The 144,179-nt window shown below is 43.8% G+C and overlaps 6 protein-coding genes and 1 pseudogene across 7 annotated transcripts; all 7 read right to left on the bottom strand.

Moving 5' to 3' along the window:
• Positions 1 to 13,640: 13,640 nt before the first annotated feature.
• On the bottom strand, positions 13,641 to 20,490 carry LOC310700951 (vomeronasal type-2 receptor 26-like; the record flags this gene model as incomplete). Its single annotated transcript, XM_083490908.1, has 6 exons — positions 13,641 to 14,551; positions 15,573 to 15,699; positions 17,536 to 17,763; positions 18,277 to 19,086; positions 19,634 to 19,925; positions 20,276 to 20,490. The coding sequence occupies 6 exons, from the start codon at positions 20,488 to 20,490 to the stop codon at positions 13,641 to 13,643; spliced, it is 2,583 nt and encodes an 860-aa protein (XP_083347034.1).
• Positions 20,491 to 26,722: 6,232 nt separating this feature from the next.
• Positions 26,723 to 35,995, bottom strand: LOC310701168 (vomeronasal type-2 receptor 26-like; annotated as a pseudogene). Its single transcript has 6 exons — positions 35,781 to 35,995; positions 35,139 to 35,430; positions 32,769 to 33,577; positions 31,584 to 31,811; positions 29,051 to 29,177; positions 26,723 to 27,630 (listed from the first exon to the last, which is right to left on the bottom strand). The product of its transcript is annotated as a vomeronasal type-2 receptor 26-like (transcript).
• A 5,821-nt stretch (positions 35,996 to 41,816) lies between these two features.
• On the bottom strand, positions 41,817 to 49,002 carry LOC310700950 (vomeronasal type-2 receptor 26-like; the record flags this gene model as incomplete). Its single annotated transcript, XM_083490907.1, has 6 exons — positions 41,817 to 42,727; positions 43,813 to 43,939; positions 45,265 to 45,492; positions 45,909 to 46,721; positions 47,156 to 47,447; positions 48,788 to 49,002. The coding sequence occupies 6 exons, from the start codon at positions 49,000 to 49,002 to the stop codon at positions 41,817 to 41,819; spliced, it is 2,586 nt and encodes an 861-aa protein (XP_083347033.1).
• Positions 49,003 to 55,360: 6,358 nt separating this feature from the next.
• Positions 55,361 to 70,230, bottom strand: LOC310700949 (vomeronasal type-2 receptor 26-like; the record flags this gene model as incomplete). The annotated part of the gene is made up of 6 exons (XM_083490906.1): positions 55,361 to 56,271; positions 64,020 to 64,146; positions 65,832 to 66,059; positions 67,017 to 67,826; positions 69,374 to 69,665; positions 70,016 to 70,230. 6 exons carry the CDS (start codon positions 70,228 to 70,230, stop codon positions 55,361 to 55,363), a joined length of 2,583 nt encoding a protein of 860 aa, XP_083347032.1.
• A 4,959-nt stretch (positions 70,231 to 75,189) lies between these two features.
• On the bottom strand, positions 75,190 to 82,394 carry LOC310701173 (vomeronasal type-2 receptor 26-like; the record flags this gene model as incomplete). The annotated part of the gene is made up of 6 exons (XM_083491599.1): positions 75,190 to 76,118; positions 77,207 to 77,333; positions 78,658 to 78,885; positions 79,302 to 80,114; positions 80,549 to 80,840; positions 82,180 to 82,394. 6 exons carry the CDS (start codon positions 82,392 to 82,394, stop codon positions 75,208 to 75,210), a joined length of 2,586 nt encoding a protein of 861 aa, XP_083347725.1. The 3' UTR covers positions 75,190 to 75,207.
• Positions 82,395 to 89,173: 6,779 nt separating this feature from the next.
• On the bottom strand, positions 89,174 to 101,315 carry LOC310700948 (vomeronasal type-2 receptor 26-like; the record flags this gene model as incomplete). The annotated part of the gene is made up of 6 exons (XM_083490905.1): positions 89,174 to 90,084; positions 91,174 to 91,300; positions 93,105 to 93,332; positions 97,866 to 98,675; positions 99,213 to 99,504; positions 101,101 to 101,315. The coding sequence occupies 6 exons, from the start codon at positions 101,313 to 101,315 to the stop codon at positions 89,174 to 89,176; spliced, it is 2,583 nt and encodes an 860-aa protein (XP_083347031.1).
• A 4,855-nt stretch (positions 101,316 to 106,170) lies between these two features.
• LOC310701175 (vomeronasal type-2 receptor 26-like) lies at positions 106,171 to 136,181 on the bottom strand (the record flags this gene model as incomplete). Its single annotated transcript, XM_083491601.1, has 6 exons — positions 106,171 to 107,081; positions 110,549 to 110,675; positions 116,764 to 116,991; positions 132,737 to 133,546; positions 133,958 to 134,249; positions 135,967 to 136,181. 6 exons carry the CDS (start codon positions 136,179 to 136,181, stop codon positions 106,171 to 106,173), a joined length of 2,583 nt encoding a protein of 860 aa, XP_083347727.1.
• Between the last annotated feature and the right edge of the window lie 7,998 nt (positions 136,182 to 144,179).

The raw sequence follows: 144,179 nt of genomic DNA, 5'->3' as shown, positions 1-144,179 counted from the left end.
TTCTGCCAGAAATTCGAGATGAACTGCCGCCCCCGGTCGGACAGAATAGACCGTGGCAGACCGTGAACCTTGAACACGTGGTCTATGAACAGTTTGGCGGTTTGCTCCGCCGTGGCCACCTTAGCACACGGAATGAAATGCGCCATCTTGGAAAACAGGTCTACCACCACCAGCACTGCCGTCTTGCCCCTCGAGCTGGGCAGATCCGTGACAAAGTCCAGGGCCACCCTTTCCCAAGGTTCGACCGGAGTTTGCAGCGGTTCCAACAGTCCGGCCGGCGGTTTGTGCACTGGTTTGGCCCTCTGGCAGGTGTCACACCTCGCCACGTAGTCTGCGACCTCCCCTCTCATTCCAGGCCACCAGAAATCCCTGGCTACTAATTCCACCGTCTTCTCCTTGCCAAAGTGCCCGGCCGTGGGCGCGTCGTGCAGCTGCTGCAGCACCTTGGCGCGAAGGTCGTCTCCCGGCACGTAGATGGCCCCTTTACGGATGAGCAATCCATCTCGTAGCTGGAAACCGTCGGCCGCAGCCGTGACCCTTTGCACCTCTGCCATCTTTGCTTGCGCGAAGGAGTCATCCTGCAACGCTCGTCGCACCGCCTCCAGGTCCACGGTGGCCGCGGCGCACGCCCATACTGTTGGTGCGAAGATGTGCATGGCGGCCGCTGGCGTTGCGTCCTCCAGATACTGTGGCTTACGGGAGAGGGCGTCCGCCATGATGTTAGTGTCCCCCGGGACATACTCTATGCGGAAGTCGAAGTTCGCAAAAAACTCAGCCCAACGTATCTGCCTCTGGTTTAGGAACTGTGCCGTGCGCCAGTGCTCCAGATTCTTGTGGTCCGTGCAAACCTGCACCGTGTGCTTGGCGCCGATCAGGAAGTGCCTCCACGCTTTGAACGCTGCATGAATGGCCAGCAACTCCCTGTCCCAGATGGTGTAGTTCTGCTCGGACTTGCTGAGCTTCCTGGAGTAGAACGCTGCCGGTCGCCACACCCCCTGCTGGTCCTTTTGCAGCAGGACCGCCCCCACGGCTCTGTCCGAGGCGTCTGTCTCCACCCTCATCGGCCTGCTGGGGTTGACGTGAAGCAGCTGCTCTTCCGACGCGAAGAGACGCTTGAGTGCCTGAAAGGACTGCTCCGCCTCCTCTGTCCAAACGAACTTCTTTTTCTTGGAGCTAAGCGTGTCTGTGATGGCCGCTGTCTGCATAGCGAAGCCCTTGATAAACTTGCGATAGAAGTTCGCAAAGCCGACAAACCTCTGGACCTCCTTCCGGTTGCGTGGACTCTTCCAATCCAATACCGCGCGAACCTTGGCGCTGTCCATGGCGAGCCCCTTGTCAGACAACTTGTAGCCCAGAAAATCCACCTCCGTCACGTCAAATTGGCACTTCTCCAGCTTGGCGTAGAGCCTATGTTGCTTTAGTCTGGTCAGCACTTCCTTGACATGTCTGTCATGCTCCTGCTGCGATTCCGAAAAGATCAGGATGTCATCTAAGAAACAGACGCACGTCTTGTAGAGAAGTCCCGCCAACACGTGATGCATGAAAGCTTGAAAAACGTGGGAGCCATTTGCAATCCAAAGGGCATAACTCTGTATTCGTAGGTACCCAGTGGCGTGAACATGGCCGTCTTCCACTCATCTCCCTCCCGCATACGAATGAGGTTGTACGCCCCTCGCAGGTCTAACTTGGTGAACACTTTCCCCTTCCGCACCTTCGCCAGGAGGTCGTCGATTCGGGGCATGGGGAAGTCCGACGGCTTGGTCCCATTGTTTAAAATGCGATAGTCCACGACCAGTCTTTTTTGGGGCGTGTCTCGCTTTTTAACAAAGAATACTGGACTGCCCCCCGCTGCCTTGGACTCTCGGATGAAACCGCGCTCCAAATTATGATCTATGAACTGTTTGAGTTCCTGCAGCTCGTCCTCTGACATGGAATACAGTTTCCCCTTAGGCAGCGCCGCCCCCGGCAGCAGGTCAATCTTGCAGTCATATGGTCTGTGAGGGGGTAGCCTGTCTGCCTCCTTCTCGCAGAAAACTTCCAAAAATTCTGCGTACTTGTGGGGAATCGCTTGCAGCGTGCCTAGCAGCAGCTGTGACTCCTCTTCCTCTCCTTCCTGCCGGGGCACGATGCAGTGTTCAGCACAAAAGGAAGAGCCGAAGATCAGCTGCCTCTGGTACCAAGCCAGCGTTGGGCTGTGCTTGTCCAGCCAACTCATTCCCAATACAATGGGCGTATCCGATAGTTGAGTGACATTGAAGCTGATGATTTCTTTGTGATTTCCAAGTCGCATCGCCATGGGCGGCGTCTGCTTCACCACTTGCCCCCCTAGCAACTCCCTGCCATCCACCGTGACAACCTGCAGGGGCAGTGTGGCCGGCAGCAACTGTATAGCGTGCTTGTCGACAAAGTCCTGCCCTATAAAGTCCGCGTTGCTGCCCGAGTCAACTGTGATGGGCACGTCAGTGGTGATTCCATTGGGCAGCTGGAGAGATGCGGTGAGCCTCACCACTGGTTTGGGCGGGAGGGGGTTCACGGGCTGTAAAACCTCTGGGGACTGCGTCACTAACACGTCTGGCTGGGCCCCAGGGCCTCTTCCTCCAGCCAGACTGCGTCGTTTCCCTGCTGTGGTCCCCCTTGCTGCGTTGCTGCAGTCACCATTGCCGAGGCTGCAGTAAGCTTGTGGAGCCTCTGGGGACACTATTTTGCCATATGCCCTGGCTCCTCACAGACGTAACACTTCCTGTTCCCTCTAGGAGGCTTCGCTTTCACTGCTGCCGGTGCTAGGGCTCTGGTTGCTGACTGAGCCCTTGCACCTCCAACCTCCATAGGTTCCACTCCTCCTCCTGGCGGAGGCGTGGATTGCGCCCGCGCTGCTTCTCTGGGAAGGAAGGAGGGGCCCCTGGCTGGTTCGCGCCCTCCACGCCCTTCGTCCCTGCTCCACGGACGTCCTTCCAGCCTCACCCCCACTGCCAGTGCCCTCTGAACGACCTCCTGGGTGGTTCGGGGTCTCTCCCCCCTCGCGATCTCATCTTTAATCGAGTTGTGCAGCCCCTCCCAAAAGAGGTCTCTTACAGGAGCCGAATCTCTGTCCCATTCCAGGGCACTGACCAAGGCGAAAAAGCGGGCATGATACTGCCTGACGCTGGCCCTCCCTTGTCTCAGCCCATGCACCTCCTTCCGTGCAAGATCCACGTCAATACTTGATAAAAAACACCCATCCATCGCTTTAATAAAGGCATCTGCATTCTGGAGCGCCGGATCCTTATCTCTCCATAAATTGCGTAGCCATGCTCTAGCATCCCCATGCAAATGGGACATGATGAATCCCACTCTCTCTTGCTCATCTCTAAAGTCTTTATGCAGCAGTTGCAGTGCGCACAGTACGTCGGCTCTAAAGTTGGGATACTGTTGCAGGTTCCCATCGAAGTGAGAGACCAGCCCGCCTGTCCGTCTCGCCAACCCAATTCCCTCCTGCCGGGGTGTCTGCTTTGTCAGCACGTCTAACCTGACCTGGAGATCCCTGCAGGCGGCAGCTGCCTCCTCCTCTCTCTTCCTGGATGCGAGAGCCTCGGCATTCAGTTGTGCCACTGCTTTTCTGAGTTCCTCTATCTGCTGCTCAGCCGTCATGTCGTCTGCCGTTCGTGAGCTCGCTAGTAGGCACCTGTTTCTCTCCCCTCCTCGAGGCTGTAGGTGCCCACAATCGTCAGACGGAGCTTACTGTCAGAGCTGCTTGAAGATCCTAGCTCTCAGAGGATCACGCTAGCCAGCGATCATTAAGTAAAAGTCTTTATTGAATTACAGTTTCCATTCTCACGCTGCTGCGCGCAACTCTACGTCTAGTAGCTAGATCGGCGAAGCTCCGTCTGAGTCTCCGCCCCGTGTGCACCAACTTAATATCCTAGCCTTGCTCCACCTTTTCCGCCTGACTGTCCTCCTCTGGGTCCCTCTACCCCCCGGGGCTTCTTCCTTCCGGGATTCTTCTGACGCTGACCCGGACCCTCCTGCCTCCTTGCGCCGGGCTTTAGGACCTGGTTCCCTTTCGGGGCTGCTTACTGCGCCGCCTTCCTCTGCATTTGAACTTGGCGCGCGCGCCCAACCTTCCACTTTCCTCTTAACCGTTTCTTCGCTCCCCGATGGAGGTGTGGCCACTCCTGACTCATGCCCTCCCTCCTGTGGTGAGCTGCCAGCGCTTCCCCCCTGGCTCCTTTCCTCTTCCCTGCTTCCTGGCGGTGACGCTGGTCCCGATTTCCAGCTGCTCCCCCCTGAGTCCTCTCTGGCTCTATCTTCCTGGGGTGCCCCCCTAGACTCCCCCCTTGCCCTGGCCACTGGTGCTCCTTTCTGTGAATCCTCTGATTCACTGGAAAGACTAGGAGATCTCGGGTCGTCGTCATCACTCATCTTTTCTTCTGCCTCCTCCCCTTCGCTCTCTGTTTCCTCCCTTGCCCGTGCCTCTGCTCCTAAACCCCTGACACATACATACATGTGTGTGTGTATCTGCACATGAAGAGTATTTTACACATTTAATAATTTACTTAATTAATTATAATGAAAGCATCAGCCAAATTTCCAAAAGATTATACTTGAATTCCTCTTGGAAATATTCAACAGTTTACTAGATCTTAATGTGTATCATGTGGAATAAAGGGGCTCTTACCTGGTTGAACCAGTTGGGCCACACAATAGCTTCTGGGTTAATGGTGAGCTTGAAGTCAGTGGATGCCTCTCTCTCTATACTCCCAATTTTCACCCTAACACAAGACTCGTTGGGAAGCACCACCCAATTCTCAATATCAAACATGATTGGCAGCTCCCCATCCTCACCCAAATACAGTGCGCCCATGGAAGTGTTCAACAACCGGGTTTCTCTTAAGAAAGGGTGAAGCTGGAATGACAGGAAAAACACCAGCATTTCAAATCATTTTTGACATCTCATCCCTGCTCCCAAGTCCTGGCATACCTGGCCTCGTTGGAATTTACGGAGGACTAAATACCTGAACTTAGAAAGCATTTTAGATGCCTCACCCCTGCTTCCTTGGAACTCAAAACTCCTGTTGTGCCACAACTTCTCCTACTGGCAAGACTAAACAGACAGCCTCCATGTGGAGGGACGTCTGCTTTTAACTGGTTTTGGCTTCTATTGGTTTTATTATATGGTCTTGTGTTTTTTATTGCAGTAGACCACCTTGATATTTTATGAAATACACATTATATATATATATATTTCAGCCGGAGCCTAAAAAAAGAATCTAAATCTAAATAAATAAATCAAAACCCTTTTCCTCAATGTTGCATTCATGTCTAAATCAATGAGAATGATTATTGTAGAGTTGGAAGAAAGAACTTTATTTCTAGAAAGGGAAGGGAAATACCTGCCATGGCTGTAGCCTTTGACATGCCAACTGGTCTCCTCCACCCGCCATCAACATCTGCTTTGATCTGGATGAACAGGCAACATTTAAAGCATGTGCCATGATTTGGAGACTGAAGTATGTTCTGTGGCTGTCTTGAGACAGAACAGTCTGCAGCTCCTCTTCAGACGGCACCTACGGATTCTCCACATCTCTGCATCTTGTCCAACCTCTCACAGTGAGGACGTGATTTGAGTATGAACAACTAAATGCTTTTTGCCGAGAAAGATAAAGAAGATGGGACTCTGATTTACAGCAGTCACGTTTGCGCCTTATTTTGGTCTTCATTACAAAGGAGAATGAACCATGGATATACTTCAAGATCTTGGGACCATAATACAAATTGATGTCAATGTCTTGAAAAGCTGTTGTGAGCCATACTTTTGGCCCAATTTGTTTCTCGTGTTCTCGTTGTAGTATAATGATGAAAAGAAATACCCTACAACTGCTAACATAGTAAAGGAATACATTGGTCTGTCTCCATAGGGCAATAAATTCACTTTGTGTGAACATCTTAGGTTCATTATTTTCTGGTATTCTTACTGAAAAGGCAACACAAATTCCATTGCTGGCCATCAGAGATGTCAAGGCACTCAAGAACCTTTCTCCATTCTCACTGTCTGGAGCAAAGAGGCCGATCCACGTCCATCCAAAATGCTGGAGGAACTTTACAATCCCCAAGTACTGAACTTCTTCATTGGGGACCGTACGGTAGACAAAAGGGACTTTGGTGTTCTCATCAACAACCCCAGATACAAAGCCATAACTGATCTGGAGTGGGGAAGAAAAAGTATAGTGTTTCATTTTCAGAGCAAAGTACAGGATTAGCCTGAAATACTTAATACCTAAAAAATGTTGTCCTGGCTGGGGCTGATAGTTTTATTTTCAAACTTTGGGAGGCTGCAACCCTAGCAAAGTCTCCGTGTTAATAATAATAATAATTTATTATTTATACCCCGCTCATCTGGCGAGGATTGCCCAGCCACTCTGGGCGGCTTCCAACAGAACACTAAAATACAATAACCTATTAAACATTAAAAGCTTCCCTAAACAGGGAATAAACTTTAGAATCATAGAGTTGGAAGCGACCCTGAGGTTCATGTTGTCCACCCCCCTGCAATGCAGCTGTCCCATACGGGGATCAAGCCTGCAACCTTGACGCTGGCAGCACCACACGCTAACCAACTGAGCTATCTAGCTTAACATAGCTCAGGATTTTCTCCCTCTTTGATGACTCTTTTTGCTGACAATAATGAGAATTTATTTTCCTGCCGAACCTTTTTGTGTCCCTCCATGCCCCACCCTTCATACCTGTGGGATTTTGTACATGCCTGACGTGGTTGAAATAACTTTGGAGATGATGGAATTGGCTCCTTCAAGAACAGCCAAGATATTATTCCAATTTCCACAGCGATAGTTTGGATTATTGCTTTCCCCACCTGCAAGCAGGTCTAGCATGGCATCAGAAGTGATCCTTGCATTGTAATAGTTCTCATAGAGGCTGAAGCCCAGGGTGATGTTGGTTAAGAGCCTGGGATCCCGGTTGATCTCTTGGATGGTGAACAAGAAGGACAAGATGTGCCAGTAGAACCTATATGGCAATCTGTATGAAATCAATCAAATAAAAAGTGTCAAATCATTCACCATTTAATGAAAATAAATCATGATCAGGCTCATTTATACACTTGTGTTCTTCAGCAAGCAACACAGCAGCACAGAAGGTAAAAACAGAGCACGTCTGGGAACATGCAACCCGCTAGCTGCTGCGAAACTCAAGTTCCCTTCAGCCCCTGCCAGCATGGCCAGTGATCAGGGGTGGTGGGAGCTGCAGTCCCGCGATATCTGGAAAACCAGAGTCCTCACCCCTAAAATGGAGACTATTTCCGTAGTAAACAGGAGCCATTGGGGTGCAGTAGAAAAACGTGACGTCCTTCTGCATATAATTACTTACTCATCCTTAAACCTGGTTAATGGGGGCTGCGAAAAGTTGTATGGAAGTTGTAGACCAAACACATTTGGAGATATTATCCCACCAATGAGGAAGTCGCCACTCTGGAAATAATTCTGTGCTTTGTTTCCTTCCCGGATTGGATTCAAGGGGCATTTTGCCTTCAGGTTTCTACAGGATTCAAGCAAAATGAGCAGCATCAGCATCTGGAATCTCATTCTGACTGACTGCTACACCTCTCTTGCAAGTGTTCCTCTCTCCCCCATAGCCAGCTTTGTCAGAAGAAGGGAAAAAACTCTTATTTATCCAATATGGGTGGTGGTCAGCTATACCTTCAGAGCCATTAAACCTCACACAGATGTATCTCACCCCCCCCTTACTCTCAATCATGACTCAGTCTGTCTCTGATACAGGTGGTCTTCTGTGCATCAACTTTTCCCTCAGGAACAAGGCAGATTAAATCACTATGATTTTGATAATTATAAGGGGAAGGAAGTTCATCTCTGCAACAACCTGAAGTCTCTGTGTGGCCTGAGGGGCAGGAGCAGAGTTGGAGATAAACATGTTTTGGAGGAAACAAATTGCTGCTCCAAAGTTTGACATGGGTCACGTGGTGAGTGAGAGTTTGGCCTGAACTTTCCTGCTGACAAGAGCATTAGAAGAGTCCTGCTGCTGGTTCAGTTCAAAGCTTAATCCAGTGCAGTATCTTGTTGCACCCAGTGGCCAATCAGACATTTCTGGGATCCACCCAAGCTGATGGCAATGGAGTTGATTCCAGCAACTGACATTCAGAGATATGCAGCCTCTGATCCTGGAAGTCTCTGTGTGGCTCGAGGGGCAGGAGCAGAGTTGGAGATAAACATGGTTGCAAGGAATCAAAGTCGCTGCTCCAAAGTTTGACATGGGTCACTTGTGGTGTGTGAGAGTTTGGCACGAACTTTGCTGCTGACAAGAACATTAGAAGAGTCCTGCTGGTGGTTCAGTTCAAAGCTTAATCTAATCCAGTATCCTGTTGCACCCAGTGGCCAACCCAAGTTGATGGCAACAGCTCTTTCCTGAAGTTGACCTCAGCAACTGGCATTCAGAAATATGCAGCCTCTGATCCTGGCAGTCATGTGATCACATTTTAAATGTGTCCTAGTTAGCAGCTGAAACAGAATAAAAAAATTCCTTCCAGTAGGGCTGGACCCTACAAAGTTGTTGGGTATTCCCATCCAAATGGTGTGTGCGCACTGCATCATGTGATCATTTCTGTGGGGCATGGCTTACCTGGGTCCCCAGAATATTTTATTCAAGTTGGTACCCCTGACATCAAGGGTGCTTTCTTGTGGGACTGGAGACCCTGCTCTCCAGGGAGGTTCGGCTGGTACCTTCATTGTACACCTTTAGGAGCCGAGCGAAACGTTCCTTTTTAACCAGGCCTTTGGCTGATTGACATCCAATGCCCTTTGAAATGTCTTCTGGTGGAGGCATTATTGGTTTGTTTGTGTTCTTTTTTATTATGTTTTTTTGCCTTTTTTACATTGTCTTTTTATGTTGTGAACCACCCTGACATCTATGGCCAATGGGCGCTATATAAATTTAATTATTATTATTAATAATAATAATTAATCAAACTGAGGTGTCTGGCTTACCTCGTTTCTGACTACCTAATATCAAGTTTCCGTCATGTCCTTCCATATACTAAGTTTTCTCCTAGTCTTGTACTTTTGATTCTCATCATAACTCATGTGCCAAAAATATTTCTCTTCCACAAACTATGTGTAACAACCTTGTAGATTTCCATATGACCTTTCATCTATGTCCGTCATGTGGCTCCCAAACATATCAACTGCCGAACGCTGCAAACCCAGAAGCAAGTGGCTTTCAGTTGAGTGCAGGAAGCTGCCGCAGCCAATTGGAAGCCGTTCCTTAGTTTTCAAACAGTTTGGGGAGTTGCGTGGACTTCCGGAATGGATTAAGTTCCAGAACCAAAATTCGACTGCACTTGAACGAGCCCCTTGGAACGGCTCCTGCACAACCACCCTGACCTTTGGGGAGTTGAGTGGACTTCCGGAATGGATTAAGTTCCAGAACCAAAATTTGACTGCACTCGAATGAGCCCCTTGGAACGCTCTACCTCAGTGTTTCCCAACCTTTTTTGGGCAAAGGCACACTTGTTTTATGAAAAAAATCTCGAGGCACACCACCATGTGGGGCACGTTACAGCCCCGTGACGTCAGCGCGCAGCGTCACGCCGGGAGGGATGCACGAAAGTGTAAGTTTCAATTTTTTTCCCTCCCCCTTGCCTTCCTTCTGTGCCAACCGCCAAAAAGCCAAGAATCGCGGGACCGCCGGCGGAGGGGGGGAGGGCGAGCGGAGGCAGCGGTGAGCCCCATTCCTCCCCATCCGCCCCATTCCGTGCAAGGAGCGCGAACAGGTGTGAGAAGGGGGTCAAACCTGCGGGTCGGCGCCGGGGAACCTCCAAGCTTTGGGGGTGGGGGGGGAGGAGGCAGCAAAGCGAGGCAGGAAGGAGAGCGCAGCTTGGCTGGGTGAGCTTTGGCAGGGGCAGGGAATGAGAGCCGCGAGGCGGGCGCTGCGGACGGAGGCGCTGCCCGCCGAACTCGCAGGCAGCCAGGCAGGCAGACGGCGAGAGCCCCGCGCTGGGCGGCCTCTCCTCGCCGCCCCGCCTCTCGCCGCCCGACTCGCCCGCCTCCCTCCGGGGACGGCGCCCCAATCGAAAATTTGACTTTTTTTTTTAAAAAAAAAATCTTTCGAATTTTTTAATTTTTCCCACGGCACACCAGGCAACATCTCGCGGCACACTAGTGTGCCGCAGAACAGTGGTTGAAAAACACTGCTCTACCTAATATCAAGTTTCAGTCAAGTCCTTCCATGTATTGTTTTCTCCTAGACTTGTACTTTTGATCCTCATCAAAACTCATGTGCCAAAAATATTCCTCTTCCAAAAACTATGTATAACAACCTTATAGATTTCCATATGACCTTTTATCTATGTCCTTCATATAGCTAGTTTAATGTCCCTTTTCTTCTACTTTAGCTAATTTTGCACTTTAGCAATTCAGTTGACAACGTCTTAAGCAGCTTAGGAAATTCAGCTATGAGTAATATGCAGTCTAACTCAAGATCGAAGAGCCTGGCACAGGAATGATTTCAAGCAACAATGGGCAACTCCGCAACTGCTATTAGTGAAGAATTGGGAATCAGAAACTTTAAGAGGTCTACTGTCAATTATCTATCTCCTCCGCATCACAAGTGAGCTAAGGGAACTTTAACAACGATGCTTTTGGACCTTTTTCTCTCCATACACATGGTTAGTTGGAATTGCAGTGAGAGGAAACTGGTTGCCTATGCAGTGGGAGGGAGCTATTGGGGCATTGTTTTTTGATTATGTATTTTGTGGTTTCAGATTTATACTTTGATTTTGTTCTGTGAACCGCCCTGACACCTCCCGGTAGAGGGTGGTATATAAATTCAGTAAATAATGATAATAATAATATTTGTGGAGTTTACTGCAGCCCTCAGGAAACTACTATCTGGCATCCAGATTATTTTTTAATTCCAACAACAACCTGTGGTTCCACTCAAGATTCAGAAGGGTGGGGACATTCAACTCTACAATTCTACAACTGTACAAAGGCCTCGGTTTATTTATAGCATCTTTATTTTGCTCTTTGGCCAATCTCCCACTGTAGCTTACAAATATCATTCCTAAAACAGCCTATGTCCTCAAGCTTATAATTTTAAAAGACGTGGATGATAATAATAATAATAATAATAATAATAATAATAATAATAATAATAATAAATTTATTGATACCCCGCCCTCCCCAGCCCAAGCCAGGCTCAGAGTGGCTAACAACAATAAAAGTAGCACAGCATTCTAAAATCATTTCATTTTAAAATCAATTCAAATCAAATTAATGGCAACCATTGGGCGAGAGTTCTGTGAGGATTACCAAAGGAGGAGGTCAGACTGTGCCTTGGCCAAAGGCCTGGTGGAACAGCTCTGTCTTGCAGGCCCTGCGGAAAGATGTCAAGTCCCGCAGGGCCCTAGTCTCTTGGGACAGAGCGTTCCACCAGATCGGGGCCACAGCCAAAAAATTCCTGGCTCTGGTTGAGGCCAGCCTAGCCTCCCTGTGGCCCAGTATCTTCAAGATGTTTTTATTTGAAGACCGTAAGGAGCAAAAGGAAAAGAGATTAGAAACTTCCATCAGCCTCGGCCTCCACAAACAGTGGTCAGGATGATAGGAGCCAGAGCCCGGCAGCGCCTGAAGGGCCACTGTCTCCCTATCCCTGAAATAATACCTATTTCCCTGTGAAAGGGAACCACTAAAGCAGTGGTGGAGAAGCATGATATCCATGATGTGTTTAATTATTTACACTTTAAGCTTGGTTAGTGGGGGCTGGGAAAAGTTATATGGAAGTTGCTCAGCAAAGCTTCTTGGAGATATGATTCCGCTAATGAGGAAGTCTCCAGGCCGCGAGTAACTCTGTGCTTCATTTTCTTCCCTCATCAATTTTAAGGAGTACTTTGCTTTCAGCTTCCCACAGACTTGTCATGTGACAAAGACACATGAGAGCAGAAGCAGCAAAGCAGGCTGGGAAGTGCTGGGACTGCACAGTCATTTGGGCCTACTAAAGTTATTCAGGCCTAACTGCTAACTGTTGGGTGACTCTGACATGTGACAAAGTAGCCAGTTTCTCTTTTGTGCTCTGTGTAAGAAATCAGAGTCTGTCTGCTTCGGTTGTGAGCAGAGTCAGTATGTAATCTGAGTGTCAAACTGTTTGGAACCATGTTGTTTATGAAGAAGTTTATTTTAACTTAGTAAAGCTTTTATTCTTCAAAACTCTGCATTATTAATTTACGCTGCGGGTCAAGACTTGATGGGACATTAGAAGCAGAGGTAGCAGCAGAAGCCCCAGCAGGCAGGTCATTCTGGCTTGGCCTCCTACACCTCTGTTTTGACTTCTCCTTTCTCCCCCACAGCCAGTTAACCAGAAGAAGTCAACACCCTCCAGCACAGTGTGATACGTATAACCTCATGCTTCCTTGGCTTTTGATGTTTGGGCAATTGCCAGAGATCTCTCTTGAGCTTTGGGAAGAATAAATCACTATCATTCTTATAATTAAAAGGGGAAGAAAGATCTAGGGATTTCTACATGGTGCAAGGGGCAGGGACATAGTTGGGGGGAAATTTGTTTACACCAAATCACAGATGTGGCGTCAAACTGCAACATGAGTCACTTGAATTCTGGGCATGGGTTTGGCTTGAACTTTGCTAAGAACAGCCCTGCTGGGTTAGTCCAAACTCCCATCTAGTGCTGCAACACAGTGGCCTATCAGACATTGCTGAGAAGATCACAAGCAGGGCATGAAACCAATAGGCCTTGCCAGGCACTGGTCACCAGCAACTGGCATATGGGGAAGTAACTATGCACTGCATGATTCAATATTTTGTTTGCTCTCAATCTCCCAACCTTTAGATTCATTGGATGTCTATGAGTGCTGGTGCTATATAAGAGAGGGAGACAAAAAGGATGGATCCTGCCCTTCTCCAGAAGCTCAGTGCAAATAAGTGAGAGGTCTGCTCCATGGGGTGAATGGGGACTACCCCACCAATCTCAACCTGCCTTCATGCCACCACCACTCACCTGCCTTCTTACTTACAAGTGGTGGTTCTTCTCCATCATTGTTTCTGGCTCCAGCTATCGTGGTGCCCCTTTCACTCCCACCAAACAGACAGCTGCCACATCCGTTTGTTGATGCCAACCTTGAAAACCCTAAATGACATTGGCCCTGTATATGTAAAGGAGCGTCTCCACACCCATCGTCCAGACCAGATACTGAGGTCCAGCTCCAAGGGCCTTAAGAAGGTTCATTCAAGCATTAATACACTCAAATGAGATTCCGTTTTTCAGTTGCTGTTTTTAATATTAGAAGAAGAATTTCAAGTTACACTAAGTTATTATTTAGGCTTAGGTTATGAACTCAGGAAGAAAAGAAGGTGGGTCATGTCAAAGTACAAACTGGATATGGTAGAGAAAGATAATTATGTATGAAGAGGGAGGCTGCACTCCAGGAGACTCTACAGGTAGGGTTATCCCTAAAAGTTGTAAGTCCAGACACTCTCCAGGCATGTGATTCAATGATTCCCTTTCATCATTCAAGATGAATGAAAAATGAAGAGCAAACTTTATCTAAGGAGATACATTCCTTCCCAAGGCAACTCTGTGTGTTTCATTACTACTGTGGTGGAAAACAGTTATAAATGTGTTAAGAATCAGACAACAACTTTAGTTTTTGTGGCCAGGTGTTCCTTTGTGTTCAGATTAGGCCTCAGCACAATAATGTAGCATTTGGGAATGAAGATGCAGCCCAGAAGCCCAGCACTAGAAGCCAGGATAGAGAAGATCTGCACAGCTACCATGTATTTCCCCTTTGTGCTCAGGTAGGTGGGCACAAAGGAGACCCAAACGCTGCAGAAGACCAGCATGCTGAAGGTGATCAGCTTAGCTTCATTGAAGGCCCCAGGCAGCTTCCTGGCCAGGAAAGCCACCGTGAAGCAGATGGAAGCCAGGAAGCCCATGTAACCCAGGGCAGCATAAAACATGGCAACAGACCCTTCATTGCATTGCAGGGTGATCTCTCCAGCCTGGGAATGCTTGTCAGAGTCTGGGAATGGGGGAGAGATGCACAGCCAAATGATGCAAAGGACCATTTGGACACTGGAGCAGGAAAGGACAATGGAGTTGGCCAGACCTTTCCCTAACCATCTCCTCACCCTGTTCCCCGGCTTTGTGGCCAGGAAGGCCAGCACCACCATGATGGTTTTGGACAGCAAAGAAGATACAGCAACTGAGAAGATGGTGCTGAAGGCCGTTTGTCGAAGGAGGCAGGTGACTTTCCTGGGACGGCCAATGAAGAGGAAGGAGGACAAGAAGCACAGCAGGAGGGAGACAAGGAGGATGTAGGAGAGGTCCCTGTTGTTGGCTTTGACTATGGGAGTTTCCTTGTATTTAATGAAGATCCCTATAACAAAGCCTGTGGTTAAGGACAGGAAGAGAGCCAAAGAAGTCAGGAGAATCCCCAAATATTGTTTATATGATAGGAAGGAGATAATCCTCGGAATGCAGTGATCTCGGTCCTTGTTTGGATATTCTTCTTCTGGACATTTGGTGCAACGCTCTGCATCTGAGGAGGAGAAAAGGAATGGCTTTGGCTTTGCTTACACACATATTCTATTACATGTTGAGAAATGCACTCACATGGGAGATATCAGAAAATGAGCATGTGAATTTCATTACGCGATAGTTTTCGGGCAGTAACACTGCTTTATTTCCATGTTTCATTTCACTTTTAATTTGTATACTGCCTTTCTATATTGCTATGCAGAAGGAGGGTTACAAGCTGAAGAAACAACAAAATAGACAGCAAAGATCACAGACGTTGCACACACACACAAAGTCATAATAAAAGCATATCTTTAAAGTAAACAACATGTCAAATTAAGCAAAATTCAATAATATTCAATATTAATACTAAGGAATAGTAAACAGTAAAATTTAATATCAGCTAACACTTATCATGTACAATAAAGAATTACTAATGTATAAATAAAAAATCAGCAAGTCAAAATGAATAAAATACCACAAAACATGCAAACCATGTAAAAGGATCAAACTGAGAAACAAGGACACACAACCTATGATTTATTTATTTATAATAACTCCTAAGCTGCTACAGCTGTTCTCAAACTCCTCGTCTAGGATATCCAATAACTTCCAGCTGAAATCGCATATTTTTTAATTGTTCTACAATGTAATGGAATGGAATGTTCACCTAATTTTTATTACTATTTTGCATCATGCTTTCTCTCTTTTAAATAAATATTTGCTATTTTCACTATTTCTCATTTATTTTGAAGACATTTTTATTTTCCTTTTATGTGGGTGGTTCTGGTTCTGTGATCCTAGAAGGCATGGTACAAAATAGCCAAAGCAGTGCCATATGGGCAGGGCAGGCTGAACCCAATTTGCATCCCAGAGATTGCTTCCTGCGAGTCATTTCTTTCAAATTACTTCCTGGAAGGGGGTTAAAAATGAAGAAATCAAGAAAGGATCTGCATCCAAATATGTCTTTAGAATTTTCACAGAAATTTCTGACCAATATTCATATTCTCCCAAGAAATTCCATCTCCTGTGGCGTCACCCACCTTGCCGTGTAGATATGGTCCCTTCTGCACATGGAACACAAGCGTAGCAGCAAACCGGTTTGTCTTCTTGAACCACCTTGGCATATCCTGGGCGACACCTTTTGGTACACCTGGCGTGAGGCACAGTCTAGCCATAAAGAAAAGATGCCATATTAAAAAGGAAGTGTGAGCAATATTTGTGCATGTGGAACTCACTCTGGAGTCTGGAAAAAACCCAGCAGGGTCTCCAGCCCCACAAGAAAGCACCGTTGAGGTCAGGGGTGCCAACTTGAATAAAATATTGTGGGGGCCCAGGTAAGCCGCACAACACATAATCAATGCCCATCAACTTTATGGGGCCCCAGCCCCCTCCAATATTTTATTGTGGGGGCCAAATCCCCCACAGCTCCTAGGAGATGGCTCCTATGCTTAAAGTAGAAACGAAGCCTCCCTGCTGTGTTTGCTTTTTAAATAATAACAATAACAACAACAATTTATTTATACCCCACCCATCTGGCTGGGTTTCCCCGGCCACTCTGGGCGGCTTCCAACAATAGATTAGAAATACATTAAAACATCAATCATTAAGAACTTCCCTAAACAGGGATGCCTTCAGATGTCTTATAAAAGTCAAAAAGTTGTTTACCTCCTTGGCATGTGATGGGAGGGCGTTCCACAGGGCGGGCGCCACCCCCAAGAAGGCCCTGTGCCTGGTTCCCTGTAACCTCACTTCTTGCAGAGAGGGAACCACCAGAAGACCATTGGAGCTGGACCTCAGTGTCTGGACTGAACGATGGGGGTGGAGACGCTCCTCCAGATATATTGGGCTGAGGCAGTTTAGGGCTTTAAAGGTCAGCACCAATACTTTGAATTGTGCTCAGAAATGTACTGAAAAGAGTATTAATACATAGGTCCTTGAACAACTGGACTGAGGCACAGTCTAATAATAAAAAGAAGGTAAATTCAGGGGAAGTATTTGTGTGCCACGAGACTTTGTGTCTATGGAGCTGATTCGTAGAGTCTGGAAACAACCCAAAAAGTTCTCTCGGCACAGGGGAAAAGATGCAGAAAGAAAACAAAAGAAAATTCCCATCCCAGAACAGCAGCAATAAAACACTCTGATGAAGAGCAGTATTTAAACATAGAGTAAGATCACTTCTTATGCAGGGGTTACATTCCGGAGAAGGAGTAGTATACGCCAAAATGTATATACAGTGGTACCTTGGTTCCTGAATGGCTTGGCTCCCAAACATATCAGCTCCCGAAAGTTGCAAATCCAGAAGCAAGTGTTCCGGTTTGTGAACATTTTTCAGAAGCCAAACGTCCAACGCAGCTTTCAGTTGAGTGCAGGAAGCTCCCACAGCCAATCAGAAGCTGTTAGTTGGTTTTCCAACAGTTTGGGGAGTTGAGCGGACTTCCGGAATGGATTAAGTTCCAGAACCAAAATTCGACTGCACTTGAATGAGCCCCTTGGAACGGCTCCTGCACAACCACCCTGACCTTCCGGAACTGGCATGCCAAGCAGGCCCTACTCCCAAGCTATCTGGATTGCTCACTGGGCTCCAGGATGCTCCTGCGTGGGCTCTGCGATGTTCTCATGAGATCTCGCAGGGCCGGGCTGGATTAACCATTAAGCAAAATAAGTACATGCATAGGGCATCCAGGGAAGGAGGGCACCACAGGAATTTTTCTGTTGCTGGATTTACCATGGACCATATTCTGCAGCTCAATCAGGTTCCACAAAAAAGGCTCCCACACTAAATGAAAAAATTACATACGTACAAAAAAATAAACACAAATACATACATACATGTGTGTGTGTATCTGCACATGAAGAGTATTATACACATTTAATAATTTACTTAATTAATTATAATGAAAGCATCAGCCAAATTTCCAAAAGATTATACTTGAATTCCTCTTGGAAATATTCAACAGTTTACTAGATCTTAATGTGTATCATGTGGAATAAAGGGGCTCTTACCTGGTTGAACCAGTTGGGCCACACAATAGCTTCTGGGTTAATGGTGAGCTTGAAGTCAGTGGATGCCTCTCTCTCTATCCTCCCAATTTTCACTCTAACACAAGACTCGTTGGGAAGCACCACCCAATTCTCAATATCAAACATGATTGGTAGCTCCCCATCCTCACCCAAATACAGTCCGCCCATGGAAGTGTTCAACAACCGGGTTTCTCTTAAGAAAGGGTGAAGCTGGAATGACAGGAAAAACACCAGCATTTCAAGGCATTTCAAAGCATTTTTGACATCTCATCCCTTGTCCCTTTGAGCTCCAAAGTCCTGGCATACCTGGCCTCGTTGGAATCTACGGAGGACTAAACACCCGAACTTAGAAAGCATTTTAGATGCCTCATCCCTGCTTCCTTGGAACTCAAAACCCCTGTTGTGCCACAACTTCTCCTACTGGCAAGACTAAACAGACACCTTCCAGGTGGAGGGACGTCTGCTTTTAATTTGTTTTGGCTTCTTTTGGTTTTATTATATGGTCTTATGGTTTTTATTGCAGTAGACCACCTTGATATTTTATGAAATACACATTATATATATATATTTCAGCCGGAGCCTAAAAAAAGAATCTAAATCTAAATAAATAAAACAAAAACCTTTTCCTCACTGTTGCATTCATGTCTAAATCAATGTGAATGATTATTGTACAGTTGGTAGGAAGAACTTTGATTTCTAGAAAGGGAAAGGGAAAGGAAATACCTGCCATGGCTGTAGCCTTTGACATGCCAACTGGTCTCCTCCACCCGCCATCAACATCTGCTTTGATCTGGATGAACAGGCAACATTTAAAGCATGTGCCATGATTTGGAGACTGAAGTATGTACTGTGGCTGTCTTGAGACAGAACACTCTGCAGCTCCTCTTCAGACGGCACCTCCGGATTCTCCACATCTCTGCATCTTGTCCAACCTCTCACAGTGAGGACGTGATTTGAGTATGAACAACTAAATGCTTTTTGCCGAGAAAGATAAAGAAGATGGGACTCTGATTTACAGCAGTCACGTTTGCTCCTTATTTTGGTCTTCATTACAAAGGAGAATGAACCATGGATATACTTCAAGATCTTGGGACCATAATACAAATTGATGTCAATGTCTTGAAAAGCTGTTGTGAGCCATACTTTTGGCCCAATTTGTTTCTCGTGTTCTCGTTGTAGTATAATGATGAAAAGAAATACCCTACAACTGCTAACATAGTAAAGGAATACATTGGTCTGTCTCCATAGGGCAATAAATTCACTTTGTGTGAACATCTTAGGTTCATTATTTTCTGGTATTCTTACTGAAAAGGCAACACAAATTCCATTGCTGGCCATCAGAGATGTCAAGGCACTCAAGAACCTTTCTCCATTCTCACTGTCTGGAGCAAAGAGGCCGATCCACGTCCATCCAAAATGCTGGAGGAACTTTACAATCCCCAAGTACTGAACTTCTTCATTGGGGACCGTACGGTAGACAAAAGGGACTTTGGTGTTCTCATCAACAACCCCAGATACAAAGCCATAACTGATCTGGAGTGGGGAAGAAAAAGTATAGTGTTTCATTTTCAGAGCAAAGTACAGGATTAGCCTGAAATACTTAATACCTAAAAAATGTTGTGCTGACTGGGGCTGATAGTTTTATTTTCAAACTTTGGGAGGCTGCAACCCTAGCAAAGTCTCCGTGTTAATAATAATAATAATTTATTATTTATACCCCGCTCATCTGGCGAGGATTGCCCAGCCACTCTGGGCGGCTTCCAACAGAACACTAAAATACAATAACCTATTAAACATTAAAAGCTTCCCTAAACAGGGAATAAACTTTAGAATCATAGAGTTGGAAGCGACCCTGAGGTTCATGTTGTCCACCCCCTTGCAATGCAGATGTCCCATACGGGGATCAAGCCTGCAACCTTGACGCTGGCAGCACCACACTCTAACCAACTGAGCTATCTAGCTTAACATAGTTCAGGATTTTCTCCCTCTTTGATGACTCTTTTTGACTCTGCTGACGATAATGAGAATTTATTTTGCTGCTGAACCTCTTTTTTGTCCCTCTATGCCCCACCCTTCATACCTGTGGGATTTTGTACATGCCTGACGTGGTTGAAATCACTTTGGAGATGATGGAATTGGCTCCTTCAAGAACAGCCAAGATGTTATTCCATTTTCCACAGCGATAGTTTGGAATATTGCTTTCCCCACCTGCAAGCAGGTCTAGCATGGCATCAGAAGTGATCCTTGCATTGTAATAGTTCTCATAGAGGCTGTAGCCCAATGTAATATTGCCTAAGAGCCTGGGATCCCAGTTGATCTCTTGGATGGTGAACAAGAAGGACAAGATGTGCCAGTAGAACCTATATGGCAATCTGTATGAAATCAATCAAATAAAAAGTGTCAAATCATTCACCATTTAATGAAAATAAATCATGATCAGGCTCATTTATACACTTGTGTTCTTCAGCAAGCAACACAGCAGCACAGAAGGTAAAAATAGAGCACGTCTGGGAACACGCAACCCACTAGTTGCTGCGAAATTCAAGTTCCCTTCAGCCCCTGCCAGCATGGCCAGTGATCAGGGGTGATGGGAGCTGCAGTCCAGCGATATCTGGAAAACCACAGAGTCCTCACCCCTAAAATGGAGACTATTTTCCTAGTAACCAGGAGCCATTGGGGTGCAGTAGAAAAACGTGACGTCCTTCTGCATATAATTACTTACTCATCCTTAAACCTGGTTAATGGGGGCTGTGAAAATATGTATGGAAGTTGTAGACCAAACAAATTTGGAGATATTATCGCGCCAATGAGGAAGTCACCACTCTGGAAATAATTCTTTGCTTTGTTTCCTTCCCGGATTGGATTCAAGGGGCATCTTGCCTTCAGGTTTCTACAGGATTCAAGCAAAATGAGCAGCATCAGCATCTGGGATCTCATTCTGACTGACTGCTACACCTCTCTTGCAAGTGTTCCTCTCTCCCCCATAGCCAGCTATGTCAGAAGAAGGCAAAAAACTCTTATTTATCCAATGTAGGTTGGTGTTCAGCTATAGCTTCAGAGGCATTAAACCTCACACAGATGTATCCCACCCCCTTACTCTCAGTCTTGACTCAGTCTGTCTCTGATACAGGTGATCTTCTGTGCATCAACTTCTCCCTCAGGAACAAGGCAGATTAAATCACTATGATGTTGATAGTTATAAGGGGAAGGAAGTTCATCTCTGCAACAACCTGAAGTCTCTGTGTGGCCTGAGGGGCAGGAGCAGAGTGGGAGATAAACATGTTTTGGAGGAAACAAATTGCTGCTCCAAAGTTTGACATGGGTCACGTGGTGAGTGAGAGTTTGGCCTGAACTTTGCTGCTGACAAGAGCATTAGAAAAGTCCTGCTGCTGATTCAGTTCAAAGCTTAATCCAGTGCAGTATCTTGTTGCACCCAGTGGCCAATCAGACATTTCTGGGATCCACCCAAGCTGATGGCAATAGAGTTGATCCCAGCAACTGACATTCAGAGATATGCAGCCTCTGATCCTGGAAGTCATGTGTCTTTTAAAAGTGTCTCAGTTAGCAGCTGAAACAAAATAAAAAACAAATCCTTCCAGTAGCACCTTACACACCAAGTTTGTTATTGGTATGAGCTTTTGTGTGCATGCATAGGTAAAGGTAAAGGGACCCCTGACCATTAGGTCTAGTCGTGGCTGACTCTGGGGTTGTGGCGCTCATCTCGCTTTATTGGCCAAGGGAGCCGGCGTACAGCTTCCGGGTCATGTGGCCAGCATGACTAAACCACTTCTGGCGAACCAGAGCAGTGCACGGAAACGCCATTTACCTTCCTGCCGGAGCGGTACCTATTTATCTACTTGAATTTTGACGTGCTTTCGAACTGCTAGGTTGGCAGGAGCAGGGACCGAGCAACAGGAGCTCGCTCCGTCGTGGGGATTCGAACTGCCAACCTTCTGATTGGCAAGTCCTAGACTCTGTGGTTTAACCCACAGCGCCACCCGTGTCCCGTGCATGCACACTTCTTCACTCTTTCCTGTGTCAGTCACTTTCTCCATTGCGCTACAGTATGAAAAAAATTGCTTCCTATTTTCTATCTAGATTCTCCAAGTGGATTCTTCCGTGGATGCCTCTTTGAGTAATAATTTTTCAGGAAAAACCTATCCTTTTTCGCTTTCTCCGTGTTTTTATGCATCTCTATTACGTTCCACTTTTACAGTCTTCGTTCCTTAACCAGGGTCTACCAACCTTTTTAGACCCCTAAAAACAACTGGACATTTTATAGTTCAAAGGTGTAAGAGGAAGTGGGAAAGAGCATCATTCCTTCCAACATCCTTCTTCAGTTCCATGTCATTTTCAAGGGATTAAAAGGTGATCGCCCTCACTATCTCATAACTGAGTGGACAACGGTGAGGGGTTTAGAGGATTCACAAAGATTCCAGGGGAATTCCTCTATTTTATTTAAGTTGGCACCCCTGACATCAAGGCTGTTTGCTTGTGGGACTGGAGACCCAGGCCTTTGGCTGATTGACATCCAATGCCCTTTTAAACGTCTTCTGGTGGAGGGATTATTGGTTTGCTTATGTTCTTTTTATTATGTATTTTGTCTTTTTTACATTGTCTTTCTATGTTGTGAAGCACCCTGACATCTATGGCCAATAGGCACTATTATTATTATTATTATTATTATTATTATTATTATTATTATTATTATATCAAACTGAGGTGTCTGGCTTAGCTCGTTTCTGACTACCTAATACCAATTTCAGTCATGTCCTTCCATGTTCTAAGTTTTCTCCTAGTCTTGTGCTTTTGATCCTCATCAAAACTCATGTGCCAAAAATATTTCTCTTCCACAAAATATGTGTAACACCGTTGTAGATTTCCATATGACCTTTTATCTATGTCCTTCCTGTAGCTAGTTTAATGTCCCTTTTCTTCTAATTTAGCTAAGTTCATTTTGTACTATAGGAATTCAGTTGACAATGTCTTAAACAGCTTAGGAAATTCAACTATGAGTAATATGCAGTCTAACTCAAGATCGAAGAGCCTGGTACAGAAATGATTTCAAGCAACAATGGGCAACTCCACAATTGCTATTAGTGAAGAATCGGGAATCAGAAGCTTTAAGAGGTCTACTGTCATTTATCTATCTCCTCCGCATCACAAGTGAGCTAAGGGAACTTTGACGACGATGTTTTTGGAACTTTTTATCGTCATACACATGGTTAGCTGGAATTGCAGTGAAAGGAAACTGCTTGCCTATGCAGTGGGGGGGTATTGGGGCATTGTTATATGAATATGTATTTTGTGGTTTCATACCTATACTTTGATTTTGTTCTGTGAACCGCTCTGAGACCTCCCAGTATAGGGTGGTATATAAATTCAGTAAATAATGATAATAATAATATTTGTGGAGTTTACTGCAGCCCTCAGGAAAATGCTATCTGGGATCCAGATTGTTTTTTAATCCCAACAACAACCTGTGTTTCCACTCAAGATTCAGAGGGGTGGGGACATTCAACTCTACAATTGTACAACTGTACAAAGGCCTCAGTTTATTTATAGCATCTTTATTTTGCTTTTTGGCCAATCTCCCACTGTAGCTTACAAATATCGATCCTAAAACAGCCTATGTCCTCAAGCATATAATTTTAAAAGACATGGATGATAATAATAATAATAATAATAATAATAATAATAATAATAATAATAATAATAATTTTTATTTATATCCCACCCTCCCCAGCCGAAGCCAGGCTCAGAGAGGCTTACAACAATAAAAGTAGCACAGCATTCTAAAATCAATTCATTTAAAAATCAATTCAAATCAAATTAATGGCAATCATTGGGCGAGAATTCTGTGAGGATTACCAAAGGAGTGGGTCAGACTGTGCCTTGGCCAAACGCCTGGTGGAACAGCTCTGTCTTGCAGGCCCTGCAGGCCCTAGTCTCTTGTGACAGGGTGTTCCACCAGATCGGGGCCACAGCCGAAAAATTCCTGGCTCTGGTTGAGGCCAGCCTAACCTCCCTGTGGCCCGGGACCTCCAAGATGTTTTAATTTGAAGACCAAAAGGAGCAAAAGGAAAAGAGTTTGGAAACTCCTCTCAGCCTCCACAAACAGTGGTCAGGATGATAGGAGCCGGAGTCCAGCAGCACCTGAAGGGCCACGGTCTCCCTATGCCTGAAATTGAGGCATCAGATCAAGGCCTGCATTTTAAAATGAGCTTAAAAAATATATTTGTAAATGTTTGTATCTCTCATGCCAGGCAGAAACCAGCTGGCTAAGTACTTTGGCAGATGTTTATCTTCCTAAACAGGGCCCCTCTGATCTATAGCAGTGCCTCAGGGTTGTAAAAGGAAATTACAGGCTGGGAGCAAAAGGTCACACTGACCATACAAATTACAGAATACAATCAAGCTGCAAAAAACACTAATTAAGAGTTGGTAAATAGTGAAATTTATTGTTTAACAGATAATACCATGTGCCTCCCATCAGACTCGAGCCACATCTTCCTAAGGTTAAAGGGCAAGAGCTAATAGAAACAGCAGCTGGCTTGAAAGGGGGGTGTAAATTTAAGGGGTTGCTTTTGGAAACTGTTTTTTACTAAGATCCTTTCCTTCTAAAAATCTATGTTATGTATGAAATATATTGGCTTAACTGTAATTATGCAAAGGATTTAGAAAGTAAGAAATGTTAGATTCTTATGTTAGATTCTTATTTCATTGATGGTGTGTGAGAAGGTGAACCCAAGATCTCTCTTTAAGATAAAAATTAAAACCATTAGCCATCTGTTCTGGAGTGAATAGGGCAATAGGGCAAAGATGATCTGATAATTAAGGTGCCTGGTCGAGGCAAATGTAAGATATATGGCTACTTGTCTGCCATTTATGGATAGAAGGAAATATAGCTGTTTGTCTCCCATGAAAGGTAATAGGAAATGGGTGTATCTTTTATGATTGGTTCTAGCAAGCAGCCAATAGGAATTTCAACCAGGCTGATTGGACAGAGGCAGCCAAAGGAGGAGCAAGGGGGCTGGGCTGAGGAAATATAAGGGCTGGCCATCAGGGCTGGAGTGGACAGAGCTTTGGTATCCATATACCATTGTGTCTCTCATTTATTTGTCTGACAAATAAATTATTATTTTAATTTCTCTATTGCTGTGTTGAATATTTCATTCCAGCTAAGCAGGGTGCTACAAAATAAGAACTATTTCCCTGTTAAAGGGAACCATTGAAACAGTGGTGGAGAAGCATGATATCCATGATGTATTTAATTATTTACACTTTAAGCTTGGTTACTGGGGGCTGGGAAAAGTTATATGGAAGTTGCTCAGCAAAGCTTCTTGGAGATATGATTCCGCTAATGAGGAAGTCTCAAGGCCGCGAGTAAATCTGCACTTCATTTTCTTCCCTCGTCAAATTTAAGGAGCACTTTGCCTTCAGCTTCCCACAGACTTGTCATGTGACAAAGACACATGAGAGCAGAGGCAGCAAAGCAGGCTGGGAAGTGCTGGGACTGCACAGTCATTTGGGCCTGCTAAAGTTATTCAGGCCTAACTGCTAACTGTTGGGTCATTCTGACAAGTGACAAAGTAGCCAGTTTCTCTTTTGTGCTCTCTGTAAGAAATCAGAGTCTGTCTGCTTCGGTTGTGAGCAGAGTCAGTATGTAATCTCAGTCAAACTGTTTGGAACCATGTTGTTTATGAAGAAGTTTATTTTAACTTAGTAAAGCTTTTATTCTTTAAAACTCTGCATTATTAATTTACGCTGCGCGTCAAGACTTGATGGGACATTAGAAGCAGAGGTAGCAGCAGAAGCCCCAGCAGGGAGGTCATTCTGGCTTGGCCTCCTACACCTCTATTTTGACTTCTCCTTTCTCCCCCACAGCCAGTTAATCAGAAGAAGTCAACGCCCTCCAGCACAGTGTGATATGTATAACCTCAGGCTTCCTTGGCTTCTGATGTTTGGGCAGTTGCCAGAGATCTCTCTTGAGCTTTGGGAAGAATAAACCACTATCATTTTTGTAATTATAAGGGGAAGAATGTTCCCAGGATCTCTACATGGTTCAAGGGACAATGACAGAGCTGGGGGGAAATATGTTTACACCAAATCACAGGTGTGGCTTCAAACTGCAACATGAGTCACTTGCATTTTGGGCATGAGTTTGGCTTGAACTTTGCTAAGAACAGCCCTGCTGGGTTAGTCCAAACTCCCATCTAGTCCTGCAACACAGTGGCCTATCAGACATTGCTGAGAAGCTCACAAGCACGGCATGAAAGCAATGGGCCTTGCCAGGCACTGGTCACCAGCAACTGGCATTTGGGGGAAGTAACTAAGCACTTCATGATCGAATAGTTTGTTTGCTCTCAATCTCCCAACCTTCCGATTCATTGGATGTCTATGAGTGCTGGTGCTATTTAAGAGAGGGAGACAAAAAGGATGGATCCTGCCCTTCTCCAGAAGCTCAGTGCAAGTAAGTGAGAAGTCTGCTCCATGGGGGTGAGTGGGGACTACCCCACCAATCTCAACTGGCCTTCATGCCACCACCACTCTTCTGCCTTCTTACTTACAAGTGGTGGTTCTTCTCCATCATGTCTCTGGCTCCAGCGATCATGGTGCCCCTCTCACTCCCACCAAACACACAGCTGTCACATTCATTTGTTGATGCCGACCTTGAGAACCCTAAATGACATTGGCCCTGTATATCTAAAGGAGCGTCTCCACACCCATCGTCCAGACCAGACACTTAGGTCCAGCTCCAAGGGCCTTCAAGCATTAATACACTCAACTCAAATGAGATTCCGTTTTTCACTTGCTGTTTTTAATACTAGAAGCAGAATTTCAAGTTACACTAAGTTATTATTTAGGCTTAGGTTATGAACTCAGGAAGAAAGGAAGGTGGGTCAAAGTACAAACTGGATATGGTAGAGAACGATAATTATGTTTGAAGAGGGAGGCTGCACTCCAGGAGACTCTACAGGTAGGGTTATCCCTAAAAGTTGTAAGTCCAGACACTCTCCAGGCATGTGATTCAATGATTCCCTTTCATCATTCAAGAGGAATGAAAAATGAAGAGCAAACTTTATCTAAGGAGATACATTCCTTCCCAAGGCAACTCTGTGTGTTTCATTACCACTGTGGTGGAAAACAGTTATAAATATGTAAAGAATCAGACAACTTTAGTTTTTGTGGCCAGGTGTTCCTTTGTGTTCAGATCAGGCCTCAGCATAATAATGTAACATTTGGGAATGAAGATGCAGCCCAGAAGCCCAGCACTGGAAGCCAAGATAGAGAAGATCTGCACGGCTACCATGTATTTCCCCTTTGTGCTCAGGTAGGTGGGCACAAAGGAGACCCAAACGCTGCAGAAGACCAGCATGCTGAAGGTGATCAGCTTGGCTTCATTGAAGGCCCCAGGCAGCTTCCTGGCCACGAAAGCCACCGTGAAGCAGATGGCAGCCAGGAAGCCCATGTAACCCAGGGCAGCATAAAACATGGCAACAGACCCTTCATTGCATTGTAGAATGATCTCTCCAGCCTGCGAATGCTTGTCAGAGTCTGGGAATGGGGGAGAGATACACAGCCAAATGATGCAAATGACCATTTGGACACTGGAGCAGGAAAGGACAATGGAGTTGGCCAGACTTTTCCCTAACCATCTCCTCACCCTGTTCCCTGGCTTTGTGGCCAGGAAGGCCAGCACCACCATGATGGTTTTGGACAGCAAAGAGGATACAGCAACTGAGAAGATGGTGCTGAAGGCCGTTTGTCGAAGGAGGCAGGTGACTTTCTTGGGACGGCCAATGAAGAGGAAGGAGGACAGGAAGGACAGCAGGAGGGAGACAAGGAGGGTGTAGGAGAGGTCCCTGTTGTTGGCTTTGACTATGGGAGTTTCCCTGTATTTAATGAAGATCCCTACAACAAAGCCTGTGGTTAAGGACAGGAAGAGAGCCAAAGAAGTCAGGAGAATCCCCAAATATTGTTTATATGATAGGAAGGAGATAATCCTCGGAATGCAGTGATCTCGGTCCTTGTTTGGATATTGTTCTTCTGGACATTTGGTGCAACGCTCTGCATCTGAGGAGGAGAAAAGGAATGGCTTTGGCTTTGCTTACACACATATTCTATTACATGTCGAGAAATGCACTCACATGGGAGATACCAGAAAATGAGAATGTATTGTAAGAAAGGGAAGCCATTTGGTGTATTTCCTTATGGGATAGTTTTCGGGCAGTAACACTACTTCATATCCATATTTCATTTCGCTTTTAATTTGTATACTGCCTTTTTATATTGCTATGCAGAAGGAAGGCTACAAGCTGAAGAAAGAACAAAATAGACAGCAAAGATCACAGACGTAATACACACACAAAAAGTTATAATAAAAGCATAACTTAAAATAAAATAAACAACATATCAAATAAAGCAAAATTCAATAATATTCAATAATTATATTCAGGAATAGTAAACAGTAAAATTTAATATCAGCAAATGATTAACAGCTTATACTTATTATGTACAGTGGTATCTCGGGTTACATACGCTTCAGGTTACATATGCTTTAGGTTACAAACTCCGCTATCCCAGAAATAGTGCTTCAGGCTAAGAACTTTGCTTCAGGATGAGAACAGAAATCGTGCTCCGGCGGCTCGGCAGCAGCAGGAGGCCCCATTAGCTAAAGTGGTGCTTCAGGTTAAGAACAGTTTCAGGTTAAGTACGGACCTACGGAATGAATTAAGTACTTAAGCCAAGGTACCACTGTATTAGCAAATTCAATACTATTCAATAATAATACTAAGGAATAGTAAACAGTAAAATTTAACATCAGCAAATAATAAACAGCTAACACTTATCATGTACAATAAAGAATTGCTAATTTATAATCAATAAAAAACAGCAAGTCACAATGAATAAAAGACCACAAAATATGAAAACCATGTAAAAGGGTCAAACTGAGAAACAAGGACACACAACTTATAATTTATTTATTTTTAATATCCTTGAACTCCTCTCTTCCAAGCTGCTACAGCTGTTCTCAAATTCCTTCTCTAGGATATCCAATAACTTCCTGCCGAAATCCCATAATTTTTAATTGTTCTACAATGCAATGGAATGTAATGTTCACCTAATTTTTTTCTTATTGTGCATCATGCTTTCTCTCTTTTAAATGAATTGAAATTTTCGGTATTTCTCATTAATTTTAAAGACATTTTTAATTCACTTTTGTGAGGGTGGTTCTGGTTGTCTGATCCGAGAAGGCTTGCTATAAAATAACCAAAGCAGTGCCTTATGGGCAGGGCAGGCTGAACCCAATTTGCATCCCAGAGATTGCTTCCTGCAAGTCATTTCTTTCAAATTACTTCCCGGGAGGGGATTAAAAATCAAGAAAGGATCTGCATCCAAATATGTCTTTAGAATCTTCACAGAATGTGTCTGACTAATATGTTGCCCTATCCATATTCTCCCAACAAATTCCATCTCCTGTGGCGTCACCCACCTTCCTGTGTAGACATGGTCCCTTCCGCACATGGAACACAAGCATAGCAGCAAACCGGCTTTCCTTCTTGAACCACCTTGGCATATCCTGGGCGACACCTTTTGGTACACCTGGCGTGAGGCACAGTCTAGCCATAAAGAAAAGATGGCACATTAAAGGGGAAGTGTCGGCAATATTTGTGCATGTGGAACTCAGAGAGTCTGGAAAGAACCCAAGAGGGTCTCCAGTCCCACAAGAAAGCACCCTTGATGTAAGGGGTGCCAACTTGAATAAAATATTGTGGGGACCCAGGTAAGCCGCATAACACATAATCGATGCCCATCAGGTTTATGGGGCTGCAGTCCCCTCTAATATTTTATTGCGGGGGCAAATAGGAGTTCCTAGGAGTTGCCTATATGCTTGATGTGGAACGGAAACCTCCCTACTGTGTTTGCTTTATAAACAATAAGAATAATAATTTATTTATACCCCACCCATCTGGCTGGGTTTTCCCAGCCACTCTGGGCGGCTTCCAACAAAAGATTAGAAATACATTAAAACATCAGTCATTAAGAGCGCTGCCTTCAGATGTCTTCTAAAAGTCACAACACATAATCGATGCCCATCAACTTTATGGGGCCCCAGCCCCCTCAAATATTTTAATGTTTAAATATTTTAATATTTTAATTTAACAGCTCCTAGGAGTTGGCTCCTATGCTTGATGTAAATGGCCTCGGCCCAGTATACCTGAAGGAGCGTCTCCACCCCCATCGTTCTGCCCGGACACTGAGGTCCAGCGCCAAGGGTCTTCTGGCGGTTCTCTCATTGCGAGAAGCAAAGCTACAGGGAACCAGGCAGAGGGACTTTTCGGGAGTGGCGCCCGCCCTGTGGAACGCCCTCCCATCAGATGTCAAAGCGATAAACAACTACCTGACATTCAGAAGACATCTTAAGGCAGCCCTGTTCAGGGAAGTTTTTAATGTGTGACATTTTAGTGTATTTTTGGACTCTGTGGAAACCTTCCAGAGTGGCTGGGGAGGCCCAGCCAGATGGGCGAGGTACAAATAATAATTATTACTATTATTATTATGTAGAATGGAAGCCTCCCTGCTGTGTTTGCTTTTAAAATAATAACAATAACAATAACAATTTATTTATACCCCACCCTTCTGGCTGGGTTTCCCCAGCCACTCTGGGCGGCTTCCAACAAAAGATTAGGAATACATTAAAATATCAATCATTAAGAACTTCCCTAAACTTGGCTGCCTTCAGATGTCTTATAAAAGTCAGGAAGTTGTTTATTTCCTTGACATCTGATGGGAGGGAGTTCCATGGGGAAGGTGCCACCCCCGAGAAGGCCCTCTGCCTGGTTCCCTGTAACCTCACGTCTTGCAGGGAGGGAATCGCCAGAAGACCCTCAGAGCTGGACCTCAGTATCCGGGCTGAACAATGGGGGTGGAGACGCTCCTTCAGATATATTGGGCTGAGGCGGTTTACGGTTTTAAAGGTCAGCACGAACGCTTTTATTGTGCTCGGAAATGTTCTAAAAAAAGTATTAATACATAGGTCTTTGAACAACTGGAATAAGGCACAGTAAATAATAAAAAAAGAAGGTACATTCAGGGGAAGTATTTGTGTGCCAGGAGTATTTGTGTCTATGGAGCTGATTCATAGAGTTTGGAAACAACCCAACAAGTTCTCTAGGCACAGGGCAAAAGATGCAGTAAGAAAACTAAAGAAAAAGGCCATCCCAGAAAAGGCCATCCCGGTTACATTCAGGGGAAGGAGTAGTATATGCAAAAATGTATATACAGTGGTACCTTGGTTCCTGAATGACTGGGCTCCCAAACAAATCAGCTCCCGAACGCTGCAAACCCGGAAGCAAGTGAACATTTTTCGTAAGCCAAAAGTCTGACGCGGCTTTCAATTGAGTGCCGGAAGCTCCCGCAGCCAATCGGAAGCCGTACCTTGGTTTTCAAACAGTTTTGGGAATTGAGCGGACTTCTGGAATGGATTAAGTTCCAGAACCAAAATTCCACTGCACTCAAATGAGCCCCTTGGAACGGCTCCTGCACAACCATCCTGACCTTCTGGAGCTGGCATGCCAAGCAGGCCTTACTCCCAAGCTCTCTGTTTTGCTCACTGGGCTCCAGGATACTCTTGCGTGGGCTCTGCGATTTTCTCATGAGATCTCGCAGGGCCGGGCTGGATTTACCATTAAGCAAAATAGGTACGTGCTTAGGGCATCCAGGGAAGTCGGGCACCACAGGAATTTTTCTGTTGCTGGATTTACCATGGACCACATTGTGCAGCTCAATCAAGTTCCACAAAAAGGCTCCCACAATAAATGAAAAAATTACATACATACAAACATACATACATACATGTGTGTGTATATATCTGCACATGAAGAGCATTATACACATTTAATAATTTACTTAATTATAATGAAAGCATCAGCCAAACTTCCAAAAGGTTATACTTGAATTCCTCTTGGCAATTCGACAGATTACTAGATCTTAAGGTGTATCATGTGGAATAAAGGGGCTCTTGCCTGGTTGAACCACTTGGGCCACACAATAGCTTCTGGGTTAATGGTGAGCTTGAAGTCAATGGATGCCTCTCTCTCTATACTCCCAATTTTCACTCTAACACAAGACTCATTGGGAAGCACCACCCAATTCTCAATATCAAACGTGATTGGCAGCTCCCCATTCTCACCCAAATACAGTCCGCCCATGGAAGTGTTCAAGAACCGGGTTTCTCTTAAGAAAGGGTGCAGCTGGAATGACAGGGAAAACACCGGCATTTCAAATCATTTAAAATCATTTTGGACATCTCATCCCTTCTCCTTTGAGCTCCAAAGTCCTGGCATACCTGGCCTCATTGGAATTTATGGAGGACTAAACTGTCAGGAAAAAGCAGCAATGCAAGAGCGAGCTGCAAGTTGCTGGAATGCAAAACAGGATGTTGATGTTTGGGACTGTACTATTGGAACAAAGGGGCAGTCTATTCACTGTACTGAGCACCGGATGTTAGCTCAGAGTGTCATCTGACCTGTACTGGAAGTACAGGGGTGGAGTTTCTCTCTCTACTGTTGGAGACTGGAGAGTGCAGACGTGTTTCTCTGTACTGCTGGAATGACAGAAATAAAGACATGTAAATAGATTTCTGTCTGTCTCTTTCCCCTCCCTGAGGGAAGCAGGGAGGAGGGAGGAGAGGTGTGTCCCTCTCACGCTGAGTGGGATCGCCGATAGTGACCTTGCCTGTATCCTGCCGGGAGACGCAGACGGGGAGGTCAACAAGGATCTCAAGCCGAATGCCTGGAGTGTGGCCAGTTACCTCTGACTGCGGCCTGAGAATCCGACATAAACACCCAAACTTAGAAAGCATTTTAGATGCCTCATCTCTGCTTCCTTAGAACTCAAAACTCCTGTTGTGCCACAACTTCTCCTACTGGCAAGACTAAACATACACCCTCCAGGTGGAAGGATGTCTGTTTTTACTTGTTTTGGCTTGTTTTGGCTTTGTTTTTTATTGCAGTAGACCACCTTGATATTTTATGAAATACACTATATATATATATATTTTACAGCAGGAAACTAAAAAAAGAATCTAAATCTAAATAAATAAAACAAAAACCTTTTCCTCACTGTTGCATTCATTTCTAAATCAATGGGAATGATTATTGTTGAGTTGGTAGAAAGAACTTTGATTTCTAGAAAGGGAAAGGAAATACCTGCCATGGCTGGAGCCTTTGACATGCCAACTGGTCTCCTCTACCCGCCATCAACATCTGCTTTGATCTGGATGAACAGGCAACATTTAAAGCATGTGCCATGATTTGGACACTGAAGTATGTTCTGTGGCTGTCTTGAGACAGAACAGTCTGCAGCTCCTCTTCCGACGGCACCTCTGGATCCTCCACATCTCTGCATCTTGTCCAACCTCTCACAGCAAGGACGTGTTTGAGTTTGAACAACTAAATGCTTTTTGCCGAAACAGATTAAGAAGATAGGACTCTGGTTTACCGCAGTCACGTTTGCTCCTTATTTTGGTCTTCATTACAAAGGAGAATGAACCATGGATATACTTCAAATACTTCGGACCAAAAGACAAATTTGTGTCAATGTCCTGAAAAGCTGTTGTGAGCCATACTTTTGGCCCAATTTGTTTCCAGAGTTTTTGTTGTAGTAACATGATGATAACCAATCCCTTATAACTGCTTACATAGTAAAGGAATACATTGGTCTGTCTCCGTAGGGCAATTAATTCACTTTGTGTGAACCTCTCATGTTCATTCTTTTCTGGTATTCTTACTGAAAAGGCAACACAAATTCCATTGCTGGCCATCAGAGATGTAAAGACACTCAAGAACCTTTCTCCATTCTCATTCTCTGGAGCAAATAGGCTGATCCACGTCCATCCAAAATGCTGGAGGAACTTTACAATCCCCAGGTACTGAACTTCTTCATTGGGGACTGTACGGTAGACAAAAGGAATTTTGGTGTTCTCATCAACAACCCCAGGTACAAAGCCATAACTGATCTGGAGTGGGGAGGAAAAGTACAATGTTTCCTTTTCAGAGCAAAATACAGGATTAGCCTGAAATACTTAATACCTAACAAATGTTGTGCTGACTGGGGCTGATACTTTTATTTTGAAACTTTGGGAGGCTGCAACCCTAGCAAAGTCTCCGTGTTAATAATAATAATAATAATTTATTATTTATACCCCGCTCATCTGGCGAGGATTGCCCAGCCACTCTGGGCGGCTTCCAACAGAACACTAAAATACAATAACCTATTAAACATTAAAAGCTTCCCTAAACAGGGAATAAACTTTAGAATCGTAGAGTTGGAAGCGACCCTGAGGTTCATCTTGTCCTCTCCCCTGCAATGCAGCTGTCCCATACGGGGATCAAGCCTGCAACCTTGACGTTGGCAGCACCACACTAACCAACTGAGCTATCTAGCTTAACATAGCTCAGGATTTTCTCCCTCTTTGATGCCTCTTTTTGCTGACGATAAAGTGAATTTATACTGCTGCTGAATCTCTTTTGTGTCCCTCTATGCCCCACCCTGATCACCTTATCTGTCTCCTGAGAAATCTCTATGTGGGACAAGAAGCTACAGTTAGAACTGGATATGGAACAACTGTTTGGTTCAAAATTGGGAAAGGAGTACGGCAAGGCTGTATATTGTCTCCCTGCTTATTTAACTTATATGCAGAATTCATCATGCGAAAGGCTGGGCTGGATGAATCCCAAACTGGAATTAAGATTGCCAGAAGAAATATCAACAACCTAAGATATGCAGATGACACAACCTTGATGGCAGAAAGTGAGGAGGAATTAAAGAACCTTTTAATGAGGGTGAGAAAGGAGAGTGCAAAATATGGTCTGATGCTCTACATCATAAAAACGAAGATCATGGCCACTGGTCCCATCACCTCCTGGCAAATAGAAGGGGAAGAAATGGAGGCAGTGAGAGATTTTACTTTTTTGGGCTCCATGATCACTGCAGATGGTGACAGCAGTCACGAAATTAAAAGACGCCTGCTCCTTGGGAGAAAGGCGATGGCAAACCTAGACAGCATCTTAAAAAGCAGAGACATCACCTTGACAACAAAGGTCCGTATAGTAAAAGCCATGGTTTTCCCAGTAGTGATGTATGGAAATGAGAGCTGGACCATAAAGAAGGCTGATTGCCGAAGAATTGATGCTTTTGAATTATGGTGCTGGAGGAGACTCTTGAGAGTCCCATGGACTTCAAGAAGATCAAATGCATCCATTCTTAAGGAAATCAGCCCTGAGTGCTCACTGGAAGGACAGATCGTGAAGCTGAGGCTCCAATACTTTGGCCACCTCATGAGAAGAGAAGACTCCCTGGAAAAGACCCTGATGTTGGGAAAGATGGAGGGCGCAAGGAGAAGGGGACGACAGAGGACGAGATGGTTGGACAGTGTTCTCGAAGCTACCAGCATGAGTTTGACCAAACTGCGGGAGACAGTGGAAGACAGAAGTGCCTGGCGTGCTCTGGTCCATGGGGTCACGAAGAGTCGGACACAACTAAACGGCTGAACAACAACAATGCCCCACCCTTCATACCTGTGGGATTTTGTACATGCCTGATGTGGTTGAAATCACTTTGGAGAGGATGGAATTGGCTCCTTCAAGAACAGCCAAGATATTATTCCATTTTCCACAGCGATAGTTTGGAATATTGCTTTCCCCACCTGCAAGCAGGTCTAGCATGGCATCAGAAGTGATCCTAGCATTGTAATAGTTCTCATAGAGGCTGTACCCCAGAGTGATGTTGGGTAAGATTCTGGGATCCCAGTTGATCTCTTGAATGGTGAAGAAGAAGGACAAGATATGCCAGTAGAACCTATCCGACATACTGTAAGAAATCAATCAATTAAAATGTGACAAACCATTCACTATTTAATGAAAATAAATCATGATCAGGCTCATTTATACACTTGTGTTCTTCAGCAAGCAACACAGCAGCACAGCAGGTAAAAATAGAGCACGTCTGGGAACATGCAACACACTAGCTGCTGCGAAACTCAAGTTCACTCCAGCCCCTGCCAGCATGGCCAGTGATCAGGGGTGATGGAAGCTGTAGTCCTGCAACATCTGGAAGACCACAGAGTCCTCACCCCTAAAATGGAGGCTATTTGCCTAGTAAACAGGAGCCATTGGGGTGCAGTAGAAAAGCGTGACGTCCTTCGGCATATAATTACTTACTCATCCTTAAACCTGGTTAATGGGGGCTGCGAAAAGATGTATGGAAGTTGTAGACCAAACAAATTTGGAGATATTATCCCGCCAATGAGGAAGTCGCCAGTCTGGAAATAATTCTGTGCTTTGATTCCTTCCCAGATTGGATTCAGGGGGCATTTTGCCTTCAGGTTTCTGCAGGATTCAAGCAAAATGAGCAGCATCAGCATCTGGGATCTCATTCTGACTGACTGCTACACCTCTCTTGTGAGTGTTTCTCTCTCCCCCATAGTCAGTTACATCAGAAGACCCCCAAAAAACTCTTATTTAACCAATATGGGTGGTGGTCAGCTATAGCTTCAGAGCCATTAAACCTCACACAGATGTATCCCACCCCTCTTACTCTCAATCGTGATTCAGTCTGTGTCTGACACAGGTGATCTTCTGTGCATCAACTTTTCCCTCAGGAACAAGGCAGAATAAATCACTGTGATTTTGATAATGATAAGCGGAAGGAAGTTCATCTCTGCCACAACCTGAAGTCTCTGTGTGGCTTGAGGGGCAGGAGCAGAGATGGAGATAAACATGGTTGCGAGGAATAAAAGTTGCTGCTCCGAAGTTTGACATGGGTCACTTGTGGTGCATGAGAGTTTGGCACAAACTTTGCTGCTGACAGGAACATTAGAAAAGTCCTGCTGCTGGTTCAGTTCAAAGCTAAATCTAATCCAGTATCCAGTGGCCAACCCAAGTTGATGGCAACAGCTCTTTTCTGGAGTTGATCCGAGCAACTGGCATTCAGAAATATGCAGCCTCTGATCCTGGTAGTCACGTGATTGCTTTTTAAAAGTGTCTCAGTTAGCAGCTGAAACAAAATAAAATAAATCCTTCCAGTAGGGCTGGACCCTACAAAGTTGTTGGGTATTCCCATCCAAATGGTGTGTGCGCACTGCATCATGTGGTCATTTATGTGGGGCATGGCTTACCAGGATCCCCACAGTATTTTATTCCAGTTGGCACCCCTGACATCAAGGGTGCTTTCTTGTTGGACTGGAGACCCTGCTCTCCAGGGGGGTTCGGCTAGTACCTTCATTGTACACCTTTGGCCGATTGACATCCGATTCCCTTTTAAATGTCTTCTGGTGGAGGGATTATTGGTTAGTTTATTTTTCTTTTCTTTTTTATATTGCATTTTTATGTTGTGAACCATCCTGACATCTATGGCCGACGGGCGCAATAGAAATTTAATAAACAAGATAATAAGAATAAGAATAAGAATAAGATCAAACTGAGGTGTCTGGCTTGGCTTGTTTCTGACTACCTAATATCAAGTTTCAGTCATGTCCTTCCATGTACTAAGTTTTCTCCTAGACTTGTACTTTTGATCCTCATCAAAACTCGTGTGCCAAAAATATTTCTCTTCCAAAAACTATGTATAACAACCTTATAGATTTCCATATGACCTTTTATCTATGTCCTTCATGTAGCTAGTTTAATGTCCCTTTTCTTCTACTTTAGCTAATTTTGCACTTTAGCAATTCAGTTGACAACGTCTTAAGCAGCTTAGGAAATTCAGCTATGAGTAATATGCAGTCTAACTCAAGATCAAAGAGCCTGGCACAGGAATGATTTCAAGCAACAATGGGCAACTCCGCAATTGCTATTAGTGAAGAATTGGGAATCAGAAACTTTAAGAGGTCTACTGCCAATTATCTATCTCTTCCGCATCACAAGTGAGCTAAGGGAACTTTGACGGCAATGTTTTTGGACCTTTTTCTCTCCATACACATGGTTAGCTGGAATTGCAGTGAGAGGAAACTGCTTGCCTATGCAGTGTGGGGGGGGGGGTACTGGGGCATTGTTTTTTGATTATGTATTTTGTGGTTTCATATTTATACTTTGATTTTGTTCTGTGAACCGCCCTGACACCTCCCGGTAGAGGGTGGTATATAAATTCAATAAATAATGATAATAATAATATTTGTGGAGTTTACTGCAGCCCTCAGGAAAATACTATCTGGCATGCAGATTATTTTTTAATTCCAACAACAACCTGTGGCTCCACTCAAGATTCAGAGGGGTGGGGACATTCAACTCTACAATTGTACAACTGCACAAAGGCCTCAGTTTATTTGTAGCATCTTTGTTTTGCTCTTTGGCCAATCTCCCACTGTAGCTTACAAATAGCATTCCTAAAACAGCATATGTCCTCAAGCTTATAATTTTAAAAGACATGGATAATAATAATAATAATAATAATAATAATAATAATAATAATAATAATTTATTTATACCCCGCCCTCCCCAGCCGAAGCCAGGCTCAGAGCGGTTAACAACAATAAAAGTAGCACAGCATTCTAAAATCATTACATGTGGTTTGAGGACCCGATCCCCCCCAAAGTGGAATAAATACAAAAGGACACGTGATATAAGGTTAATGGGCAAGAAAAGGCTACAACTTTATTGATTACAGCAAGTGAAAAGGTATTGGCTTAGGCATTGGATTACGTCAGCTGACTCCACCCCCTCAGAGAGGGGTGAGTCTGAAACAAGGGGGGTTTATTCACCAGTAGGTGGAGCCTGTTGATGCTACTCCAACTATAGGCTCTCCCCTGATGTCACCGAGGGTCGTGCCATGGCCTCCCAGCAAGCAGGCATCAGACAGAATACACGACGGCCAGATACCTTTAACGGAATACCCAAAAATTGAAGGCATAGGCGATGGCCACACCTAGCCCTTCGACACCATGACATATTATTCCAATTCTTAACCGCCACCCGAGCCCAAAAGGACTCGCCGCCAATACCCTCACAGCTGTAACCAATCCCATCGCGACGGGTCAACCAAGAGTGAGGCTGAGTAGGGGCTGGCGCCGCAGTATTAAGGCTGCTGTACACGGCCCTCGGAGGCACCTGGTTGGGTGCCTGCCGATGGGCGTGGGCGCCAGCCAGGTGAGTGGGAGGCAGGGGGCTAACGCCCCCTGCTAGAGGCGGGGCTCGGGCTCCCGCCCACAACCACTCCCCTCTCTTCAGGAGGAGAGTCTTTATCAAATTAATGGCAACCATTGAGCTAGAATCCTGTGAGGATTACCGAAGGAGGGGGTCAGACTGTGCCTTGGCCAAAGGCCTGGTGGAACAGCTCTGTCTTGCAGGCCCTGCAGAAAGATGTCAACTCTCGCAGGGCCCTAGTCTCTTGTGACAGAGTGTTCCACCAGATCGGGGCCACAGCCATAAAAGCCCTGGCTCTGGTTGAGGCCAGCCCAACCTCCCTGTGGCCCGGGACCTCCAAGATGTTTTTATTTGAAGACCAAAAGGAGCAAAAGGAAAAGAGATTAAAAACTTCCATCAGCCTCGGCCTCCACAAACAGTGGTCAGGATGATAGGAGCCGGAGTCCAGCAGAATCTGAAGGGCCATTGTCTCTCTATCCCTGAAATAAGGACTATTTCCCTGTGAAAGTGAACCATTGAAGCGGTGATGGAGAAGCATGATATCCACAATGTATTTTGTTACTTACATTTTAAGCTTGGTTACTGGGGGCTGGGAAAGGTTATATGGAAGTTGCACAGCAAAGCTTCTTGGAGATATGATTCCGCTAAAGAGGAAGTCTCCAGGCCGCGAGTAACTCTGCGCTTCATTTTCTTTGCTTTCAGCTTCCCACAGATTTGTCATGTGACAAAGACACATAAGAGCAGAGTCAGCAAAGCAGGCTGGGAAGTGCTGGGACTGCACAGTCATTTGGGCCTACTAAAGTTATTCAGGCCTAACTGCTAACTGTTGGGTGACTCTGACATGTGACAAAGTAGCCAGTTTCTCTTTTGTGCTCTCTGTAAGAAATCAGAGTCTTTCTGCTTCACTTGTGAGCAGAGTCAGTATGTAACCTGAGTCAAACTATCTGGAACCATGTAGTTTATGAAGAAGTTTATTTTAACTTAGTAAAGCTTTTATTCTTTAAAACTCTGCATTATTAATTTACGCTGCGCGTCAAGACTTGATGGGGCATTAGAAGCAGAGGTGACAGCAGAAGCCGCAGCAGGGAAGTCATTCTGGCTTGGCCTCCTAAACCTCCATTTTGACTTCTCCTTTCTCCCCCATAGCCAGTTAATCAGAAGAAGTCAACACCCTCCAGCACAGTGTGATACGTATAACCTTGGACTTCCTTGGCTTCTGATGTTTGGGTAATTGCCAGAGATCTCTCTAGAGCTTTGGGAAGAATAAATCACTATCATTTTTATAATTAAAAGGGGAAGAAAGTTCTTGGGATCTCTACATGGTTCAAGGGACAATGACCGCTCCCCGCTTAAAACGTTTGCGTGGACGCACGCAGCCCCTAGATCTATATGGTTTAAGGGGCAGGGACAGAGCTGGGAAAATATGTCTACACCAAATCGCAGATGTGGCTTCAAACTGCAACATGAGTCACTTGAATTTCGGGGACGGGTTTCGCTTGACCTTTGCTAAGAACAGCCCTGCTGGGTTAGTCCAAACTCCCATCTAGTCCTGCAACACAGTGGCCAGTCAGACATTGCTAAGAAGCTCACAAGCAGGGCATGAAAGCAATGGAACTTGCCAGGCACTGGTCACCAGCGACTGGCATTGGGGGAAGTAACTATGCACTGCATGATTCAACATTATGTTTGCTCTCAATCTCCCAACCTTCAGATTCATTGGATGTCTATGAGTGCTGGTGCTAAATAAGAGAGGGAGACAAAAAGGATGCATCCTGCCCTCCAGCAGCTCAGGGCAAATAAGTGAGAGGTCTGGTCCATGGGGATGAGTGGGGACTACCCAACAATCTCAACCAGCCTTCATTCCACCACCACTCACCTGCCTTCTTACTTACAAGTGGTGGTTCTTCTCCATCATTGTCTCTGGCTCCAGCTATCGTGGTGCCTCTCTCACTCCCACCAACATTGAAAACCCTAAATGACATTGGTCCTGTATAGCTAAAGGAGTGTCTCCACACCCATCGTCCAGACCAGATATTGAGGTCCAGCTCCAAGGGCCTTCTGGAGGTTCCCTCAAGCATTAATAAACTCAAGTGAGATTCCCATTTTCAGTTGCTGCTTTTAATACTAGTTTGCCTTTTCAGGCTTTGCCTTTGGGTGGGAAGAGCATTGCGCCCGGGACAGGGAAGTGGGAGTCAAGCAGACACTCAAGGGTTGATCCAGAGAAAGAGCTTTATTACTACCATCCGGGCTGATAGAAGGAGTAAGCGTGATAACTCACAAGCTTAGCACAAGTTCACAGCCATTTGCACAAAGCATATATTCCCCTCCAGTTCCCTCCCCCTTCTACCCCTCCTCGGGAGTCTTGCCTCATGAGTTTCCCTAAGCATGAACAGAAAGCTCCTGTCTTGGGACTCTTGGCGACCTTCCCAGGAAAGGGGGATGAGAAGCAAAGGGGGCTGAGGAGCCTTGCGTTCAGCGTGTCCAAGATGTGTTGCAACTAGATGAGATAAGACTCAGTTCCCAGGCCTGCTTATTCTTGGCATTGATAGAGTCTATTCAATAGCTTCTTGAAGCTCTCTCGTGCTGATAAAAATAACATTTTGCCTATGCAGCAGCATCTTGTGAGAAAGCAGAGAAGAGCAGAGAAAAGCTGAAGCTGTGGATTTTTAGAAGAGAGAAAGGGGAAATTTGGTTTTGAGGCCTCGGGTGAAGTCTTGAGGCCTGCGGAGATTTCAGGCCTAGGTGGGGTCACCTGTCCTCACCTCCTTCACTAGAAGCAGAATTTCACGTTACACTAAGTTATATTTTAGGCTTTGGTTATGAATTCAGGAAGAAAGGAAAGTGAGTCATTTCAAAGTACAAACTGGATATGGTAGAGAAAGATAACTATTTATGAAGAGGGAGGCTGCACTCCGTGTAACTCTACAGGTAGGGTTATCCCTAAAAGTTGTAAGTCCAGACACTCTCCAGGCATGTGATTCAATGATTCCCTTTCATCATTAAAGATGAATGAAAAATGAAGAGCAAACTTTATCTAAAGAGATACATTCCTTCCCAAGGCAACTCTGTGTGTTTCATTACTACTGTGGTGGAAAACAGTTATAAATATGTAAAGAATCAGACAACAACTTTAGTTTTTGTGGCCAGGTGTTCCTTTGTGTTCAGATCAGGCCTCAGCATAATAATGTAGCATTTGGGAATGAAGATGCAGCCCAGAAGCCCAGCACTGGAAGCCAAGATAGAGAAGATCTGCACAGCTACCATGTATTTCCCCTTTGTGCTCAGATAGGTGGGCACAAAGGAGACCCAAACGCTGCAGAAGACCAGCATGCTGAAGGTGATCAGCTTGGCTTCATTGAAGGCCCCAGGCAGCTTCCTGGCCAGGAAAGCCACCGTGAAGCAGATGGCAGCCAGGAAGCCCATGTAACCCAGGGCAGCATAAAACATGGCAACAGACCCTTCATTGCATTGCAGGGTGATCTCTCCAGCCTGGGAATGCTTGTCAGAGTCTGGGAATGGGGGAGAGATGCCCAGCCAAATGATGCAAATGACCATTTGGACACTGGAGCAGGAAAGGACAATGGAGTTGGCCAGACTTTTCCCTAACCATCTCCTCACCCTGTTCCCTGGCTTTGTGGCCAGGAAGGCCAGCACCACCATGATGGTTTTGGACAGCAAAGAAGATACAGCAACTGAGAAGATGGTGCTGAAGGCCGTTTGTCGAAGGAGGCAGGTGACTTTCCTGGGACGGCCAATGAAGAGGAAGGAGGACAAGAAGGACAGCAGGAGGGAGACAAGGAGGATGTAGGAGAGGTCCCTGTTGTTGGCTTTGACTATGGGAGTTTCCTTGTATTTAATGAAGATCCATACAACAAACCCTGTGGTTAAGGACAGGAAGAGAGCCAAAGATGTCAGCATAATCCCCAAATATTGTTTATATGATAGGAAGGTGATAATCCTCAGAATGCAGTGATCTCGGTCCTTGTTTGGATATTGTTCTTCTGGACATTTGGTGCAACGCTCTGTATCTGAGGAGGAGAAAAGGAATGGCTTTGGCTTTGCTTACAGACATATTCTATTACATGTCGAGAAATGCACTCATATGGGAGATATCAGAAAATGAGAATGTATTGTAAGAAAGGCAAGCTTTTTGGTGCATTTCCTTATGCGATAGTTTTCGGGCAGTAACACTACTTCATTTCCATATTTCATTTCGCTTTTAATTTGTATACTGCCTTTCTATATTGCTATGCAGAAGAAGGGTTACAAGCTGAAGAAACAACAAAATAGACAGCAAAGATCACAGACGTAATACACACACAAAAAGTCATAATAAAAGCATAACTTTAAAATAAGCAACATATCATATAAAGCAAAATTCAATAATATTCAATAATAATACTAAGGAATAGTAAACAGTAAAATTTAATATCAGCAAATAATAAATAGCTAACACTTATCATGTACAATAAAGAATTACTAATGTATAATCAATAAAAAACTGCAAGTCAAAATGAATAAAATACCACAAAACATGCAAACCATGTAAAAGGATCAAACTGAGAAACAAGGACACACAACTTATGATTTATTTATTTTTAATATCCTTGAACTCTTTGCTTCCAAGCTGCTACAGCTGTTCTCAAACTCCTTGGCTGGGATATCCAATAACGTCCTGCTTAAATCCCATAATTTTTTATTGTTCTACAATGCAATGGAATGGAATGTTCACCTAATTATTTTGATTATTGTGCATCATGCTTTCTCTCTTTTAAATGAATTGAAATTTTTGGTATTTCTCATTAATTTTAAAGACAATTTAAATTCACTTTTGTGAGGGTGGTTTTGGTTCTCTGATCCTAGAAGGCATGGTATAAAATAACCAAAGCTGTGCCCTATTGGCAGGGCAGGCTGAACCCAATTTGCATCCCAGAGATTGCTTCCCGCAAGTAATTTCTTTCAAATTACTTCCTGGGAGGGGGTTAAAAATGAAGAAATCAATAAAGGATCTGCATCCAAATATGTCTTTAGAATCTTCACAGAATGTTTCTGGCCAATATGTTGCCCTATTCATACTCTCCCAACCAATTCCATCTCCTGTGGCATCACCCACCTTCCTGTGTAGATATGGTCTCTTCCCCACACGGAACACAAGCGTAGCAGCAAACCGGCTTGTCTTCTTGAACCACCTTGGCATATCCTGGGCGACACCTTTTGGTACACCTGGCGTGAGGCACAGTCTAGCCATAAAGAACAGATGGCACATTAAAGGGGAAGTGTCAGCAATACTTGTGCATATGGAACTCACTCAGAGAGTCTGGAAAGAACCCTTCAGGGTCTCCAGTCCCACAAGAAAGCACCTTTGATGTCAGGGGTGCCAACTTGAATAAAATATTGTGGGTGCCCAGGTAAGCCACACAACACATAATCAATGCCCATCAACTTTCCTAGAAGTTGGCTCCTATGGTTGATGTAGAACGGAAACCTCCCTCCTGTGTTTGCTTTTTTAACAATAACAATAACAATAACAATAATAGTTTATATATACCCCACCCATCTGGCTGGGTTTCCCCAGCCACTCTGGGCGGCTTCCAACAAAAGATTAGGAATACATTAAAATATCAATCATTAAGAACTTCCCTAAACTTGGCTGCCTTCAGATGTCTTATAAAAGTAAGGAAGTTGTTTATTTCCTTGACATCTGATGGGAGGGCGTTCCACAGGGCAGGCCCCACTACTGAGAAGGCCCTCTGCCTTGTTCCCTGTAACCTCACTTCTTGCAGGAAGGGAACCACCAGAAGGCCCTCGGAGCTGGACATCAGTATCCAGGCTGAACAATGGGGTTGGAGACGCTCCTTCAAATATATTGGGCTGAGGCGGTTTAGGTCTTTACAGGTCAGCACCAACACTTTGAATTGTGGCTTTCAATTGAGTGCAGGAAGCTCCCGCAGCCAATCAGAAGCCGTTCCTTGGTTTTCGAACAGTTTGGGGAGTTGAGCAGACTTCCGGAATGGATTAAGTTAAAGAACCAAAATTCCACTGTACTCGAATTCGGCCCTTGGAACGGCTCCTGCACAACCACCCTGACCTTCCGGAACTGGCATGCCAAGCAGCCTTACTCCCAAGCTCTCTGGATTGCTCACTGGGCTCCAGGATGCTCTTGCGTGGGCTCTGCGATGTTCTCATGAGATCTTGCAGAGCCGGGCTGGATTTACCATTAAGCAAAATAAGTACGTGCTTAGGGCATCCAGGGAAGGCGGGGACCACAGGAATTTTTCTGTTGCTGGATTTACCATGGACCATATTGTGCAGCTCAATCAGGTTCCACAAAAAAGGCTCCCACAATAAATGAAAAAATTACATACATACAAACATACATACATACATACATACATGTGTGTGTATCTGCACATGAAGAGTGTTATGCACATTTAATAATTTGCTTAATTAATTATAACGAAAGCATCAGCCAAACTTCCAAAAGATTATACTTGAATTCCTCTTGGAAATATTCAACAGAATACTAGATCTTCATGTGTATCATGTGGAATAAAGGTGCTCTTACCTGGTTGAACCTCTTGGGCCACACAATAGCTTCTGGGTTAATGGTGAGCTTGAAGTCAGTCGATTCCTCTCTCTCTACACTCCCAATTTTCACTCTAACACAAGAGTCATTGGGAAGCACCACCCAATTCTCAATATCAAACATGATTGGTAGCTCCCCATTCTCACCCAAATACAGTCCGCCCATGGAAGTGTTCAACAACCGGGTTTCTCTTAAGAAAGTGTGAAGCTGGAATGACAGGGAAAACACCAGAATTTCAAAGCATTTCAAAGCATTTTGGACATTTCATCCCTTCTCCCTTTGAGCTCAAAAGTCCTGGCATACCTGGCCCCGTTGGAATTTATGGAGGACTAAACACCCAAACTTAGAGAGCATTTTAGATGCCTCATCCCTGCTTCCTTGGAACTCAAAACTCCTGTTGTGCCACAACTTCTCCTACTGGCAAGACTAAACAGACACCCTCCAGGTGGAGGGACGTCTGCTTTTAACTTGTTTTTGCTTCTTATGGTTTTATTATATGGTTTGATGTTTTTTATTGCAGTAGACCACCTTGATATTTTACGAAATACACTATATATCCAGGAGCTGGATTATTGTACAGTTGGTAGAAAGAACTTCAATTTCTAGAAAATGAAAAGAAATACCTGCCATGGCTGTAGCCTTTGACATGCCAACTGGTCTCCTCCACCCGCCATCAACATCTGCTTTGATCTGGATGAACTGGCAACATTTAAAGCATGTGCCATGATTTGGAGACTGAAGTATGTTCTGTGGCTGTCTTGAGACAGAACAGTCTGCAGCTCCTCTTCAGACGGCACCTCTGGATTCTCCACATCTCTGCATCTTGTCCAACCTCTCACAGAGAGGACGTGCTTTGAGTATGAACAACTAAATGCTTTTTGCCAAAACAGATTAAAAAGATGGTACTCTGATTTACAGCAGTCACGTTTGCTCCTTATTTTGGTCTTCATTACAAAGGAGAATGAACCATGGATATACTTCAAGTTCTTGGGACCGTAAAGCAAATTGATGTCAATGTCTTGAAAAGCTGTTGTGAGCCATACTTTTGACCCAAGTTCTTGTTTCCAAAGCACTTCTTCTAGTGTCATGAGGGTACGCAGTGCTAAATGACTGTTTAAATAGTAAAGGCATACATTGGTCTGTCTCCGTAGGGCAATTAATTCACTTAGTGTGAACCTCCCAGGTTCATTCCTGTCTGGTATTGTTACTGAAAAGGCAACACAAATTCCATTGCTGGCCATCAGAGATGTCAAGGCACTCAAGAACCTTTCTCCATTCTCATTCTCTGGAGTAAAGAGGCCGATCCACGTCCATCCAAAATGCTGGAGGAACTTTACAATCCCTGTGTACTGAACTTCTTCATTGGGGACCGTACGGTAGACAAAAGGGACTTTGGTGTTCTCATCAACAACCCCAGATACAAAGCCATAACTGATCTGGAGTGGGGAAGAAAAAGTATAGTGTTTCATTTTCAGAGCAAAGTACAGGATTAGCCTGAAATATTTAATACCTAACAAATATTTTGCTAGTTTAATTTATTTTGCTGCCTGGGGCTGATAGTTTTACTTTGAAACTTTGGGCAGTTGCAACCGTAGCAAAGTCTCCGTGTTGAAAAACCATAGAATCATAGAGTTGGAAGCGACCCTGAGGTTCATGTTGTCTTCCCCCCTGCAATGCAGCTGTCCCATACGGGGATCAAGCCTGCAACCTTGACGTTGGCAGCACCACACTAACCAACTGAGCTATCTAGCTTAACATAGCTCAGGATTTTCTCCCTCTTTAATGACTGTTTTTGACTCAGCTGACAATAATGAGAATTCATTTTGCTGCTGAACCTCTTTTGTGTCCCTCCATGCCCCACCCTTCATACCTGTGGGATTTTGTACATGCCTGACGTGGTTGAAATCACTTTGGAGATGATGGAATCGGCTCCTTCAAGAACAGCCAAGATATTATTCCATTTTCCACAGCGATAGTTTGGAATATTGATTTCCCCACCTGCAAGCAGGTCTAGCATGGCGTCGGAAGTGATCCTTGCATTGTAATAGTTCTCATAGAGGCTGTAGCCCAGGGTGATGTTGGGTAAGAGCCTGGGATCCCGGTTGATCTCTTGGATGGTGAACAAGAAGGACAAGATGTGCCAGTAGAACCTAAATGGCAATCTGTAAGAAATCAATGAAATAAAAAGTGTCAAACCATTCACCACTTATTGAAAATAAATAGTATTTGATTCCCAAAACCATGGTCTGCATTAGGGCTGCCATACACACATAGCAGGAAGACTATGTGTGTGAGTGGAAATCACTGGAATTTCCTTTAAAAAGAGACATATCCTTCTTACAAGATGAAAATCCATTCGCCACCTAAGAATTAAAATATAGGGATTTCTCAAGAGGAGAAGCAAACATCTTCAAAGAACGAAAATGAAGAAGACATTCTTCGTTCCGAATGTGTGAGAGATATGGGGACATGACTGCTAAGGCTCGTATTGGCTGCTTCCAAGGAGTTGCATAAAGAGCCAACTGCAATGGAGAGCTAAGTCTGTTTAGAAGCTCTATTTGATTGGTATGGCTTATCTTCAATAGGCATGATTCGGATTGGGCTCTTATTTAAGAAAGGTCAGTTTCAACCAGTCTTTCAGCAAAACAAACAATCAGAAGGGTGTATTTTCTTCAGTCTACTTAAACTAACATTTCATCCAGGAGGATAGTTTCCTTGTCATTCATATTTCTCCCTCTGGGAACTGTTCAATCTCATTGCAATGGCAGTCGCAGACCCTAATTCTGCTGATATCTTCTGGGAGGTTATTTCAGACAGGGGAAGGGATGGAATCAAATGCCCTCCCAAATATCAGCACAAAAGACCTCTGTTTTGTTTGTTTAAATATGTTTTGTTTTGGTTTTCAACAGTAACACTATAAACTTAACAAGAACAGCAAACACAACACTTAGAGTATATGTTATTGGAAGTAACCTTAATGTACATACATAATAGGCTCACTGGTTAATTAGCCCTCTCCATAGAGATACATGTGTTATAGGGGGTTGCAATAACTGTGCTGGCTTCTTAATGTGATCTGTAAAGAACAACCACATGCTTAAAAATGCTATTTCCCTTACACCTGCATACCAGGAACACAAAGTAGGATTTTCTCCAGTGTCCCACTCATCTCATGAATGCAGGTGTGATCATTCAGTGAATTATTTTGAGGCCTGATCAGGTTCATTTATACACTTGTGTTCTTCAGCAAGCAACACAGCAGCACAAAAGGTAAAAATAGAGCACGTCTTGGTACATGCAACCCACTAGCTGGTGTGAAACTCAAGTTCCCTTCAGCCCCTGCCAGCATAGCCAGTGATCAGGGGTGATGGGAGCTGCAGTCCCGCAATATCTGGAAGACCACAGAGTCCTCACCCCTAAAATGGGGACTATTTCCCTAGTAAACAGGAGCCATTGGGGTGCAGGAGAAAAACGTGACGCCCTTCTGCATATAATTACTTACTCTTGTTTAAACCTGGTTGATGGGGGCTGTGAAAAGATGTATGGAAGCTGCAGACCAAACAAATTTGGAGATATTATCCCACCAATGAGGAAGTCGCCAGTCTGGAAATAATTCTGTGCTTTGATTCCTTCCCGGATTGGATTCAAGGGGCATTTTGCCTTCAGGTTTCCACAGGATTCAAGCAAAATGAGCAGCATCAGCATCTGGGATCTCATTTTGACTGACTGCTACACCTCTCTTGTGAGTGTTCCTCTCTCCCCCATAGCCAGCTACATCAGAAAAAACCCCAAAACTCTTAATTATCCAATATGGGTAGTGCTCAGCGATAGCTTCAGAGCCATTAAACCTCACACAGATGTATCCCACCCCCCTTACTCTTAATCATGACTCAGTCTGTCTCTGACACAGGTGATCTTCTGTTCATCAACTTTTCCCTCAGGAACAAGGCAGAATAAATCACTATGATGTTGATAATTATAAGGGGAAGGAAGTTATTCTCTGCAACAACCTGAAGTCTCTGTGTGGCCTGAGGGGCAGGAGCAGAGTTGGAAATAAACATGTTTTGGAGGAAACAAATTGCTGCTCCAAAGTTTGACATGGGTCACGTGGTGAGTGAGAGTTTGGCCTGAACTTTGCTGCTGACAAGAGCATTAGAAGAGTCCTGCTGCTGGTTCAGTTCAAAGCTTAATCCAATGCAGTATCTTGTTGCCCCCAGTGGCCAATCAAACATTTCTGGGATCCACCCAAGCTGATGGCAATAGAGTTGATCCCAGCAACTGACATTCAGAGATATGCAGCCTCTGATTCTGGAAGTGATGTGTCTTTTAAAAGTGTCTCAGTTAGCAGCTGAAACAAAATTTAAAAAAATCCTAACAGTAGACCAACTAAGTTTGTTATTGGGCCGACTCTGGGGTTGTGGCGCTCATCTAGCTTTATTGGCCAAGGGAGCTGGGGTACAGCTTCCGGGTCATGTGGCCAGCATGACTAAGCCGCTTCTGGCGAACCAGAGCAGTGCATGGAAATGCCATTTACCTTCCCGCCGGAGCGGTACCTATTTATCTACTTGCACTTTGACATGCTTTCAAACTGCTTGGTTGGCAGAAGCAGGGACTGAGCAACGGGAGCTCAAGAAGAAGAAGAGTTTGGATTTGATATCCCGCCTTTCACTCCCCTTCAGGAGTCTCAAAGCGGCTAACATTCTCCTTTCCCTTCCTCCCCCACAACAAACACTCCCCCACAACAAACACAACAAACAAACGCACGGATTCGAACCGCCGACCTTCTGATCATACATGTCCTAGGCTCTGTGGTTTAACCCACAGCGCCACCCGTGTCCCGTGCATGCACACTTCTTCACTATTTCCTGTGTCAGTGAATTTCTCCATTGGGCTACAGTATCCAAAAAATTGCTTCCTATTTTCTATATAGATTCTCCAAGTGGATTCTTCCATGGATGCCTCTTTGAGGGGCTTAGAGGATTCACAAAGATTCCAGGGGATTCCTCAAGGACATAATTTGTGGAATGCTTTCCGGGGAGGTTTGGCTGGTACCTTCATTGTACACCTTTAGGTGCCAAGCGAAATGTTCCTTTTTAACCAGGCCTTTCGCTGATTCACATCCAATGCCCTTTTAAATGTTTTCTGGTGGAGGCGTTATTGGTTTGTTTATGTTCTTTTTTATGTATTTTGAACTTTTTACATTGTCTTTTTATGTTGTGAGCCACCCTGACATCTATGGCCAATTGGTGCTATTATTAATAATAATAATAATTAATCAAACTGAGGTGTCTGGCTTAGCTTGTTTCTGACTACCTAATATCACTTAGTCATGTCCTTCCATTTCAGTTGACAGCGTCTTAAGAGGCTTAGGAAATTCAGCTATGAGTAATATGCAGTCTAACTCAAGATCGAAGAGCCTGGTACAGGAATGATTTCAAGCAACAGTGGGCAACTCCACAATTGCTATTAGTGAAGAATCGGGAATCAGAAGCTTTAAGAGGTCTACTGTCAATTATCTATCTCCTCCGCATCACAAGTGAGCTAAGGGAACTTTGACAACGATGCTTTTCCTCACCATACACATGGTTATCTGGAATTGCAGTGAGAGGAAACTGCTTGCCTATGAAGTGGGGGGTGGTGTTATTGGGGCATTGTATTTTTATTTTGTATTTTGTGGTTTCATAGTTATACTTTGATTTTTTTTCTGTGAACCGCCCTGAGACCTCCGGTATAGGGTGGTATATAAATGGAGTAAATAATGATAATAATAATAATATTTGTGGAGTTTACAGCAGCCCTCAGGAAAATACTATCTGGGATCCAGATTATTTTTTAATTCCAACAACAACCTGTGGTTCCACTCAAGATTCAGAGGGGTGGGGACATTCAACTCCACAATTCTACAACAGTACAAAGGCCTCAGTTTATTTGTAGCATCTTTGTTTTGCTCTTTGGCCAATCTCCCCCTGTAGCTTACAAATATTATTCCTAAAACAGCCTATGTCCTCAAGCATATAATTTTAAAAGACATGGATAATAATAATAATAATAATAATAATAATAATAATAATAATAATAATAATTTATTTATACCCCGCCCTCCCCAGCCAAAGCCGGGCTCAGAGCAGCTAACAACTTCCTTGGTGGCGCCACCGGCAATGTCGGACTCCCTCTGAACTGGAGGGACCAGCTCCGCATGAAACGGGTCTTTTCCGCTGCGGCGTAGCGGGGACCCTTCTGGAAATCACAGGCGGATGAAGCCTGTGACCGTGGGACTCTGCGGGCACCCTTAGCGCCCCCCCAACCCACAAAGGAACCCACAAACGGGCTCCGAAGTGAAGAGGGGGAAGTGGCGTGGTGCTGTGAGTTAATTGCTTTTTCTGTGGAGCGAAGCCGCATAGCCGTTGCCGGAGAGCGCTGCCTTTTTCCTGGGACAATTTGGCATCTAAAATAACCAACCGTGAGTACTGGAACATTAAATATATGGACTTCAAATAAGAACTGGCGAAATAAAAAGGAATTTGGACTTTAAAATTAACCCTAATTTGGTACTGAAACGGGAAGGTTTAAACAGGAAGTCACCCTTTCGTTTCATTGTAGTCAGAACAAAGCAAAGACAAGGCAAACTAGAGCCTTAAAAATCACTTTTAAAGGATCGACTTTCATCATTTAAAATCGCTGAACCCCCGTTCGGTAGCAGGAGAAGAAGGGGGACTTTTTCCTGAGCTGTTTAAACCTGCAGAAGTGAAGCTAAATCAAAATAATTTTCCACCATCCTGACCCTGGAGCGGGGTGTCAGAATAGATGTTTGAAGCTCATTGACCAGAAATAAATGTCTTTGACAGATAGTTAAAAGAAGAGAAACACTGTGACTCCATTGTTTCCTTTCGTCTTTTAAAAGAACAAATATGGACAAAATATCTTAAAAAGGAAACTTTGTTGCTATTGTTTTCAAGAAAAAGAACAACCAGAAGTTTTTCCCCCTAGAGGGGAACTGTGAAATTGTAACTAAATCCTGGGAACTTGCAGCTGTTACTGATTACAACTGTGGGAAAGGATTTGTGACCTTGTAGGACAATGCCTTCAGAAGCACTGTTGGGTGCTTTCTGTAAAATAAATGCCCTATTGGATCAGTTAAGTCAGAAGACGGATTTTATGACTAATGCGGCCAGAACCTTTGAACAGGTAGTGGGAAACTATATGGAGCCCACTCATGAACCAAAACAGGAGTGTGCCATGACAGAACAACTGAAAAAAGATGACCTTGCTGAATCCTGGGCGCCAGGGATGGGGGGACTTTTGGCCCAGCAGGAAAATGAGCCTTTGGATTTGACAAATGAACTTGGAAAAAAACAGATTTGGAAAGATAAAGTTTGGGTCGATTTGGAAATGGGGGGTTGGACTGACCCCCCTATGCAGGGATGTTTGGACTTTCCGAGTCTGGCAATGGGCCGTCAGAGGTTTGGAGCTGCTGGGACTCCCAATCTTGGAGGGAATCTGAAACATGTTTTAAAATACTACATGGCACATGCTTTAAATGTCATGGCACATGCTTTAAATGTTGCCTGTTCATCTAGATCAAAGCAGATGTTGATGGCGGGTGGAGGAGACCAGTTGGCGTGTCAAAGGCTACAGCCATGGCAGGTATTTCCTTTCCTAGAAATCGAAGTTGTTTCTACCAACTGTACAATAATCATTCTAAAATCATTTCATTTTAAAATCAAATCAAATGAATGGCAACCATTGGGCTAGAATTCTGTGAGGATTTCAAGAGGAGGGGGTAAGGCTGTGCCTTGGCCAATGGCCTGGTGAAACAACTCTGTCTTGCAGGCCCTGCAGAAAGATGTCAAGTCCCGCAGGGCCCTAGTCTCTTGTGACAGAGCGTTCCACCAGATTGGGACCACAGCCGGAAAAGCCCTTGCTCTGGTTGAGGCCACCCTAACATCCCTTTGGCCTGGGATCTCCAATATGTTTTTATTTGAAGACCGCAAGGACCAAAACGAAAAGAAATTAGAAACTCCCCTCAGACTCTGCCTCCACAAACAGTGGTCAGGATGATAGGAGCCAGAGCCCAGCTCCGCCTGAAGGGCCACTGTCTCCCTATCCCTGAAATAAGGACTATTTCCCTGTGAAAGGGAACCACTGAAGCGGTGGTGGAGAAGCATGATATCCATGATGCGTTTAATTATTTACACTTTAAGCTTGGTTACTGGGGGCTGGGGAAAGTTATATGGAAGTTGCTCAGCAAAGCTTCTTGGAGATTTGATTCCGCTAATGAGGAAGTCTCCAGGACGCGAGTAACTCTGCGCTTCATTTTCTTCCCTCATCAAATTTAAGGAGCACTTTGCTTTCAGCTTCCCACAGACTTGTCATGTGACAAAGACACATGAGAGCAGAGGCAGCAAAGCAGGCTGGGAAGTGCTGGGACTGCACAGTCATTTGGGCCTGCTAAAGTTATTCAGGCCTAACTGCTAACTGTTGGGTGACTCTGACATGTGACAAAGTAGCCAGTTTCTCTTTTGTGCTCTCTGTAAGAAATCAGAGTCTGTCTGCTTCAGTGGTGAGCAGAGTCAGTATGTAATCTGAGTCAAACTGTTTGGAACCATGATGCTTATGAAGAAGTTTATTTTAACTTAGTAAAGCTTTTATTCTTTAAAACTCTGCATTATTAATTTACGCTGTGCGTCAAGATTTGATGGTGCATTAGAACCAGAGGTAGCAGCAGAAGCCGCAGCAGGGAGGTCATTCTGGCTTGGCCTCCTACACCTCCATTTTGACTTCTCCTTTCTCCCCCACAACCAGTTAATCAGAAGAAGTTAACACCCTCCAGCACAGTGTGATATGTATAACCTCAGGCTTCCTTGGCTTCTGATGTTTGGGCAATTGCCAGGGATGTCTCTTGAGGTTTGGGAAGAATAAACCACTATCATTTTTATAATTAAAAGGGGAAGAAAGTTCTTGGGATCTCTATATGGTTCAAGGGGCAATGACAGAGCGGGAAAAATATGTTTACACCAAATCACTGCAACATGAGTCACTTGCATTTTGGGGATGAGTTTGGCTTGAACTTTGCTAAGAACAGCCCTGCTGGGTTAGTCCAAACTCCCATCTAGTCCTGCAACACAGTGGCCAATCAGACATTGCTGAGAAGCTCACAAGCAGGGCATGAAAGCAATGGGCCTTGCCAGGCACTGGTCACCAGCGACTGGCATTGGGGGGAAGTAACTATTCACTGCATGATTCAATATTTTGTTTGCTCACAATCTCCCAACCTTCTGATTCATTGGTTGTCTATGAGTGCTGGTGCTATATAAGAGAGGGAGGCAAAAAGGATGGATCCTGCCCTTCTCCAGAAGCTCAGTGCAAATAAGTGAGAGGTCTGCTCCATGGGGTGAATGGGGACTACCCCACCAATCTCAACCTGCCTTCATGCCACCACCACTCACCTGCATTCTTACTTACAAGTGGTGGTTCTTCTCCATCATTGTTTCTGGCTCCAGCTATCGTGGTGCCCCTTTCACTCCCACCAAACAGACAGCTGCCACATCCGTTTGTTGATGCCAACCTTGAAAACCCTAAATGACATTGGCCCTGTATATCTAAAGGAGCTTCTCCACACCCATCGTCCAGACCAGATACTGAGGTCCAGCTCCAAGGGCCTTAAGAAGGTTCATTCAAGCATTAATACACTCAAATGAGATTCCGTTTTTCAGTTGCTGTTTTTAATATTAGAAGAAGAATTTCAAGTTACACTAAGTTATTATTTAGGCTTAGGTTATGAACTCAGGAAGAAAGGAAGGTGGGTCATGTCAAAGTACAAACTGGATATGGTAGAGAAAGATAATTATGTATGAAGAGGGAGACTGCACTCCAGGAGACTCTACAGGTAGGGTTATCCCTAAAAGTTGTAAGTCCAGACACTCTCCAGGCATGTGATTCAATGATTCCCTTTCATCATTCAAGATGAATGAAAAATGAAGAGCAAACTTTATCTAAAGAGATACATTCCTTCCCAAGGCAACTCTGTGTGTTTCATTACCACTGTGGTAGAAAACAGTTATAAATGTGTTAAGAATCAGACAACAACTTTAGTTTTTGTGGCCAGGTGTTCCTTTGTGTTCAGATTAGGCCTCAGCACAATAATGTAGCATTTGGGAATGAAGATGCAGCCCAGAAGCCCAGCACTAGAAGCCAAGATAGAGAAGATCTGCACAGCTACCATGTATTTCCCCTTTGTGCTCAGGTAGGTGGGCACAAAGGAGACCCAAACGCTGCAGAAGACCAGCATGCTGAAGGTGATCAGCTTGGCTTCATTGAAGGCCCCAGGCAGCTTCCTGGCCAGGAAAGCCACCGTGAAGCAGATGGCAGCTAGGAAGCCCATGTAACCCAGGGCAGCATAAAACATGGCTACAGACCCTTCATTGCATTGCAGGGTGATCTCTCCAGCCTGGGAATGCTTGTCAGAGTATGGGAATGGGGGAGAGATGCCCAGCCAAATGATGCAAATGACCATTTGGACACTGGAGCAGGAAATGACAATGGAGTTGGCCAGACTTTTCCCTAACCATCTCCTCACCCTGTTCCCTGGCTTTGTGGCCAGGAAGGCCAGCACCACCATGATGGTTTTGGACAGCAAAGAAGATACAGCAACTGAGAAGATGGTGCTGAAGGCCGTTTGTCGAAGGAGGCAGGTGACTTTCCTGGGACGGCCAATGAAGAGGAAGGAGGACAAGAAGGACAGCAGGAGGGCGACAAGGAGGATGTAGGAGAGGTCCCTGTTGTTGGCTTTGACTATGGGAGTTTCCCTGTATTTAATGAATATCCCTACAACAAAGCCTGTGGTTAAAGACAGGAAGAGAGCCAAAGATGTCAGGATAATCCCCAAATATTGTTTATATGATAGGAAGGTGATAGTCCTCGGAATGCAGTGATCTCGGTCCTTGTTTGGATATTGTTCTTCTGGACATTTGGTGCAACGCTCTGCATCTGAGGGGGAGAAAAGAAATGGCTTTGGCTTTGCTTACACACATATTCTATTACATGTCGAGAAATGCACTCATATGGGTGATATCAGAAAATGAGAATGTATTGTAAGAAAGGGAAGCTTTTTTGGTGCATTTCCTTATGCGATAGTTTTCAGGCAGTAACACTACTTCATTTCCATATTTCATTTCGCTTTTAATTTGTATACTGCCTTTTTATATTGCTATGCAGAAGGAGGGTTAGAAGCTGAAGAAACAACAAAATAGACAGCAAAGATCACAGACGTTGCACACACATTCAAAGTCATAATAAAAGCATAGCAGGGGAGCGCAGCTATCGTATACCCTTGACCGAAGAACGGTACACTCCTTCTATCTGGGATGGTCGTCCTCTTCCACCGAGCGCGCAGCTTCGGGAGGGACGCACATGGAGCGGTGAGGGAGGAAGGGGACACCCGCCTAGCCAGCCAGATCAGCCGAATCAACCCTGGCGATCAATGGGGTGACAGATGTCGCAGCCAGATCGCCCTCACACCTTTTGCTCTGCTGATGAGGGGAGAAGATGGCCGCCGAACTAGCTGCAGAGTTCTGGAGGTTATCTGAGGCAAGTTCTAAATCTGCTTTTTAAACAGGCTCGACACCGAGCCAACCTTTGAAACTCCCTTTATAATATATTTTAACTCCTCCAGAGTTTTTTAAAGTAGTTTAATAGTCCTTTTAGCTTGTTGCTTCTAAAAAAAAAAGAGCTCCTTTGCTACCTTGTTACCTTGTTATCTTGATGTCCGGAGGGTTTTGCTCCCCGCGATGCCGCGCCCTCAAGTCTGACCGACAATGAGGAAAACGGGTGACAGCTGATTTATTGCCAACTCCGTGTTACGCTCTGAACTATAAGCTATCAAATTACAAATTACAAACAGCTATCCCAAATCTTGCCTCATTTTGGACCTTAGCCCATAGCTGGGTGGACAAAGATTTACAAATGGTACTTACTAGAAAGAAACGTAGGGACCTGGGGATAGTGACAAGTCCATTGTTCCAGGAGTGTTATGAGAAACAGAGTAAAATCACGCAATACTTTTTACACACAAGGGACAACGAGAATGGAAATGGAAATGGAAATGAGCAAAAGATGGCTGAGATGGTTGAGTTGAAGCAGGATGAGGCTCTTCTTTCTCCCTCTGCTGCTCAAGATCACTCAACCTTCTCTAGAGGAATACAGGACACGGAGAATAACAACCAAAATAGAAATACAATGAGCCTGGCCCATGAAATAGTCTTGGCTGAGATATTATCTTCAGAGTTACAGGAAGAAACCCGAAACTCCCAGAAACCCCAGACTTCATCTATGGGCTCCCAGACGGAAAACAATGACTGCTATCCTCAGGACTGGCTGCTCTCTATAAATCTGGATCTGGCAGTTATGAAAAAATACTTAACAATAACAAATGGGCTGCTCCTGACATTAGTGGAAAATTATCCCCTCCAAGCTAAAGGCTCAGAACCTCATGGTGTTGATCCACAAACCACCCCTCAAGAGCCAGAATATACAAAGCAACCAGCAACCAGCAAGTGCACACAAGGATCAGCAGCGGAAAATCATTTACACCAAGGAAAGGACATAGGGCTGTATGTATCTGTCCCTAAAACTGAATTTCCTATCGAAGTAAATCAAAAGAAGCGAGGCATTAGTAAGAGATCCCATAAGAAGAAAGCTGAAACTAAAAAGAAAAGTAAGAACATAAAAACTGCAAGGAAATCTGTTACAAACCGACGTGCATGCAAAGTATGCTGGAAAAGACTATATAAGCTGATTCCAACAAAATCAAAAACAAACTCTAACAAACCTGCTATACATGGCAGCAGAGAGAACAACAGTGTGGATCCAGGAAAAAAGATCCAGCTGAAGTCTTTGAAAGAAACATCATTGCTGCCTAACAAAACAAGTGAGGAAACGGAATCACTACCCGGGTGCTCTATGCTGAAACTCCAAGGATCCATAAATATTAAAGAAGACTCACCCCATACTATTGATTATGGCAGATTTCAAGATGAGCCAGTAGCAGGGCAAGACTTGCCCCAGGATAAAGGATGGAAACTGATGTTGGCAGATAGGAAGTTAGCTTTTCTCAACTACCCGAAGCCAAAGGGCTTCCTTACACAGGAAGAACGCTCGGTGCATTTTGTGAATATTTTAGATGATATGCTGCCAGGGAAAATAAAATTAAATGACATTACCTCAGTAGATTTCATATTCTACAATGGATATTCTCTGCGAGTGATTGCCTCCTTCAAAGATCAAAATTTGGCTAAATATATATATAGATCAAGACATCTGCTGTCAAAGAAAAGGATAACGGTAACAAGATTTTTCGAAAACAGCACATGTTTGAAATTGTTCCCTGATGAGTTTACGACAGCTGAGATAAGATTTACTTGTAAACCAAAGGAGGAGAGAGGACACTCAAAAGACAAACTGGAACATACTGAGCAAGGGCCCTTGAAACTAAGACAGGAGATGAGATTGCCTAATGAGGGGATGGATAACTTCTATCCAGAAGAAAAGGCATTAATAAATCAGTTTGGATTGTTGCCTTTCTTTGCCCAATCTGAGATTTTGAGAAGATTGGAGACCCTTAGAAATAAGTTAACAGAGATGAATGCTCAGGAAAAAGTAAGAGAGAAAGAACCGGCAACGGACCAATTGAAGAAAGAGAACCTCTCTGAAAAAGCCAAGACAGACTCCATGAAAGATTACTCTTATAATACCTCTACAATTGCGGAGATAAACCTGTTAACAACAGATCTAACACAGTGCGTAAGGGACAGCAACAATCTACCATCTAAGAAGGAAACCATCCCTATGGCAACCACGAAAGACTACCCTTATAATACCTCTGCAGCTGCAGAGATAAACCTGACAGCAACAGATCTAACACAGTGCGTAAGGGACAGCAACAATCTACCATCTAAGAAGGAAACCATCCCTATGACAACCACAACGCGCTCTTGGACCAGCATGAGATACCTGGATGAGGATGAACTTGGTATCAGTCAAATAGAACACCTCAAGGTAGATTCGCCAAAAAAAGGAGTACTGATCACTAATGTTAGCACGCTGCACCCTTCAACTGATTCCATTGAGTACCTGGGCGATAATACATCTATGGACATTGCCAAAATGAATGAAATCCAACCAATAGATAAAAAGATAGGCCCAAAAAATCTTTCAAAGGCAAATTGACTAAGATCAATTTTTGGCAAGACAACGTGCAACCTTGCCTTGCTAACTTGGAATATTGCAGGTTGGCAAAAGAGGGTTTCTGACCAATCCTTCGCCAAATATATCCAGAGACATGACATTGCGTTTCTCCAGGAGACCTGGAGCACAAGTGAAGTGGAGTTAAATGGTTTTTCTGCGTTCTCCCTCCCAGGTCTTTTAAGTACTAGAGGGGGGCGAGTTAAAGGTGGGTTAGTTACTTTAATCTCAACAAGGCTAAGGGCCACATTTAAAAAACTAGACCCACTAGACCATCTGGCCACAGCTGTGCAAGTACAGTGGAGAACCCACAGCTGGCTGCTGATTAATGTATACCTACCCCCACAAAGAGAGAAAAGATTGATAAGAAATACTTGGGCTCAGTTAGAACAGTATCTTGACAAACTACTAAATCAATTTCCTGATGCCTCTGTAGTGATGGCAGGCGACCTAAATGCCAGAACTGGACAATCTGATGAGGCTTTGTGTGCCCATTTCCACGAAACAGTCCCCATTATAGAGGAAACCCACCCAATACCAGCTAGAATCTCAAAGGATAAAGGCTGCAATTATGCCGGCTTATGCCTACTACACTTGGTCAATAAGTTGGACTTGGTTATACTAAATGGCCGTACAGAGGGGGAGAAGGTCGGAGAATTCACATTTATATCTAACAATGGCGCCTCCACAATTGATTATATAATCGTGTCGTATGATCTTCAAAACAAAGTTCTGGAATGCAAAGTGGAGGAGCGCTTAGACAGTGACCATCTGCCATTAAGTGCACTCGTAGCTGCGGGAAAGGATTTATCCTGCGCTGAGAAAATCGAGCATTCGAGCCCTACAGCTTTGGAGCTCAGATATTCGCGCATTAGATGGACAGATGAACTGCATAAGGAAATTTCAAGTAGGCTACGCTCAAAGGAATTCCTCACTAAGAGAGAAAACCTTATAACTTCCTCAAGCCATGAATTAAAGATAAATTTATTTCAGGAGTTAATTTTACTCCTTCAAGATTCCCTGAAGGAAAAAAGGAACAGGCCAAGTAGGCAACCCTCAGTATATAAAAATTCCAAACCCTGGTTTGATCAAGAATGTCAGGATATGAAGCTAAATTTACTGAAAAAATACAAGAATTATAGATCTGCCAATTTACCCCAACTCCCCACGGGCTGGTTTGAAGATAAACGAAATTATAAAATTTTGATCAAAAACAAAAAACTCCTGGCACAGAAAAGAGAATGGAAATGCCTAATAGATGCATCCAGAGAGAGAGATTCGGCCACCTTCTGGAGATTGGTAGCAAATGGAGTGCGATCTACTTCCTCAGAAGTGGAGTATACTATACCTGCAGGGACTTGGGAGGCATTTTTCCAATCTTCATATTCAGCTCTGCCTTTGACACAGCCACTAACACAGTGTGCGGCAGGTGATGAGTGGCCTCCGGTGTCGGTCGCGGAGATTAGGAGGCTTATTCAGGCACTTAAACACAGAAAAGCCCCGGGAGCTGATAACATCTCTCCTGAACTTCTCAAAGCCAATATTGACTGGTGGGCCCCAGTCCTTGCCACCCTTTTCACCAGCATAGATCATACAGCAATAATACCAGAGGACTGGGGATTGGCAATCATCGTTCCCATATTCAAGAAAGGCTGTAAACTTGATCCAGCCAATTACAGACCAATCAGTCTCTTAAGCATCATCAGCAAACTTTATGCAACTCACTTACGTGAAAAGTTTGCGGACTGGCTGGAACAGGAGCACATCCTAAAGGAAGCCCAGGCTGGTTTCAGGGCACATAGATCAACTCTAGACCAAGGATTGGTATTGCAACATCTAGTGGAGAAATACACCTCAAAGAAAGGAGGCTCTCTCTATGTAGCCTTTATAGATTTCAAATCAGCCTTCGACTCGATACCCCGGCACAGACTTTGGGAAAAACTAAATGTCACAAACATCGATAGACGTCTTTTGCTTCTTATCCGTAGACTACATGAAAATACTCGGATCCGTGTTAGATGCGACCATTATGGGAACCTATCAAAGGAAATCCAAAGTTCCCATGGTGTCAAGCAAGGCTGTGTTCTTGCCCCTATTCTTTTTAACTTCTATATAAACTCCTTAGTCGGAAAGATGGAGGAAGCAAGTACTCATTCCCCAAATCTAAATAATACACCAATCCCGGTCCTTTTGTACGCAGATGATGCGGCACTTATTTCCTTCTCTTGTGTGGGTCTAAGAAAACTTTTACGAGCTCTTACAGAGTATTGCGAAGCTGAACACCTAATAATAAATTACACTAAATCAAAAATTATGGTGTTCTCCAAGAGAAAACTCCGACATAAATGGAAAATTAATAACCAACCTATTGAGCAAGTAACATCTTTTAGATATCTTGGAATAATTTTTGATGAGAAGGGATCTTGGTGCCATCAGATTAAGAATTCCATTGTAAATGCGCAAAGATCTTCCAGAGCTATCATAAGATTCTTTTACAGAAAAGGAGGTCAATATGTTCCTGCTGCCTCCCAGGTCTTTGTTGCAAAAATACTTCCACAATTGATGTATGGCACCCAGTTATTTAATTGTCAAAAACTCAAGTCCCTGGAATCTGTACAAACTAAATTTTATCGTTCCCTACTAGGGTTACCTACCTGTGTCTCTAACACTGCCATTAGGCTGGAGGTAGGCCAACTCCCTATTAATGCCAGGATATGGATCCTGAAGATTCACTTCTGGCTAAAACTCATATTTTTCCCAGTGGGAGTGGCTCCATTGACTCTACTAGACCCGTTCCAGTCTAAATGGAGATTGTCGCTTTATGAAAAATTGAGGGGCCTGGGGCTTTCCCCACAAGAACTCATAGCCTCAGGCTTTGAAAAGGCTAAAATGATGGTGAGCCAGCGAATAGGAGATGTAGAGCTCCAGGACCATATGAGCAAGATAGATAAATATCCAGCTATCCAAGATTATGGAAAAGGGTTTAATCTAACCCCATATTTGCTGGACCTACAAATCGCAAAATATAGGCGGGCGTTTACCCTTACCAGATTTGATGTATTGCCATCTGCCTTACTAAAGGGCAGATACGAGGGCACACCCTATGCTGAACGAGTCTGCCCATGTGGTCTGAAGGAGGTGGAAACGGCTTCACATGTGCTGTTACACTGCGACCTTTACGGGGATATCAGGTTACTGTTTATCTCCCCTATCGTTCAGAAATTTCCAGGTCGATCTGAATCTCAGCGGCTGAAAATCCTACTAGGAGATAAAAACCCAGAAGTAACACTGAAAGTGGCCAAGTTTTCTGCGGCCGCGATCAAGCGGAGGGCATTAGCTGTAAAAAAGTAAAAGATCTGACCCCTGGATAAGCCCCCCCCCTTTTTTAAGCCCATACATATACTGTAGTGCATATATGAGTATGTATATGTGTGTGTGTGTGGGTGTGGGTGTATATATGTATTGTTTTTATGTATAATTTTACAACTTTTAATTGACACCATCATTCCCTTGTAAATTATTGCTGCCTTTTATGTTTTTTCTTTTCTTCTGGTCTATGACCGTAATAAATTTATTCAAAGCATATCTTTAAAGTAAACAACATATCAAATAAAGCAATATTCAATAATAATATTCAGGAATAGTAAACAGTAAAATTTAATATCAGCAAATAATAAACAGCTAACACTTATCATGTACAATAAAGAAGGTATCTGAAGAAGTGTGCATGCACACGAAAGCTCATACCAAGAACTAACTTAGTTGGTCTTTAAGGTGCTACTGGAAGGAATTTTTTTATTTTGACTATGGCAGACCAACATGGCTACCTACCTGTAACTGGAACCATGTACAATAAAGAATTACTAATCTATAATCAATAAAAAACAGCAAGTCACAATGAATAAAATACCACAAAACATGCAAAGCATGTAAAAGGATCAAACTGAGAAACAAGGACACACAACTTATGATTTATTTATTATTAATATCCTTGAACTCTTCTCTTGCAAGCTGCTACAGCTGTTCTCAAACTCCTTGTCTGGGATATCCAATAACTTCCTGTTGAAATGCCATAATCTTTAATTGTTCTACAATGTAATGGAATGGAATGTTCACCTAATTTTTATTACTATTTTGCATCATGCTTTCTCTCTTTTAAATAAACATTTGGAATTTTCACTATTTCTCGTTTATTTTGAAGACATTTTTAATTTCCTTTTGTGAGGGTGGTTCTGGTTCTGTAATCCTAGAAGGCTTGGTACAAAATAGCCAAAGCTGTGCCTTATGGGCAGGGCAGGCTGAACCCAATTTGCATCCCAGAGATTGCTTCCTGCAAGTCATTTCTTTCAAATTACTTCCTGGAACGGGGTTAAAAATGAAGAAATCAAGGATCTGCATCCAAATAGGTCTTTAGAATCTTCACAGAAAATTTCTGACTAAGATGTTGCCCTATTCATATTCTCACCACAAATTCCATCTCCTGTGGCGTCACCCACCTTCCTGTGTAGATATGGTCCCTTCCCCACACGGAACACAAGCATAGCAGCAAACTGGCTTGTCTTCTTGAACCACCTTGGCATATCCTGGGTGACACCTTTTGGTACACCAGGCGTGAGGCACAGTCTAGCCATAAAGAAAAGATGCACATTAAAGGGGAAGTGTCAGCAATACTTGTGCATATGGAACTCACTCAGAGAGTCTGGAAAGAACCCAGCAGGGTCTCCAGTCCCACAAGAAAGCACCCTTGATGTCAGGGGTGCCAACTTGAATAAAATATTGTGGGTACCCAGGTAAGCCACACAACACATTATCGATGCCCATCAACTTTCCTATTGTTGATGTAGAACGGAAACCTCCCTACTGTGTTTGCTTTTTAAACAATAACTATAACAATAATAATTTATTTATACCCCACCCATCTGGCTGGGTTTCCCCAGCCACTCTGGGCGGCTTCCAACAAAAGATTAGGAACACATTAAAATATCAATCATTAAGAACTTCCCTAAACTTGGCTGCCTTCAGATGTCTTATAAAAATCAGGAAGTTGTTTATTTCCTTGACATCTGATGGGAGGGAGTTCCATGGGGCAGGTGCCACCCCCGAGAAGGCCCTCTGCCTGGTTCCCTGTAACCTCACTTCTTGCAGGGAGGGAATCGCCAGAAGACCCTCAGAGCTGGACCTCAGTATCCGGGCTGAACAATGGGGGTGGAGACGCTCCTTCAGATATATTGGGCTGAGGCGGTTTAGGGTTTTAAAGGTCAGCATGAACGCTTTGAATTGTGCTCGGAAATGTTCTGAAAAAAGTATTAATACATAGGTCTTTGAACAACTGGACTGAGGCACAGTAAATAATAAAAAAGAAGGTACATTCAGGGGAAGTATTTGTGTGCCAGGAGTATTTGTGTCTATGGAGCTGATTCATAGAGTTTGGAAACAACCCAACAAGTTTTCTAGGCACAGGGCAAAAGATGCAGTAAGAAAACTAAAGAAAAAGGCCATCCCAGAAAAGGCCATCCCGGTTACATTCAGGGGAAGGAGTAGTATATGCAAAAATGTATATACAGTGGTACCTTGGTTCCTGAATGACTGGGCTCCCAAACAAATCAGCTCCCGAACGCTGCAAACCCGGAAGCAAGTGAACATTTTTCGTAAGCCAAAAGTCTGACGCGGCTTTCAATTGAGTGCCGGAAGCTCTCGCAGCCAATCGGAAGCCGTTTTCAAACAGTTTTGGGAATTGAGCGGACTTCTAGAATGGATTAAGTTCAAGAACCAAAATTCCACTGCACTCAAATGAGCCCCTTGGAACGGCTCCTGCACAACCATCCTGACCTTCTGGAGCTGGCATGCCAAGCAGGCCTTACTCCCAAGCTCTCTGTTTAGCTCACTGGGCTCCATGATGCTCTTGCGTGGGCTCTGCGATTTTCTCATGAGATCTCGCAGGGCCGGGCTGGATTTACCATTAAGCAAAATAAGTACGTGCTTAGGGCATCCAGGGAAGTCGGGCACCACAGGAATTTTTCTGTTGCTGGATTTACCATGGACCATATTGTGCAGCTCAATCAAGTTCCACAAAAAGGCTCCCACAATAAATGAAAAAATTACATACATACAAACATACATACATACATACATACATACATGTGTGTGTGTATATCTGCACATGAAGAGCATTATACACATTTAATAATTTACTTAATTATAATGAAAGCATCAGCCAAACTTCCAAAAGATTATACTTGAATTCCTCTTGGCAATTCGACAGATTACTAGATCTTAAGGTGTATCATGTGGAATAAAGGGGCTCTTGCCTGGTTGAACCACTTGGGCCACAAAATAGCTTCTGGGTTAATGGTGAACTTGAAGTCAATGGATGCCTCTCTCTCTATACTCCCAATTTTCACTCTAACACAAGACTCATTGGGAAGCACCACCCAATTCTCAATATCAAACGTGATTGGCAGCTCCCCATTCTCACCCAAATACAATCCGCCCATGGAAGTGTTCAAGAACCGGGTTTCTCTTAAGAAAGGGTGCAGCTGGAATGACAGGGAAAACACCAGCATTTCAAATCATTTAAAATCATTTTGGACATCTCATCCCTTCTCCTTTGAGCTCCAAAGTCCTGGCATACCTGACCTCATTGGAATTTATGGAGGACTAAACTATCAGGAAAAAGCAGCAATGCAAGAGCGAGCTGCAAGTTGCTGGAATGCAAAACAGGATGTTGATGTTTGGGACTGTACTATTGGAACAAAGGGGCAGTCTATTCACTGTACTGAGCACCGGATGTTAGCTCAGAGTGTCATCTGACCTGTACTGGAAGTACAGGGGTGGAGTTTCTCTCTCTACTGTTGGAGACTGGAGAGTGCAGACGTGTTTCTCTGTACTGCTGGAATGACAGAAATAAAGACATGTAAATAGATTTCTGTCTGTCTCTTTCCCCTCCCTGAGGGAAGCAGGGAGGAGGGAGGAGAGGTGTGTCCCTCTCACGCTGAGTGGGATCGCCGATAGTGACCTTGCCTGTATCCTGCCGGGAGACGCAGACGGGGAGGTCAACAAGGATCTCAAGCCGAATGCCTGGAGTGTGGCCAGTTACCTCTGACTGCGGCCTGAGAATCCGACATAAACACCCAAACTTAGAAAGCGTTTTAGATGCCTCATCTCTGCTTCCTTAGAACTCAAAACTCCTGTTGTGCCACAACTTCTCCTGCTGGCAAGACTAAACATACACCCTCCAGGTGGAAGGATGTCTGTTTTTACTTGTTTTGGCTTGTTTTGGCTTTGTTTTTTATTGCAGTAGACCACCTTGATATTTTATGAAATACACTATATATATATATATTTTCCAGCAAGAAACTAAAAAAAGAATCTAAATCTAAATAAATAAAACAAAAACCTTTTCCTCACTGTTGCATTCGTGTCTAAATCAATGAGCATGATTATTGTAGAGTTGGTAGAAAGAACTTTGATTTCTAGAAAGGGAAAGGAAATACCTGCCATGGCTGTAGCCTTTGACATGCCAACTGGTCTCCTCTACCCGCCATCAACATCTGCTTTGATCTGGATGAACAGGCAACATTTAAAGCATGTGCCATGATTTGGACACTGAAGTATGTTCTGTGGCTGTCTTGAGACAGAACACTCTGCATCTCCTCTTCAGACGGCACCTCCAGATTCTTCACATCTCTGCATCTTGTCCAACCTCTCACAGCGAGGACGTGCTTTGAGTTTGAACAACTAAATGCTTTTTGCCGAAACAGATTAAGAAGATAGGACTCTGGTTTACCGCAGTCACATTTGCTCCTTATTTTGGTCTTCATTACAAAGGAGAATGAACCATGGATATACTTCAAATACTTCGGACCAAAAGACAAATTTGTGTCAATGTCCTGAAAAGCTGTTGTGAGCCATACTTTTGGCCCAATTTGTTTCCAGAGTTTTTGTTGTAGTAACATGATGAAACCCAATGCCGTATGACTGTTTACATAGTAAATGAATACATTGGTCTGTCTCCGTAGGGCAATTAATTCACTTTGTGTGAACCTCTCATGTTCATTCTTTTCTGGTATTCTTACTGAAAAGGCAACACAAATTCCATTGCTGGCCATCAGAGATGTAAAGACACTCAAGAACCTTTCTCCATTCTCATTCTCTGGAGCAAATAGGCTGATCCACGTCCATCCAAAATGCTGGAGGAACTTTACAATCCCCAGGTACTGAACTTCTTCATTGGGGACTGTACGGTAGACAAAAGGAATTTTGGTGTTCTCATCAACAACCCCAGGTACAAAGCCATAACTGATCTGGAGTGGGGAGGAAAAGTACAATGTTTCATTTTCAGAGCAAAATACAGGATTAGCCTGAAATACTTAATACCTAACAAATGTTGTGCTGACTGGGGCTGATACTTTTATTTTGAAACTTTGGGAGGCTGCAACCCTAGCAAAGTCTCCGTGTTAATAATAATAATAATAATAATAATAATTTATTATTTATACCCCGCTCATCTGGCGAGGATTGCCCAGCCACTCTGGGCGGCTTCCAACAGAACACTAAAATACAATAACCTATTAAACATTAAAAGCTTCCCTAAACAGGGAATAAACTTTAGAATCGTAGAGTTGGAAGCGACCCTGAGGTTCATCTTGTCTTCCCCCCTGCAATGCAGATGTCCCATACGGGGATCAAGCCTGCAACCTTGACGTTGGCAGCACCACACTAACCAACTGAGCTATCTAGCTTAACATAGCTCAGGATTTTCTCCCTCTTTGATGCCTCTTTTTGCTGACGATAAAGTGAATTTATACTGCTGCTGAATCTCTTTTGTGTCCCTCTATGCCCCACCCTGATCACCTTATCTGTCTCCTGAGAAATCTCTATGTGGGACAAGAAGCTACAGTTAGAACTGGATATGGAACAACTGTTTGGTTCAAAATTGGGAAAGGAGTACGGCAAGGCTGTATATGGTCTCCCTGCTTATTTAACTTATATGCAGAATTCATCATGCGAAAGGCTGGGCTGGATGAATCCCAAACTGGAATTAAGAGTGCCAGAAGAAATATCAACAACCTCAGATATGCAGATGACACAACTTTGATGGCAGAAAGTGAGGAGGAATTAAAAACCTTTTAATGAGGGTGAGAAAGGAGAGCGCAAAATATGATCTGAAGCTCTACATCAAAAAAAGAAGATCATGGCCACTGGTCCCATCACCTCCTGGCAAATAGAAGGGGAAGAAATGGAGGCAGTGAGAGATTTTACTTTTTTGGGCTCCATGATCACTGCAGATGGTGACAGCAGTCACGAAATTAAAAGACGCCTGCTCCTTGGGAGAAAGGCAATGGCAAACCTAGACATCACCTTGACAACAAAGGTCCGTATAGTAAAAGCCATGGTTTTCCCAGTAGTGATGTATGGAAGTGAGAGCTGGACCATAAAGAAGGCTGATTGCCGAAGAATTGATGCTTTTGAATTATGGTGCTGGAGGAGACTCTTGAGAGTCCCATGGACTGCAATAAGATCAAATGCATCCATTCTTAAGGAAATCAGCCCTGAGTGCTCACTGGAAGGACAGATTGTGAAGCTGAGGCTCCAATACTTTGGCCACCTCATGAGAAGAGAAGACTCCCTGGAAAAGACCCTGATGTTGGGAAAGATGGAGGGCGCAAGGAGAAGGGGACGACAGAGGACGAGATGGTTGGACAGTGTTCTCGAAGCTACCAGCATGAGTTTGACCAAACTGCGGGAGACAGTGGAAGACAGAAGTGCCTGGCATGCTCTGGTCCATGGGGTCACGAAGAGTCGGACACAACTAAACGACTGAACAACAACAATGCCCCACCCTTCATACCTGTGGGATTTTGTACATGCCTGACGTGACTGAAATCACTTTGGAGAGGATGGAATTGGCTCCTTCAAGAACAGCCAAGATATTATTCCATTTTCCACAGCGATAGTTTGGAATATTGCTTTCCCCACCTGCAAGCAGGTCTAGCATGGCATCAGAAGTGATCCTAGCATTGTAATAGTTCTCATAGAGGCTGTAGCCCAGAGTGATGTTGGGTAAGAGCCTGGGATCCCGGTTGATCTCTTGAATGGTGAAGAAGAAGGACAAGATATGCCAGTAGAACCTATCCGGCATACTGTAAGAAATCAATCAATTAAAAAGTGTCAAACCATTCACTATTTAATGAAAAGAAATCATGATCAGGCTCATTTATACACTTGTGTTCTTCAGCAAGCAACACGGCAGCACAGCAGGTAAAAATAGAGCACGTCTGGGAACATGCAACACACTAGCTGCTGCGAAACTCAAGTTCACTCCAGCCCCTGCCAGCATGGCCAGTGATCAGGGGTGATGGGAGCTGTAGTCCTGCAACATCTGGAAGACCACAGAGTCCTCACCCCTAAAATGGAGGCTATTTGCCTAGTAAACAGGAGCCATTGGGGTGCAGTAGAAAAGCGTGACGTCCTTCTGCATATAATTACTTACTCGTCCTCAAACCTGGTCAATGGGGGCTGTGAAAAGATGTATGGAAGTTGTAGACCAAACAAATTTGGAGATATTATCCCGCCAATGAGGAAGTCGCCAGTCTGGAAATAATTCTGTGCTTTGATTCCTTCCCGGATTGGATTCAAGAGGCATTTTGCCTTCAGGTTCCTGCAGGATTCAAGAAAAATGAGCAGCATCAGCATCTGCGATCTCATTCTGACTGACTGCTACACCTCTCTTGTGAGTGTTCCTCTCTCTCCCCCATAGTCAGTTACATCAGAAGAAGCCAAAAGACTCTTATTTAACCAATATGGGTGGTGGTCAGCTATAGCTTCAGAGCCATTAAACCTCACACAGATGTATCCCACCCCTCTTACTCTCAATCGTGATTCAGTCTGTCTCTGACACAGGTGATCTTCTGTGAATCAACTTCTCCCTCCGGAACAAGGCAGAATAAATCACTGTGATTTTGATAATGATAAGGGGAAGGAAGTTCATCTCTGCCACAACCTGAAGTCTCTGTGTGGCTTGAGGGGCAGGAGCAGAGATGGAGATAAACATGGTTGCGAGGAATCAAAGTTGCTGCTCCAAAGTTTGACATGGGTCACTTGTGGTGCATGAGAGTTTGGCACGAACTTTGCTGCTGACAGGAACATTAGAAAAGTCCTGCTGCTGGTTCAGTTCAAAGCTAAATCTAATCCAGTATCCAGTGGCCAACCCAAGTTGATGGCAACAGCTCTTTTCTGGAGTTGATCCGAGCAACTGGCATTCAGAAATATGCAGCCTCTGATCCTGGTAATCACGTGATTGCCTTTTAAAAGTGTCTCAGTTAGCAGCTGAAACAAAATAAAATAAATCCTTCCAGTAGGGCTGGACCCTACAAAGTTGTTGGGTATTCCCATCCAAATTGTGTGTGCGCACTGCATCATGTGGTCATTTATGTGGGGCATGGCTTACCAGGATCCCCACAGTATTTTATTCCAGTTGGCACCCCTGACATCAAGGGTGCTTTCTTGTTGGACTGGAGACCCTGCTCTCCAGGGGGGTTCGGCTAGTACCTTCATTGTACACCTTTGGCCGATTGACATCCGATTCCCTTTTAAATGTCTTCTGGTGGAGGGATTATTGGTTAGTTTATTTTTCTTTTCTTTTTTATATTGCATTTTTATGTTGTGAACCATCCTGACATCTATGGCCGACGGGCGCAATAGAAATTTAATAAACAAGATAATAAGAATAAGAATAAGAATAAGATCAAACTGAGGTGTCTGGCTTGGCTTGTTTCTGACTACCTAATATCAAGTTTCAGTCATGTCCTTCCATGTACTAAGTTTTCTCCTAGACTTGTACTTTTGATCCTCATCAAAACTCGTGTGCCAAAAATATTTCTCTTCCAAAAACTATGTATAACAACCTTATAGATTTCCATATGACCTTTTATCTATGTCCTTCATGTAGCTAGTTTAATGTCCCTTTTCTTCTAATTTAGCTAATTTTGCACTTTAGCAATTCAGTTGACATCTTAAGCAGCTTAGGAAATTCAGCTATGAGTAATATGCAGTCTAACTCAAGATCGAAGAGCCTGGCACAGGAATGATTTCAAGCAACATTGGGCAACTCCACAATTGCTATTAGTGAAGAATTGGGAATCAGAAACTTTAAGAGGTCTACTGTCAATTATCTATCTCTTCCGCATCACAAGTGAGCTAAGGGAACTTTAACAACGATGCTTTTGGACCTTTTTCTCTCCATACACATGGTTAGCTGGAATTGCAGTGTGAGGAAACTGCTTGCCTTTGCAGTGGGAGGGGGCTATTGGGGCCTTGTTTTTTGATTATGTATTTTGTGGTTTCATATTTATACTTTGATTTTGTTCTGTGAACCGCCCTGACACCTCCCGGTAGAGGGTGGTATATAAATTCAATAAATAATTGATAATAATAATATTTGTGGAGTTTACTGCAGCCCTCAGGAAAATACTATCTGGCATGCAGATTATTTTTTAATTCCAACAACAACCTGTGGTTCCACTCAAGATTCAGAGGGGTGGGGACATTCAACTCTACAGTTCTACAACTGCACAAAGGCCTCAGTTTATTTATAGCATCTTTGTTTTGCTCTTTGGCCAATCTCTCACTGTAGCCTACAAATATCATTCCTAAAACAGCATATGTCCTCAAGCTTATAATTTTTAAAAGACATGGATGATAATAATGATAATAATAATAATAATAATAATAATAATAATAATAATAATAATAATAATATATTTATACCCCGCCCTCCCCAGCCGAAGCCAGGCTCAGAGCGGTTAACAACAATAAAAGTAGCACAGCATTCTAAAATCATTTCATTTAAAAATCATTTCTTGTGGTTCGAGGACCCGATCCCCCCCAAAGTGGAATAAATACACAAGGACACGTGATATAAGGTTAATGGGCAAGAAAAGGCCACAACTTTATTGATTACAGCAAGTGAAAAGGTATTGGCTTAGGCACTGGATTACGTCAGCTAACTCCACCCCCTCAGAGATGGTGAGTCTGAAACAAGGGGGGTTTATTCACCAGTAGGTGGAGCCTGTTGATGCTAATCCAACTATAGGCTCTCCCCTGATGTCACCGAGGGTCATGCTATGGCCTCCCGCCAAACAGGCATTGGACAGAATACATGACCGCCAGATTCCTTTAACGGAATACCCAAAAAATGAAGGCATAGGCGATGGCCACACCTAGCCCTTCGACACCATGACACATTATTCCAATGCCTAACCGCCACCCAAGCCCAAAAGGGCTCGCTGCCAATACCCTCACAGCTGTAACCAATCCCATCGCGACGGGTTGACGAAGAGTGAGGCAGGGTAGGGGCTGGCGCCGCAGTATTAAGGCTGCTGTAAACGACCCTCGGAGGCACCTGGTTGGGTGCCTGCCAATGGGCGTGGGCGCCAGCCAGGTGAGTGGGAGACAGGGGGCTAACGCCCGCTGCTAGAGGCGGGGCTCGGGCTCCCGCCCAAAACCACTCCCCTCTCTTCAGGAGGAGAGTTTTTATCAAATTAATGGCAACCATTGAGCTAGTATTCTGTGAGAATTACCAAAGGAGGGAGTCAGGCTGTGCCCTGGCCAAAGGCCTGGTGGAACAGCTCTGTCTTGCAGGCCCTGCGGAAAGATGTCAAGTCCCGCAGGGCCCTAGTCTCTTGTGACAGAGCGTTCCACCAGATCGGGGCCACAGCCGAAAAAGCCCTGGCTCTGGTTGAGGCCAGCCCAACCTCCCTGTGGCCCGGGACCTCCAAGATGTTTTTATTTGAAGACCAAAAGAAGCAAAAGGAAAAGAGATTAAAAACTTCCATCAGCCTCGGCCTCCACAAACAGTGGTCAGGATGATAGAAGCCGGAGTCCAGCAGCGCCTGAAGGGCCACTGTCTCTCTATCCCTGAAATAAGGACTATTTCCCTGTGAAAGTGAACCATTGAAGCGGTGGTGGAGAAGCATGATATCCACAATGTATTTTGTTACTTACATTTTAAGCTTGGTTACTGGGGGCTGGGAAAGGTTATATGGAAGTTGCACAGCAAAGCATCTTGGAGATATGATTCCACTAATGAGGAAGTCTCCAGGACGCGAGTAACTCTGCGCTTCATTTTCTTTGCTTTCAGCTTCCCACAGACTTGTCATGTGACAAAGACAAATGAGAGCAGAAGCAGCAAAGCAGGCTGGGAAGTGCTGGGACTGCACAGTCATTTGGGCCTACTAAAGTTATTCAGGCCTAACTGCTAACTGTTGGGTGACTCTGACATGTGACATAGTAGCCAGTTTCTCTTTTGTGCTCTCTGTAAGAAATCAGAGTCTGTCTGCTTCAGTTGTGAGCAGAGTCACTATGTAACCTGAGTCAAACTATCTGGAATCACGTAGTTTATGTTGTGACGTGGGGTTTGTGATTTCAGCTCTCTTGATATAACATGCTGGAGACAGTTCTCTAGTAACACTTCTTTATTAAAGCAACAAGACTAAAGACTGGGGAGAGGAAAGCTACATTTATAGGGACAGGGAACTAGCAAGAAAGGATACATTTTGGAGGGAACAATATCAGGCAATCACAGTCCTGCCTTTTGGAGGGAACCAATAAGACAGAGGATCCAAATACAGCAGCTTAAATGAACCAATAGTAGCTGTACCCTCTGGAACCAAAAGGCAGTTACTTTACCCTAATGCGAATACAGACAATAATAATACAGATATAAAATCCTTTGACTCAATACACAACAGTTTATGAAGAAGTTTATTTTAACTTAGTAAAGCTTTTATTCTTTAAAACTCTGCATTATTAATTTACGCTGCGCGTCAAGACTTGATGGGGCATTAGAAGCAGAGGCAGCAGCAGAAGCCGCAGCAGGGAGGTCATTCTGGCTTGGCCTCCTAAACCTCCATTTTGACTTCTCCTTTCTCCCCCACAGCCAGGTAATCAGAAGACGTCAACACCCTCCAGCACAGTGTGATATGTATAACCTCAGGCTTCCTTGGCTTCTGATGTTTGGGCAATTGCCAGAGCTCTCTCTTGAGCTTTGGGAAGAATAAATCACTATCATTCTTATAATTAAAAGGGGAAGAAAGTTCTTGGGATCTCTACATTGTTCAAGGGACAATGACCGCTCCCCACTTAAAACGTTTGCGTGGACGCGTGCAGCCCCTAGATCTATATGGTTTAAGGGGCAGGGACAGAGCTGGGAAAATATATGTACACCAAATCGCAGATGAATTTCAGGGACGAGTTTGGCTTGACCTTTGCTAAGAACAGCCCTGCTGGGTTAGGGAAACAAAAGTCTTGAGGCCTGGGGAGATTTCAGGCCTAGGTAGGGTCACCTGAATTTGAAGTTACACTAAGTTATATTTTAGGCTTCGGTTAAGAATTCAGGAAGAAAGGAAGGTGAGTCATTTCAAAGTACAAACTGGATATGGTAGAGAAAGATAATTATTTATGAAGAGGGAGGCAGCACTCCGTGTAACTCTACAGGTAGGGATATCCCTAAAAGTTGTAAGTCCAGACACTCTCCAGGCATGTGATTCAATGATTCCCTTTCATCATTCAAGATGAATGAAAAATGAAGAGCAAACTTTATCTAAGGAGATACATTCCTTCCCAAGGCAACTCTGTGTGTTTCATTACTACTGTGGTGGGAAACAGTTATAAATATGTAAAGAATCAGACAACAACTTTAGTTTTTGTGGCCAGGTGTTCCTTTGTGTTCAGATCAGGCCTCAGCATAATAATGTAGCATTTGGGAATGAAGATGCAGCCCAGAAGCCCAGCACTGGAAGCCAAGATAGAGAAGATCTGCACAGCTACCATGTATTTCCCCTTTGTGCTCAGGTAGGTGGGCACAAAGGAGACCCAAACGCTGCAGAAGACCAGCATGCTGAAGGTGATCAGCTTGGCTTCATTGAAGGCCCCAGGCAGCTTCCTGGCCAGGAAAGCCACCGTGAAGCAGATGGCAGCCAGGAAGCCCATGTAACCCAGGGCAGCATAGAACATGGCAACAGACCCTTCATTGCATTGTAGAATGATCTCTCCAGCCTGCGAATGCTTGTCAGAGTCTGGGAATGGGGGAGAGATACACAGCCAAATGATGCAAAGGACCATTTGGACACTGGAGCAGGAAAGGACAATGGAGTTGGCCAGACCTTTCCCTAACCATCTCCTCACCCTGTTCCCTGGCTTTGTGGCCAGGAAGGCCAGCACCACCATGATGGTTTTGGACAGCAAAGAAGATACAGCAACTGAGAAGATGGTGCTGAAGGCCGTTTGTCGAAGGAGGCAGGTGACTTTCCTGGGACGGCCAATGAAGAGGAAGGAGGACAAGAAGGACAGCAGGAGGGAGACAAGGAGGATGTAGGAGAGGTCCCTGTTGTTGGCTTTGACTATGGGAGTTTCCCTGTATTTAATGAAGATCCCTACAATAAAGCCTGTGGTTAAGGACAGGAAGAGAGCCAAAGATGTCAGGATAATCCCCAAATATTGTTTATATGATAGGAAGGTGATAGTCCTCGGAATGCAGTGATCTCGGTCCTTGTTTGGATATTGTTCTTCTGGACATTTGGTGCAACACTCTGCATCTGAGGAGGAGAAAAGGAATGGCTTTGGCTTTGCTTACAGACATATTCTATTACATGTCGAGAAATGCACTCATATGGGAGATATCAGAAAATGAGAATGTATTGTAAGAAAGGCGAGCTTTTTGGTGCATTTCCTTATGGGATAGTTTTCGGGCAGTAACACTTACTTCATTTCCATATTTCATTTCGCTTTTAATTTGTATACTGCCTTTCTATATTGCTATGCAGAAGGAGGGTTACACGCTGAAGAAACAACAAAATAGACAGCAAAGATCACAGGCGTAATACACACAAAAAAGTCATAATAAAAGCATAACTTTAAAATAAACAACATATCAAATTAAGCAAAATTCAATAATATTCAATAATAATACTAAGGAATAGTAAACAGTAAAATTTAATATCAGCAAATAATAAATAGCTAACACTTATCATGTACAATAAAGAATTACTAATGTATAATCAATAAAAAAACAGCAAGTCAAAATGAATAAAATACCACAAAACATGCAAACCATGTAAAAGGATCAAACTGAGAAACAAGCACACACAACTTATGATTTATTTATTTTTAATATCCTTGAACTCTTTGCTTCCAAGCTGCTACAGCTGTTCTCAAACTCCTTGCCTGGGATATCCAATAACGTCCTGCTTAAATCCCATAATTTGTAATTGTTCTACAATGCAATGGAATGGAATGTTCACCTAATTATTTTGATTATTGTGCATCATGCTTTCTCTCTTTTAAATGAATTGAAATTTTCGGTATTTCTCATTAATTTTAAAGACAATTTAAATTCACTTTTGTGAGGGTGGTTCTGGTTCTCTGATCCTAGAAGGCATGGTATAAAGTAACCAAAGCTGTGCCTTATTGGCAGGGCAGGCTGAACCCAATTTGCATCCCAGAGATTGCTTCCATTGCAAGTCCTTTCTTTCAAATTACATCCTGGGAGGGGGTTAAAAATGAAGAAATCAATAAAGGATCTGCATCCAAATATGCCTTTAGAATCTTCACAGAAAGTTTCTGGCCAATATGTTGCCCTATTCATACTCTCCCAACCAATTCCATCTCCTGTGGCTTCACCCACCTTCCTGTGTAGATATGGTCTCTTCCCCACACGGAACACAAGCGTAGCAGCAAACCGGCTTGTCTTCTTGAACCACCTTGGCATATCCTGGGCGACACCTTTTGGTACACCTGGCGTGAGGCACAGTCTAGCCATAAAGAACAGATGGCACATTAAAGGGGAAGTGTCAGCAATATTTGTGCATATGGAACTCACTCAGAGAGTCTGGAAAGAACCCTTCAGGGTCTCCAGTCCCACAAGAAAGCACCCTTGATGTCAGGGGTGCCAACTTGAATAAAATATTGTGGGTACCCAGGTAAGCCACACAACACATAATCAATGCCCATCAACTTTCCTAGGAGTTGGCTCCTATGGTTGATGTAGAACGGAAACCTCCCTCCTGTGTTTGCTTTTTAAACAATAACAATAACAATAATAGTTTATTTATACCCCACCCATCTGGCTGGGTTTCCCCAGCCACTCTGGGCGGCTTCCAACAAAAGATTAGGAATACATTAAAATATCAATCATTAAGAACTTCCCTAAACTTGGCTGCCTTCAGATGTCTTATATAAGTCAGGTAGTTGTTTATTTCCTTGACATCTGATGGGAGGGCGTTCCACAGGGCAGGCCCCACTACTGAGAAGGCCCTCTGCCTTGTTCCCTGTAACCTCACTTCTTGCAGAGAGGGAACCACCAGAAGGCCCTCGGAGCTGGACATCAGTATCCGGGCTGAACAATGGGGGTGGAGACGCTCCTTCAAATATATTGGGCTGAGGCGGTTTAGGTCTTTACAGGTCAGCACCAACACTTTGACTTGTGGCTTTCAATTGAGTGCAGGAAGCTCCCGCAGCCAATCGGAGGCCGTTCCTTGGTTTTCGAATAGTTTGCGGAGTTGAGCAGACTTCCGGAATGGATTAAGTTAAAGAACCAAAATTCCACTGCACTCGAATGAGCCCCTTGGAACAGCTCCTGCACAACCACCCTGACGTTCCGGAGCTGGCATGCCAAGCAGGCCTTACTCCCAAGCTCTCTCTTTTGCTCACTGGGCTCCAGGATGCTCTTGCGTGGGCTCTGCGATGTTCTCATGAGATCTCGCAGGGCCGGGCTGGATTAGCCATTAAGCAAAATAAGTACATGCATAGGGCATCCAGGGAAGGCGGGCACCACAGGAATTTTTCTGTTGCTGGATTTACCATGGACCATATTGTGCAGCTCAATCAGGTTCCACAAAAAAGGCTCCCACAATAAATGAAAAAATTACATACATACATACATACATACATACATACATACATACATGTGTGTGTATCTGCACATGAAGAGCGTTATGCACATTTAATAATTTGCTTAATTAATTATAACGAAAGCATCAGCCAAACTTCCAAAAGATTATACTTGAATTTCTGTTGGAAATATTCAACAGATAACTAGATCTTCATGTGTATCATGTGGAATAAAGGGGCTCTTACCTGGTTGAACCACTTGGGCCACACAATAGCTTCTGGGTTAATGGTGAGCTTGAAGTCAGTGGATTCCTCTCTCTCTACACTCCCAATTTTCACTCTAACACAAGAGTCATTGGGAAGCACCACCCAATTCTCAATATCAAACATGATTGGTAGCTCCCCATTCTCACCCAAATACAATCCGCCCATGGAAGTGTTCAACAACCGGGTTTCTCTTAAGAAAGTGCGAAGCTGGAATGACAGGGAAAACACCAGAATTTCAAAGCATTTCAAAGCATTTTGGACATTTCATCCCTTCTCCCTTTGAGCTCAAAAGTCCTGGCATACCTGGCCCCGTTGGAATTTATGGAGGACTAAACACCCAAACTTAGAGAGCATTTTAGATGCCTCATCCCTGCTTCCTTGGAACTCAAAACTCCTGTTGTGCCACAACTTCTCCTACTGGCAAGACTAAACAGACACCCTCCAGGTGGAGGGACGTCTGCTTTTAACTTGTTTTTGCTTCTTATGGTTTTATTATATGGTCTGATGTTTTTTATTGCAGTAGACCACCTTGATATTTTACGAAATACACTATATATCCAGGAGCTGGATTATTGTACAGTTGGTAGAAAGAACTTCAATTTCTAGAAAATGAAAAGAAATACCTGCCATGGCTGTAGCCTTTGACATGCCAACTGGTCTCCTCCACCCGCCATCAACATCTGCTTTGATCTGGATGAACTGGCAACATTTAAAGCATGTGCCATGATTTGGAGACTGAAGTATGTTCTGTGGCTGTCTTGAGACAGAACAGTCTGCAGCTCCTCTTCAGACGGCACCTCTGGATTCTCCACATCTCTGCATCTTGTCCAACCTCTCACAGAGAGGACGTGCTTTGAGTATGAACAACTAAATGCTTTTTGCCAAAACAGATTAAAAAGATGGTACTCTGATTTACAGCAGTCACGTTTGCTCCTTATTTTGGTCTTCATTACAAAGGAGAATGAACCATGGATATACTTCAAGTTCTTGGGACCGTAAAGCAAATTGATGTCAATGTCTTGAAAAGCTGTTGTGAGCCATACTTTTGACCCAAGTTCTTGTTTCCAAAGCACTTCTTCTAGTGTCATGAGGGTACGCAGTGCTAAATGACTGTTTAAATAGTAAAGGCATACATTGGTCTGTCTCCGTAGGGCAATTAATTCACTTAGTGTGAACCTCCCAGGTTCATTCCTGTCTGGTATTGTTACTGAAAAGGCAACACAAATTCCATTGCTGGCCATCAGAGATGTCAAGGCACTCAAGAACCTTTCTCCATTCTCATTCTCTGGAGTAAAGAGGCCGATCCACGTCCATCCAAAATGCTGGAGGAACTTTACAATCCCTGTGTACTGAACTTCTTCATTGGGGACCGTACGGTAGACAAAAGGGACTTTGGTGTTCTCATCAACAACCCCAGATACAAAGCCATAACTGATCTGGAGTGGGGAAGAAAAAGTATAGTGTTTCATTTTCAGAGCAAAGTACAGGATTAGCCTGAAATATTTAATACCTAACAAATATTTTGCTAGTTTAATTTATTTTGCTGCCTGGGGCTGATAGTTTTACTTTGAAACTTTGGGCAGTTGCAACCGTAGCAAAGTCTCCGTGTTGAAAAACCATAGAATCGTAGAGTTGGAAGCGACCCTGAGGTTCGTGTTGTCTTCCCCCCTGCAATGCAGCTGTCCCATACGGGGATCAAGCCTGCAACCTTGACGTTGGCAGCACCACACTAACCAACTGAGCTATCTAGCTTAACATAGCTCAGGATTTTCTCCCTCTTTAATGACTGTTTTTGACTCAGCTGACAATAATGAGAATTCATTTTGCTGCTGAACCTCTTTTGTGTCCCTCCATGCCCCACCCTTCATACCTGTGGGATTTTGTACAAGCCTGACGTGGTTGAAATCACTTTGGAGATGATGGAATCGGCTCCTTCAAGAACAGCCAAGATATTATTCCATTTTCCACAGCGATAGTTTGGAATATTGATTTCCCCACCTGCAAGCAGGTCTAGCATGGCGTCGGAAGTGATCCTTGCATTGTAATAGTTCTCATAGAGGCTGTAGCCCAGGGTGATGTTGGGTAAGAGCCTGGGATCCCGGTTGATCTCTTGGATGGTGAACAAGAAGGACAAGATGTGCCAGTAGAACCTAAATGGCAATCTGTAAGAAATCAATGAAATAAAAAGTGTCAAACCATTCACCACTTATTGAAAATAAATAGTATTTGATTCCCAAAACCATGGTCTGCATTAGGGCTGCCATACACACATAGCAGGAAGACTATGTGTGTGAGTGGAAATCACTGGAATTTCCTTTAAAAAGAGACATATCCTTCTTACAAGATGAAAATCCATTCGCCACCTAAGAATTAAAATATAGGGATTTCTCAAGAGGAGAAGCAAACATCTTCAAAGAACGAAAATGAAGAAGACATTCTTCGTTCCGAATGTGTGAGAGATATGGGGACATGACTGCTAAGGCTCGTATTGGCTGCTTCCAAGGAGTTGCATAAAGAGCCAACTGCAATGGAGAGCTAAGTCTGTTTAGAAGCTCTATTTGATTGGTATGGCTTATCTTCAATAGGCATGATTCGGATTGGGCTCTTATTTAAGAAAGGTCAGTTTCAACCAGTCTTTCAGCAAAACAAACAATCAGAAGGGTGTATTTTCTTCAGTCTACTTAAACTAACATTTCATCCAGGAGAATAGTTTCCTTGTCATTCATATTTCTCCCTCTGGGAACTGTTCAATCTCATTGCAATGGCAGTCGCAGACCCTAATTCTGCTGATATCTTCTGGGAGGTTATTTCAGACAGGGGAAGGGATGGAATCAAATGCCCTCCCAAATATCAGCAGAAAAGACCTCTGTTTTGTTTGTTTAAATATGTTTTGTTTTGGTTTTCAACAGTAACACTATAAACTTAACAAGAACAGCAAACACAACACTTAGAGTATATGTTATTGGAAGTAACCTTAATGTACATACATAATAGGCTCACTGGTTAATTAGCCCTCTCCATAGAGATACATGTGTTATAGGGGGTTGCAATAACTGTGCTGGCTTCTTAATGTGATCTGTAAAGAACAACCACATGCTTAAAAATGCTATTTCCCTTACACCTGCATACCAGGAACACAAAGTAGGATTTTCTCCAGTGTCCCACTCATCTCATGAATGCAGGTGTGATCATTCAGTGAATTATTTTGAGGCCTGATCAGGTTCATTTATACACTTGTGTTCTTCAGCAAGCAACACAGCAGCACAGAATGTAAAAATAGAGCACGTCTGGGTACATGCAACCCACTAGCTGGTGTGAAACTCAAGTTCCCTTCAGCCCCTGCCAGCATAGCCAGTGATCAGGGGTGGTGGGAGCTGCAGTCCCGCAATATCTGGAAGACCATAGAGTCCTCACCCTAAAATGGAGACTATTTCCCTAGTAAACAGGAGCCATTGGGGTGCAGGAGAAAAACGTGACGCCCTTCTGCATATAATAACTTACTCTTGTTTAAACCTGGTTGATGGGGGCTGTGAAAAGATGTATGGAAGCTGCAGACCAAACAAATTTGGAGATATTATCCCACCAATGAGGAAGTCGCCAGTCTGGAAATAATTCTGTGCTTTGATTCCTTCCCGGATCGGATTCAAGGGGCATTTTGCCTTCAGGTTTCTACAGGATTCAAGCAAAATGAGCAGCATCAGCATATGGGATCTCATTCTGACTGACTGCTACACCTCTCTTGCAAGTGTTCCTCTCTCCCCCATAGCCAGCTATGTCAGAAGAAGCCAAAAAACCTCTTATTTATCCAATATGGGTAGTGCTCAGCTATACCTTCAGAGCCATTAAACCTCACACAGATGTATCCCACCCCCCTTACTCTTAATCATGACTCAGTCTGTCTCTGACACAGGTGATCTTCTGTTCATCAACTTTTCCCTCAGGAACAAGGCAGAATAAATCACTATGATGTTGATAATTATAAGGGGAAGGAAGTTATTCTCTGCAACAACCTGAAGTCTCTGTGTGGCCTGAGGGGCAGGAGCAGAGTTGGAAATAAACATGTTTTGGAGGAAACAAATTGCTGCTCCAAAGTTTGACATGGGTCACGTGGTGAGTGAGAGTTTGGCCTGAACTTTGCTGCTGACAAGAGCATTACAAGAGTCCTGCTGCTTGCTCAGTTCAAAGCTTAATCCAGTGCAGTATCTTGTTGCCCCCAGTGGCCAATCAAACATTTCTGGGATCCACCCAAGCTGATGGCAATAGAGTTGATCCCAGCAACTGACATTCAGAGATATGCAGCCTCTGATCCTGGAAGTCATGTGTCTTTTAAAAGTGTCTCAGTTAGCAGCTGAAACAAAATTTTAAAAAATCCTAACAGTAGCACCTTAGAGACCAACTAAGTTTGTTATTGGGCCGACTCTGGGGTTGTGGCGCTCATCTAGCTTTATTGGCCAAGGGAGCTGGGGTACAGCTTCCGGGTCATGTGGCCAGCATGACTAAGCCGCTTCTGGCGAACCAGAGCAGTGCATGGAAATGCCATTTACCTTCCCGCCGGAGTGGTACCTATTTATCTACTTGCACTTTGACATGCTTTCAAACTGCTAGGTTGGCAGAAGCAGGGACTGAGCAACGGGAGCTCACTCCGTCGCACGGATTCGAACCGCCGACCTTCTGATCATACATGTCCTAGGCTCTGTGGTTTAACCCACAGCGCCACCCGTGTCCCGTGCATGCGTACTTCTTCACTATTTCCTGTGTCAGTGAATTTCTCCATTGGGCTACAGTATCCAAAAAATTGCTTCCTATTTTCTATATAGATTCTCCAAGTGGATTCTTCTATGGATGCCTCTTTGAGGGGCTTAGAGGATTCACAAAGATTCCAGGGGATTCCTCAAGGACACAATTTGTGGAATGCTTTCCGGGGAGGTTTGGCTGGTACCTTCATTGTACACCTTTAGGTGCCAAGCGAAACGTTCCTTTTTAACCAGGCCTTTCGCTGATTCACATCCAATGCCCTTTTAAATGTTTTCTGGTGGAGGCGTTATTGGTTTGTTTATGTTCTTTTTTATGTATTTTGAACTTTTTACATTGTCTTTTTTGTTGTGAACCACCCTGACATCTATGGCCAATTGGTGCTATTATTAATAATAATTATAATAATTAATCAAACTGAGGTGTCTGGCTTAGCTCGTTTCTGACTACCTAATATCACTTAGTCATGTCCTTCCATTTCAGTTGACAACGTCTTAAGAGGCTTAGGAAATTCAGCTATGAGTAATATGCAGTCTAACTCAAGATCGAAGAGCCTGGTACAGGAATGATTTCAAGCAACAGTGGGCAACTCCACAATTGCTATTAGTGAAGAATCGGGAATCAGAAGCTTTAAGAGGTCTACTGTCAATTATCTATCTCCTCCGCATCACAAGTGAGCTAAGGGAACTTTGACAACGATGCTTTTCCTCACCATACACATGGTTAGCTGGAATTGCAGTGAGAGGAAACTGCTTTCCTATGAAGTGGGGGTGGGGTTATTGGGGCATTGTATTTTTATTTTGTATTTTGTGGTTTCATAGTTATACTTTGATTTTTTTTCTGTGAACCGCCCTGAGACCTCCGGTATAGGGTGGTATATAAATGGAGTAAATAATGATAATAATAATAATATTTGTGGAGTTTACAGCAGCCCTCAGGAAAATACTATCTGGGATCCAGATTATTTTTTAATTCCAACAACAACCTGTGGTTCCACTCAAGATTCAGAGGGGTGGGGACATTCAACTCTACAATTGTACAACTGTACAAAGGCCTCAGTTTATTTGTAGCATCTTTGTTTTGCTCTTTGGCCAATCTCCCCCTGTAGCTTACAAATATTATTCCTAAAACAGCCTATGTCCTCAAGCATATAATTTTAAAAGACATGGATAATAATAATAATAATAATAATAATAATAATAATAATAATTTATTTATACCCCGCCCTCCCCAGCCAAAGCCGGGCTCAGAGCAGCTAACAACTTCCTTGGTGGCGCCACCGGCAATGTCGGACTCCCTCTGAACTGGAGGGACCAGCTCCGCATGAAACGGGTCTTTTCCGCTGCGGCGTAGCGGGGACCCTTCTGGAAATCACAGGCGGATGAAGCCTGTGACCGTGGGACTCTGCGGGCACCCTTAGCGCCCCCCCAACCCACAAAGGAACCCACAAACGGGCTCCGAAGTGAAGAGGGGGAAGTGGCGTGGTGCTGTGACTTAATTGCTTTTTCTGTGGAGCGAAGCCGCATAGCCGTTGCTGGAGAGTGCTGCCTTTTTCCTGGGACAATTTGGCATCTAAAATAACCAACCGTGAGTACTGGAACATTAAATATATGGACTTCAAATAAGAACTGGCGAAATAAAAAGGAATTGGGACTTTAAAATTAACCCTAATTTGGTACTGAAACGGGAAGGTTTAAACAGGAAGTCACCCTTTCGTTTCCTTGTAGTCAGAACAAAGCAAAGACAACGCAAACTAGAGCCTTAAAAATCACTTTTAAAGGATCGACTTTCATCATTTAAAATCGCTGAACCCCCGTTCGGTAGCAGGAGAAGAAGGGGGACTTTTTCCTGAGCTGTTTAAACCTGCAGAAGTGAAGCTAAAGCAAAGTAATTTTCCACCATCCTGACCCTGGAGCGGGGTGTCAGAATTGATGTTTGAAGCTCATTGACCAGAAACAAATGTCTTTGACAGATAGTTAAAAGAAGAGAAACACTGTGACTCCATTGTTTCCTTTCGTCTTTTAAAATAACAAATATGGACAAAATATCTTAAAAAGGAAACTTTGTTGCTATTGTTTTCAAGAAAAAGAACAACCAGAAGTTTTTCCCCCCTAGAGGGGAACTGTGAAATTGTAACTAAATCCTGGGAACTTGCAGCTGTTACTGATTACAACTGTGGGAAAGGATTTGTGACCTTGTAGGACAATGCCTTCAGAAGCACTGTTGGGTGCTTTCTGTAAAATAAATGCCCTATTGGATCAGTTAAGTCAGAAGACGGATTTTATGACTAATGCGGCCAGAACCTTTGAACAGGTAGTGGGAAACTATATGGAGCCCACTCATGAACCAAAACAGGAGCGTGCCATGACAGAACAACTGAAAGAAGATGACCTTGCTGAATCTTGGGCGCCAGGGATGGAGGGACTTTTGGCCCAGCAGGAAAATGAGCCTTTGGATTTGACAAATGAACTTGGAAAAAAACAGATTTGGAAAGATAAAGTTTGGGTCGATTTGGAAATGGGGGGTTGGACTGACCCCCCTATGCAGGGACTCCCAATCTTGGAGGGAATCTGAAACATGTTTTAAAATACTACATGGCACATGCTTTAAATGTCATGGCACATGCTTTAAATGTTGCCTGTTCATCTAGATCAAAGCAGATGTTGATGGCGGGTGGAGGAGACCAGTTGGCGTGTCAAAGGCTACAGCCATGGCAGGTATTTCCTTTCCTAGAAATCGAAGTTGTTTCTACCAACTGTACAATAATCATTCTAAAATCATTTCATTTTAAAATCAAATCAAATGAATGGCACCCATTGGGCTAGAATTCTGTGAGGATTTCAAAAGGAGGGGGTCAGACTGTGCCTTGGTCAAAGGCCTGGTGGAACAGCTCTGTCTTGCAGGCCCTGCGGAAAGATGTCAAGTCCCGCAGGGCCCGAGTCTCTTGGGACAGAGCGTTCCACCAGATCGGGGCCACAGCCAAAAAATTCCTGGCTCTGGTTGAGGCCAGCCTAGCCTCCCTGTGGCCCAGTACCTCCAAGATGTTTTTATTTGAAGACCAAAAGGAGCAAAAGGAAAAGAGATTAGAAACTCCCCTCAGCCTCCACAAACAGTGGTCAGGATGATAGGAGCCAGAGCCCGGCAGCGCCTGAAGGGCCATTGTCTCTCTATCCCTGAAATAAGGACTATTTCCCTGTGAAAGGGAACCATTGAAGCGGTGGTGGAGAAGCATGATATCCATGATGTGTTTAATTATTTACATTTTAAGCTTGGTCACTGGGGGCTGGGAAAAGTTATATGGAAGTTGCTCAGCAAAGCTTCTTGGAGATATAATTCCGCTAATGAGGAAGTCTCCAGGCCGGAAGTAACTCTGAGCTTCATTTTCTTCCCTCATCAAATTTAAGGAGCACTTTGCTTTCAGCTTCCCACAGACTTGTCATGTGACAAAGACACATGAGAGCAGAAGCAGCAAAGCAAGCTGGGAAGTGCTGGGACTGCACAGTCATTTGGGCCTATTAAAGTTATTCAGGCCTAACTGCCAACTGTTGGGTCACTCTGACATGTGACAAAGTAGCCAGTTTCTCTTTTGTGCTCTCTGTAAGAAATCAGAGTCTGTCTGCTTCAGTGGTGAGCAGAGTCAGTATGTAATCTGAGTCAAACTGTTTGGAACCATGATGCTTATGAAGAAGTTTATTTTAACTTAGTAAAGCTTTTATTCTTTAAAACTCTGCATTATTAATTTACGCTGCGCGTCAAGACTTGATGGTGCATTAGAAGCAGAGGTAACAGCAGAAGCCGCAGCAGGGAGGTCATTCTAGCTTGGCCTCCTACACCTCCATTTTGACTTCTCCTTTCTCCCCCACAACCAGTTAATCAGAAGAAGTTAACACCCTCCAGCACAGTGTGATATGTATAACCTCAGGCTTCCTTGGCTTCTGATGTCTGGGCAATTGCCAGGGATGTCTCTTGAGGTTTGGGAAGAATAAACCACTATCATTTTTATAATTAAAAGGGGAAGAAAGTTCTTGGGATCTCTATATGGTTCAAGGGGCAATGACAGAGCTGGAAAAATATGTTTACACCAAATCACTGCAACATGAGTCACTTGCATTTTGGGGATGAGTTTGGCTTGAACTTTGCTAAGAACAGCCTTGCTGGGTTAGTCTAAACTCCCATCTAGTCCTGCAACACAGTGGCCAGTCAGACATTGCTGAGAAGCTCACAAGCAGGGCATGAAAGCAATGGGCCTTGCCAGGCACTGGTCACCAGCCACTGGCATTGGAGGGAAGTAACTATGTACTGCATGAATAAATGTTTTGTTTGCTCTCAATCTCCCAACCTTCCGATTTATGGGTGTCGATGAGTGCTGGTGCCCTTCTCCTGCCTTTCTTCAGCAGCTCAGGGCAAATAAGTGAGACGTCTGGTCCATGGGGGTGAGTGGGGACTACCCCACCAATCTCAACCGGCCTTCATGCCACCACCACTCACCTGCCTTCTTACTTACAAGTGGTGGTTCTTGTCCATCATTGACTCTGGCTCCAGCTATCTTGGTGCCCCCTCACTCCCACCAAACAGACAGCTGTCACATTTATTTGCTGATGCTGACCTTGAAAACCCTAAATGACATTGGTCCTGTATAGCTAAAGGAGTGTCTCCACACCCATTGTCCAGACCAGATACTGAGGTCCAGCTCCAAGGGCCTTCTGGAGGTTCCCTCAAGCATTAATACACTCCATTGAGATTCTGTTTTTCAGTTGCTGCATTTAATACTAGTGTAGCCTCATCAGGCTTTGCCTTCGGGTGGGAAGAGCATTGCGCCCGGGACAGGGAAGTGGGAGTCAAGCAGACACTCAAGGGTTGATCCAGAGAAAGAGCTTTATTACTACCATCCGGGCATGGTAGAAGGAGCAAGCGTGATAACTCACAAGCTTAGTACAAGTTCACAGCCATTTGCACAAAGCATATATTTCCCTCCTGTTCCCTCCCCCTTCTCCCCCTCCTCAGGAGTCTTGCCTCATGAGTTTCCCTGAGCATGAACAGAAAGCTCCTGTCTTGGGACTCTTGGCGACCTTCCGAGGAAAGGGGGATGAGAAGCCAAGGGGGTGAGGAGCCTTGCGTTTTAGCGTGTCCAAGATGTGTTGCAACTAGATGAGATAAGACTCAGTTCCCAGGCCTGCTTATTCTTGGCATTGTTAGAGTCTATTCATTAGCTTCTTGAAGCTCTCTCGTACTGATAAAAATGTTTTGCCTATGGAGCAGCATCTTGTGAGAAAGCAGAGAAGAGCAGAGAAAAGCTGAAGCTGTGGATTTTTAGAAGAGAGAAGGGGGAAATTTGGTTTTGAGGCCTGGGGTGAAGTCTTGAGGCCTGGGGGGACTTCAGGCCTAGGTGGGGTCACCTGTCCTCACCTCCTTCATTAGAAGCAGAATTTGAAGTTACACTAAGTTATTCTTTAGGCTTCGGTTATGAATTCAGGAAGAAAGGAAGGTGAGTCATGTCAAAGTACAAACTGGATATGGTAGAGAAAGATAATTATGTATGAAGAGGGAGGCTGCACTACAGGTGACTCTGCAGGTAGGGTTATCCCTAAAAGATGTAAGTCCAGACACTCTCCAGGCATGTGATTCAATGATTCCCTTTCATCATTCAAGATGAATGAAAAATGAAGAGCAAACTTTATCTAAGGAGATAAATTCATTCCCAAGGCAACTCTGTGGAGGAAAACAGTTATAAATATGTAAAGAATCAGACAACATCTTTAGGTTTTGTGGCCAGGTGTTCCTTTGTGTTCAGATTAGGCCTCAGCATAATAATGTAGCATTTGGGAATGAAGATGCAGCCCAGAAGCCCAGCACTGGAAGCCAAGATAGAGAAGATCTGCACAGCTACCATGTATTTCCCCTTTGTGCTCAGGTAGGTGGGCACAAAGGAGACCCAAACGCTGCAGAAGACCAGCATGCTGAAGGTGATCAGCTTGGCTTCATTGAAGGCCCCAGGCAGCTTCCTGGCCACGAAAGCCACCGTGAAGCAGATGGCAGCCAGGAAGCCCATGTAACCCAGGGCAGCATAAAACATGGCAACAGACCCTTCATTGCATTGTAGAATGATCTCTCCAGCCTGGGAATGCTTGTCAGAGTCTGGGAATGGGGGAGAGATGCCCAGCCAAATGATGCAAAGGACCATTTGGACACTGGAGCAGGAAAGGACAATGGAGTTGGCCAGACCTTTCCCTAACCATCTCCTCACCCTGTTCCCCGGCTTTGTGGCCAGGAAGGCCAGCACCACCATGATGGTTTTGGACAGCAAAGAAGATACAGCAACTGAGAAGATGGTGCTGAAGGCCGTTTGTCGAAGGAGGCAGGTGACTTTCCTGGGATGGCCAATGAAGAGGAAGGAGGACAAGAAGGACAGCAGGAGGGAGACAAGGAGGATGTAGGAGAGGTCCCTGTTGTTGGCTTTGACTATGGGAGTTTCCTTGTATTTAATGAAGATCCCTACAACAAAGCCTGTGGTTAAGGACAGGAAGAGAGCCAAAGACGTCAGGAGAATCCCCAAATATTCTTTATATGATAGGAAGGAGATAATCCTCGGAATGCAGTGATCTCGGTCCTTGTTTGGATATTGTTCTTCTGGACATTTGGTGCAACGCTCTGCATCTGAGGAGGAGAAAAAGAATGGCTTTGGCTTTACTTACAGACACAATCTGTTACATGTCGAGAAATGCACTCATATGGGAGATAGCAGAAAATGAGAATGATATCGGAAAATGAGAATGTACTGTAAGAAAGGGAAGCCTTTTGATGCATTTCCTTATGGATAGTTTTCTCGCAGTAACACTACTTCATTTCCATATATCATTTCGCTTTTAATTTGTAAACTGCCTTTCTATATTGCTATGCAGAAGGAGGGTTACAAGCTGAAGAAACAACAAAATAGACAGCAAAGATCACAGGCGTAATACACACACAAAAAGTCATAATGAAAGCATAACTTTAAAATAAACAACATATCAAATTAAGCAAAATTCAATACTATTAAATAATAATACTAAGTAATAGTAAACAGTAAAATTTAATATCAGCATATAATAAACAGCTAACACTTATCATGTAACATAAAGAATTCCTAATTTATAATCAATAGAAAACAGCAGGTCACAATGAATAAAATACCACAAAACATGCAAACCATGTAAAAGGATCAAACTGAGAAACAAGGACACACAACTTATGATCTATTTATTTTTAATAACTTGAACTCCTCTCTTCCAAGCTGCTACAGCTGTTCTCAAACTCCTTGTCTGCGATATCCAATAACTTCCTGCTGAAATCCCATAATTTTTAATTGTTCTTCAATTCTTCAAACAATTTTTAATTGTTCTTTAATTCTGCATCATGCTTTCTCTCTTTTAAATAAATATTTGCTATTTTCACTATTTCTCGTTTATTTAGAAGACATTTTTAATTTCCTTTTGTGAGGGTGGTTCTGGTTCTCGGATCCTAGAAGGCTTGGTATAAAATCGCCAAAGCTGTGCCTTATGGGCAGGGCAGGCTGAACCCAACTGGCATCCCAGAGATCACTTCCTGCGAGTCATTTCTTTCAAATTACTTCCCGGGAGAGGATTAAAAATCAAGAAAGGATCTGCATCCAAATATGTCTTTAGAATCTTCACAGAATGTGTCTGACTAATATGTTGCCCTATTCATATTCTCCCAACAAATTCCATCTCCTGTGGTGTCACCCACCTTCCTGTGTAGATATGGTCCCTTCCCCACACGGAACACAAGCGTAGCAGCAAACCGGCGTGTCTTCTTGAACCACCTTGGCATATCCTGGGCGACACCTTTTGGTACACCTGGCGTGAGGAACAGTCTAGCCATAAAGAAAAGATGGCACATGTCAGCAATATTTGTGCCTATGGAACTCACTCAGATAGTCTGGAAAGAACCCAGCAGGGTCTCCAGCCCCACAAGAAAGCACCCTTGATGTCAGGGGTGCCAACTAGCATAAAATATTGTGGGGACCCAGGTAAGCCGCACAACACATAATTGATGCCCATCAACTTTATGGGGCCCCAGCCCCCTCAAATATTTTATTGTGGGGGCTAAAGCCCCCACAGCTCCTAGGAGTTGGCTCCCATGCTTGATGTAGAACGGAAGGCTGTGTTTGCTTTTTAAATAATAACAATAACAATTTATTTATACCCCACCCATCTGGCTGGGTTTCCCCAGCCACTCTGGGCGGCTTCCAACAATTAGAAATACATTAAAACATCAATCATTAAGAACTTCCCTAAAAAGGGCTGCCTTCAGATGTCTTCTAAAAGTCAAAAAGTTGTTTATCTCCTTGACATCTGATGGGAGGGCGTTCCACAGGACGGGCGCCACCACCGAGAAGGCCCTGTGCCTGGTTCCCTGTAGCCTCACTTCTTGCAGGGAGGGAACCGCCAAAAGGCCCTCGGAGCTGGACCTCAGTATCCGGGCTGAACGATGGGGGTGGAGAGGCTGCTTCAGATATATTGGGCTGAGGCGGTTTAGGGCTTTACAGGTCAGCACCAACTTTTTGAATTGTGATCGGAAATGTACTGAAAAGAGTATTAATACAGAGGTCTTTGAATAACTGGACTGAGGCACAATCTAATAATAATAAAGAAGGTACATACAGGGGAAGTATTTGTTTGCCAGGAATATTTGTGTCTATGGAGCTGATTCGTAGAGTTTGGAAACAACCCAACAAGTTCTCTAGGCACAGGGCAAAAGATGCGGAAACAAAAGAAAAGAAAAGAAAAAGGCCATCCCAGAACATCAGCAATAAAACACTCTGATGAAGAACAATATTTAAACATAGAGTATGATCACATCTTATGCAGGGGATACATTCCAGGGAAGGAGGAATATATATGCAAAAATGTATATACAGTGGTACCTTGGTTCCTGAATGGCTTGGCTCCCAAACAAATCAGCTCCTGAACGCTGCAAACCCGGAAGCAAGTGTTCCGGTTTGTGAAGATTTTTCGGAAGCCAAACATCCGACGCGGCTTTCAGTTGAGTGCAGGAAGCTCCCGCAGCCAATCAGAAGTCGTTCCTTGGTTTTTGAACAGTTTCGGGAGTTGAGCGGACTTCTGGAATGGATTAAGTTCCAGAACCAAAATTCCACTGTACTCGAATGAATCCCTTGTAAAGGCTCCTGCACAACCATCCTGACCTTCTGGAGCTGGCATGCCAAGCAGGCCTTACTCCCAAGCTCTCTGTTTTGCTCACTGTGCTCCAGGATGCTCTTGCATGGGCTCTGCGATGTTCTCATGAGATCTCGCAGGGCCGGGCTGGATTAACCATTAAGCAAAATAAATACGTGCTTGGGGCATCCAGGGAAGGCGGGCAACACAGGAATTTTTCTGTTGCTGGATTTACCATGGACCATATTGTGCAGCTCAATCAGGTTCCACAAAAAAGGCTCCCACAATAAATGAAAAAATTACATACATACAAACATAAGTACGTACATCTCTGTGTGTATCTGCACATGAAGAGCATTATACACGTTTAATAATTTACTTAATTAATTATAATGAAAGCATCAGCCAAACTTCCAAAAGATTATACCTGAATTCCTCTTGGAAATATTCAACAGATTACTAGATCTTAATGTGTATCATGTGGAATAGATGGGCTCTTACCTGGTTGAACCGCTTGGGCCACACAATAGCTTCTGGGTTAATGGCGAGCTTGAAGTCAGTGGATGCCTCTCTCTCTATACTCCCAATTTTCACTCTAACACAAGACTCATTGGGAAGCACCACCCAATTCTCAATATCAAACATGATTGGCAGCTCCCCATTCTCACCCAAATACAGTCCGCCCATGGAAGTGTTCAACAACCGGGTTTCTCTTAAGAAAGTGTGAAGCTGGAATGACAGGGAAAACACCAGCATTTGAAAGCATTTCAAAGCATTTTGGACACCTCATCCCTTCTCCCTTTGAGCGTTGAGAATTTATTCATGGAACGTACATGGCATGAACTTACCGCAAAACAGGAGAAAAATTTATCACATTCTGCAAAAACAAAACTTGGATATAACAAGAAACCCACATTACAAGACTACATAGAAAAATTTTAATAAATAAAAGATTGGGCCAAGAATTTATTTCTTCTGACAAAGTTAAAAAAAGAGGAGTGGTTTTCTACATCAAAGATAAACGGAATCCAAAATTTGCTTTCAAAGATGTGGAAGGAAGATACATAGCTGTTGAAATTTCAGCACAAGGCGAGAAATATTTGTTACTAGGAATCTATGAACCTAATGATGGCAAAGCCGAATTTTTTAAGAACTTGGAAGCAAGTTTGTTGGAATATATGGATTAGAAAATTATATTGATGGGGGATTTGAATGGAATTGCATCTACTTTGATGGACAGAACTCGGAGATCAAAGGTTACGAATTCTGGCAAACTACCAAAGACTTTCTTTGATTTAACTGAAAATTTTGATCTGTCAGATATATGGAGAATTAGAAATCCAATGGAAAGAGAATTCACTTTTTTCTCAGATGCAAATCAAGTATTTTCGTGAATAGATTATCTATGGATATACAGAGACTTGGTTCCTAAAGTAATAAAAACAGAAATTTGCCCTAAAACTTGCTCGGACCATAATGCAGTTTCTATGGACCTGAAAATGTTTGTTCAGGGTTCCTTCAGATGGTGAATGAATGATGATCTGCTGAGAAGCTCATTAATTGTCAATAAAGCCCAAAAAACCCTAAAGGATTATTTTGAACTCAATATGAATCAAGGAAGGGTGATTTGGGAGGCCAGCAAAGTGGTAATGAGAGGGTTTCTGATACAACAAAATGCAATTAGGAGAAAGTCACAGAATGAGACAAAAGATAAAATTATGGAACAACTGAAAGATAAAGAAGAAGCTTAGAGGAAACCCAAAGAATTTGCAGATCCAAACAGAAATTAAAGCCCTACAGGTTCAATATTCACAGTTAGTAAATCAAGAAATTGAATGGAAGATAAGAAGGATGAGACAAATAAATTTTGAATCTGCAAATAAATGTGGGAAATCATTAGCCTGGCAACTAAAGAAGAGACAAAAACAAAGTACGATTACAAACATTGTTACAGAAGGAAAATCTGTAGAGAACCCTGCAGACATTAGAAAATGCTTTTATAAATATTATAAACAACTGATAAAAAGGATAAAGAAGATATAGGGAAAATCGAGCATAAAGATTAATGTGTTGCAACAGATTCCAAAGGATAAAAAGAATCTACTAAAAGGTTTAATTACAAACCAGGAAGTGGAACAGGCAATAAATTCAATGCAACTTGGCAAGACACCAGGACCCGATAGTCTATCAGTGAAATATGATAAAACATTGAAAGAATGGCTCATTCAACCTCTGGTAGAAGTATCTAATTCAATTTTACGAGGGGGTAAAGCACCTGAAACCTGGAAGCAAGCTTACATTACTCTGATTCCTAAACAGGGTCAGGATAGATCCAATGTTAAAACCTACAGACCAATCTCCCTACTCAATGTGGATTACAAATTTTTTGCAAATATACTGGCTAACAGGCTAAAGAAGGTTTTATCTGAGTATATTCATAAAGACCAGGCAGGATTTCTGCCCGGAAGACATATGAAAGACAACATTAGAAATGTTGTGGATATTTTGGAAAAGTTAGAAGCAAGAAAGAGCTGTAAAGTGATGTTAATATTTATCGATGCAGAGAAAGCCTTTGACAATGTTTCTTGGAGTTTTATGTTACTTAATTTAGAGAGTATGGGGATAGGTCAGGATTTTTAAAATGGTATTAAAGCGATCTATCCAGAACAAAAAGCCAAAATTATTGTAAATAATGTGGTGTCAGAGGAAATTAGAATTGAGAAGGGAACCAGGCAAGGGTGCCCACTTTCCCCTCTGCTGTTTATTTCAGTACTGGAGGTCTTGCTAAGTATGATTAGAAAAGATGAACAAGTCAAAGGTATTACAGTAGGTTTGAAACAATATAAATTAAAAGCCTTTGCTGATGATCTTGTTCTGACACTACAAGATCCAGATTCCAGTGCAGTTAAAGCACTGGAGCTGATGCAAGAGTTTGGTCAGGTAGCAGGATTTAAATTAAACAAGAGCAAGACCAAAGTAATTGAGAAAAATCTGGATAATGAAGGGGGGAATTATTACAAGAAAAAATGGCCTAGATTTTATGAAACAAGTTAAATATTTGGGGGTGAACCTGTCTGGGAGAAATTTGAATTTATATAAAGATAATTATGAGAAATTATGGAATGAAATTAAAAGAGATTTGGATGTATGGTCAAACTTAAAACTGTCATTAATGGGCCAGATTTCTGTGATTAAGATGAATGTGCTGCCAAAGATGCTCTTCTTGTTTCAACCCCTCCCAATTTCAGATAATGTGAAATGCTTTAAAGAATGGCAGAAAGCACTCTCCAGATTTATCTGGCAGGGGAGGAAACCCAGAATTAAATATAAATTACTCACGGATTCTAAAGAAAGAGGGGGATTCTCCCTGCCAGATTTAAAAATCTATTTTGAAGCTGCTGCACTTTGCTGGATTAAAGAATGGATGCAACAAGAAGACACAGATCTATTAAATTTGGAGGGATTTGACAATGTGTTCGGTTGGCATGCATATTTATGGTATGACAAGGTAAAGGCCCATAAGGCATTTAAAAACCATGTAATTAGGAAATCGTTGTACAATGTTTGGATAAAATACAAAGATCTCTTAGAAAGAAAGACGCCCAGATGGCTTTCACCAATGGAGGCAAAGGCCCAGAAAAAAATAAATACGGACACCAAATGGTTGAGATATTATGATTTATTAATAGAAGAAGAGGAAGGATACAAATTAAAACCACTTGAGCAAGTTAAAGATAAGCTAAATTGGCTACATTACCACCAGATCAATGAATTGTATAAATTGGATAAGAAAAATGATTTTGCTTATGAAAAATCTAAGTTGGAGACGGAGTTGTTGGATACTGAAGGTAAAAAATTAATCTAAATGTACAAGCTATTGTTGGAGTGGCATACAAAAGATGAACAAGTTAAATCTGTGGTGGTAGATTGGGCAAAAGATATAGGACATAATATAATGTTTGAGGATTGGGAAAGATTGTGGAAGAAAGGGGTGAAGTTCACCGCATATACTTTGCTAAAGGAAAATATAATGAAAATGATGTATAGATGGTATTTGACTCCTGTAAAATTAGCAAAGATATATCATAATTGTGACAATATATGCTGGAAATGTAAAGAAAAGGAAGGAATCTTTTATCATATGTGGTGGACCTGTCCCAAGGTGAAAGACTTCTGGGAAAAGATTTATAATGAATTGAAAAAAATGTTGAAATATGCATTTATTAAGAAACCAGAGGCCTTTCTTCTTGGAATAACAGGTTTGGAATTGCCCAAGAAAGATGTTAAATTATTTTTGTATGCCACAACTGCTGCTTATATTTTGTTATCTAAAAAGTGGAAGACCCAAGAATTACCAACAATAGAAGAATGGCAGATGAAGATGATGGATTTTTGGAACTAGTCGACCTAACCTGAAGAGTCTGTGACCAGAAGGAGGAGGAGTATCAGGAGGAATGGAATAAATTTAATGATTATTTATTTAAATTTGTTAAGTTAAATTAACTGGAAATAGCTTGCAGATACCTAATGGGCTTAGGATTTTATTTATGCTAAGTGATAAAGTAATATGTTTAATTCTATAAGGCTAAGATTTAGGATGTTAATGTTTAAGTTACTGTATTTTTGGCCCCATAGGACGCACTTTTTCCCCTCCAAAAATGAAGGGGAAATGTGTGTGCGTCCTATGGGGCGAATACAGGCTTTCACTGAAGCCTGGAGAGCGAGAGTTGCCTGTTCTGGGGGCTGGGGTCAGGGGAAGCTCGGGCTTCCCCCGCCCCAGCCCCGCACCTGGGGGGGAAAAATAATTTTCCCCCCTTTATTCCCCCCCGACCAAAAAAAACTAGGTGCGCCTTATGGGATGGTGCGTCCTATCGGGCAAAAAATACGGTAAATTTCATAAAAATTGGGATTGGGAAAACCATTAAAAGGATATGCAATGAAATTCAACTAAGGGGAAGCGAGGAAGTCACTTAACAAAGTAAATAACTGTAATTTTCAATAAGGCCATGATTTATTTTTGTTTTGTTTGTTTGTCTTGTGTGTTTGTTTCTTTTTTGTAATATTGTGAAAACCAATAAAAAAATTTTTTAGGGAAAACAATCCTTATAGCTTCCAGCAGGAGCCTAAAAAAAAAGAATCTAAATCTAAATAAATAAAACAAAAACCTTTTCCTCACTGTTGCATTCGTCTCTAAATCAATGAGAATGATTATTGTCGAGTTGGTAGAAAGAACTTTGATTTCTAGAAAGGGAAAGGAAATACCTGCCATGGCTGGAGCCTTTGACATGCCAACTGGTCTCCTCCACCCGCCATCAACATCTGCTTTGATCTGGATGAACAGGCAACATTTAAAGCATGTGCCATGATTTGGACACTGAAGTATGTTCTGTGGCTGTCTTGAGACAGAACACTCTGCAGCTCCTCTTCAGACGGCACCTCCGGATTCTCCACATCTCTGCATCTTGTCCAACCTCTCACAGCGAGGACGTGCTTTGAGTATGAACAACTAAATGCTTTTTGCTGAGAGAAATTAAGAAGATGGGACTCTTGTTTACAGCAGTCACGTTTGCTCCACATTTTGGTCTTCATTACAAAGGAGAATGAACCATGGATATACTTCAAAGACTTGGGAAAGAAAAATAAATTCATGTCAAGGTCTTGAAAAGCTGTTGTGAGCCATACTTTTGGCACAATTTGTTTTTCGAGTTTTTGTTGTAGTAACATGATGAAACCCAATGCCGTATGACTGTTTACATAGTAAATGAATACATTGGTCTGTCTCCATAGGACAATTAATTCACTTTGTGTGAACCTCTCATGTTCATTCTTTTCTGGTATTCTTACTGAAAAGGCAACACAAATTCCATTGCTGGCCATCAGAGATGTAAAGACACTCAAGAACCTTTCTCCATTCTCACTGTCTGGAGCAAAGAGGCCGATCCACGTCCATCCAAAATGCTGGAACATCTTTATAATCCCCAGATACTGAACTTCTTCATTGGGGACCGTACGGTAGACAAAAGGAACTTTGGTGTTCTCATCAACAACCCCAGATACAAAGCCATAACTGATCTGGAGTGGGGAAGAAAAAGTATACTGTTTCATTTTCAAAGAACAGGATTAGCCTGAAATATTTAATACCTAACAAATATTGTGCTAGCCAGGGCTGATAGTTTTATTTGGAAACTTTGGGAGGCTGCAACACTAGCAAAGTCTCCGTGTTAATAATAATAATAACAATTTATTATTTATACCCCGCTCATCTGGCGAGGATTGCCCAGCCGCTCTGGGCAGCTTCCAACAGAACACTAAAATGCAATAACCTATTAAACATTAAAAGCTTCCCTAGTAGGGAAGAATCATAGAATTGTAGAGTTGGAAGCGACCCTGAGGTTCATGTTGTCCTCTCCCCTGCAATGCAGATGTCCCATACAGGGATCAAGCCTGCAACCTTGACGTTGGCAGCACCACACTCTAACCAACTGAGCTATCTAGCTTAACATAGCTCAGGATTTTCTCCCTCTTTGATGACTCTTTTTGTTTACAATAAAGTGAATTTATTTTGCTGCTGTACGTCTTTTGTGTCCCTCCATACCCCACCCTTCTTACCTGTGGGATTTTGTACATGCCTGACGTGGTTGAAATCACTTTGGAGATGATGGAATTGGCTCCTTCAAGAACAGCCAAGATATTATTCCATTTTCCACAGCGATAGTTTGGAATATTGCTTTCCCCACCTGCAAGCAGGTCTAGGATGGCATCAGAAGTGATCCTTGCATTGTAATAGTTCTCATAGAGGCTGTAGCCCAGGGTGATGTTGGGTAAGAGCCTGGGATCCCGGTTGATCTCTTGGATGGTGAACAAGAACGACAAGATATGCCCAAAAAACCTACTCGGCATACTGTAAGAAATCAATCAATTAAAACCATTCACCACTTAATGAAAATAAATTGTATTTGATTCCCAATTAATGGTCTGCATTAGGGCTGCCATACAGACATAGAAGGAAGACAGCAGTTGGAAACAGTGTCCAGGTGGTAATCACTGGAATTTCCTTTCAAATAACTCAAAATAACTTTTGCGTCTGGATTTTCATTGTTGCAATAGGGGACTCTAGTCTGTATGTTTGTTTGAAGGGTGAGAAGAGACATATCCTTCTCACAAGATGAAAATCCATTTGCCACCTAGGAATTAAAATATAAGAATTTCTCAAGAGGAGAAGCACACATCTTCAAAGAACGAAAATGAAGAAGACATTCTTCGTTCCGAATGTGTGAGAAATATGGGGACATGGCTGCTAAGGCTCGTATTGGCTGCTTCAAATGAGTTGCATAAAGAGCCAACTGCAATGGAGAGCTAAGTCTGTTCAGAAGCTCTATTTGATTAGTATGACTTTTTTTCAATAGGCATGATTCAGATTGGGCTGTTATTTAATGAAGGTCAGTTTCAACCAGTCTTTCTCTGAAACAAACCATCAGAAGGATGGATTTCTTTCCGTCTCTCCTGCGCAAGTGAATTCAGGTGTCTGGCTCAGCAGTGAGGGGGAAATCTTAGGAATGTGGATTGCTGCTAGGGGGGGGGGGGGTCAGAGAAAAAGTCCCTGGAGCCAAATTAATTCCCCGGAAGCACTGAACTTGGCTAAGCTTGCAATTGCGTGTCTTATTCTGCATCCAGGGGGGATTCTAGTGTAGTTCCAGGTTGAGATAATGTCCGCTTAAACTAACATTTCATCCAGAAGGATAGCTTCTTTGTCATTCGTATTTCTCCCTGTAGGAACTGTTCAATCTCATTGCAATGGCAGTCACAGACACTAATATTGCTGATATCTTCTGGGAGGTTATTTCAGACAGGGGAAGGGATGGAATCAAATGCCCTCCCAAATATCAGCACAAAAGACTTTTGTTTTGTTTGTTTAAATACGTGTTGTTTTGGTTTTCAACGGTAACACCATAAACGTAACATGAACAGCAAACACAACACTTGGAGTATATGTTATTGGAAGTCACCTTAAGGTACATACATAATAGGCTCACTGGTTAATCAATCCTCTCCATAGAGATACATGTGTTATAGGGGGTTGCAATAACTGAGCTAGCTTCTTAATGTGATCTGTAAAGAACAACCACATGCTTAAAAATTCAGCTTCATTTACATGTCCATTAAAAACTCTGCTGCATTGGGTCAAGTGTTCAGAAAGTGCTATTTCCCATACACCTTTATACACTTGTGTTCTTCAAGAAGCAACACAGCAGCACAGCAGGTAAAAATAGACCTGGGAATTGTATGGGAACAAGGAACCCACTAGCTGCTGCAGACTTCAAGTTCCCTTCAGCCCCTGACAGGATGGCCATTGATCAGGGGTGATGGGAGCTGTAGTCCTGCAACATCTGGAACACCACAGAGTCCTCACCCTAAAATAGAGACTATTTCCCTTGTAAACAGGAGCCTTTGGGGTGCAGTAGAAAAACATGACAATCTTCTGCATATAATTACTTACTCGTCTTTAAACCTGGTTAATGGGGGCTCCGAAAAGATGTATGGAAGTTGTAGAATAAACCAATTTGGAGATATTATCCCGCCAATGAGGAAGTCGCCAGTCTGGAAATAATTCTGTGCTTTGATTCCTTCCCGGATCGGATTCAAGGGGCATTTTGCCTTCAGGTTTCTGCAGGATTCAAGCAAAATGAGCAGCATCAGCATCTGGGATCTCATTCTGACTGACTGCTACACCTCTCTTGCGAGTGTTCCTCTCTCCCCCATAGCCAGCTACATCAGAAGAAGCCAAAAAAACTCTTATTTATCCAATATGGGTAGTGCTCAGCTATACCTTCAGAGCCATTAAACCTCACACAGATGTATCCCACCCCCCTTACTCTCAATCATGACTCAGTCTGTCTCTGACACAGGTGATCTTATTTTCCCTCAGGAACAAGGCAGAATAAATCACTATGATGTTGATAATTATAAGGGGAAGGAAGTTCATCTTTGCAACAACCTGAAGTCTCTGTGTGGCTTGAGGGGCAGGTGCAGAGTTGGAGATAAACATGTTTGGGAGGAAACAAAGTTGCTGCTCCAAAGTTTGACATGGGTCACGTGGTGAGTGAGAGTTTGGCCTGAACTTTCCTGCTGACAAGAGCATTAGAAGAGTCCTGCTGCTGGTTCAGATCAAAGCTTAATCCAGTCCAGTATCCTGTTGCCCCCAGTGGCCAATCAGACATTTCTGGGATCCATCCAAGCTGATGGCAGTAGAGTTGATCCCAGCAACTGACATTCCGAGATATGCAGCTTCTGATTCTGGAAGTCATGTGTCTTTTAAAAGTGTTTAAGTTAGCAGCTGAAACAAAATAAAAATATTCCTTCCAGTAGCACCTTAGAGACCAACTAAGTTTGTTATTGGTATGAGCTTTTGTGTGCATGCACACTTCTTCACTCTTTCCTGTGTCAGTGAATTTCTCCATTGGGCTACAGTATCCAAAAAATTGCTTCCTATTTTCTATCTAGATTCTCCAAGTGGATTCTTCTGTGAATGCCTCTTTGAGTAATAATTTTCCAGGAAAAGCCTCTCGTTTTTCGCTTTCTCCATGAATTTATGCATCTCTATTAAGTCCCACTTTTACAGTCTTTGTTCCTTAACCAGGGTCTACCAACATTTTTAGGCCCCTAAAAACAACTGGATATGTTATAGACCTGTGGGTGCCACACATTCTGGTCACTCCCCCCGTACCCGCAAGACAACCACAATCCCAGCGACAGAAAGACAGAAAATGTTGCAGATTCTCAGATAAACCAAGAGAATTAATGTGAGCCTTGATAAACACATAAAGCTGTAAGAGGAAGTGGGAAACAGCATCATTCATCTAACTTCCTTCTTCAGTTCCATGTTATTTTCAAGGGATTAAAAGGTGATCGCCCTCACTACCTCATAACCGAGTAGACAATGGGGAGGGGCTTAGAGGATTCACAAAGATTCCAGGGGATTCCTCAAGGATATAATTTTAAAAGACATGGATGATAATAATAATAATAATAATAATAATAATAATAATAATAATAATATATAATAATAATTTTTTATTTATATCCCACCTTCCCTAGCCGAAGCCGGGCTCAGAGAGGCTTACAACAATAAAAGTAGCACAGCATTCTAAAATCAATTCATTTAAAAATCAATTCAAATCAAATTAATGGCAACCATTGGGCGAGAATTCTGTGAGGATTACCAAAGGAGGGGGTCAGACTGTGCCTTGGGCAAAGGCCTGCTGGAACAGCTCTGTCTTGCAGGCCCTGCAGAAAGATGTCAAGTCCTGCAGGGCCCTAGTCTCTTGTGACAGGGTGTTCCACCAGATCGGGGCCACAGCCGAAAAATTCCTGGCTCTGGTTGAGGCCAGCCTAACCTCCCTGTGGCCCGGGACCTCCAAGATGTTTTTATTTGAAGACCGTAAGGAGCAAAATGAAAAGAGATTGGAAACTCCTCTCAGCCTCCACAAACAGTGGTCAGGATGATAGGAGCCGGAGTCCAGCAGAACCTGAAGGGCCACTGTCTCCCTATGCCTGAAACTGAGGCATCAGATCAAGGCCTGCATTTTAAAATGAGCTTAAAAAATATATTTGTAAATGTTTGTATCTCTCATGCCAGGCAGAAACCAGCTGGCTAAGTACTTTGGCAGATTTTTATCTTCCTAAACAGGGCCCCTCTGATCTATAGCAGTGCCTCAGGGTTGTAAAAGGAAATTACAGGCTGGGAGCAAAAGGTCACACTGACCATACAAATTACAGAATACAATCAAGCTACAAAAAACACTAATTAAGAGTTGGTAAATAGTGAAATTTATTGTTTAACAGATAATACCATGTGCCTCCCATCAGACTCGAGCCACATCTTCCTAAGGTTAAAGGGCAAGAGCTAATAGAAAAAGCAGCTGGCTTGAAAGGGGGGTGTAAATTTAAGGGGTTGCTTTTGGAAACTGTTTTTTACTAAGTTCCTTTCCTTCTAAAAATCTATCTATGTTATGTATGAAATATATTGGCTTAAATGTAATTATGCAAAGGATTTAGAAAGTAAGAAATGTTAGATTCTTATGTTAGATTCTTATTTCATTGATGGTGTGTGAGAAGGTGAACCCAATATCTCTCTTTAAGATAAAAATTAAAACCATTAGCCATCTGTTCTGGAGTGAATAGGGCAATAGGGCAATAGGGCAAAGATGATCTGATAATTAAGGTGCCTGGTCGAGGCAAATGTAAGATATATGGCTACTTGTCTGCCATTTATGGATAGAAGGAAATATAGCTCTTTGTCTCCCATGAAAGGTAATAGGAAATGGGTGTATCTTTTATGATTGGTTCTAGCAAACAGCCAATAGGAATTTCAACCAGGCTGATTGGACAGAGGCAGCCAAAGGAGGAGCAAGGGGGCTGGGCTGAGGAAATATAAGGGCTGGCCATCAGGGCTGGAGTGGGCAGAGCTTTGGTATCCATATACCATTGTGTCTCTCATTTATTTGTCTGACAAATAAATTATTATTTTAATTTCTCTATTGCTGCGTTGAATATTTCATTCCAGCTAAGCAGGGTGCTACAAAATAAGAACTATTTCCCTGTTAAAGGGAACCATTGAAGCAGTGGTGGAGAAGCATGATATCCATGATGTATTTAATTATTTACACTTTAAGCTTGGTTACTGGGGGCTGGGAAAAGTTATATGGAAGTTGCTCAGCAAAGCTTCTTGGAGATATGATTCCGCTAATGAGGAAGTCTCAAGGCCGCGAGTAAATCTGCACTTCATTTTCTTCCCTCGTCAAATTTAAGAAGCACTTTGCTTTCAGCTTCCCACAGACTTGTCATGTGACAAAGACACATGAGAGCAGAAGCAGCAAAGCAGGCTGGGAAGTGCTGGGACTGCACAGTCATTTGGGCCTACTAAAGTTATTCAGGCCTAACTGCTAACTGTTGGGTGACTCCGACAAGTGACAAAGTAGCCAGTTTCTCTTTTGTCCTCTCTGTAAGAAATCAGAGTCTGTCTGCTTCGGTTGTGAGCAGAGTCAGTATGTAATCTGAGTGTCAAACTGTTTGGAACCATGTTGTTTATGAAGAAGTTTATTTTAACTTAGTAAAGCTTTTATTCTTTAAGACTCTGCATTTTCAATTTACGCTGCGCGTCAAGACTTGATGGTGCATTAGAAGCAGAGGCGGCAGCAGAAGCCCCAGCAGGGAGGTCCTTCTGGCTTGGCCTCCTACACCTCCATTTTGACCTCTCCTTTCTCCCCCACAGCCAGGTAATCAGAAGAAGTCAACACCCTCCAGCACAGTGTGATATGTATAACCTCAGGCTTCCTTGGCTTCAGATGTCTGGGCAATTGCCAGAGATCTCTCTTGAGCTTTGGGAAGAATAAATCACCTTCATTTTTATAATCAAAAGGGGAAGAAAGTTCTTGGGATCTCTACATGGTTCAAGGGGCAGGGACAGAGCTGGGGGGAAATATCTTTACACCAAATCACAGATGTGGCTTCAAACTGCAACATGAGTCACTTGCATTTTGGGCATGAGTTTGGCTTGAACTTTGCTAAGAACAGCCCTGCTGGGTTAGTCCAAACTCCCATCTAGTCCTGCAACACAGTGGCCAATCAGACATTGCTGAGAAGCTCACAAGCAGGGCATGAAAGCAATGGGCCTTGCCAGGCACTGGTCACCAGTGACTGGCATTGGGGGGAAGTAACTATTCACTGTATGATTCAATATTTTGTTTGCTCACAATCTCCCAACCTTCCGATTCATTGGATGTCTATGAGTGCTGGTGCTATATAAGAGAGGGAGGCAAAAAGGATGCACCCTGCCCTTCTCCAGCAGCTCAGGGCAAATAAGTGAGAGGTCTGCTCCATGGGGGTGAGTGGGGACTACCCCACCAATCTCAACCTGCCTTCATGCCACCACCACTCACCTGCCTTCTTACTTACAAGTGGTGGTACTTCTCCATCATTGACTCTGGCTCCAGCTATTGTGGTGCCCCTCTCACTCCCACCAAACAGACAGCTGTTACATTCATTTGTTGAAGCTGACCTTGAAAACCCTAAATGACATTGGCCCTGTATATTTAAAGAAGCGTCTCCACACCCATCGTCCAGACCAAATACTGAGGTCCAGCTCCAAGGGCCTTCTGGAGGTTCCCTCAAGCATTAATACACTCAAGTGAGACTCCGTTTTTCAGTTGCTTTTTTTAATACTAGAAGCAGAATTTCAAGTTACACTAAGTTATTCTTTGGGCTTCGGTTATGAATTCAGGAACAAAGGAAGGTGGGTCATGTCAAAGTACAAACTGGATATGGTAGAGAAAGATAATTATGTATGAAGAGGGACGCTGCACTCCAGGAGACTCTGCAGGTAGGGTTATTCCTAAAAGTTGTAAGTCCAGACACTCTCCAGGCATGTGATTCAATGATTCCCTTTCATCATTAAAGATGAATGAAAAATGAGGAGCAAACTTTATCTAAGGAGAAAAATTCATTCCCAAGGCAACTCTGCGTGTTTCATTACTACTGTGGTGGAAAACAGTTATAAATATGTAAAGAATCAGGCAACAACTTTAGTTTTTGTGGCCAGGTGCTCCTTTGTGTTCAGATCAGGCCTCAGCATAATAATATAGCATATGGGAATGAAGATGCAGCCCAGAAGCCCAGCACTGGAAGCCAAGATAGAGAAGATCTGCACGGCTACCATGTATTTCCCCTTGGTGCTCAGGTAAGTGGGCACAAAGGAGACCCAAACGCTGCAGAAGACCAGCATGCTGAAGGTGATCAGCTTGGCTTCATTGAAGGCCCCAGGCAGCTTCCTGGCCAGGAAAGCCACCGTGAAGCAGATGGCAGCCAGGAAGCCCATGTAACCCAGGGCAGCATAAAACATGGCAACAGACCCTTCATTGCATTGCAGGGTGATTTCTCCAGCCTGGGAATGCTTGTCAGAGTCTGGGAATGGGGGAGAGATGCCCAGCCAAATGATGCAAAGGACCATTTGGACACTGGAGCAGGAAATGACAATGGAGTTGGCCAGACCTTTCCCTAACCATCTCCTCACCCTGTTCCCCGGCTTTGTGGCCAGGAAGGCCAGCACCACCATGATGGTTTTGGACAGCAAAGAAGATACAGCAACTGAGAAGATGGTGCTGAAGGCCGTTTGTCGAAGGAGGCAGGTGACTTTCCTGGGACGGCCAATGAAGAGGAAGGAGGACAAGAAGGACAGCAGGAGGGAGACAAGGAGGATGTAGGAGAGGTCCCTGTTGTTGGCTTTGACTATGGGAGTTTCCTTGTATTTAATGAAGATCCCTACAACAAAGCCTGTGGTTAATGACAGGAAGAGAGCCAAAGAAGTCAGGAAAATCCCCAAATATTCTTTATATGATAGGAAGGAGATAATCCTCGGAATGCAGTGATCTCGGTCCTTGTTTGGATATTGTTCTTCTGGACATTTGGTGCAACGCTCTGCATCTGAGGAGGAGAAAAGGAATGGCTTTGACTTTGCTTACAGACATATTCTATTACATGTCGAGAAATGCACTCATATGGGAGATATCAGAAAATGAGAATGTATTGTAAGAAAGGGGAGCTTTTTCATGCATTTCCTTATGCGATAGTTTTCGGGCAGTAACACTACTTCATTTCCATATTTCATTTCACTTTTAATTTGTATACTGACTTTCTATATTGCTATCCAGAAGGAGGGTTACAAGCTGAAAAAACAACAAAATAGACAGCAAAGATCACAGGCGTAATACACACAAAAAAATCATAATAAAAGCATAACTTTAAAATAAACAACATATCAAATAAAGCAAAATTCAATAATATTCAATAATAATACTAAGGAATAGTAAACAGTAATATTTAATATCAGCAAATAATAAGCAGCTTACACTTATTGTCTACAATAAAGAATTACTAATCAATAATCAATAAAAAACAGCAAGTCACAATGAACGAAATACCACAAAATATGCAAACCATGTAAAAGGGTCAAACTGAGAAACAAGGACACACAACTTATAATTTATTTATTTTTAATATCCTTGAACTCCTCTCTTCCAAGCTGCTACAGCTGTTCTCAAACTCCTTGTCTGGGATATCCAATAACCTCCTGTTGAGGTTATTTATTATTTTTTTATTATTGTGCATCATGCTTTCTCTCTTTTAAATGAATTGAAATTTTCGGTATTTCTCATTAATTTTAAAGACATTTTTAATTCACTTTTGTGAGGGTGGTTCTGGTTGTCTGATCCTAGAAGGCTTGCTATAAAATAACCAAAGCAGTGCCTTATGGGCAGGGCAGGCTGAACCCAATTTGCATCCCAGAGATTGCTTCCTGCAAGTCATTTGTTGTTGTTGTTGCTGGTGATTTCAACCGAGCCGATTTAAGGACTGTGCTCCCTAAGTTCCACCAGTATGTTGATTGTCCCACTAGGGGGGGAAACACCTTGGACCGAGTATATAGTAACATCATGCATGGATACAAGACCAAGCCCCTGCCCAATTTGGGGCAGTCAGACCACATATCCTTACTTATGATACCATCATATAGACCTCTCGTACGCAGAATTAGACCATCAACTAGAGAGATACGAGTGTGGCCAGTAGGTGCATCTGAGCAACTCCAAGACTGCTTTCGGAGCACCGAGTGGTCGCTTTTTGAGGAGAATAATGTGGACACATATGCTTCAACAGTACTGTTTTACGTTAAAAGCTGCATTGATGTTGTCACTACCACCAAACAAATACGGGTGTTCCCTAACAACAAGCCCTGGCTAAACAGGGATGTGTATCTTCTGTTAAAGGCAAGAAATGCTGCTTTTCACTCTGGTGATGCGCAGCAGTATAGAGAAGCTAGAGCCAAATTGAAAAAGGGCATTAGGAACGCCAAAGCTATGTACTGCCGGAGGATCGAAAAACATTTTGAGAGCTCCGACCCTCGTCGAGTATGGCAAGGCTTGAGACAAATTACAGGGCAAAATACTAAAAACGAATTGGCTAGCAGCAGTGCGCACCTGGCTGATCAACTGAATCAATTTTTTAGCCGCTTTGAGGAGGGAACTGGAACTACCGTCACTACAGCATTGGCCACCAGCACATTATCAGAAACTACTACTGATAGACAACCACTTTTATTACAGACCTGTGACGTACAACGTGCCTTTCGGAGCATTAACATCAGGAAGGCAGCTGGACCGGATGGAATCATGGGACGGGCTATTAGGGACTGTGCTGCAGAATTAGCCGGCGTATTTACGGACATTTTCAACCTATCCCTGTTGCAGGGTTATGTCCCTACCTGCCTGAAGACATCGATTATAGTGCCAGTCCCCAAGCAGTCAGTGGTGGTATCTCTCAATGATTATAGACCAATAGCCTTAACATCTGTTGTTATGAAATGTTTTGAGAGATTGGTGCTAGATTATATTAAGGCTAGTCTTCCATCCACTTTAGACCCGTTCCAGTTTGCATACAGAAGAAATAGATCTACTGATGATGCTATTTCCATCGCCGTCCATACTGTATTGAGTCATCTAGAACGACAGGGAACCTACGCAAGGCTGTTGTTTGTGGACTACAGTTCTGCCTTCAATACAATTCTGCCAGACAGGTTATTTCTTAAAATGACCAACTTGGGTATACATCAGAAGATCTGTCTGTGGGTAAGGAATTTCCTGACTGATAGGCCGCAGACAGTGAGAATGGGACCTTACTATTCTTCTACTCTAGTATTAAGCACAGGAGCCCCTCAGGGATGCGTGCTAAGTCCCTTTCTCTATTCTCTGTACACATTTGATTGCACCCCACTGTATAAGTCCAACACAATCATCAAATTTGCGGATGATACAACAGTGGTGGGGCTCATCAGTGAGAACGATGAGACTGCTTATAGGAAAGAAGTACAGGGGTTAATTCAATGGTGTAAAGAAAATAATCTTATGCTTAACACCAAAAAAACCAAAGAACTCATAATTGACTTTAGGAGAAAGAAAAGTGTATTGTTACCATTGCACATAAATGGCGAGGAAGTGGAGAGGGTTGGTAGTTTTAAATACCTGGGCATTTATATCTCGGAGGACCTCTCATGGACTGCAAATGTTAATATGGTTGTGAGGAAGGTGCAGGGGAGGTTGTATTTCCTGAGAATGCTCAGGGGACTGAATCTATCCCAGCACCTACTTCTGTCCTATTATCATAGTACCATCGAGAGTGTCCTAACCTATAGTATATTATCGTGGTATGGGAGCAGCTCTGAAACGGATAAAAAAGCTTTACAGCGAACAATTAAAATTGCCCAGAACGTTATTGGGCTCCGACTACCAACCCTGGATGAGATCTTCACGTCTCGCATCTTGAAGAAGTCACATAATATTCTGAGAGATCCCACCCACCCTGCTCACAACTTCTTTGAACTATTGCCTTCGGGCAGAAGATATAGGACAATGAAAACACGAACCACACGCCTTCTGAATAGTTTCTATCCAAGAGCTCTGATTGCACTAAATAATGATCTCAGGGCCAGCTGCAAGGTTTAGTAAGTAGGGAGTGGAAGGAATGAGATAGGTTTTAGGTTATGTTATGTTTTTAATAGGTCATGCTATATTCTGGATTATGTTATGTTTTATAGATTATGTCTAAATAGGATGAGAGTTCGGAGATACGTGCAAATGTATATGTGAACCCGGTCTTTGGGTGGGTGTTTGATTTTCGTTGTTGTGTATACTGTGTATATACGGACAATGACAATAAATTTATCTAATCTAATCTAATCTAATCTAATTTCTTTCAAATTACTTCCCGGGAGGGGATTAAAAATCAAGAAAGGATCTGCATTCAAATATGTCTTTAGAATCTTCACAGAATGTGTCTGACTAATATGTTGCCCTATCCATATTCTCCCAACAAATTCCATCTCCTGTGGCGTCACCCACCTTCCTGTGTAGATATGGTCCCTTCCGCACATGGAACACAAGCATAGCAGCAAACCGGCTTGTCTTCTTGAACCACCTTGGCATATCCTGGGCGACACCTTTTGGTACACCTGGCGTGAGGCACAGTCTAGCCATAAAGAAAAGATGCACATTAAAGGGGAAGTGTCTGCAATATTTGTGCATGTGGAACTCAGAGAGTCTGGAAAGAACCCAAGAGGGTCTCCAGTCCCACAAGAAAGCACCCTTGATGTAAGGGGTGCCAACTTGAATAAAATATTGTGGGGACCCAGGTAAGCCGCATAACACATAATCGATGCCCATCAGGTTTATGGGGCCGCAGTCCCCTCTAATATTTTATTGCGGGGGGCCAATAGGAGTTCCTAGGAGCTGGCTATATGCTTGATGTAGAACGGAAACCTCCCTACTGTGTTTGCTTTTTAAACAATAAGAATAATAATTTATTTATACCCCACCCATCTGGCTGGGTTTCCCCAGCCACTCTGGGCGGCTTCCAACAAAAGATTAGAAATACATTAAAACATCAATCATTAAGAGCGCTGCCTTCAGATGTCTTCTAAAAGTCACAACACATAATCCATGCCCATCAACTTTATTGGGCCCCAGCCCCCTCAAATATTTTAATGTTTAAATATTTTAATATTTTAATTTAACAGCTCCTAGGAGTTGGCTCCTATGCTTGATGTAAATGGCCTCGGCCCAGTATACCTGAAGGAGCGTCTCCACCTCCATCGTTTTGCCCGGACACTTAGGTACAGCGCCGAGGGCCTTCTTGCGGTTCTCTCATTGCGAGAAGGAAAGCTACAGGGAACCAGGCAGAGGGCCTTTTTGGGAGTGGTGCCCGCCCTGTGGAATGCCCTCCCATCAGATGTCAAAGCGATAAACAACTACATGACATTCAGAAGACATCTTAAGGCAGCCCTGTTCAGGGAAGTTTTTAATGTGTGACATTTTAGTGTATTTTTGGACTCTGTGGAAGCCTCCCAGAGTGGCTGGAGAGGCCCAGCCAGATGGGCGAGGTACAAATGATAAATTATTATTACTATTATTATGTAGAATGGAAGCCTCCCTGCTGTGTTTGCTTTTTAAATAATAACAATAACAATTTATTTATACCCCACCCATCTGGCTGGGTTTCCACAGCCACTCTGGGAGGCTGCCCACAAAAGATTAGGAATACATTACAACATCAAGCATTAAGAACTTCCCTAAACAGGGCTACCTTCAGATGTCTTATAAAAGTCAGGTAGTTGTTTATTTCCTTGACATCTGATGTTAGGGCGTACCATGGGGCAGGCACCACTACCGAGAAGGCCCTCTGCCTGGTTCCCTGTAACCTCACTTCTTGCAGGGAGGGAACCACCAGAAGGCCCTCGGAGCTGGACCTCAATGTCTGGGCTGAACGATAGGGGTGGAGACGCTCCTTCAGATATACTGGGCTGAGGCCGTTTAGGGCTTTAAAGGTCAGCACCAACACTTTGTATTGTGCTCGGAAATGTACTGAAAAGAGTATTATTACATAGGTCTTTGAACTACTGGACTGAGGCACAGTCTAATAATAATAAAAAAAGAAGGTACATACAGGGGAAGTATTTGTTTGCCACAAGTATTTGTGTCAATGGAGTTGATTCATAGAGTTTGGAAACAACCCAACAAGTTCTCTATGCACAGGGCAAAAGATGCAGAAACAAAACAAAAGAAAAGAAAAATCCCATCCCAGGAATAGCAGCAATAAAACACTCTGATGAAGAGCAGTATTTAAATATAGAGTAGGATCACATCTTATGCAGGGGTTACATTCTGGGGAAGGAGTAGTATATGCCAAAATGTATATGCAGTAGTAGCTTGGTTCCTGAATGGCTTGGCTCCCAAACATATCAGCTCCCGAAAGCTGCAAACCCGGAAGCAAGTGGCTTTCAGTTGAGTGCAGGAAGCTCCCGCAGCCAATCGGAAGCCGTTCCTTGGTTTTCGAACAGTTTGGGGAGTTGAGTGGACTTCCAGAATGGATTAAGTTCCAGAACCAAAATTTGACTGCACTCAAATGAGCCCCTTGGAACGGCTCCTGCACAACCACCCTGACCTTCCGGAACTGGCATGCCAAGCAGGCCTCACTTCCAAGCTCTCTGGTTTGCTCACTGGGCTCCAGGATGCTCTTGCGTGGGCTCTGCGATGTTCTCATGAGATCTCGCAGGGCCGGGCTGGATTAGCCATTAAGCAAAATAAGTACGTGCTTACGGCATCCAGGGAAGGCGGGCACCACAGGAATTTTTCTGTTGCTGGATTGACCATGGACCATATTGTGCAGCTCAATCAGGTTCCACAAAAAGGCTCCCACAATAAATGAAAAAATTACATACATGCAAACATACAAACATACATGTGTGTGTATCTGCACATGAAGAGCATTATACACATTTAATAATTTACTTAATTAATTATAATGAATGTGGATTTATTGATTAGGGCGTGACTTGCTAATTGGTTTACGATCCAACTTAGCTCTTTACAGCGGTCCGGCACGCTTCCCATCAGCTGCGCATTCTGCTCCGTTCAGTCACGCCTAGCAGAGTAAAACACAGCGGCAAAGCTGTCACGTTGCATCAGACAAATACACAGAGTGCCTGATTGTCCATTTACAGCTCTTTATTGCATCATTTCTCAGAAAACTCCAGGACTTCTCGCAGCCATGACAAACTGCGTCCTTCTCCCTCTAAACCCGAGAGGGACAGACAGAGAAAAACTCCTCCCAGCTTCCAAGGCTGACGTCAGAATGTTGAGGCATCATGGGAACCACTTAACCTCTTAAGTTCCGTCTCCCACACCCCCTCTTGCCGCACATTCTGACAAGACCTGTGGAACATCCACATAACTCTCAGACTCACACAGTGCAAAACTTACCCACGCACCTGTGGCCTGATACCTTTCAGGTGGAATACCCTTCGTTGTGCGACTTGACCGTCTGGGCACAAATTCAGATGTTTCCCCTGACTCACCATCACCAGCAGGTGTGTCCTCAGCATCACGGGATTCCCCCTCTGACTTAAAACGTCTTTGAATCCTCTCCATCACACTCACCGGAGAACTAGGCTCACTCTTGACCTCTCTTTTAACACCTTGTGGAGATACCCCACCCTGCTCCAGACTTTGGTCAGTGACCTGATCTTCATCAGCAGACTCAGCCTCTCCTTCCCCCTCCTCAGAACCTTCCTGTTCTGAATCAGAAAGACATTCTGATAGAACATCACGCTTGACAGGAGTCTTTGACCTTTCATCCTGTTCGTAGAACTCAGCGTGTTTGCTGATCAGCACCTTACTCTGATCACCTGATGGGAACGCAAACCTCCATGCACGCGCTGCTGGCTCATACCCACAGAAGATCATTTTCCGGAACTTGGATCCATCTGGCCCTTGCAAAACAGATGCATGCGAACCAAACGTGCGCAGAAAATGAATCTGGGGTTTCCTGCCATGCAACAAACCAAAAGGTGTGTCACCTACCATCGAATTGTAGGTACGATTTCAGGTGAAGCCCACATACCTGATTGCCTCCAGCCAAAACTTTGGTGGCAACCCAGAATCTTCCAGCAACACCTTTGCAGTTTTAACCAGAGCCTCACACCTGAGCTCTGCCACCCCCCTCTGATTGGGTGAAGTCACTGTGTGACGGATCCCTTTCTTGCGAAAGAACTTCTGCAAAGCAGAACCTGTAAACTGAGCACCTCTGTCACTGGTGACAGCCTGCACTTTGGTGGAGAACCTTAGTTCCACCTCCTCAATCCAACCTTTGATCAGCTGAGCTGCATCTTCCTTGGATTTGAGCCCATGAGTCCAGGTATTCTGCGTAAAGCTATCCTGCATCGTCAGCAGAAACCTGGCCCCACCCAGACTTGGTTCCTTTACGGGACCCAACAGATCTATGTGAACCAGTTCAAAGGGTTTGGTGTTTACCCTCTCCACCTTTGGGTAACTGCACCCTTTTACCTTTGCCTGTCTGCATGCTTCACAATCTATCGCACATCCACATTCTACAATGTGACAACCTTTGGCGACCTCAGGCAGCGTCTGTAGTTCTTCTAACGAACCATGAGCTGTCCTAGCATGCCAAACATGGGCACATGACACATGAGTGGGAACTGTAGCATGCAGTGCTTGTGCTTTCTCAACCTTCCCCTCACCCTCCAGAGACGTTTTAAGAATGAAGAGATCATTCTGCCCCTTTTTAACCTTGGCAAGTATCCTCCCTCCTTTGGAGATTGTGCAGACAGCATCCTCAAAACAAACCTTAAACCCCTTTTTTAACAAATAAGGCACAGGCAAAAGACAGTGATGTATCCCTGGGACGGTACAACACTCCAGCTGCTCCTGCAAAACAGAAATAGAAACATTTGCAACGTTAGTTACATTTTGTTTCTGTCCATTTGCGAAAAGTACAGTCTTTCCGGCCGGAACTGCTCTGCAATTCCACATCTCGACAGCAGGGGTCTCTGGAATCAAATTGCGATTAGCTGCAGAGTCTATCACAAAACAAAACTCAGAGCCTTTCTCACAGCTGTTCTCAAACAATGCCAGACTGGCTGTTATTTGATAAGTCTCCTCATGATGTTTGTCACGTCCACCTGACTCAGTCCCACGCCTGGCTGTTCTCCCAGGCCTGTTGCCATGGAAACCCAGCTGGTTCCCATGGGAGTTGACCTTGACAACATCCTGCCTTGCCTCTCTGCTCCGGTGGGGGCAATTACGACGCAGATGTTCCGTCGAATTACAAACGTAGCACCGACGAACGGAAAAAGCCTGGACCGTGCATTCCGCTGGCTTGGCTCCGCCCTTACACCCAGAGCTCCCGGTGCCAGCCCTGCCCTCTTTCTGGCGTTTTTCTTCTTCGTCCTGCAAGCGTCCCGCCACGTAATTCAGCGTCAGCTGTTGCGGATCCATAGACTCCAGAGTTAGACACAGATTGTCATAACTCTTGTCCAGAGAGCTGAGCAAAATGTACACTTTCTGCTCCTCTGGAAAGTTAATTTGTAACAGTCGTAGCTGGTTAAACACGGCCAGCATATCAGTTACATGCTTCCTGATGCTATCCCCAGGACGTAACCTCATCTCAAACAAGCGTCTGGTGGTGTGGATCTTTGCCCCAGCCGTGGTTCTGTGGTGCACCCGTTCCAACGCTTGATAGGCGTCACATGCATTCTCCAGGCCCTCAACCAAAGGCAGCTGCGAGCCATCCAGGCTAAGCACGATTGCTCCCAGGGCCCTCTGGTTCCTCCTCTGAGAACTACGGGCATCTGCTATCTCAGCTGCTGTAGCTTGAGCCCCTGGTGTAGGAAGTGGGGGTGCCTGCACGGCCTCCCACAGACCCTTCGCCACCAGCCATGCCTTCAGCCTCCTACTGTATTCTTCCCAGTTTCTGCCATCCAATTTTTCAAAAGGGACGGAATATGAATCGTGGCCTTCTGCCATGGTCTCCCGTTCTCCCAAGGTGCCCCAAGCTGTACTCACTGATCACCAGCTCTTCCGGCTCCTCTCCGTGGAGAAACGATTACCTGCTGCTCTCAGCACTGCAGCATTCAGCACAGCGTCTTTCAGTCAGCTTGCTTGCCTCAGATACAGGCCTCCGCTTCCGTCAGCTCCACTGCCCCAGAACGCAGACTTCAAAGCATTCCGGCAGCCTCCAGCGACAGCTTTACAAGCGGTAATTACGGCCCCATAACCTGTGGATTTATTGATTAGGGCATGACTTGCTAATTGGTTTACGATCCAACTTAGCTCTTTACAGCGGTCCGGCACGCTTCCCATCAGCTGCGCATTCTGCTCCGTTCAGTCACGCCTAGCAGAGTAAAACACAGCGGCAAAGCTGTCACGTTGCGTCAGACAAATACACAGAGTGCCTGATTGTCCATTTACAGCTCTTTATTGCATCATTTCTCAGAAAACTCCAGGACTTCTCGCAGCCATGACAAACTGCGTCCTTCTCCCTCTAAACCCGAGAGGAACAGACAGAGAAAAACTCCTCCCAGCTTCCAAAGCTGACGTCAGAATGTTGAGGCATCATGGGAACAACTTAACCTCTTAAGTTCCTTCTCCCACAATGAAAGCATCAGCCAAACTTCCCAAAGATTATACTTGAATTTCTCTTGGAAATATTCAACAGAATAGTAGATCTTCATGTGTATCATGTGGAATAAAGGGGCTCTTACCTGGTTGAACCTCTTGGGCCACACAATAGCTTCTGGGTTAATGGTGAGCTTGAAGTCAGGGGATGCCTCTCTCTCTATACTCCCAATTTTCACTCTAACACAAGACTCATTGGGAAGCACCACCCAATTCTCAATATCAAACATGATTGGCAGCTCCCCATCCTCACCCAAATACAGTCCGCCCATGGAAGTGTTCAACAACCGGGTTTCTCTTAAGAAAGGGTGAAGCTGGAATGACAGGGAAAACACCAGCATTTCAAAGCATTTTGGAGATCTCATCCCTTCTCCCTTTCAGCTCCCAAGTCCTGGCATACCTGGCCTCGTTGGAATTTACGGAGGACTAAACACCTGAACTTAGAAGGCATTTTAGATGCCTCATCCCTGCTTCCTTGGAACTCTAAACTCCTGTTGTGCCACAACTACTCCTACTGGCAAGACTAAACAGACAGCCACCAGGTGGAGGGTGCTTTTAATTTGTTTTGGCTTCTTTTGGTTTTATTATATGGTCTTATGTTTTTTATTGCAGTAGACCACCTTGATATTTTATGAAATACACTAGATAGATAGATAGATGATAGATAGATAGATAGATAGATGATAGATAGATAGATAGATAGATAGATAGATAGATAGATAGATGATAGATAGATGATAGATATATAGATATATAGATAGAGATAGAGATAGAGATAGAGATAGAGATAGAGATAGAGATAGAGATAGAGATAGAGATGATATACAGATATATAATCTTCCATTAGGAGCCTAAAAAAAGAATCTAAATCTAAATAAATAAAACAAAAACCTTTTCCTCACTGTTGCATTCATGTATAAATCAATGAGAATGATTATTGTAGAGTTGGTAGAAAGAACTTTGATTTCTAGAAAGGGAAAGTGTAATGGGAATTGGGGTTGCTTGTGCGTAAACTCCTCAACTGTTCCAAGCTGGTTGTGTAGCTAAACCTTTTCCCGGTTTGACAGCCCTCACAACGCGACTGTCTCAATCACTGGCAGAATCCGTCAGTGGGCATTTCCTGAACTTCTCCCAACATTTCCTGAACTTCTCCCTATTTTCTATCTAGATTCTCCAAGTGGATTCTTCCATGGATGCCTCTTTGAGGGGCTTAGAGGATTCACAAAGATTCCAGGGGATTTCTCAAGGACACAATTTGTGGAATGCTTTCCGGGGAGGTTTGGCTGGTACCTTCATTGTACACCTTTAGGTGCCAAGCGAAACGTTCCTTTTTAACCAGGCCTTTCGCTGATTCACATCCAATGCCCTTTTAAATGTTTTCTGGTGGAGGCGTTATTGGTTTGTTTATGTTCTTTTTTATGTATTTTGAACTTTTTACATTGTCTTTTTATGTTGTGAGCCACCCTGACATCTATGGCCAATTGGTGCTATTATTAATAATAATAATAATTAATCAAACTGAGGTGTCTGGCTTAGCTCGTTTCTGACTACCTAATATCACTTAGTCATGTCCTTCCATTTCAGTTGACAACGTCTTAAGAGGCTTAGGAAATTCAGCTATGAGTAATATGCAGTCTAACTCAAGATCGAAGAGCCTGGTACAGGAATGATTTCAAGCAACAGTGGGCAACTCCACAATTGCTATTAGTGAAGAATCGGGAATCAGAAGCTTTAAGAGGTCTACTGTCAATTATCTATCTCCTCCGCATCACAAGTGAGCTAAGGGAACTTTGACAACGATGCTTTTGGACCTTTTTCTCTCCATACACATGGTTAGCTAGAATTGCAGTGAGAGGAAACTGCTTGCCTATGAAGTGGGGGGTGGTGTTATTGGGGCATTGTATTTTTATTTTGTATTTTGTGGTTTCATAGTTATACTTTGATTTTTTTTCTGTGAACCGCCCTGAGACCTCCGGTATAGGGTGGTATATAAATGGAGTAAATAATGATAATAATGATAATATTTGTGGAGTTTACAGCAGCCCTCAGGAAAATACTATCTGGGATCCAGATTATTTTTTAATTCCAACAACAACCTGTGGTTCCACTCAAGATTCAGAGGGGTGGGGACATTCAACTCTACAATTGTACAACTGTACAAAGGCCTCAGTTTATTTGTAGCATCTTTGTTTTGCTCTTTGGCCAATCTCCCCCTGTAGCTTACAAATATTATTCCTAAAACAGCCTATGTCCTCAAGCATATAATTTTAAAAGACATGGATAATAATAATAATAATAATAATAATAATAATAATAATAATAATTTATTTATACCCCGCCCTCCCCAGCCAAAGCCGGGCTCAGAGCAGCTAACAACTTCCTTGGTGGCGCCACCGGCAATGTCGGACTCCCTCTGAACTGGAGGGACCAGCTCCGCATGAAACGGGTCTTTTCCGCTGCGGCGTAGCGGGGACCCTTCTGGAAATCACAGGCGGATGAAGCCTGTGACCGTGGGACTCTGCGGGCACCCTTAGCGCCCCCCCAACCCACAAAGGAACCCACAAACGGGCTCCGAAGTGAAGAGGGGGAAGTGGCGTGGTGCTGTGAGTTAATTGCTTTTTCTGTGGAGCGAAGCCGCATAGCAGTTGCCGGAGAGCGCTGCCTTTTTCCTGGGACAATTTGGCATCTAAAATAACCAACCGTGAGTACTGGAACATTAAATATATGGACTTCAAATAAGAACTGGCGAAATAAAAAGGAATTTGGACTTTAAAATTAACCCTAATTTGGTACTGAAATGGGAAGGTTTAAACAGGAAGTCACCCTTTCGTTTCCTTGTAGTCAGAACAAAGCGAAGACAACGCAAACTAGAGCCTTAAAAATCACTTTTAAAGGATCGACTTTCATCATTTAAAATCGCTGAACCCCCGTTCGGTAGCAGGAGAAGAAGGGGGACTTTTTCCTGAACTGTTTAAACCTGCAGAAGTGAAGCTAAAGCAAAGTAATTTTCCACCATCCTGACCCTGGAGCGGGGTGTCAGAATTGATGTTTGAAGCTCATTGACCAGAAACAAATGTCTTTGACAGATAGTTAAAAGAAGAGAAACACTGTGACTCCATTGTTTCCTTTCGTCTTTTAAAAGAACAAATATGGACAAAATATCTTAAAAAGGAAACTTTGTTGCTATTGTTTTCAAGAAAAAGAACAACCAGAAGTTTTTCCCCCTAGAGGGGAACTGTGAAATTGTAGCTAAATCCTGGGAACTTGCAGCTGTTACTGATTACAACTGTGGGAAAGGATTTGTGACCTTGTAGGACAATGCCTTCAGAAGCACAGTTGGGTGCTTTCTGTAAAATAAATGCCCTATTGGATCAGTTAAGTCAGAAGACGGATTTTATGACTAATGCGGCCAGAACCTTTGAACAGGTAGTGGGAAACTATATGGAGCCCACTCATGAACCAAAACAGGAGCGTGCCATGACAGAACAACTGAAAGAAGATGACCTTGCTGAATCCTGGGCGCCAGGGATGGAGGGACTTTTGGCCCAGCAGGAAAATGAGCCTTTGGATTTGACAAATGAACTTGGAAAAAACCAGATTTGGAAAGATAAAGTTTGGGTCGATTTGGAAATGGGGGGTTGGACTGACCCCCCTATGCAGGGATGTTTGGACTTTCCGAGTCTGGCAATGGGCCGTCAGAGGTTTGGAGCTGCTGGGACTCCCAATCTTGGAGGGAATCTGAAACATGTTTTAAAATACTACATGGCACATGCTTTAAATGTCATGGCACATGCTTTAAATGTTGCCTGTTCATCTAGATCAAAGCAGATGTTGATGGCGGGTGGAGGAGACCAGTTGGCGTGTCAAAGGCTACAGCCATGGCAGGTATTTCCTTTCCTAGAAATCGAAGTTGTTTCTACCAACTGTACAATAATCATTCTAAAATCATTTCATTTTAAAATCAAATCAAATGAATGGCAACCATTGGGCTAGAATTCTGTGAGGATTTCAAAAGGAGGGGGTAAGGCTGTGCCTTGGCCAATGGCCTGGTGAAACAACTCTGTCTTGCAGGCCCTGCAGAAAGATGTCAAGTCCCGCAGGGCCCTAGTCTCTTGTGACAGAGCGTTCCACCAGATTGGGACCACAGCCGGAAAAGCCCTTGCTCTGGTTGAGGCCACCCTAACATCCCTTTGGCCTGGGATCTCCAATATGTTTTTATTTGAAGACCGCAAGGACCAAAACGAAAAGAAATTAGAAACTCCCCTCAGACTCTGCCTCCACAAACAGTGGTCAGGATGATAGGAGCCAGAGCCCAGCTCCGCCTGAAGGGCCACTGTCTCCCTATCCCTGAAATAAGGACTATTTCCCTGTGAAAGGGAACCACTGAAGCGGTGGTGGAGAAGCATGATATCCATGATGTGTTTAATTATTTACACTTTAAGCTTCGTTACTGGGGGCTGGGGAAAGTTATATGGAAGTTGCTCAGCAAAGCTTCTTGGAGATTTGATTCCGCGAATGAGGAAGTCTCCAGGACGCGAGTAACTCTGCGCTTCATTTTCTTCCCTCATCAAATTTAAGGAGCACTTTGCTTTCAGCTTCCCACAGACTTGTCATGTGACAAAGACACATGAGAGCAGAGGCAGCAAAGCAGGTTGGGAAGTGCTGGGACTGCACAGTCATTTGGGCCTGCTAAAGTTATTCAGGCCTAACTGCTAACTGTTGGGTGACTCTGACATGTGACATAGTAGCCAGTTTTTCTTTTGTGCTCTGTGTAAGAAATCAGAGTCTGTCTGCTTCGGTTGTGAGCAGAGTCAGTATGTAATCTCAGTCAAACTGTTTGGAACCATGTTGTTTATGAAGAAGTTTATTATAACTTAGTGAAGCTTTTATTCAATTTATTTTTACTCTGAAGGAGCGTCTCCACCCCCATCGTTCTACCCGGACACTGAGGTCCAGCACCGAGGGCCTTCTGGCGGTTCCCTCATTGTGAGAAGGAAAGCTAAAGGAACCAGGCAGAGGGCCTTCTCGGTAGTGGCGCCCTCCCTGTGGAACGCCCTCCCACCAGATGTCAAAGAGAACAACAACTACCAGACTTTTAGAAGACATCTGAAGGCAGCCCTGTTTAGGGAAGCTTTTAATGTATTATAGTATTTTAATATTTTTTGGAAGCTGCCCAGAGTGGCTGGGGAGGCCCAGCCACATGGGCGGGGTATAAATAATCAATTATTATTATTATTATTCTTTAAAACTCAGCATTATTAATTTACACTGCACGTGAAGACTTGATGGTGCATTAGAAGCAGAGGTAGCAGCACAAGCTGCAGCAGGGAGGTCATCCTGGATTGGCCTCCTGCACCTCTATTTTGACTTCTCCTTTCTCCCCCACAGCCAGTTAATCAGAAGAAGTCAACACCCTCCAGCACAGTGTGATCTCTATAACGTCAGGCTTCCTTGGCTTCTTGTGTTTAGGCAATTGCCTGGGATGTACCTTGAGCTTTGGGAAGAATAAATCACTATCATTTTTATAATTGAAAGGGGAAGAAAATTCTTGGGATCTCTACATGGTTCAAGGGGCAGGGACAGAGCTGGGGAAAAATATGTTTACACCAAATCACAGATGTAGCTTCAAACTGCAACATGAGTCACTTGCATTTTGGGGATGAGTTTGCCTTGAACTTTGCTAAGAACAGCCCTGCTGGGTTAGTCCAAACTCCCATCTAGTCCTGCAACACAGTGGCCAATCAGACATTGCTGAGAAGCTCACAAGCAGGGCATGAAAGCAATGGGCCTTGCCAGGCACTGGTCACCAGCCACTGGCATTGGGGGAAGTAACTATGTACTGCATAAATAAATGTTTTATTTGCTCTCAATCTCCCAACCTTCCGATTCATTGGATGTCTATGAGTGCTGGTCCTAAATAAGAGAGGGAGAGAAAAAGGATGGATCCTACCCTTCTCCAGCAGCTCAGGGCAAATAAGTGAGAGGTCTGCTCCATGGGGGTGAGTGGGGACTACCCCACCAATCGCAACCGGCCTTCATGCCACCACCACTCCCCTGCCTTCTTACTGACAAATGGTGGTTCTTCTCCATCATTGTCTATGTTCCAGCTATCGTGGTGCCCCTCTCACTCCCACCAAACAGACAGCTGTCACATTGATTTGTTGAAGCTGACCTTGAAAACCCTAAATGACATTGGTCCCTTATTTCTAAAGGAGTGTCTCCACACCCATTGTCCAGACCAGATACTGAGGTCCAGCTCCAAGGGCCTTCTGGAGGTTCCCTCAAGCATTAATACACTCCATTGAGATTCCGTTTTTCAGTTGCTGTTTTTAATACTAGTGTAGCCTTTTCAGGCTTTACCCTCAGGTGGGAAGAGCATTCCTCCTGAGATAGGAAAGTGGGAGTCAAGCAGACACTCAAGGGTTGATCCAGAGAAAGAGCTTTATTACTACCATCCGGGCTTGGTAGAAGGAGCAAGCGTGATAACTCACAAGCTTAGCACAAGTTCACAGCCATTTGCACAAAGCATATATTCCCCTCCAGTTCCCTCCCCCTTTCCCCCCTCCTCAGGAGTCTTGCCTCATGAGTTTCCCTGAGCATGAACAGAAAGCTCCTGTCTTGGGACTCTTGGCGCCCTTCCCAGGAAAGGGGGATGAGAAGCCAAGGGGGCTGAGGAGCCTTGCGCTTCAGCATGTCCAAGATGTGTTGCAACTAGATGAGATAAGACTCAGTTCCCAGGCCTGCTTATTCTTGGCATTGATAGAGTCTATTCATTAGCTTCTTGAAGCTCTATCGTGCTGATAAAAATAACGTTTTGCCTATGCAGCAGCATCTTGTGAGAAAGCAGAGGAGCAGAGAAAAGCTGAAGCTGTGGATTTTGGGCCTAGGTGGGGTCACCTGTCCTCACCTCCTTCATTAGAAGCAGAATTTCAAGTTAAACTAAGTTATTCTTTGGGCTTCGGTCATGAATTCAGGAAGAAAGGGAGGTGGGTCATGTCAAAGTACAAACTGGATATGGTAGAGAAAGATAATTATGTATGAAGAGGGAGGCTGCACTCCGTGTAACTCTACAGGTAGGGCTATCCCTAAAAGTTGTATGCCCAGAAACTCTCCAGGCATGTGATTCAATGATTCCCTTTCATCACTCAAGAGGAATGAAAAATGAAGAGCAAATTTTATCTAAGGAGATAAATTCATTCCCAAGGCAACTCTGCGTGTTTCACTACTACTGTCGTGGAATACAGTTATAAATATGATAAGAATCAGACAACAACTTTAGGTTTTGTGGCCAGGTGTTCCTTTGTGTTCAGATCAGGCCTCAGCACAAGAATGTAGCATTTGGGAATGAAGATGCAGCCCAGAAGCCCAGCACTAGAAGCCAAGATGGAGAAGATCTGCACAGCTACCATGTATTTCCCCTTTGTGCTTAGGTAGGTGGGCACAAAGGTGATCCAAACGCTGCAGAAGACCAGCATGCTGAAGGTGATCAGCTTGGCTTCATTGAAGGCCCCAGGCAGCTTCCTGGCCAGGAAAGCCACCGTGAAGCAGATGGCAGCCAGGAAGCCCATGTAACCCAGGGCAGCATAAAACATGGCAACAGACCCTTCATTGCATTGCAGGGTGATCTCTCCAGGCTGGGAATGCATGTCAGACTCTGGGAAGGGTGGAGAGATGCCCAGCCAAACGATGCAAAGGACCATTTGGACACTGGAGCAGGAAAGGACAATGGAGGTGGCCAGACTTTTCCCTAACCATCTCCTCACCCTGTTCCCTGGCTTTGTGGCCAGGAAGGCCAGCACCACCATGATGGTTTTGGACAGCAGAGAAGATACAGCAATTGAGAAGATGGTGCTGAAGGCCGTTTGTCGAAGGAGGCAGGTGACTTTCCTGGGACGGCCAAGGAAGAGGAAGGAGGACAAGAAGGACAGCAGGAGGGAGACAAGGAGGATGTAGGAGAGGTCCCTGTTGTTGGCTTTGACTATGGGAGTTTCCTTGTATTTAATGAAGATCCCTACAACAAAGCCTGTGGTTAAGGAGAGGAAGAGAGCCAAAGACGTCAGGAGAATCCCCAAGTATTTTTTATATGATAGGAAGGAGATAATCCTCGGAATGCAGTGATCTCGGTCCTTGTTTGGATATTGTTCTTCTGGACATTTGGTGCAACACTCTGCATCTGAGGAGAAGAAAAGGAATGGCTTTGGCTTTGCTTACAGACATATTCTATTACATGTCGAGAAATGCACTCACATGGGAGATACCAGAAAATGAGAATGTATTGTAAGAAAGGGTAGCCTTTTTTGTGCATTTCATTATGCGATAGTTTTCTGGCAGTAACACTACTTCATTTCCATATTTCATTTCACTTTTAATTTGTATACTGACTTTCTATATTGCTATGCAGAAGGAGGGTTACAAGCTGAAGAAACAACAAAATAGACAGCAAAGATCACAGGCGTATTACACACACAAAAAGTCATAATAAAAGCATAACTTTAAAATAAACAACATATCAAATAAAGCAAAATTCAAAAATATTCAATATTAATACTAAGGAATAGTAAACAGTAATATTTCATATCAGTAAATGATTAACAGCTTACACTTATCATGTACAATAAAGAATTGTTAATCTATAATCAATAAAAAATAGCAAGTCACAATGAATAAAATACCACAAAACATACAAACCATGTAAAAGGATCAAACTGAGAAACAAAGACACACAAATTATGATTTATTTATTTTTAATATCCTTGAACTCCTCTCTTCCAAGCTGCTACAGCTGTTCTCAAACTCCTTGTCTGGGATATCCAATAACTTCCTGCTGAAATCCCATAATAATTAATTGTTCTATAATGCAATCTAATGGAATGTTCACATAATTTTTTTGATTATTGTGCATAATGTTTTCTCTCTTTTAAATAAATATTTGTTATTTTCACTATTTCTCGTTTATTTTGAAGACATTTTTAATTCACTTTTGTGAGGGTGGTCCTGGTTCTCTGATCCTAGAAGGCATGGTATAAAATAGCCAAAGCTCTGCCTTATGGGCAGGGCAGGCTGAACCCAATTTGCATCCCAGAGATTGCTTCCTGCAAGTCGTTTCTTTCTAATTACTTCCTGGAAGGGCGTTAAAAATGAAGAAATCAAGAAAGGATCTGCATTCAAATATGTCTTTAGAATCTTCACAGAATGTGTCTGGCCAATAGGTTGCCCTATCCATATTTTCCCAACCAATTCCATCTCCTGTGGCTTCACCCACCTTCCTGTGTAGATATGGTCCCTTCCGCACATGGAACACAAGCGTAGCAGCAAACCGGCTTGTCTTCTTGAACCACCTTGGCATATCCTGGGCGACACCTTTTGGTACACCTGGAGTGAGGCACAGTCTAGCCATAAAGAAAAGATGGCACATTAAAGGGGAAGTGTCAGCAATATTTGTGCATATGGAACTAACTCAGAGAGTCTGGAAAGAACCCAGCAGGGTCTCCAGTCCCACAAGCAAGCACCCTTGATGTCAGGGGTGCCAACTTGAATAAAATATTGTGGGGACCCAGGTAAGCCGCATAACACATAATCGATGCCCATCAACTTTATGGGGTCCCAGCCCCCTCCAATATTTTATTGCGAGGGCCAAAGCCCCCACAGTTCCTAGGAGTTGGCTCCTATGCTTGATGTAGAACGGAAGCCTCCCTACTGTGTTTGCTTTTTAAACAATAACAATAATAAATTATTTATACCCCACCCATCTGGCTGGCTTTCCCCAGCCACTCTGGGCGTCTTCCAACAATAGATATACATTAGAAATACATTAAAATATCAATCATTAAGAGCTTCCCTAAACAGGGCTACCTTCAGATGTCTTATAAAAGTCAGGTAGTTGTTTATTTCCTTAACATCTGATGGGAGGGCGTTCCACTGGGCAGGCACCACTACTGAGAAGGCCCTCTGCCTTGTTCCCTGTAACCTCACTTCTTGCAGGGAGGGAACCGCCAGAAGGCCCTCAGAGCTGGACCCCAGTGTCTGGGCTGAACAATGGGGGTGGAGACGCTCCTTCAGATATACTGGGTTGAGGCGGTTTAGGGCTTTAAAGGTCAGCACCAGCACTTTGTATTGTGCTCGGAAATGTACTGAAAAGAGTATCAATACATAGGTCTTTGAACAACTGGACTGAGGCACAGTCTAATAATAATAATGAGATCTCACAGGGCCGGGCTGGATTAGCCATTTAGTAAAATAAGTACGTGCTTAGGGCATCCAGGGAAGGCGGGGACCACAGGAATTTTTCTGTTGCTGGATTTACCAAGGACCATATTGTGCAGCTCAATCAGGTTCCACAAAAAAGGCTCCCACAATAAATGAAAAAATTACATACATACATACATGCAGACATACATACATACATACATACATACATGTGTGTGTGTATTTGCACATGATGAGCATGATACACATTTAATAATTTACTTAATTAATTATAATGAAAGCATCAGCCAAACTTCCAAAAGATTATACTTGAATTCCTCTTGGAAAGATTCAACAGATTACTAGATCTTCATGTATATCATGTGGAATAAAGGGGCTCTTACCTGGTTAAACCTCTTGGGCCACACAATAGCTTCTGGGTTAATGGTGAGCTTGAAGTCAGTGGATGCCTCTCTCTCTATACTCCCAATTTTCACTCTAACACAAGACTCATTGGGAAGCACCACCCAATTCTCAATATCAAAGATGATTGGCAGCTCCCCATTCTCAGCCAAATACAGTCCGCCCATGGAAGTGTTCAACAACCGGGTTTCTCTTATGAAAGGGTGAAGCTGCAATGACAGGGAAAACACCAGCATTTCAAAGCATTTAAAATCATTTTGGACATCTCATCCCTTCTCCTTTGAGCTCCAAGGTCCTGGCATACCTGGCCTTGTTGGAATCTACGGAGGACTAAACACCCAAATTTAGAAAGCATTTTAGATGCCTCATCCCTGCTTCCTTGGAACTCAAAACTCCTGTTCTGCCACAACGTCTCCTACTGGCAAGACTAAATAGTCCAGGTGGACGGTATCAGAACAAAGGAAAAACATGACTGCCAGCCTGCGTGTCGAGGCACAGAGAGAAAACGAAAGCTATATAGAAAAACAGAAACTTCCTGTGAGCCGGACGTACGCAGGCTGTGACTCAAACAACAGCCTGCTCCCTTTTTAAGGTGGAACGGAAATATCCTAACATCCTCCCCCTTTCCGTGTAACTTGTAGTACCTGTGGTTCAACCCAATTGCAACCTCTGTACATAAACCTTAAGTTGTTCTCTGTTAACAACCTTAGACAACAGGTCAGCAGGAATTTCATTTCCTGCCATGTAGGACATCTGAATGAGTCCTTTCTGAATACACTCTCTCGCACGATGTAGCTTAATCTGCAAGTACTTGGTTCTTTGCTTGCAACTCTCTGAGTTCAGCAAAGCCAAACAGGATCTATTGTCTTGATACACTTGTATAGGACACTTCACAGAAACTCTGATGTCCTGAAACAGTTGCATCAACCATTCACAATCCATGAGTGAAAATGACAGAGCATTGAGTTCTGCTTCACAGGAACGTAGGCTTACTGTTGTCTGCTTCTTGCACAGCCAGTCAAACAGACAGTGGTTGTACATGTAGCATACACCAGAAGTGCTTGTACCATCCGTGGTGTCACTTTCAAAACTAGCATCTGCAAAGATTTCAAGACCTTTAGTCTTCTGACTGGTGAACCTCAGCCTGTAGTGCAAAGTCCCTTTCAAATAGCGGGCTATGCGCTTCAGAGCTTTCCAATCCTGAACAGTAGGATTGTTGGCATGTCTGCTAAGCAGGTTAGTGCTTACAGCTATGTCAGGTCTTGAACATCTAGCAATGAAATTCAGCTTGCCTAGAATGCATCTGTACAGTGTAGTGTCAGAAAACGCTTCAGCAGTACTAGCTACCTGGTAACCTGTCACCTGTGTCTGCTGGGTTTGCATCAACCAAATTCAACCTGGTTAATACATCAGCAATTTTCTGTGTTTGGTGTACTAGAAAATTACCTGCTTGGTCCCTCTCCACCTGCAGAGAAAGATAGTTGGATACCTCACCAAGATCCTTCATGTCAAAGTGCTCCTTCAGCTGAGCTAGGGTGCTTTGGTACAAAGCCTGATTCTTCCAAAACATTAGAAGATCATCAACAAAACATAAACAATACAGTTTGTTTTGCCCCTCCTCCTTGACAAACACACATGGATCAGCTTTGCCTTGGTGAAAACCTAGAGAAAGCAATGTCTCGGTGAGTTTTGTGTTCCAACACCTGGCACTCTGCTTGAGACCATATAAGGACTTCCATAGTTTACAGACCATTCCCTTCTGTATCTGCATCCCGTCAGGTGGAAGCACATACAGCTCCTCCCCCAAATCCCCGTACAAAAAAGCTGTATTAACGTTGTGATGGGAAATGTGCAGTTTCTCCTCTGCAGCAATCTTGAGCATTAGCCGAATGCTCTCATACTTGACGGTGGGTGAGTAGGTCTCGTGGTAATCCTGTTGTGCTGGTCCCGGAGGGAAGGTTACCGTTGGCGTAGTCAAAGTCCGGTCCTGGGTCACTGGGCTGGAAACAGTTCACAAGGAGCGAGGTGAGGTCCGAAGCAGGAAGCCGGGCGGGGACAGGAACGCTGGGGGGAACAGGACTGGATGCTGGCCGAAACAGCTCATCGACGACATTGCTCCCGCAACCTGGGACCGGGCTGACTGGCCTTTATCTTCTCTGAGGCCAGGGGCGGTCCCGGCCCCCAGGAGACCCGCCCCTCCTGGCCTTAAGGCGAGCACTCCTGGGAGAAACCAGTTCCCTTCGCCTCTCTGCCCTGAGCCTCTGCAGTTCAGGAGAGGCCGAAGGGTTACTGGACCCAGGGGGAGACTCACCTGTAGGCACTGAGTCCTCAACCACCTCCGGAGCCAGAGTGGATTCACCTGGTGCCTGCTCCTGAGGATCCGGCACAGGTGCAGGCCCATCAGAATCAAGGCCCTGCCCCAGTTCAGCCGGCCCTGGAGGCGGGGACTCCTGTGCAGGCTGGGATTCCTCCGGTTCAGCCTCTGAATCGGTTTCCCAGGCCATCACACCTGTCCTGGTACCTGTGAAAAACCTCTGGCAACCAATCTGGCTTTGTGTCTGACAACCTTGCCATTCTGTTCTGTCTTGGCCTTGAAGACCCATTTGCTGCCAACCAGTCTCATTCCTGGGACTACCGGTACCAGCTTCCAAGTTTGGTTCCTATTCAAGGAATCAACTTCAGCCTTCATGGCATTAAGCCAAGGCTCAGCATCTTTAGAGGTTAACTCCTGAACCTCTTTGAAGCTTGAAGGTTCCCACACCTTCTCTGAGCTACTAAGAACAGCAGTTGCTGTCTTAGCAAACTCATCAGCAAATCTCTTTGGAGATTTGCCTTTTGTGGCCCTTTCAGATCTGCGTACTAGATGCAAGTCTTCTTCACTCATCTCCTCCTTCTTTGGAGAAAAGTGGCCAATGGTGAACAGTGGTTCTTCCAGTTCATTGTCAGACGCATCAGATGGTCTGACTGAGGCCTTTGCGCTCTTGTAGTCTGCTGTGTTTGTTGTCTTTGTCCATGGAGTTTTCTTGGCAGGGATACTGGAGTGGCTTGCCGGTTCCTGCTCCAAGTGGATCACGTTTGGTCAAAACTCTCCACTATGACCTGTCCATCTTGGGTGGCCCTGCACGGCATAGCTCATAGCTTCTCTGAGTTATTCAAGTTATTCTCTGAGTTGTCAAAGCAAAGTGGCTGTCCAGCGAGGCCTTACAAATAGCAGGGGAGAGAAGGCAAGCAAAATGCGAGGGAGATAGTGAAAGATACAGGAAATTGAATGCAGATTTCCAAAAAACAGCAAGGAGAGACAAGAAGGCCTTCTTAAATGAGCAATGCAAAGAAATAGAGGAAAATAATAGAATAGGAAAAACCAGAGATCTCTTCAAGAAAATTGGAGATATGAAAGGAACATTTCGTACAAAGATTTCCATAATAAAAGACAAAAGTGGAAAGGACCTAACAGAAGCAGAAGACATAAAGAAGAGGTGGCAAGAATACACAGAGGAACTATACCAGAAAGAAATGGATTTCTCGTATACCCCAGGTAGTGTGGTTGCTGACCTTGAGCCAGACATCCTGGAGAGTGAAGTCAAATGGGCCTTAGAAAGCACTGCTAATAACAAGGCCAGTGGAAGTGATGATATTCCAGCTGAACTATTTAAAATTTTAAAAGATGATGCTGTTAAGGTGCTACACTCAATATGCCAGCAAATTTGGAAAACTCAGCAGTGGCCAGAGGATTGGAGAAGATCAGTCTACATCCCAATCCCAAAGAAGGGCAGTGCCAAAGACTGCTCCAACTACCGCACAATTGCACTCATTTCACACGCTAGCAAGGTTATGCTTAAAATTCTACAAGGCAGGCTTAAGCAGTATGTGGACCGAGAACTCCCAGAAGTGCAAGCTGGATTTCGAAGGGGCGGAGGAACCAGAGACCAAATTGCAAACATGCGTTGGATTATGGAGAAAGCTAGAGAGTTCCAGAAAGACATCTACTTTTGCTTCATTGACTATGCAAAAGCCTTTGACTGTGTCGACCACAGCAAACTATGGCAAGTTCTTAAAGAAATGGGAGTGCCTGATCACCTCATCTGTCTCCTGAGAAATCTCTATGTGGGACAAGAAGCTACAGTTAGAACTGGATATGGAACAACTGATTGGTTCAAAATTGGGAAAGGAGTACGGCAAGGCTGTATATTGTCTCCCTGCTTATTTAACTTATATGCAGAATTCATCATGCGAAATGAATGGGAGAAAGGCGATGGCAAACCTAGACAGCATCTTAAAAAGCAGAGACATCACCTTGCCAATAAAGGTCTGTATAGTTAAAGCCATGGTTTTCCCAGTAGTGATGTATGGAAGTGAGAGCTGGACCATAAAGAAGACTGATCGCCGAAGAATTGATGCTTTTGAATTCTGGTGCTGGAGGAGACTCTTGAGAGTCCCATGGACTGCAAGAAGATCAAACGTATCCATTCTGAAGGAGATCAGCCCTAAGTGCTCACTGGAAGGACAGATTGTGAAGCTGAGGCTCCAATACTTTGGCCACCTCATGAGAAGAGAAGACTCCTTGAAAAAGACCCTGATGTTGGGAAAGATTGAGGGCACAAGGAGAAGGGGACGACAGAGGACGAGATGGTTGGACAGTGTTCTCGAAGCTACAAACATGAGTCTAACCAAACTGCGGGAGGCAGTGGAAGACAGAAGTGCCTGGCGTGCTCTGGTCCATGGGGTCACGAAGAGTCGGACACGACTAAACGACTAAACAATAACAACAGTCTGCTGTGTCATCACTGTTGCTGACACCAGCAGCAGCGCTGCCCACTGAGCTGGAATCCGAACTCTGATCATCATCACCATCATCCTCAGCTTCCTCTTCTTCCTCAACATTATCTACTTTTTTCACATCATCTTCATCTTCCTCTGGGTAACTCTGGAAAATTCCCACATTCCCCCCACCCTTAGGATTGTACTCAACACTCTTTGTGAACCTAATGGTCTTAGAGTCAGTCACCCATACCCTGTATGCACCTTTTTCGTACCCCATGAACAAACCATGTGCCCCACGCTTTCCAAGCTTGCTGCTCTGTGGGGTGTGTACCCCCATGTCAGAACCAAAGATTCTCATGTGCTTGACGTAAGGTTTCTTACCAAACATCTTCTCATAGGGAGTACGACCAACTTCTCCTACTGGCAAGACTAAACAGACACCCTCCAGGTGGAGGGACGTCTGATTTTACCTTGTTTTGGCTTCTTATGGTTTTATTATGTGCTCTTATGTTTTTTGTTGCAGTAGACCACCTTGGTATTTTATGAAATACACAATGTATATTTATCTTCCAGCAGGAGCCTAAAAAAAGAATCTAAATAAATAAAACAAAAACCTTTTCCTCACTGTTGCATTCGTGTCTAAATCAATGAGAATGATTATTGTAGAGTTGGTAGAAAGAAAGGAAATACCTGCCATGGCTGTAGCCTTTGACATGCCAACTGGTCTCCTCCACCCGCCATCAACATCTGCTTTGATCTGGATGAACAGGCAACATTTAAAGCATGTGCCATGATTTGGACACTGAAGTATGTTCTGTGGCTGTCTTGAGACAGAACACTCTGCAGCGCCTCTTCAGACGGCACCTCTGGATTCTCCACATCTCGGCATCTTCTCCAACCTCTTACAGCGAGGACGTGCTTTGAGTATGAACAGCTAAATACTTTTTGCCGCACAAGATTAGGATTATGGGACTCTGGTCTACAGACGTCACATTTGCTCCTTATTTTGGTCTTCATTACAAAGGAGAATGAACCATGGATATAATTCAAGTACTTGGGACCATAAGACAAATTCATGTCAATGTCTTGAAAAGCTGTTGTGAGCCATACTTTTGGCCCAATATGATTCCCGAGTTTTTGTAGTATTACTATGATGAAAGCCAATCCCAAATAATTACTTTCATAGTAAAGGAATACATTGGTCTGTCTCCGTAGAGCAATTAATTCACTTCGTGTGAACCTCTCAGGTTCATTCTTTTCTGATATTCTTACTGAAAAGTCAACACAAATTCCATTGCTGGCCATCAGAGATGTCATGGCACTCAAGAACCTTTCTCCATTCTCACTGTCTGGAGCAAAGAGGCCGATCCACGTCCATCCGAAATGCTGGAGGAACTTTACAATCCCCGTGTACTGAACTTCTTCATTGGGGACCGTACGGTAGACAAAAGGGACTTTGGTGTTCTCATCAACAACCCCAGATACAAAGCCATAACTGAACTGGAGTGGGGAAGAAAAAGTATAGTGTTTCATTTTCAGAGCAAAGTACATGATTAGCCTGAAATATTTAAAACCTAACAAATATTGTGCTGACCAGGACTGATTTTGAAACTTTGGGCAGTTGCAAACCTAGCAAAGTCTCTGTATTGAAGAATCATGGAATCGCAGAGTTGGAAGTGACCCTGAGGTTCGTGTTGTCTTCCCCCCTGCAATGCTGCTGTCCCATACGGGGATCAAGCCTGCAACCTTGACGTTGGCAGCACCACACTCTAACCAACTGAGCTATCTAGCTTGACATAGCTCATGATTTTCTCCCTCTTTGATGCCTTTCATTTGACTCTGCTGACGATACAGTGAATTTATTTTGCTGCTGAACCTCTTTTGTGTCCCTCCATGCCCCACCCTTCATACCTGTGGGATTTTGTACAGGCCTGACGTGGCTGAAATCACTTTGGAGATGATGGAATTGGCTCCTTCAAGAACAGCCAAGATATTATTCCATTTTCCACAGCGATAGTTTGGAATATTGCTTTCCCCACCTGCAAGCAGGTCTAGCATGGCGTCAGAAGTGATCCTTGCATTGTAATAGTTCTCATAGAGGCTGTAGCCCAATGTGATGTTGGGTAAGAGCCTGGGATTCCGGTTGATCTCTTGGATGGTGAACAAGAAGGACAAGATATGCCAGTAGAACCTAAATGACAATCTGTAAGAAATCAATCAAATAAAAAGTGTCAAACCATTCACCATTTAATGAAAATAAATAGTATTTGATTCCCAAAATCATGGTCTGCATTAGGGCTGCCATACGGACATAGAAGGAAGACAGCAGTTGGAAACAGTGTCCGGGTAGAAATCGCTGGAATTTCCCTTAAAATAACTCAAAAACTTTGCCAATAAATCTTTTTGTCTGGATTTTCACTTGCCACAATATGCGGACTCTAGTCTCTATGTTTGTTTGAAGGGTGAGAAGAGACATATCCTTCTTACAAGATGAAAATCAATTTCCCACTTAAGAATTAAAATATAAGGATTTCTCAAGAGGAGAAGCACACATCTTCAAAGAACAAAAATGAAGAAGACATTCTTTTTTCCGAATGTGTGAGAAATATGGGGAAGTGGCTGCTAAGGCTAGTATTGGCTGCTTCAAAGGAGTTGCATAAAGAGCCAACTGCAATGGAGAGCTAAGTCTGTTTAGAAGCTCTATTTGATTAGTGTGGCTTATTTTCAATAGGCATGATTCGGATTGGGCTGTTATTTGATAAAGGTCATTTTCAACCAGTCTTTCTGTGAAACAAACCATCAGAAGGATGGATTTTCTTCCGTCTCTCATGTGCAAGTGAATTCAGGTGTCTGGCGCAGTAGTGAGGGGGAAATCTTAGGAATGTGGATTGCTGCTGGGGGAGTTAAGCAGGAAAAAGTCCCTGGAGCCAAATTAATTCCCCAGAAGCACTAAACCTGGATAAGCTTGCAATTGAGTGTCTTATTCTGCTTCAAGCGAGGCTTATTGTGTAGTTCCAGGTTGAAATAATGTCCACTTAAACTAACATTTCATCCAAAAGGATAGTTTCCTTGTCATTCATATTTCTCCCTCTGGGAACTGTTCAATCTCATTGCAATGGCAGTCGCAGACACTAATTCTGCTGATATCTTCTTGGAGGTTATTTCAGACAGGGAAGGGATGGAATCAAATGCCTTCCCAAATATCAGCATAAAAGACCTCTGTTTTGTCTTTTTAAATATGTTTTCTTTTGGTTTTCAACAGTAACACCATAAACTTAACATGAACAGCAAACACAACACTCAGAATATATATTATTGGAAGTAACCTTAAGGTACATACATAATAGGCTCACTGGTTAATTAGCCCTCTCCATAGAGATATATGTGCTATAGGGTGTTGCAGTAATTGTGCTGACTTCTTAATGTGATCTGTAAAGAACAAGCACATGCTTAAAAATTTGGCTTTCTTTACCAGTCCATTAAAAACTCTGCTGCATTGGGTCAAGTGTTCAGAAAGTGCTATTTCCCATACACCTGCATACCAGGAACACAAAGTAGGATTTTCTCCAGTGTCCCACTCATCTCATGAATGCAGCTGTGATCATTCAGTGAATCATTTTGATGCCTGATCAGGTTCATTTATACACTTGTATTCTTCAGCAAGCAACACCGCAGCACAGAAGGTAAAAAGAGAGCACGTCTGGGAACATGCAACCCACTAGCTGCTGCGAAACTCAAGTTCCCTTCAGCCCCTGCCAGCATGGCCAGTGATCAGGGGTGATGGGAGCTGTAGTCCTGCAACATCTGGAAGACCACAGAGTCCTCACCCTAAAATAGAGACTATTTCCCTATTGGGGTGAAATAGGAGCCATTGGGGTGCAGTAGAAAAATGTGACGTCCTTCTGCATATAATTACTTACTTGTCCTTAAACCTGGTTAATGGGGGCTCCGAGAAGTTATATGGAAGTTGTAGACCAAACAAATTTGGAGATATTATCCCGCCAATGAGGAAGTCGCCAGTCTGGAAATAATTCTGTACTTTGATTTCTTCCCGGATTGGATTCAGGGGGCATTTTGCCTTCAGGTTTCTGCAGGATTCAAGCAAAATGAGAAGCATCAGCATCTGGGATCTCATTCTGACTGACTGCTACACCTCTCTTGTGAGTGTTCCTCTCTCCCCCATAGCCAGCTACATCAGAAAAACCCCCAAAACTCTTATTTATCTAATATGGGTAGTGCTCAGCGATAGCTTCAGAGCCATTAAACCTCACACAGATGTATCCCACCCCCCTTACTCTCAATCATGAAGTCTGTCTCTGACGCAGGTGATCTTCTGTGCATCAACTTTTCCCTCAGGAACAAGGCAGAATAAATCACTATGATGTTGATAATTATAAGGGGAAGGAAGTTCATCTTTGCAACAACCTGAAGTCTCTGTGTGGCCTGAGGGGCAGGAGCAGAGTTGGAGATAAACATGTTTGGGAGGAAACAAAGTTGCAGCTCCAAAGTTTGACATGGGTCACGTGGTGAGTGAGAGTTTAGCATGAACTTTGCTGCTGACAAGAGCATTACAAGAGTCCTGCTGCTGGTTCAAATCAAAGCTTAAACCAGTCCAGTATCCTGTTGCCCCCAGTGGCCAATCAGACATTTCTGGGATCCATCCAAGCTGATGGCAGTAGAGTTGATCCCAGCAACTGACATTCAGAGATATGCAGCTTCTGATCCTGGAAGTCATGTGTCTTTTAAAAGTGTCTCAGTCAGCAGCTGAAACAATATTTTAAAAATTCCTTCCAGTAGCACCTTAGAGACCAACTAAGTTTGTTATTGGTATGAGCTTTTGTGTTCATGCATAGGTAAAGGTAAAGGGCCCCCTGACCATTAGGTCCAGTCGTGGCCGACTCTGGGGTTGCAGCGCTCATCTCGCTTTACTGGCCGAGGGATCCAGCATACTTCTTCGGGGTCATGTGGCCAGCATGACTAAGCCGCTTCTGGCGAACCAGAGCAGCGCACGGAAACGCCGTTTACCTTCCCGCTGGAGCGGTACCTATTTATCTGTTTGCATTTTGACGTGCTTTCGAACTGCTAGGTTGGCAGGAGCAGGGACTGAGCAACAGGAGCTCACCCCGTCGCTGGGATTTGAACCGCCAACCTTCTGATCATAAAAGTCCTAGGCTCTGAGGTTTAACCCACAGCGCCACCCGTGTCCCGTGCATGCGTACTTCTTCCTTCTTTCCTGTGTCAGTGAATTTCTCCATTGGGCTACAGTATCCAAAAAATTGCTTCCTATTTTCTATCTAGATTCTCCAAGTGGATTCTTCCATGGATGCCTCTTTGAGTAATAATTTTTCAGGAAAAACCTATTCATTTTCGCTTTCTCCATGATTTGATGCATCTCTTTTAAGTCCCACTTTTACAGTCTTTGTTCCTTAACCAGGGTCTACCAACATTTTTAGGCCCCTAAAAACAACTGGATATGTTATAGACCTGTGGGTGCCACACATTCTGGTCACTCCCCCCGTACCTGCAAGACAACCACAATCCCAGAGACAGAAAGACAGAAAATGTTGCAGACTCTCAGATAAACCAAGAGAATTAATGTGAGCCTTGATAAACACATAAAGCTGTAAGAGGAAGTGGGAAAGAGCATCATTCTTTCCAACCTCCTTCTTCAGTTCCATGTTATTTTCAAGGGATTAAAGGTGATCGCCCTCACTACCTCATAACCGAGTGGACAATGGGGAGGGGCTTAGAGGATTCACAAAGATTCCAGGGGAATTCCTCAAGGACACAATTTGTGGAATGCTTTCCAGGGAGGTACGGCTGGTACCTTCATTGTACACCTTTAGGTGCCAAGCGAAATGTTCCTTTTTAAACAGGCCTTTGGCTGATTGACATCCAAGGCCCTTTTAAATGTCTTCTGGTGGAGGCATTATTGGTTGGTTTGTGTTCTTTTTTATTATGTATTTTGTCTTTTTTACATTGTCTTTTTATGTTGTGAACCACCCTGACATCTATGGCCAATGGGCGCTATAGAAATTTACTTATTATTAATAATAATAATTAATCAAACTGAGGTGTCTGGCTTAGCTCGTTTCAGACTACCTGATATCAAGTTTCAGTCATGTCCTTCCATGTACTAAGTTTTCTCCTAGTCTTGTACTTTTGATTCTCATCAAAACTCATGTGCCAAAAATATTTCCATATGAAAGTTGCAGATTTCCATATGACCTTTTATCTATGTCCTTCATGTACCTAGTATAATGTCCCTTTTCTTCTAATTTAGCTAAGTTCATTTTGTACTATAGCAATTCAGTTGACAATGTCTTTTTTTATAAGATATTTATTGAAATTTTCAAAATTTTACAAAATAAAAATAAAAAAGAAGAAAGTACAAAATAAAAATAGTTAACAAAGTAGAAAAAAACCCTTCCAACAATACAAATACAAATACAAAAATAAGAAAAAGAAACAGAAAAAAACAAAAATACGCATAAAATATTTAAGAACATTTAAAAACAAATTCATTATTCTCAAATCCTCAACTGTCATTACCTTCTTTCTTTGACCTCCTCCTCCTCCTCCCTTTCTTTGTATCCTAGTTATTAATTATCCCATCAAATCCTTTCCATATTTTATAATATTCTGTCATTACATTACCTTAAACTGTTTTAATCTTATGTTTCTATATAAAAAAATAAACCTTGAAATTTAAAGCTTAGATCTTGTCCTTACCAACTTCTCATAACCATAATATTCTTTCATAATTCTTTAAACATCTTTACTAAAGCCAAGTAATTTCATTCCAACAGTTGACAATGTCTTAAGCAGCTTAGGAAATTCAGCTATGACTAATATGCAGTCTAACTCAAGATCGAAGAGGAATAATTTTAAGCAACAATAGGCAACTCCACAATTGCTATTAGTGAAGAATCGGGAATCAGAAGCTTTAAGAGGTCTACTGTCAATTATCTATCTCCTCCGCATCACAAGTGAGCTAAGGGAACTTTGACAAGGATGCTTTCGGACCTTTTTCTCTCCATACACATGGTTAGCTGGAATTGCAGTGAGAGGAAACTGCTTGTCTGTGCAAGGGGGGAGGATTATTGGGGCATTGTTTTTTGATTATAAATTTTGTGGTTTCATAGTTATACTTTGATTTTGCTCTGTGAACCGCCCTAAGACCTCCCAGTATAGGGTGGTATATAAATTGAGTACATAAGGATAATAATAATATTTCTGGAGTTTACTGCAGCCCTCAGGAAAACACTATCTGGGATCCAGATTATTTTTTAATTCCAACAACAACCTGTGGTTCCACTCAAGATTCAGAGGGGTGGGGACATTCAACTCTACAATTGTACAACTGTACAAAGGCCTCAGTTTATTTATAGCGTCCTGATCTTGCTCTTTGGCCAAACTCCCACTGTAGCTTACAAATATCATTCCTAAAACTGCCTATGTCCTCAAGCTTATAATTTTAAAAGACATGGATAATAATAATAATAATAATAATAATAATAATAATAATAATGAATTATTTATATCCCGCCCCCCCCCCCAGCCGAAGCCGGGCTCAGAGCGGCTAACAACAATAAAGATAGCACAGCATTCTAAAATCAATTCATTTTAAAATCAATTCAAATGAAATTAATGGCAACCATTGGGCTAGAGTTCTGTGAGGATTGCCGAAGGAGGGGGTCAGACTGTGCCTTGGCCAAAGGCCTGGTGGAAGAGCTCTGTCTTACAGGCCCTGCGGAAAGATGTCAAGTCCCGCAGGGCCCTAGTCTCTTGTGACAGAGCGTTCCACCAGTTCGGGGCCACAGCCCAAAAAGCCCTGGCTCTGGTTGAGGGCAGTCTAACCTCCCTGTGGCCCGGGATCTCCAAGAAGAATCGGCCTCCACAAACAGTGGTCATGATGATAGGAGCCGGAGTCCAGCAGCGCCTGAAGGGTCACTGTCTCTCTATCCCTGAAATAAGAACTATTTCCCGGTTAACGGGAACCATTGAAGGTGTGGTGGAGAAGCATGATATCCATGATGTATTTAATTATTTACACTTTAAGCTTGGTTACTGGGGGCTGGGAAAAGTTATATGGAAGTTGCTCAGCAAAGCTTCTTGGAGATATGATTCCGCTAATGAGGAAGTCTCCAGGCCGCGAGTATTCTTCCCTCTGCCGCTTCATTTTCTTCCCTCATCAAATTTAAGGAGCACTTTGCTTTCAGCTTCTCACAGACTTGTCATGTGACAAAGACACATGAGAGCAGAGTCAGCAAAGCAGGCTGGGAAGTGCTGGGACTGCACAGTCATTTGGGCCTACTAAAGTTATTCAGGCCTAACTGCTAACTGTTGGGTCACTCTGACATGTGACAAAGTAGCCAGTTTCTCTTTTGTGCTCTTTGTAAGAAATCAGAGTCTGTCTGCTTCGGTTGTGAGCAGAGTCAGTATGTAATCTCAGTCAAACTGTTTGGAACCATGTTGTTTATGAAGAAGTTTATTTTAACTTAGTAAAGCTTTTATTCTTCAAAACTCTGCATTATTAATTTACGCTGCGCGTCAAGACCTGATGGGACCTTAGAAGCAGAGAAGCAGCAGAAGCCCCAGCAGGCAGGTCATTCTGGCTTGGCCTCCTACACTTCCATTTTGACCTCTCCTTTTGACCATTTTGACCTCTCCTTTCTCCCCCATAGCCAGTTAATCAGAAGAAGTCTACGCCCTCCAGCACAGTGTGATAGGTATAACATCAGGCTTCCTTGGCTTCTGATGTTTGGGCAATTGCCAGAGCTCTCTCTTGAGCTTAGGGAAGAATAAATCACTATCATTTTTATAATTATAAGGGGAAGAAAGTTCCCAGGATCTCTACATGGTTCAAGGGGCAGGGACAGAGCTGGAAAAATATGTTTACACCAAATCACAGATGTGGCTTCAAACTGCAACATGAGTCACTTGCATTTCGGGGATGAGTTTGGCTTGAACTTTGCGAAGAACAGCCCTGCTGGGTTAGTCCAAAGTCCCATCTAGTCCTGCAACACAGTGGCCAATCAGACATTGCTGAGAAGCTCACAAGCAGGGCATGAAAGCAATGGGCCTTGCCAGGCACTGGTCACCAGCGACTGGCATTGGGGGGAAGTAACTATGTACTGCATGATTCAATATTTTGTTTGCTCTCAATCTCCCAACCTTCAGATTCATTGGATGGCTATGAGTGCTGGTGCTAAATAAGAGAGGGAGACAAAAAGGGTGGATCCTGCCCTTCTCCAGAAGCTCAGTGCAAATAAGTGAGAGGTCTGCTCCAAGGGTGAATGGGGACTACCCCACCTATCTCAACCGGCCTTCATGCCACCACCACTCACCTCCCTCCTTACTTACAAGTGGTGGTTCTTCTCCATCATTGTCTCTGGCTCCAGCTATCACGGTGCCCCTCTCACTCCCACCAAACAGACAGCTGTCACATTTATTTGTTGATGCTGACCTTGAAAACCCTAAATGACATTGGTCCTGTATATCTAAAGGAGTGTCTCCACACCCATTGTCCAGACCAGATACTGAGGTCCAGCTCCAAGGGCCTTCTGGAGGTTCCCTCAAGCATTAATACACTCAAGTGAGATTCCCATTTTCAGTTGCTGTTTTTAATACTAGTGTAGCCTTTTCAGGCTTTGCCTTCGGGTGGGAAGAGCATTGCGCCCGGGACAGGGAAGTGGGAGTCAAGCAGACACTCAAGGGTTGATCCAGAGAAAGAGCTTTATTACTACCATCCGGGCTGGTAGAAGGAGCAAGCGTGATAACTCACAAGCTTAGCACAAGTTCACAGTCATTTGCACAAAGCATATATTCGCCTCCAGTTCCCTCCCCCTTCTACCCCTCCTCAGGAGTCTTTCCTCATGAGTTTCCCTGAGCATGAACAGAAAGCACTTGTCTTGGGACTCTTGGGACTCTTGGCGACCTTCCAAGGAAAGGGGGATGAGAAGCCAAGGGGGCTGAGGAGCCTTGCGTTTCAGTGTGTCCAAGATGCGTTGCAACTAGATGAGATAAGACTCAGTTCCCAGGCCTGCTTATTCTTGGCATTGATAGAGTCTATTCATTAGCTTCTTGAAGCTCTCTCGTGCTGATAAAAATAATGTTTTGCCTATGCAGCAGCATCTTGTGAGAAAGCAGAGAAGAGCAGAGAAAAGCTGAAGCTGTGGATTTTTAGAAGAGAGAAAGGGGAAATTTGGTTTTGAGGCCTGGGGTGAAGTCTTGAGGCCTGGGGAGATTTCAGGCCTAGGTGGGGTCACCTGTCCTCACCTCCTTCATTAGAAGCAGAATTTGAAGTTACAGTAAGTTATATTTTAGGCTTCGGTTATGAATTCAGGAAGAAAGGAAAGTGAGTCATTTCAAAGTACACACTGGATATGGTAGAGAAAGATAATTATTTATGAAGAGGGAGGCTGCACTCCGTGTAACTCTACAGGTAGGGTTATCCCTAAAAGTTGTAAGTCCAGACATTCTCCAGGCATGTGATTCAATGATTCCCTTTCATCATTCAAGATGAATGAAAAATGAACTTCCGGGTTGGCGCCATCGCCGAATGGCGGACTCCCTCCGAGCTCCGGAGGGAGCCTGCTCGGCAGGGGTTGGGTCCTACCGCGCCAGCGATGCGGGGACCCTCAAAAACCACGGGCACGGAGCCCATGGACATGTTTGACTCAGCGGGCACCGTTAGCGCCCCCGACCCGCGAAGGAGCCTTTTTAAAGGCTACGGAGCGGGGGACGGGGGTGGCGTGGTGCTATGAGTCCTCTGCTTTCCCTGCCGAGCGAAGCCGCATGCCATTCGTCAGAGAGCGCTGACTTCTTCTATTGAAAATTTGGACTATAAACAACAACCCGTGAGTAATTTGGAAATCGGACTTAAAAGGAGAGGGGGGAAAAATTCGGATTCGGCACGAGCGGGGGAGATCCAAAAAGGAAGTCAGTCTCCCCCCTATTGTAGACATTTTAAAACAAGGATTTGGCAACTAAGGTCGGAAAAGGAGCTTGCTTCTGTTTATTGATAAAAATTATTAATTCCACGATGCGAAATTATAAGAACTGTGCTGGAGGAGGAGAGTGGATGGTGAGAGTGAAAGTGCAACCCCCCCGGGAACCGGGGCGATCCGCGAGAGAGCCTGGTGAAGAGAGACAGAGACTTTGACAGCTGTCAAAGTAGCTGTCAAAGTTGGAGAATATAAAGAGAACTTTGCTATGAGGACTTTGCTGGTAAGATTTGTTACAATTTGGATATAAATTGTTGAAAATAAGGAATAACAATTTGACTTTTGGATTCGAGGAAACAAAGTTACTATAATCCCCCTAGAGGGGTTTCGGGACATTACAAGAACGGTCGTAAGTGGAAAAATACTCTTGGAATCGCACAGGACTTGTTATCTCCTGGGAAAGCTGCAAAAGCGAAACAGTATTTTGTCTACAGAGGTGTCTATATTAAAGGAGACAATAGAAATATCTATTGAAGAACGGAAGGGACTGGACGCAAATTTTTGTTCCTGAACTAACAACAACCCCTGTAGAAGTATTAAATTTTTGAATTAGAATGTTTTTGCAGCGGAACAGGAAAAGAAACCTGAGAAAGTGAGAAAAAAGAACAAAGGACTGATGACGACTTGGAAAGAACAAGGGAGGAGCCATGTTATTGTGAAAGACCAAGGAAAACCAAAGGCCTGTCAGGGGCCTATTTAAGACTGGGCGTCTGAAGTTAAACATTATTAAAAAAAAAACAAAAAACCGGCAAGGTGGAACTGGGGGGGGGGGAATTGGCTATGGACGTGAGATCTCCAGGCTGACAGTAGATAGACTGATGGACATGGGGAATCGAAACCGGGGAAGGGAGGGGGGAGATTTGGAATCCAAAGGGTGTACAACTATTTTTTGATTTTTTAAATATTTTTTATCTTGTTTGGACGTCTTTACTAAAAAAAGGGAATTCGTGGAAGGAAATTGGGGTGGACCTTGGGGGAAAATTTTTTCTTTTAATGATGAGGGATGGTGGAATGTAAGGGGAAAGTGGTTATACAACTAATTTGAATAATGGGTTAAACAAAATAAGTTTTAAATTGGGAGTAAGAACTTGTGGAACTAAATTAATGAAAGGGGAATACAAATA

Source organism: Podarcis liolepis (assembly GCF_965112155.1).
Source record: "Podarcis liolepis genome assembly, chromosome: 2".
Taxonomy (NCBI): domain Eukaryota; kingdom Metazoa; phylum Chordata; class Lepidosauria; order Squamata; family Lacertidae; genus Podarcis; species Podarcis liolepis.
This window is presented reverse-complemented; position numbering and strand designations above follow the sequence as displayed.